Source organism: Ahaetulla prasina, chromosome 1, assembly GCF_028640845.1.
Source record: "Ahaetulla prasina isolate Xishuangbanna chromosome 1, ASM2864084v1, whole genome shotgun sequence".
NCBI lineage: Eukaryota > Metazoa > Chordata > Lepidosauria > Squamata > Colubridae > Ahaetulla > Ahaetulla prasina.
Window position 1 is genome coordinate 126,061,789 of NC_080539.1, and position 144,179 is coordinate 126,205,967.

The 144,179-nt window shown below is 37.8% G+C and overlaps 1 long non-coding RNA gene across 1 annotated transcript; it reads left to right on the top strand.

Moving 5' to 3' along the window:
• The first annotated feature begins 23,282 nt into the window (after positions 1-23,282).
• Positions 23,283-96,003, top strand: LOC131194333 (uncharacterized). Its single transcript, XR_009154144.1, has 3 exons — positions 23,283-23,403; positions 45,696-45,765; positions 95,869-96,003. It is a non-coding gene; the product is annotated as an uncharacterized LOC131194333 (long non-coding RNA).
• Positions 96,004-144,179: the final 48,176 nt, after the last annotated feature.

The window sequence follows — 144,179 nt, forward strand, 5'->3', positions numbered from 1 at the left end:
TTCATAATATAATTTAAAATTGGGCATTTTTAAACCTCCCCTTTCCCGGGAATCTTGAATTATTTTCATTTTAACCTCGCTTTTTACCTTCCCATATAAATTTATTAATTCCCTTCTGCCATTCCTCACGATTCTTATCTTTCTTAATTATTGGTATCATCTGAAAGAGGAATAAAAATCTAGGTAAAACATTCATTTTGATAGCAGCTATTCTCCCCAGCAATGATAATTGCAATTTTTTTTCCAAACAATCAACTCCTTTTGAACTTTTTGCCATAACACCTCATAATTATTCTTGTACAATTTCACATTTGATGATGTAATATAAACCCCTAAATATTAAGAAATGGAGTGATTTTTATGAAAACCAAAAGTTGAGGTAGGTGAAGATGACTACATGAGAAATCCTTTTGTGAATGGAATTAAAAGGAAAAGTGATGCAATAATGTGGAGTGTATCTGAAATGAGGACTTCCAGAAAGAAGTATGTGTATAAAGTATGTATGTATGTATGTATGTATGTACGTACGTATGTATGTTTGCACGTATGTATTGTATATAATGACATTTCAGAAATGTACCATTAATAATCTCATTGATTAAACGAAAGAGATGAATCTTAAGCCTCTCTTAATACAGAAGGTAGCATCCTCTATAAAGCATTCTTTTTACACATTTTAAGCTTAGACCAATTTGTATTTTGTATTTGAGGAATGAATTTGAGAAGGTAAGGCTACGAGTTTTATTGTCATTGTTTTTAGAGTTATAATGATTAAGTCACAGAAAGTCCTTCTTGACTGATGATTTTTAAAAGCCTTATCCACATTTTTGTCATAAATTAAATATGCATGCCATCCATATAGCAAGTCATAACCTTCTATATTCAGAATTCTTTCCTCCGTTAGATTAAACCAATCACTTATTACAGAGAGAGCAGCTGCTTCATAATATAATTTAAAATTGGGCATTTTTAAACCTCCCCTTTCCCGGGAATCTTGAATTATTTTCATTTTAACCCTCGCTTTTTTACCTTCCCATATAAATTTATTAATTCCAGTCTGCCATTCCTCCAACTTTTTATCTTTCTTAATTATTGGTATCATCTGAAAGAGGAATAAAAATCTAGGTAAAACATTCATTTTGATAGCAGCTATTCTCCCCAGCAATGATAATTGCAATTTTTTTTCCAAACAATCAACTCCTTTTGAACTTTTTGCCATAACACCTCATAATTATTCTTGTACAATTTCACATTTGATGATGTAATATAAACCCCTAAATATTAAGAAATGGAGTGATTTTTATGAAAACCAAAAGTTGAGGTAGGTGAAGATGACTACATGAGAAATCCTTTTGTGAATGGAATTAAAAGGAAAAGTGATGCAATAATGTGGAGTGTATCTGAAATGAGGACTTCCAGAAAGAAGTATGTGTATAAAGTATGTATGTATGTATGTACGTACGTATGTATGTTTGCACGTATGTATTGTATATAATGACATTTCAGAAATGTACCATTAATAATGGCGGAAGCGAGGGGTCATACCAAGTTTCGGGAGCGCGTGCTCGATGTCTGAAAGCGATCACGCCCCGACCCTTGACTTCTCCTGCCTCGGATGGTCAGGATCCTCAGAGCCCGGGCCTTCGGTTGATGTTGTGCAATGCTCGGTCCGTGGTGAACAAAGCCCCCCTTGTTTGTGATCTTATTCAGGGGGGTTCCGCGGACCTTATAGGCATTACGGAGACCTGGTTGGGCACGGAAGGGGGTGTGCCCCTCGTGGAGATGTGCCCGCCGGGTTTCCGTGCATTCCATCAACCGAGGGCCCAGGGTAGGGGTGGTGGGGTGGCGGTTGTGATTAGAGAGAGTCTAGAGCCGAGGAGACCACTGTGCCTCAGATTGCGGGTGCGAATCCCTCTTTGTGAGATGGGGTCATAGGTGTCAGATGGGTTTGCTGATCGCGCACCTGGCTCCTTGCTACGTGACAGCTGCCCTGCCCGAGCTCCTGGAGGTGCTGACCGGGTGGTAGTTGAGACCCCAGACTTTTAGTCATGGGGACTTTAACTGCCATCTTCTGGCCCGTCATCGACAGCGGCTCGGGAGTTCACGGCTTCCATGACGGCCTTGGACCTGACCCAGGTAATTGATGGCCCTACTCACATTGGGGGTGGCACTCTGGACCTGATTTTTCTCTCTGGTCAGTGGTTGAGAGATCTGGACTTAAAGGAAATAGTCACTGAACCTTTGTCATGGTCAGATCACTCTCTTCTTCGCCTGGACTTTCTGACCGCCATTCACCACCGCAGGGAGACGGAGCCGACGTTGGTTCCGGCCCCAGGCGCCTGATGGACCGGATGGGTTCGGACGGAGCTTGGGCCATTTCCTGAGGTCTGGCTCACGGCTCGGCCGAGGAACTTGTGGCGGCCTGGGAACGGGCCGCGGGGCCTTAGACCGAGTCGTGCCTTTGCGGCCTCTGACCCGCGCAGGTCCCAACCGCCCTTGGTTCTCCGAGGAGCTGAGGGGATGAAGCGCCGGAGAAGACGCCTAGAGAGTTCCTGGAGGTCTAGCCGTTCGGAAGCTGATCGGACACTAGTGAAGTCCTATACTAGGACTTACCTAGTGGCATTGAGGGAAGTGAGGCGTAACCGCCCGGCCGCCCTGTTTCGGGTGACTCGCTCCCTCCTTCATCAGGGGGAGCGGGATGACCCGTTGCAGGGACGGGCTGAGGAGTTTAACGGTTATCTATACGATAAAATCGTTCAGCTTCGGGATGGTCTGGACCAAGATTGCGGTGATGCGGGTGAGACGCTCGAGGGTGGTCTTGGCGACATTATTTGGGATGAGTTTGACCCTGTGGCTCCCGAGGACATGGACAGGTTGCTGGGTAGGTTGAATGCCACCACGTGTTTACTGGACCTGTGCCCCTCCTGGCTGGTGCTGGCCACTCGGGAGGTGACACGAGGCTGGCTCCAGGCGATTACGATCGCTTCTTTGGTGGAGGGTGTCTTCCCGGCTGCCTTGAAAGAGGCGGTGGTGAGGCCCCTCCTTAAGAAGCCTTCCCTGGACCCGGCTGTTTTAGGTAATTATCGTCCGGTCTCCAACCCGCTGCGGCGAAGGTTGTAGAAATATGGTGGCATATCAGCTTCCCTTGCACCTGGATGAAACTGTCTATCTAGACCCGTTCCAGTCCGGTTTCCGACCCGGTTACAGCACGGAGACGGCTTTGGTCGCGTTGGTAGATGATCTCTGGAGGGCCAGGGATAGGGGTTGTTCCTCTGCCCTGGTCCTATTAGACCTCTCAGCGGCTTTCGATACCATCGACCATGGTATCCTGCTGCGCCGGTTGGGGGGATTGGGAGTGGGAGGCACCGTTTATCGGTGGTTCTCCTCCTATCTCTCCGACCGTCGCAGTCGGTGTTGACAGGGGCAGAGGTCGTCCCGAGGCGCCTCACTTGTGGGGTGCCGCAGGGTCGATCTCTCGCCCTTCTGTTCAACATCTACATGAAACCGCTGGGTGAGATCATCAGTGGTTTCGTGTGAAGTATCAGCTGTATGCGGATGATACTCAGCTGTACTTTTCACACCGGACCACCCCAACGGTTATCAAGTGCTGTCCCGGTGTCTGGAGGCCGACGGGTCTGGATGGGAGAAACAGGCTCAAGCTCAATCCCGCCAAGACAGAGTGGCTGTGGATGCGGCATCCCGGTACAGTCAGCTAAATCTGCTGACCATCGGTGGCGAGTCATTGGCCCGATGGAGAGGGTCCGCAACTTAGGCGCCCTCCTGGATGAGCGGCTGTCTCTAGAAGAGCATTTGACGGCCGCTCCAGGAGAGCGTTCTACCAGGTTCGCCTGGTACGCCAGTTGCGCCTTTCTGGACCGGGATGCCCTATCCACGGTTACTCACGCACTCGTGACGCCTCGCCTGGATTACTGCAATGCTCTACATGGGGCTCCCTTGAGGGGCATCCGGAGGCTACAGTTAGTCCAGAATGCAGCTGCGCTGGTGATAGATGGAGCCCTCGTGGCTCCCATATGACACCTATCCTGCGCAGACTGCACTGGCTTCCTGTGGCCTTCCGGTGCGCTTCAAGGTTTTGGTGACCACCTTTAAAGCGCTCCATGGCATTGGGCCGGGTTATTTACGGGACCGCCTACTGCGACCGAATACCTCCCACCGTCCGTGCGCTCTCACAGAGGGTCTCCTCAGGGTGCCGCCAGCTAGGCAATGTCGCCTGGCGACGCCCAGGAAGGGCCTTCTGTGGGGCTCCCACCTCTGAACGATCTACCCCGGACTTCGCCAGCTGGACCTTCGGACCTTCCGCCGGCTTAAAACATACTTATTTAATTGTGCAGGACTGAGCTAGATTTTAAATTTTGGGTTTTAAATTGGGTTTTATTTCTATTTTTAATTGGACGGGCTTTAGAATAAGTTTTTTAAATGTTTTATATTGTATTTATATTCTATTTATCTGTTTTTAGTGCCTGTAAACCGCCCTGAGTCCCTTGGGAGATAGGGCGGTATATAAATACGATTAAATAAATAAATAAATAAATAAATAAATAAATAATCTCATTGATTAAATGAAAGAGATGAATCTTAAGCCTCTCTTAATACAGAAGGTAGCATCCTCTATAAAGCATTCTTTTTACACATTTTAAGCTTAGACCAATTTGTATTTTGTATTTGAGGAATGAATTTGAGAAGGTAAGGCTACGAGTTTTATTGTCATTGTTTTTAGAGTTATAATGATTAACTCACAGAAAGTCCTTCTTGACTGATGTTATTGATTCATAAACCTAAGAACATCTCTTCCCTGGATCTGAAAGATCTATAAATGCTTATGGCTCAGCATTAGATTCATGAAATATGGCAGTTTTGATTGATATAAAATTTACTCAGAGTGGAATAAAGGATAAAATAGTCATTGTTATATAGTGCACAGACACTGACATGCACATCTATACATATAAATGGATATCAGAAGGATGTCTGTAACCTTCTGAGATAGATAGATAGATAGATAGATAGATAGATAGATAGATAGACAGACAGACAGACAGACAGACAGACAGACAGACAGACAGACAGACAGACAGACAGACAGATGGATGTGTATCAGTGTTGTATTGCATTAGTCATTTGCAAATTAATGTATGCATAGCTGGTGTGGTGAAATCTCATACTTATATTGGTCTAAACAGAGAAAGATACTGTCTGGTCTGGCCCGGCTGTAGCAGCAGAGCTGGCTGCAGAGTCAGACAGTGAGTAGGTTGGGGAGGAACTTGGGCCAGTCCTGGGGGCTAGGGAAAGTTCGGACAAGGGTTCTGCATCGGAGGCAGAGAGGAAAACCAAAATATTCATGAGTTCTCCTCCTCTGCCCTTAGAACATGCTGTACCGCTAGAAAAATCCCCTTTGGTATCTCTGAAGCAGTGAAGACAGAGGAAAATAGTGTGTCTTACATTGCCTTATGCTACTCATGAGAATTAATCTAGGGCAATGTTATATCTAGTTCATTCACTATCTGATTCAAATGTGGTCACTTCAGTAAGTCCTGTGCGTAAATGAGGGTTCCACAAAACTCTAAGGAAATGGTCATAAATGAACCATTTTTTAATGGACTTGGGGTCAAAAGTCATGGGACACTGAATAAAGGATAAAATAGTCATTGTTATATAGTGAACACACACAGCGAGACATATGCACAGACACTGACATGCACATCTATACATATAAATGGATATCAGAAGGATGTCTGTAACCTTCTGAGATAGATAGATAGATAGATAGATAGATAGATAGATAGATAGACAGACAGACAGACAGACAGACAGACAGACAGACAGACAGACAGACAGACAGACAGACAGATGGATGTGTATCAGTGTTTGTATTGCATTAGTCATTTGCAAATTAATGTATGCATAGCTGGTGTGGTGAAATCTCATACTTATATTGGTCTAAACAGAGAAAGATACTGTCGTGGCCCGCTGGCGGCCAGCAGAGCTGGCTGCAGAGTCAGACAGTGAGTAGGTTGGGGAGGAACTTGGGCCAGTCCTGGGGGCTAGGGAAAGTTCGGACAAGGGTTCTGCATCGGAGGCAGAGAGGAAAACCAAAATATTCATGAGTTCTCCTCCTCTGCCCTTAGAACATGCTGTACCGCTAGAAAAATCCCCTTTGGTATCTCTGAAGCAGTGAAGACAGAGGAAAATAGTGCAAAATCATCCTCTTTCTCTACCCGTGTGAGTGTCTTACATTGCCTTATGCTACTCATGAGAATTAATCTAGGGCAATGTTATATCTAGTTCCAATTCAGTGAGATATACAGTATTGAAGTCCTGTTGTCTTACCTGCATTTCTTTGAAGGTGCTGAGATTGAATTTGGGACCAGCTGCATGCATAACAAGTTTCTGAGACAGATTTAACAAAAACAGTGGGCTACACTTTCATATAAGTAAGTAAACAATATGCTTTTTCCTCTATAGTAGTATCTTCCTAACACAGAATTGAATATTTTACCTTCCAGAAGTTGCATATATCTTTACTGCATATCTGTGTTTTTCTCCTCTTACACAGAAAAAAACAGAATGATGACTTTAAAAAAAAAAAACATTTCACAAGATAATACCACTTTTTAACACCTTCTTTTATACAGGGTTGAAAAAATATCTTGCAAGAACAATAGCAGAATGTTAAATTATATATATGCTAGACTATAGTCATATACATGCTGATATGTTAAATCCACAGATGGTTGCAAAATTATTTAGTTACAATATGTTGAGATTCTATATGGCCCCAATTCAGCAAGATTTTTTTCCCCCAATAACTCTCCCTCTCTCTCTCTCTCTCTCTCCCTGTCTCTGTCTCTCTCTCTGTGTCTCTCTCTCTCAATATTGATCTGCATCCCTTCCAGTGGCCACCACACAAGCCTTGGGTACAGCTCTCAGAGATCTTAAAAAGCTGCCACTAAGTTATCATTTTCTCAATATGATAGATGGTAAAACAATACCTGTCTGGATTTTTGCAGCCCAAATCTAATCTCAATTTAATGAAATTAAATTGGAAAGAGGCCACAACTCAACTTCAGATTGGATGCTTTTCACACAGAAGTTCCCAAAGCTCAGTCCCAGTTTAAAAGGAATCAAATAAAAATTGATCCAAAAGGTTTCAAGAGGTTTTCTTCTGCCTGAGAACACAAGAGCAGCTATCAAGAGTTTTGGACAAAGGGAGATTCTATGTTTGAATAAAACTCGGTTGCATTACTCAAAGGCTAAATTCAATATTCAGCCCAGAAAGGTTGCCCTTAAAATTTGCAATGCACTAATTATAATTTGATGCATGTGTTCAATGTGGATGAATTTCACTACTGAAAATTAAGCCCAAGATTAATCTATAGGGGGCCTCTGAAATTCAGATGCTGCTATTTGGAAATATGCTGCCTTTCTTCTTTTATATTGTAGTGGCTTTTAATATTTCATTGTTTGCGACTTTCTTGGAAGCATGCTCTCTTCACAGTGGAATTGTAGTAGCTTGTTATAGAAACACCACGAATGTGTGAATATTAAAAGTATGTATTGTGTAGAAAAGTGGTGCCTGGTAAATTGATTTTTGCATACAATATGACATGTTTATTTGCATTCAGCCATTGGCTCCCTTTCCAAAACAGTGCTTCAACAAGTTAATGGTTTTGCTTCAGTGGTGAAATTCAAATTTTTTTTACTACCGGTTCTGTGGGTGTGGCAGGGGAAGGCTACTGCAAAATCTCTATTCTCACCCCATTCCAGGGAACGATACTGCAAAATCCCCATTCCCACCCCATTCCAGGAACGATACTGCAAAATCTCTATTCTCACCCCATTCCAGGAAGGCTACTGCAAAATCTCTATTCTCACCCCATTCCAGGGAACGATACTGCAAAATCCCCATTCCCACCCCACTCTGGGGCCATCCAGAGGTGGTATTTGCTGGTTCTCAGAACTACTCAAAATTTCTGCTACCAGTTCTCCGAACTACTCAGAATTTCTGCTACTGGTTCTCTAGAACCTGTCAGAATCTGTTGGATTTCACCCATTTTGCTCCTAGTGTGGGCTGGTTGATGATATGTCAGACGTAACATCCTTATCTTTATGCTTCTAGATGCTAATTTTATTTGCTAGCAATGAATATAGATGCTGGTATGTGCTGTCAGAGAAGGACAACATGGGTCCTGCATAAACCAACAAAAAAACATAGCTTCATTGAGCAATAAGAACTGTGTAGTAATAGCAATAGCACTTAGACTTATATACCACTCCACAGCCTTCTCTAAGTGGATTACAGAGTCAGCATATTGCCCCCAACAATCTGGGTCCTCATTTTACCCATCTCGAAAGGATGGAAGGCTGAGTCAGCCGTGAGCTGCCAGAATTGAACTCCTGGAGTGAGCAGTGAGTTGGCCCTGAAATAATGCATTTGACCACTGCGTCACCATGGCTCAATGATGAGATAAAGGCAAACTTTTCACTCAAGTGCCTCTTATAGAAAACTTTTAGAAACTCTAGGATAGAGGACGTTGGCTGATAAATTGTTATGTACTATAAGAGTAATATATAGTCTTTCCTTTTGATCTAGATTTTAAAAAAAATCTTATATGCTCTTTCCTTTCTATGCAAACATAAAAAAACAACAACCCAGCAGATTTATACAGTAGGGTTAAGAACAAAAAATAGAACTTCCTTACCCAGCAAATAATATGCATTCTTTTCTTTCTTGTTCTATGTCTTCTGTTATAATTTTCATATAGTTCCATTTGTGATTATCCAATTGTATAGTGTAGGCTGTGACCTATACTTAAGCATTCACAGTTAATGAAAGTAATAGAAATGGAGTGATTTTATGAAAACCAAAATATTCATGAGTTCTCCTCCTCTGCCCTTAGAACATGCTGTACCGCTAGAAAAATCCCTTTGGTATCTCTGAAGCAGTGAAGACAGAGGAAAATAGTGCAAAATCATCCTCTTTCTCTACCCGTGAGTGTCTTACATTGCCTTATGCTACTCATGAGAATTAATCTAGGCAATGTTATATCTAGTTCCAATTCAGTGAGATATACAGTATTGAAGTCCTGTTGTCTTACCTGCATTTCTTTGAAGGTGCTGAGATTGAATTTGGGACCAGCTGCATGCATAACAAGTTTCTGAGACAGATTTAACAAAACAGTGGGCTACACTTTCATATAAGGACAACATGGGTCCTGCATAAACCAACAAAAAAACATAGCTTCATTGAGCAATAAGAACTGTGCAGTAATAGCAATAGCACTTAGACTTATATACCACTCCACAGCCTTCTCTAAGTGGATTACAGAGTCAGCATATTGCCCCCAACAATCTGGGTCCTCATTTTACCCATCTCGAAAGGATGGAAGGCTGAGTCAGCCGTGAGCTGCCAGAATTGAACTCCTGGAGTGAGCAGTGAGTTGGCCCTGAAATAATGCATTTGACCACTGCGTCACCATGGCTCAATGATGAGATAAAGGCAAACTTTTCACTCAAGTGCCTCTTATAGAAAACTTTTAGAAACTCTAGGATAGAGGACGTTGGCTGATAAATTGTTATGTACTATAAGAGTAATATATAGTCTTTCCTTTTGATCTAGATTTAAAAAAAAATCTTATATGCTCTTTCCTTTCTATGCAAACATAAAAAAACAACAACCCAGCAGATTTATACAGTAGGGTTAAGAACAAAAAATAGAACTTCCTTACCCAGCAAATAATATGCATTCTTTTCTTTCTTGTTCTATGTCTTCTCTGTTATAATTTTCATATAGTTCCATTTGTGATTATCCAATTGTATAGTGTAGGCTGTGACCTATACTTAAGCATTCACAGTTAATGTGAAAGTAATAGAATAAATGTGTAAGGAAATTATAATGGACCGTAATGAAGAAATATAGTGGGTGGATCAGCTGATACAACGGTTTGCTATTAGAAGAACAACTCAGAGGGATAATTTCCTGATTCCTCACAACCTTTTAGGTGTCCACAACATGCTAGTTGTGTGTGGGGAAAGTGGAGGGAGGTTACTATTCCCAGGAGCAAACTCTGAGCACATATACGCTGAGAAGGTAATGAATAGAAGAAACAAAAATCACACAACTTTGAATGCTGCTATAAAAATTCAGCTAAAGATGTCTATTTTTGATCCATAAATAACTTGGTTATTCAACAGTATCTGATCAGATCTCCATTTCTACAACTTGACTCCCTCTAACAGTCTTCCATGGGTAGCTTCTCTTAATTCTTCTACAGTAGATTTGGAGGTAGGTGGAGAATGTAGGTTTTGTGTAGGTAGGAAAAAAAAGAGAATCTTCTTGGTGGGCAGATGCCATTCCTAGCACAAAACTGTATATAGAAACATATATATGATGGCAAAATAGGCACAGAAATACAACTGGTTGAGAAAAAGCATGCCTAGCAATGCTTTATGTTAGAAGAGAAACTTCGTTAGCCAGAAAAACAAAAATCCCATATTCTAGGGAATGGTCTAAAATGATGCTTAAATCAGGACAAATTTATGGAAATCTGGTGCCTTTTGGAAAACCTTTCTTTAGTTGCTGAACTAGTAAGCTGAAACAACTTATAATGAACCATAGCTGAGAAAATGTGAAAACATAATGAAATAAAAAATTGTCTCCTACGCCCATGACAACTTTTTCCTCTGCATTAATTTTGGCCCGGCAAAAACAAAGAAAGAACTGTTTGTGTTTGTAGGGGATGTGTTGTGTGTGGTATATTTTTCCCCAAGATAAATCTAAGTGTGGAAATGAATGATATCATGGGTAATATAAAGAAAAAATGTATTCATTGCTGATCAGAGAAAGGGAGGACAGGAGGAAAAAAAACCTTCCTCTCTGATAAATAGATAAGAATCAAAATCCAAGAAGGGGTATCAGTTGCTATCTAAAGAGGGTATTTGACTATTGTTCTATTACATCAAAGATGGTAACAAAGTAGAGTGCTTCTGAAAAACTGGCTAGCAACCCATACAAACAAAAGGAAAGCATAACGTTTGATAAGGGAATGGAAGTGGTTTGATTAGATCAGTTCTATTAAAAGCACTGAAGGACAATAAATGATTCAATAGAGGTAATCTGCCATTCAGGTTTGCTCAGTAATCCACTTGTGGTCTTTGTCAAAATCTTTTGACAAGCTAATTAAACGAAGACAGTTATGCAGCACCAAGTGTTTACTTTTTACAAAACAAATCAACCAATCGACAAACTTCTGCATCCATATTTTCCCCATCAGCGATGTCATGGTGACCTTTCTTGATAGCATAAATAAACTCTTTTTTCCTCATGATAGCTCCATGACAGCTTAGTATTTAAATGATGTACCTTTCTATTTGAGAGACAGAATGCAAATTGAAGGTCTCGGAAAGTCTATTTATTGCAATGCCATCGCTGGTTCAGGGCAGCCTCCAACGATGGAGAAATATATAACTGGACATTTATCACCACTTGCAACCCATACATTCTATTTCCTTTCTCTTTCAGCTTTTTTCCCTAAAACACAAGACATTAAAGTGGAGAGGAAGTGTCCTCTTTATTTCAAAGCATATGGTTTTTCATCTTGTTCTTTCATTGTCATTGTCCAATGAAAACTGATTCCATAACTCTGGTGGCTAAGAAAGGCATAATTTTATCACTTACACACTGAAACATCGGTTTGCTAGTATTCCTCTTGATATCTTAGACTACTAAAAGAGGGCGCCTCTTCTGTTTTGACCTATTGATAGGTTTATTTTTTGGTCTCCTGAAAAAAAGCTTCAATCCCTACCCACTTCTATCATTGTCCAAGAAATCAGTGTATCCACAGGGAACAATTATACATTTCCATTCTTAGAAGTTTCAAAGACCTGATGAGAAAGCTTATTTCTAGGTTACATCAGTGCCTGAAGTCAAAAGCAATTTCGTTTTCAGCCCTTCATTGTGAAGCTCACTAACTTTCTCCGTGAAAACTAGCAGGAGTACTCAGTTTTGTGAATAATAGTCAACATGTCCTTGATTCAGCTAGTAGAACCATTCTAATTACAACAATGCCTAGTAAGTGGGACTCTGCTGAGTGAATGAGAAAGCAATGTGGCTTAATGAAATTTGTGGTTTTGTACTCTGTAAGTCTAGGCACATTCTAGTTTACAAAAAAAAGTTTTTCTCATATTTGAGTGAATTTTATGTCGGGAAGAAATATTAAAGATTTTTAGCCCAGCTAAAATGAAAGTTGCACTGAAAGTTGAACTGAAATGGTGTCTGCCATTTAGAATAGAATAGAATAGAATAGAATAAAATAGAATAGAATAGAATAGAATAGAATAGAATAGAATAGAATAGAATAGAATAGAATTATTTATTGGCCAAGTGTGATTGGACACACAAGGGATTTGTCTTGATGCATATGTTCTCAGTGTACATAAAAGAAAAGATACGTTCATCAAGAATTCTGAGGTACAACACTTAATGGTAGTCATAGGGTACAAATAAGCAATCAGGAAACAATCAATATCAACATAAATCGTAGGATACAAGCAACAAAGTTACAGTCATACGGTCATAAGTGGAAGGAGATGGGTGATGGGAATGATGAGAAGATTAATAGTAGTGCAGACTTAGTAAATACTTCGACAGTGTTGAGGGAATTATTTGTTTAGCAGAGTGATGGTGTTCGGGAAAAACTGTTCTTGTGTCTAGTTGTTCTGGTGTGCAGTGCTCTAGAGTGTCATTTTGAGGGTAGGAATTGAAACAGTTTATGTCCAGGATGTGAGGGGTCTGTAAATATTTTCACAGCCCTCTTTTTGACTCATGCAGTATACAGGTCCTCAATGGAAGGCAGATTGGTAGCAATTGTTTTTTCTGCAGTTCTAATTATTCTCTGAAGTCTGTGTCTGTCTTGTTGGGTTGCAGAACCAAACCAGACAGTTATAGAGGTGCAAATGACAGACTCAATAATTCCTCTGTAGAACCTGATCAGCAGCTCCTTGGGCAATTTGAGCTTTCTGAGTTGGCGCAGAAAGAACATTCTTTGTTGTGCTTTGGAATTTGAAATTTTTCATTTGGAATTGCAAACGTTTTCCTCCTTTTTGCCAGATCTGAATCTGCCTTCCATGTTACCTTTGAATGACTCTGCACCTGCTTCCCAGACATACTGATTACTCTCAAGGGTAAAACCCAGCCAGAATCCAAATGATCCCAGACCTTTGAAGATTTCCTCTGTGTAAAATGCATTTCACCATGCAATCATGCTTACTGTATACTGCCAAATTCAACAGAATAAGAAAGATGGATTATTATTATTTCTCATTTGGCTGAGTTGGTTGTCCAGAGTTAAACAGTTGCATAACAAGAAAAGAAGAGAGGAAAAGCTCTTATTCTTGAGTAGGGAATCATGCGAAATTTGCTCCTTCAGATTCTTTTGCTTAGTTTTTTATTCTATTAAAAAAATTGTATTAGAAATATGGTTGATCCCAAGCATAAAATATAAAGGATCAGCTTATGCCTAAGGTATATATTCTTTTTTGAAATAATGTTTTATAGTATCAAATTAATTGACAAAAGAAAAATAGCACCAGAAGTACAACTGATATAAGGAGGAGGAGGGTGGTAAATTCTACTGAAGAAAGCAATTTGTCTCAAATTTATCACATTGGTATAATAGACTTATATACCACTTCATAGTGCTTTACAGTCCTCTTAAGAAGTTTACAGAGTCAGCTTATTGTCCCCAACAATCTGGGTCCTCATTTTACCAACCTTGGAAGGATGGAAGGCTGAGTCAACCTGGAGCCTCGTGAGATTCGATCTGCCAAACTGCTGGCTGCCAGTGATCAGCAGAAGTAGCCTGAAGTACTGCACTCTAACCACTGTGCCACCGCGGTTCTTGATAATTTTGACTTCCTTGCCCTTTCTTGTAAAAAAACTCAAACAAATTTAAAGGTTGATAGGCACATGTATCAGTAACCAATTTTAGCACACTTAATATGTAAATTTGTCATTACGATTTTATGTAATATTTTTGAGGTATCCCCTGCATATGAAAGATCCACCTGATAGAGCTTAAATACTGGGTCCAATCAAGCACAATGTGAATAAAATATAAAATCATTAAAAAAAAACAGTTGTGTACAATCTATGCAAGTGGATACATTCATGTCTTAATTCCATCTCCAGCAAGGCAAGACCATCTGAGCCTTATACAATATTGTCAATATTGGCACCTCCATAAAGACGTCACATCTGTTCTTTGGCTCTCACTGTAACTGAGGGATCCCCAGAAAATATATGTTTTAATTAAAGAGTTGATGACCTGATCCAATAGATACAATGGGATGTTTACACTGTCTCCAAAGTATCTTCTTCACTTCAGATAAAAAATTGTTTCATATTCCTGTTTAAAATATAAGCCAATATCAAATTATTCTAACCCAAATGTTAACCCAATTCATCATCCTTTACTGAGGTAAAAAGCAGAGATAAATTCAAATTTGGCAGTTGAGAATGCTTCCTAGAAAACTTTATTCTAAGAGGAACCCTTCCCCCCGAAAAAACCTCCAACCTAAAACCCCAAACCCTACCACATTCACTGAGAAAACAGCAAGAATGGATTACAAATTTACATGCAATGGAATTAGGAAATTAAGTTTCTACCTTAACTATGAACCATAACACAACAATGATACACAACAGAATCTTATATGCTAGTGTTCCTATGGTGGTATTTTTAGTGTTTTCAGAGTTTTTAACAATATAGACAAGAAATGCTAAAGTCAGGTTAAAATGGAAAGAAAGATGACATCCTTGAAAAGACAGTGACATGGTATTAATCACATGATGATAGCTCTTGATAATAGCATGCAATAATGAGTAAATCAATGAATATTCAGTCCAGATTATAAACCTATGGGAAAATATTGGTGTGCACTTCAGAAGCATCTCAAAAACTGTATCAAAAGCTCAAAGTTAAAAAAAAGTAAGCTGTTGGATTCTGCCTGTTTTTTCTGAAAGCAACTATATCAGCTAAACATCTCATTTTATTATGTTATCTAAATTCAGCCTCAAATGAGAAAAAAAAATTCAGCCTCAAATGGTTGAACAATCACTGAGAATCTGTGTTACAGATTTTATTTATGACATAGCCCTATGTCTGGTGTTGAAGTAACTGTTAAAATCTTAATCTCCATTTTATCAAATACACACACACACACACACACACACACACACACACACACACACACACACACACAGAGGTAAAGGTAAAGGTTCCCCTCACACATATGTGCTAGTTGTTCCCGACTCTAGGGGGCGGTGCTCATCTCCATTTCAAAGCCGAAGAGCCAGCGCTGTCCGAAGACGTCTCCGTGGTCATGTGGCCGGCATGACTCAATGCCAAAGGCGCAAGGAACGCTGTTACTTTCCCACCAAAGGTGGTCCTTATTTTTCTACTTGCATTTTTTATGTGCTTTTGAACTGCTAGTTTGGCAGAAGCTGGGACAAGTAACGGGAGCTCACTCCATTATGCGGCACTAGGGATTCGAACTGCTGAACTGCCGAACTTTTGATCGACAAGCTCAGCGTCTTAGTCTCTGAGCCACCGCCTCCCGTATGTGTGTGTGTGTGTGTGTGTGTGTGTGTGTGTGTGTGTGTGTGTGTATATATATATATATATATATATATATATATATATATATATATATATATATATATATATATATATATATATATATGAATGAAAAGATGGCAAGATTCATGTTTTACTTAAGTAGCATTTACCTCACTAAAATTAAGGAGTAAGACATTTTCACATGTATAGCAGTAACAAAATATAGGAGATAACTGAGTAGTTTTTTGCTCCATCCTCCCAAACCTGTGTCATTTTGGTGTCCATGTTTCTGAGAGGGGTGTCCATGTACCTGGGAGAGAAGGGTGGTAAAATGCCAGAAGTCTAAGTGGACTATATATATACAAAAATTATCACCATAGAAAAAATGAGATATATCACGTCAGTTAATACTTAGTTGGGTAACCTTTAGCATGAATTACGGCCTTACAATGTCTTCCCATGGAGTGAACCAAGTCTTTTAGTTCTGCAGCTGTTATAATGTGAAACCAAGATTGAATGATTGCTTCTATTAACTGGGTTTTATTGCTGGGTTGCTTCTGACTAACAAGTTTCTTTGTCAGCTTACTTTCTTGACCCAGACTTAAGCTCCCTTTATCTGACTCTTGTCTTAGTAGAATTTCTTCCTCCTGTCTTTCAAGACCATTCCTTCACCCTACTACAGATTTTGAAGAAGCAGTGTACAAAGAATACTAATACCCTTGAAGTTTAGTGCTGGAGAAGACTCCTGAGAATACTATAGATAACCAAGACAAAAAACAATCCTCCAACCATCTGAAGCACAAATGACCAGGTTCAAATTTTGGAATATTATTTGAAGACCTAGCACCCTTAAGAAGTCCATAATGTTGTGAAAGGTGGAAGGAAAAAGAAGAAGAAGAGGGTGATCTGTAAGGTAGAAGATTCAATGACAGCAGCAAAGATGCACCACTGGAAGATCTGAAGGGCAAGGTTGGAAAAATATCATTCTGGACAAGATGAATTTATTGTTGAGAGTTGACACTTGATGCACATATGAATGAAGAGCTTCTGTACTACTTCAAAAAAGAAAACATGGTTCGGACTATACTCCACTGTTATAGCCACAATTTCTCAAAGAGAAAGAGAATGTGGTAAAGTGAACGTAGTAATGTAGTCTTATGGTAGGTTTATGTAGCAGATAACTGAGTACAGTTTCTTGTTCCCTCCTCCCCAACCTTGCTAAGCTGTATCATTATGGCAGGAGTGTCCATGTTTCTGGGACAGAAGCAGTGGTGGGATTCGAGTAATTTAACAACTAGTTCTCTGCCATAATGATTTCTTCCAACAACCAGTTTGCCAAACTGCCCAGAAAGTTAACAACCAGTTCTCCCGAAGTGGTGCGAACTGGCTAAATCCCACCACTGGACAGAAGGGTGGAAAAACACCAGAAATGTATACTAAGTGGACTATATACAGTAAACTTCAGCAGAGTTGTCCTAATTGTGAAGATCATCCAGCTGCTGAGCTAAAGGAAGCAAGTACCTATCTCAAGCAGTAGAGGTATAGGAAGATGGTGGAAGTGGATGATTAATTTAGTGACAATGGCAAAGACATCATTTAATATTGCATGAAAGGAAGTATAAGCATTTGTATTCTTATTCTGTAAAGAACAATTTAATCCATATATTGATGAGAGATTGCAACAGTACCATAAGGATTAAACATTTTGAAAATATTAACTGATTGAAAATTTTCATGCATTTTCCTACCAATATAGTGAATATAAGACTATGGTATTACATTGCTTAATTTGTTTAAGTCTAAACGTCAATTGCATGCTAGATTTGTTTTTATTTTTCCACTATTGTTGCTTGGTATTACAAGTTAAATTTATATTTTGCAGAGATCAAAGATCTACCTCATTCAAGAGGAGGGTAGGATTCTTAAAAGATTAACAGTTCATTAACCTCTGTAATTTTAACTTTAATCCTTGCTCCTTTTTTGTCAGAATATCACAGCCTCTGACAAAGTATTATCACATACCTGACAGCGATGAAATTGAGCCCCTGTCAAACTACAGCATCACCTGTTCCATTTGCTGAATAAAATCATTTTCATTCAACAGATACATTCAAACACCATTTGAGAAATATATGCAAATTATACTCAAATGAGGCTAATCATTTCATCAAAGCATGATCCAAAATAGTTATCGTATGAATGCTATAGTGTTAAATAGTAGGAATGAAATATTAGAAAATAATCTAAAAGACAATAACTTATGTAGGGACAACATAAGATACCTGGGAAGCTACTATGGAGTTGCAGGAAAAGGCATGGCTTCCAAAAAGTATTCAGCTGGGTAGCAGAAAGCAACCATATGAAACCCAAAGCAATCTTGCGTATTTCAAATCAGAATATTACACATCAACATTCTCAGCCTAGCCATTAGTATGAAGCGATGACTTTTTCCTGTTATTTCCTCCTCAACCATCTGCTTAGGAAATCTACTACTTGTATCTTTTGTAAAAAATATTAGTTGCCTGTAAGAAAGCCATTTAGGTTTTCATTGCTTCATACTTACAGTTACTGATGCTTATTGTGACCAGCTATAATAATATGCATGTTTATGTGTCTTTGTATATGGGCATGCACACATGCACACAAATACAGCACACACACACACACAAACATACACACACTGCCCTGGGATTTTGAGAGTTCTTATCTTAGTCTCCCTAGCAGTGCACGCTTCTGGATAGAATGTTCAGATGTTGTTCCTGGGATCTGTTGAAGCCACTCTCCCACCTTAGGAGTCACAACTCTGAGTGCTCCTACCATTCCTGGGACCACTTTGGCCTTTTACTTTCCACATTCTTTCTACATCCTCTTCAGACCCTGCTACTGAAGTAGCTTCTCCTATTCCTTCTTCCTGATGCTGCTGTCATTTTTGGAACAATATCTACCATCACCACTCTATTCTGGTCCTTGACTGGTCCTCAACCAACAATGTTTGATTGATTATCCAGTATCTACCTGTCCATCTAATCTGGAAGTCTCACAACCTTAGTCCTGTTATTCTCCATGACCTTCTGTTGAATATCCCATCTGGACCTAGGGGATTCTAACTCATGTACTGTGGAGATGTCCCTGTCACCATACCAGCAATTTGGTTGTGTCATTCACTGTATGCGCTTCCTGCTTGCACCTTACACCCTATCTTTGTGTTGGACTGTCTTTGATCCCTCTCTGCATAATCTGAACTTTGGGTGCTATATAGTGTGGTGGACCATAGACCCCAGCTTCCATGGAACTGGTGATTAGTGCCTATGTTCAGTTCCTCAGTACAGTCTTTCAATCCAGCCCTTTCCAGGCACTGGAAAATAGGGTTTCCCAATGCCTGCCACCTCAGCTATTTGTTGACGGTTCATCCCTTACAGATTTTTGTCTTGCCATAACACTTCCTGTGTTTGATCTTTCTCCCATGTCTTCTGCTGCCTCAGGCATTTTCTCACCACTCATCTTTGAGTGCCATTTTACTAACCTTAGTACTGTTACTGCTTAATGTTCTAAGTTTCATCCAGGACAGAGGCTTTGACAGTGCCCTATTTCCACCAGGTGTACAATCTCTGCGTATTGAACCTGGAGTAGAAACCTCTGTACATTGTGTAGAGCTTCCAGGTCTTTGCACTGGCAACTTCCATGTCCTTCTTTGACCAGTTCACTATACTGGAAGGATATCTGATGACTGGCAGTGGTATCATCTAACGCTTAGGCAATTCTATCATTAGATATACAGCGGGAATAATGGTCTGGACTCAAGTTGAAGTAGAAGCTGTGGACAGATTTTCCATTATGGGTGCAGGTTTTGCTGGTCATTAAGTGAGACATCTGAGGTCATTAAGTGAGGCCTCCCTAGGAGGATATTAACAGGGGTGTCAAACTGGCGGCCCACGGGCCAGATGCATCACACGCAGGCCACACCCACCCCAGCTCCACAAAGGCAAAAAACATAGCAATACATCACATGATGTCATGTGACATGACTGAGTTTGACACCTGTGAGATAGATCATTCAGTAGACTATGGGTAAGGCTTGCCTGTACTAGGCCTCCCAAGGCCTTCTTCATTCCCTGAAGCACACTGTGCTCTGCTTCCTGCTACTCAGGTCCCCACAGGCCTTAGGTCTGGTTTTAAGATCAGGTCCTCCCCATGCCACCATTTTCCCACAGGCTTTGGGCATGCTTCCCACCCAGCCACTCAGCCACCCAGGGGAGTATAAAGTTGATTGCAGAAGCTGCTGGTACTTGTGTGGCAGTTGCAGCTTGTAGTCCTTGGCCTGCTCCCAACTCAGCCAATGAAGGAAGCCTAAATCTGGCTGCAGAAGCTACCGCACACATAGGGGTGTTGCAGCTTGCAGGCCTAGCCTGGCTCCGAATCCAGGTGCTCAAGTCTGCTGCAAAAACTATCTTTAACAATGTCAGACAACAGCATACTGCCAGTCCACATACAGTATATGGCTAGCTGTCTGACCAACCATAATAATAGCATCTAATTTATGTACTTTGAATAAGTCCCAGTGAGAAGAGAAGGGGGGAGGGGAGAGAAAGAGCAAGCATAAGAGTGTTTTAATGCATCTTTCAATTGACTTTTGTGTGTGTGTGCTAGAATTCCACAACACAGAATTTCTTCTGGTAGACTCTGTGTTAACAGGAGGATCTTTAGAGTATATTTTGCTTCTATGGAGATGGTACATTGGTCAGGAATTCAAGCCAGTCTTCTGGATCAAGCATTAATTTTAAAAGGATTACAAACAATGGAGGTCCGCGGCTGATCAAATAAACAGCCCTTGCCCATTGCAAGCGTTGGCGGCCAAAATCGCCTCCTGCTGGCTGCAGATTCAGCACCTGGGAGAAAGGATTTAGACAGGCATCCCTCCCCACTAGTTCTTCCCCTCTAAATCTCCTTTCCTTTCATCTCATCAAAAAGAAAACAAAAGAAAGCCTTTTTCTTTGGGTCATCTTAAATGCAAACTAAATTGAGGAGACTCCACCGAGATGCTTCTTTTCAAAATTCAAAGAGGAGTTTTGAAACATTCTGTCTTTCAGACGTTTCGGGAGATGACTCTGTTGACTGCTATATATGCAAATTTCAGCTTTCAAAATACAAAAAATTAAAGTGTCTCTTTAAAGAGACCAAATCCTTTAAAAAACAAAACCCTAAGTAAACAAGCACTGATGAACACAGCCCTGTATTTTATTTCCATTTGGATCGTTTCATTTTGGAAGTTTGCCTTTGGAACTCCCCCCCCATCCCTTGCACAATCTCCATTGGTTTCTTCTTGTTAAAGAAAGTGGGCTGACAATATCAAAGAACAGGACACTCAGTCTTAGCAGCCCATTTCTGGGCCTCTCTGTATTCCCAGCAATAATTGGATATTCAAATAGTGTCATGCCCCAACATAAGATCTTTATATACTGTTGTTGCTCTCTAGCCCCATCTTGTGGCCTGAGGAACATATATGCCCCAACATATTATCTTTATATACTATTGTAACTTTAGCCCCATCTAGTGGCCGGAGAGACAAATACTAAGTATATTGTTTGAAGTTGACCCAACCCATTTTACCCATCAGTCTGCACTCTCAAACCAAGTGCACGCTGGAAAGCCAGACTCCATTTCCTTTAGCATTTGGAGAAGCACAAGAAGAATCCATCTTAATCTGTGTCAATGGTCATCCAAGGACAAACCCACATCCCACAAACAGAGCATTGCTGGTGAGATTTAAATTGCTTGTATTTTATTAATTGTTATGTTCAGCAGTAACTTAATACTGTCTATCTTGTATTTGGTTCTCATTGTAGGTATTCCTATTTTCCTGTTAAGTTCGGGAAGTAACGAGGCTGGAGACCAGGGTAGTGACAACAGCTCTTTAGGAGGATATTAACAGGGGTGTCAAAGTGGCGCCCACAGGCCAGATGCATCACACGCAGGCCACACCTACTCCAGCTCCACAAAGGCAAAAAACATAGCAATACATCACATGATGTCATGTGACATGACTGAGTTTGACACCTGTGAGATAGATCATTCAGTAGACTATGGGTAAGGCTTGCCTGTACTAGGCCTCCCAAGGCCTTCTTCATTCCCTGAAGCACACTGTGCTCTGCTTCCTACTACTCAGGTCCCCACAGGCCTTAGGTCTGGTTTTAAGATCAGGTCCTCCCCATGCCACCATTTTCCCACAGGCTTTGGGCATGCTTCCCACCCAGCCACTCAGCCACCCAGGGGAGTCTAAAGTTGATTGCAGAAGCTGCTGGTACTTGTGTGGCAGTTGCAGCTTGTAGTCCTTGGCCTGCTCCCAACTCAGCCAATGAAGGAAGCCTAAATCTGGCTGCAGAAGCTACCGCACACATAGGGGTGTTGCAGCTTGCAGGCCTAGCCTGGCTCCGAATCCAGGTGCTCAAGTCTGCTGCAAAAACTATCTTTAACAATGTCAGACAACAGCATACTGCCAGTCCACATACAGTATATGGCTAGCTGTCTGACCAACCATAATAATAGCATCTAATTTATGTACTTTGAATAAGTCCCAGTGAGAAGAGAAGGGGGGAGGGGAGAGAAAGAGCAAGCATAAGAGTGTTTTAATGCATCTTTCAATTGACTTTTGTGTGTGTGTGCTAGAATTCCACAACACAGAATTTCTTCTGTTAGACTCTGTGTTAACAGGAGGATCTTTAGAGTATATTTTGCTTCTATGGAGATGGTACATTGGTCAGGAATTCAAGCCAGTCTTCTGGATCAAGCATTAATTTTAAAAGGATTACAAACAATGAGGTCCGCGGCTGATCAAATAAACAGCCCTTGCCCATTGCAAGCGTTGGCGGCCAAAATCGCCTCCTGCTGGCTGCAGATTCAGCACCTGGGAGAAAGGATTTAGACAGGCATCCCTCCCCACTAGTTCTTCCCCTCTAAATCTCCTTTCCTTTCATCTCATCAAAAAGAAAACAAAAGAAAGCCTTTTTCTTTGGGTCATCTTAAATGCAAACTAAATTGAGGAGACTCCACCGAGATGCTTCTTTTCAAAATTCAAAGAGGAGTTTTGAAACATTCTGTCTTTCAGACGTTTCGGGAGATGACTCTGTTGACTGCTATATATGCAAATTTCAGCTTTCAAAATACAAAAAATTAAAGTGTCTCTTTAAAGAGACCAAATCCTTTAAAAAACAAAACCCTAAGTAAACAAGCACTGATGAACACAGCCCTGTATTTTATTTCCATTTGGATCGTTTCATTTTGGAAGTTTGCCTTTGGAACTCCCCCCCCCCTTGCACAATCTCCATTGGTTTCTTCTTGTTAAAGAAAGTGGGCTGACAATATCAAAGAAGAGGACACTCAGTCTTAGCAGCCCATTTCTGGGCCTCTCTGTATTCCCAGCAATAATTGGATATTCAAATAGTGTCATGCCCCAACATAAGATCTTTATATACTGTTGTTGCTCTCTAGCCCCATCTTGTGGCCTGAGGAACATATATGCCCCAACATATTATCTTTATATACTATTGTAACTTTAGCCCCATCTAGTGGCCGGAGAGACAAATACTAAGTATATTGTTTGAAGTTGACCCAACCCATTTTACCCATCAGTCTGCACTCTCAAACCAAGTGCACGCTGGAAAGCCAGACTCCATTTCCTTTAGCATTTGGAGAAGCACAAGAAGAATCCATCTTAATCTGTGTCAATGGTCATCCAAGGACAAACCCACATCCCACAAACAGAGCATTGCTGGTGAGATTTAAATTGCTTGTATTTATTAATTGTTATGTTCAGCAGTAACTTAATACTGTCTATCTTGTATTTGGTTCTCATTGTAGGTATTCCTATTTTCCCTGTTAAGTTCGGGAAGTAACGAGGCTGGAGACCAGGGTAGTGACAACAGCTCTTTAATATATGGTGAACCCAGCAACCAGGCTGGGGAAAAACCTCTCCTTATATACAGTTCTACCGGCGGCTTTAACCAATCAGCAACGTGCTTGTTTCCCGCCTAAATATTTAAAGATACATAACACTCCTCCCCTCCCAGAAAACACTTTACCTCTATTTACATATTATTTACATGTTATTTTTCGACGTAGTCACGCAAATAACCTGGGCGTCTCCTGATTCTTTCGGACCTGCGCGGTTCAGTCCTTGGGAGTGGGTTGAGCTGGTCGGAGGGGCTGTTTGCTCCTCCCAGCTCTTTCTCTAGGCCATCCGGCCCTGGATTACTTGCAGACTCTTTTTCTAGGCCCTCCGGCCTTGGATTACTTGCAGAGTTTTCCCTGCTGTTTCCATCGGGAACCTGATGGCGTCGCTGGACCTCCGGGAACTCAGCTAAGTCTTGCGCCTCCCCCGGGTTATGGTCAGCTGTGGGTTCAAATAATGAGTGGTCAAGATCTGTCTCACTTAGCTCGGGTTGTTCGGCTATTCGTTTCCTTATCTGATCTATGTGGCGCCTCCATACTCGGTTGTCTTTTAACTCAACTAAGTATGATTTTGGGCCGGTTGCTTTTATGATTTGCCCTGCTAGCCAACTTGGGCCGTCCCCATAGTTTCGGGCCCACACTCGGTCGCCTATGCCCATTTCTCTAGTTTTTTCCAGTTCCCCCTTGTAACCCTCTGGTGTGTAATGGGGATTCAAACGGTCAAGTGGGCACCGGAGCTTCCGTCCCATCAATAATTCGGCTGGGCTTCTGCCTGTAGCAGTGCTGGGGGTTCTATGCTGAACGGCCAGAAAGAAATCTATCTTTGTTTGCCAGTCGCCTGGCTTGAGTCTGGACAATGCCTCCTTAGCGCTCCGGACGGAACGCTCTGCAAGGCCATTCGACGCAGGGTGGAAAGGCGCAGAGAGGGCATGTCGGATGCCCTCATCTGCCAAGTATTCCTCAAACTGGGTTGCCGTGAATTGCGGGCTGTTGTCGGATACTAGCGTGTCAGGCAACCCGTGGGTTGCGAATAGGTGGCGCAGGGCTGCGATTACTGCCTCGGCTGTCATGGATTTCATGAGAATGATCTCCAACCATTTAGAGAATGCGTCGACAACCACTAGGAAGGTTTGGCCGTGGAAAGGGCCAGCAAAATCAATGTGGATTCTTGACCAGGGCCCTTGGGGTTTTTCCCATTCCCTGACTGGGGCCGTTGGGGGTAGAGGTCTGGACTCTTGGCAAGCCTGGCATTTTCCTACCCTCTCAGCAATTTCTGTGTCCATGAGTGGCCACCAAACATAGCTTCTTGCTAGCCCCTTCATCCTTACGATCCCTGGGTGACCCTCGTGGAGGAGGTCCAATACCCTTTCCCTCAATTTCTCCGGAATCACCACTCGATCGCCCATAGCAGGCACCCCTTGAGCCGAGAGTTCCCCACGTTTTTTTACAAATTCCTTAAAACGCTCGCCCGGCGCAGCGGGCCACCCTCTTTGTACCCAACCGAGTACAGTCCCGGTATGATGCCCGAGCCACTTCCTTAGATGTGACTGGGCCAGAGTCCAAAGAGTCAATTAGCAGGATGGGCGTCCCCGGAGTGGGGTCTTCGATCGCCTCTGGTAGTGGGCATCTGCTTAAAGCGTCCGCATGCCCCACTTCTTTTCCCGGTCGATGCTGCAGCTTGTAGGAATAAGCGGCTAAGAAGATAGTCCATCGGGTCAATCGTGGCGAAAGTGCCACAGGTGTTGGGCGGTCGCCAGCCAGTATCCCTAACAACGGTCTATGGTCCGTAACAATCTCAAAGTCTCTCCCGAAAACGTATTCGTGAAACTTTTTTACCCCTGACACAATTGCTAGCGCTTCCTTATCCAGCTGGCTATAGTTCCTCTCTGAGGAGGACATCGTTCTGGAGTAAAAGGCTATAGGGGCTTCTGTGCCGTTTGGAAGTCTGTGGCTGAGCACAGCCCCCACCCCGTAAGGGGAGGCATCGCAAACCAGTACTAATGGCAATGAGCTACGATACTGAATCAAGAGGCTATCGCTGGAGAGTAGGTTTTTTACTGCTTCGAAAGCCCTAGCTTCCGACTTTCCCCAAGACCAAACAGTATTTTTTCCCAGAAGCTTATGCAGCGGCTCAGCAACGGTCGCTTTGTTTTTTAAAAAGACCGCGTAAAAATTCACTAGCCCCAGGAATGCCTGTAGCTCTGTTTTGTTTTTGGGCGCTGGAGCCTTTCTGATTGCCTTGACTTTGCTCTCCGTGGGGTGAATTCCTTTCTTGTCTATTCTGTAGCCCAAGAACTCGACGGATTCTACCCCTATCTGGCATTTGTTCACTTTAACCTTTAGTCCGGCTGACCGGAAAATGCCCAGAACTTTTCTCAACCGCTCCCCCAATTCCTCTAAATTTTCGGCTGATATCAATACATCATCGAAGTAGGGAACTACCCCTGGGAGCCCTTGCAGAAGTCGTTCCATTAAATTTTGGAACAGCCCCGGTGCCACACTCACCCCAAATTGTAATCTGGTACACTTGAAAGCACCTCTGTGAGTTACAATCGTTTGGGCTTCAGCTGTGTTAGCGTCTACGGGCAGTTGTTGATAGGCTTGAGCCAAGTCTAACTTTGCAAAGACTTGCCCTTGCCCCAACGAGTGCAGCAAGTGTTGCACCACGGGAACCGGGTAAGCGCTTTTCTGTAAGGCTTTGTTTAATGTCGCCTTGTAGTCAGCGCAGATTCTAATTGACCCATCTGGTTTGACTGGGGTGACGATTGGTGTCTCCCACTTTGCGTGATCAACTGGCACCAGAATCCCCTGATTTATGAGCTTATCTAGCTCCTTGTCAATCTTAGGTTTCAGGGCAAAAGGGACTCTCCTTGCCTTTAACCTAATGGGGGCTACCTGGGGGTCTAAGTTGAAGGAGATAGGGGTCCCCTTGTACTTGCCCAGGCAGTCCTTGAAGACATCTTCGAACTCGTTCATGAGTGTGTCTTTCAGGTTACAGTCACTTCTGTAGATGCCAGTCACTCCCATGCCCAGTGCACGAAACCAGTCTAGTCCCAACAAACTAGGCAGGGTCCCTTCGACGATCGTGATGGGCAGGGTCTTCTTGTGTGGTCCGTACTCGACTCGGACAGACGTGGTCCCTCGAACAGGGATGCGATTCCCTTGGTAGTCGTGGACTCGTAGTCGTTGTGTTTGCAGGTGGCGCTTCGCGACCGATGGCAACGCCTTCGCCAAAGTGTCCCAGGACATGATGGTGATCGCTGACCCGGTGTCCACTTCTAGTCGGCACGGCACTCCTTCTATTTTTGGCTTGGTGAAGATTTTCTTCTCCACCCGGGTTGAGGCGCGGCCTATGATCACCGTCGTTTGATTTGAGTTCGCGCCTTTTTTGTTTGAGCCAATCACGGGTCGCCTTGCCGATCCCGCGCTCTGATTGGCCGATTTGAATTTTCGGCGGGAAGGTTGGGGAGCTCGACAGACTTGAGCTAGGTGCCCCTTCTTCTCGCACCGCCGACATGTAGCGTCCTTGAACTTGCAGTGTTGGCGCTGGTGTTGACCTCCGCAACTTCCGCATTCGTCCCGGTCTTCTTTGTCGCGTTTCTCGGTTCGACAAACCCCTTCCTCATCCTCACCGTCGGATTCGGTCTGGACCTCTTCTTGGTGCACCGGGGTTGACTTTGAACTCGCCTTCGGTGCGAGTGGCTTTTGCAGGGTCTCTGCCGCTTGGGTGGACATTTCATGCGCTCTGGCTTCGTCCAGGGCGTTTGCCAGCGTTAGATTGCTTTTTGATAGCAGTCGCCTCCGCAAACGCATGTCTCTGACCCCCCGGATGAGTTGCTCCAGCAGCGCCTCGTCTAGGTCTCTGTACCCACAATCTTTGGAGGCTTTCCGCAGTGTAGTCGCCGATGGATTCGCCCTCTAGCTGTCGGCGCTCTCCAAATTCAAAACGCCGCACGTATTTGGACGGCGTTGGCGTGAAATGGTTTTTTAGCAGGGTTTGTAGAGTTTGCCACGATACCGATTGTACCGGCGTTGGCTCTGCCAGGGCTTCCGCGATGTCGATGACCTCGGGACCGCAGTGGCTCAAGAAGTATGCCCTTTTGCGGTTGTCTGGAACTCCTTGCAGTTCGTTTGCTTCTAGAAAGCTTTCGAAACGGGTCATGTACGTTCCCCATTTCTCTCTAGCTGGGTCAAACGGCGCGGGCGGAGTGTAACTGGCCATCTCCGCGTTTCTGCCCTGTGTTTGCTGGGTTCGGTTCTTCCGTGCTTCAGCTCGGTTCTGGTTCTCCTTAGCCTCGAGATCCCACCTTCGTCGCCAGTGTTAAGTTCGGGAAGTAACGAGGCTGGAGACCAGGGTAGTGACAACAGCTCTTTAATATATGGTGAACCCAGCAACCAGGCTGGGGAAAAACCTCTCCTTATATACAGTTCTACCGGCGGCTTTAACCAATCAGCAACGTGCTTGTTTCCCGCCTAAATATTTAAAGATACATAACATTCCCCACTTTCCCCATATCCTGTTCTTTCAATAAAGCATTCAAAGCTACACACACGGTTGGTTTTATTGGAGGATAGGTGGGTTTAGCTGCATATCGAGCTGCACACAGACTAATGTGTAGTGGGGACAGAAGAAAATAGCTAGTGCCGAAACAAAAAGTTTCGGGCAATGCTTATATTTGATGTAGGCAAAATATTCATTCAATGCATGGAATTCTTAGTTTTCCCCAACCTGCTCTAGGGTTTGAAATCCATGTGGGGATAATCAGAAATGGTTTAGGAGAAGTAGTACCTTGGGGGAGGATGTAGGGATGGGAGGAAAGGGACAATTCTAGAAAGAATATGCAAAAAGGTGGGAGGTCTCATAGCTAAAGGGAGGCATTGGGTAGAATAAGGGTAGAAAGGTTAGTGAGATATGCTCTGCTAGGATATTTCTGCCAATTAAGGAAAGAAATGGAAAAGAAAGGGTTATGAAAATTGGGAGGTTAGCAGGCCAGGGGATATCCATGCTAGAAATTACTGCCCAGAGGTGAAATTTTGTTTTGACTAAATTTGAAAAGCTCAAACCAAGTTTCCAGCTTTGGGTTGTATTGGACTTTGGCTCAGATGTTTTGGCAAATCCTCTGAAACTCATTTTCCTTGTTTTGTGAAGATTCCAATTTATAAGGGGGGGAAAAGCCCTCCAGATGTACATGGTATTATAACTGCTACAAAGAGTTTATCTCTTGGCCTGTGTCTCTGAAGAATTTAGAATTCTATTTAGTGAAATAATTAAGCATATGCATCATTTTAGCTAATGAAATAAAATACAGAAATGGTCATAAATCATTATGAGAACTGTTGTTTTGCTGAAGCTTAGCTTTATATAGCCCCTCCTCTCCTATCATTGGCTTTAAATTAGTAGAAATATTTTCAGGTATAACTGGAATTATGCAGTAGAACTGATGCTGGGTATTGGAGAGCTTCCTACAATTCCTTTGGTCTGGTAAGCAAATATTTCACATATTCTCATTTTTAAATTATACATCCCAAGGCTGTTGATATTCTGATCCAGCCTTCACAAGTAAATGTTTACTCATGAGTAAAACAACCCCCTTTTTATAACAGGGCAGTAACAGTCTTTTATTCACCTGGATAAACAAAAAAATCAAACATAATTAGTTCCAACAAACCTGGGTTTAGCCAAGAAATGAAGGGCCGGTTTAGCTCTGCCTGGTAAGGCCTGTTATTAAGAACACAAAGCCTGCAATTACTGCAGGTTCGAGCCCGGCCCAAGGTTGACTCAGCCTTCCATCCTTTATAAGGTAGGTAAAATGAGGACCCAGATTGTTGGGGGGGCAATAAGTTGACTTTGTAAATATATACAAATAGAATGAGACTATTGCCCTATACATTGTAAGCCGCCCTGAGTCTTCGGAGAAAAAAGAAATCCAAATTGCTTGCAGTATACTAGAAATGACTGGTTGCCTGCGACAACCGGCCACTCCTAAACCCCTATTTATTTCCCAGCCAGGGACGGGCTGGCTATCATCTGTATCTGCCTCTCCCTAAGAGCCAGCTTATTGTTTTCTCTCCTCTCCTTTCCTCTCTGTGCATATGCACATCTGGGATGGGCCCCATCTGTTTCCCCCCTTCCCCGCTCACTCAGGCCCTGAAGACAGTTGCCTCTCCACCTGGGGGAGGACAGAAGGCCCCAGCTCTGCCTCTGTCTCTGATGATGTTTCCTTATCAGAGCCTTCCAAAGGCTCCAAAGCTGGCCCAGGCTCTCCCTTCTCCTCCTCCTCATCTGACTCTGCAGCTAGCTCTGCTGGCAGCCGACGGGCCACAAGAGTTGAGTGGGGCAATGACATTTTCTGCATATTGTCTGCTGTACTGGAGAGCAAGACTTCATCACGTACAAAGTGCCCCCACCCCAATGCAGCAGAAGTGACCTTATAAAGATAAATTAACCCCCTTGCCATCCCTTTAATTGCTTCCTGCCCACCCCCCACCCCCACCCCATTTAGCAGTTGCAGCAGCTTCTTCTTTTTCTTCTTGTTTTGCCAATATCCAAGAACCCCAAATCCACAGAATTCAGAAACCAGAGTATCAGACTTTCTGGCCCCTGACCCGAGCAAGGTCCTTTTGGTGATTCGGTCTTGTAGAAATCAGAAAATTTATTAGCTTAATCTGTGTCTAAGAGACACAGAATGTGACAAAGTCAAGTCATTTTTTTTTCTGGGAGATATGTGGAGGTCAAGAGGGGATGGGAAATTTAAGACATTCAGTATAAACTAGCTTTCCCCCATCTGGATTAGAAGTCTCATAATTCAAATAACAAATAGCTCATCGATCTGTGGATCCTAGGAACTCTGATATATGCTAACCGTGCCATATACAGGGAGAAGCCACTGTTTGAAGATGGCTTTTTCAGAGAAACCATATTGTAGTTACAACGAAGCACAGTTTGGCTTGTTTCAGAGTAAAACTCTGCATTTAAATCCCCCTTTCTTGGCTATATTGGAGGGAGAAAATAAAAATGAATGCCTGCCCCAAGAACTCCACAATGGATCCCAGCTTCTGTGTCCCCTTCTTTTAACACTAAATTACCAGGATGTACTTCTTGTCACTTTAGAAAACAAGCTACAACATGTTCCTATATCTAAATGAGAAGCATTTGTGAAAATAAAAGAAAAAAAACCCACACAATTGGGTTCCTCATTGCCATCTCTCACAATTTTAAATCCCTGCAGTAGGTGACTCATTACAGGCTAATATATTGTAGATAACTAATGAGTCATTTCATTTGGTCCATCTGAACAAACAAGCTGACCTCAATAATCAGGTGTTTCTTCTTTACCTTCTCCTTCATTTTTTTGTAAATGTTCAGACCTGTCTTTAACATATCCCAGAAGTTTCTCTTACCTTTACAAAGGATTTAACAATGTACAAGGTCTGATTAAAATTGTCTCAGATTCCCAGTTCTGGGTAACAATGAACTCTGCATTGTGGCTTAATTATTTCCACCATTAGTTTTAAAGTTGGCTTCCTCCACTTTTTATTTCTGAAAACATGAAAAGTGCATGGAAATCTTCCATTGCCCTTAATAGGGTATTGATTATGAAACTTGCTCATTTATGCCTACCAGTAATCAGTTCTTTTACCATATGCCTCCAAAACAAGTAGATTGCTCTCATTTTCACATTGTATTAAGGGATTTTTTTTTCTTAAAAAATGATCCATTTCATTTAGTTTTTAAGAAGAAAAAATCACGGACACAAACAAAACAAACAAAGCCAGGATCTACGTCAGTATTTCTTGCATCATTGTAGCAACATTCATTACCCAAACTGCAGGTCATAACAAAGGGTAGCGAATGAAAGGCAGTGGGAATCATTATACAATTAGACTATTTTTCATAGGCTGCAAAATCGGTAATTGAAATACCCATCTTGCATTTGGTTTGAGACATTCATTTTCTTCCGTTTTGTTGGTTGATTGGAATGTATTCAGGTTTGCATCTATATATGAATATGCTTGTTGCTACTCTTTATGTTCTCTACCTTGTCTTCTCAGAAAATGAACACAAACATCTCTGCTTATATACTGGTACTGACCATCTCTGCTTATACAGTATACTGGTATTTTCCCTTCCAACCATTGCTCAAAGTTCAAGTCTTGAAAAAGGAGAGTAAGGGATAGAATAGAATAACAGGGTTGGAAGCAACCTTGCAGGTTGTCTAGTCCACCCCCAACCTCCCCCCCCCCGCCCAAGCAGGAGACCCTACACCATTTCTGACAGATGGCAGTCCAGCCTGTTCTTGAAAGCTTCCCATAAAGCTCTCACAACTTCTGAAAGCAAGCCGTTCCATTGTTTGATTGTTCTCACAGTCAGAAAATTTCTCCTTATTTCTAAGTTGAATCTCTCTTTGATCAGTTTCCATCAATTATTCCTTGTCTGGCCTTTTGAAAATAGGTTAATCCCCTCCTCTCTTTAACAGCCCCTTAAGTATTGGAACATTGTTATCATGTCTCCCCTGGTCCTTCTCTTCACTAGACTAGCCATGCCCAGTTACTGTAACATATGTTTTATCCAGTGGTGAAATCCATTTTTTTTACTACCGGTTCTGTGGGCGTGGCTTGGTGGGCGTGGCTTGGTGGGCATGGCAGGGGAAGGATATTGCAAAATCTCCATTCCCACCCAACTCTGGGGCCAGCCAGAGGTGGTATTTGCCAGTTCTCCAAACTAATCAAAATTTCCACTACCAGTTCTCTGAACTGCTCAAAATTCCCACTACAATTTTTTAGGTTTAGTGACTTTTTGTAAAAGATAAGCTACTCCACCTCCTCTGCGGGTTTCGCGATCCGACTGGAAAACATGATATTCTCTTACTGAAATGATGTAGTCAGGGAGGGATGAGTTTAGCCATGTTTCACAGAAAAATACAATTTCAAATGTACCAGTATTTAATAAGAGGAGAAATTCGGGCATTTTGTTTACGATGCTTCTTGCATTTATTAGTTTGCATTTAAGTTCAGTAGTGGTTGATATTGAGGAAATAAGGGGTGTGCGTACCTAGTTTTGGATGACGGCTGGTTCAAAGTTCTTATTAAATCACAGTGTGATTTAAAAAGGTGGGCGAGGAAGAGAGGGAGGGAGAGAATCAACTTTTCAGGGGGGAAATGAATCTTGCCCTAAAAATATAATCTAATATTCTTCTTGTTGCTTTTGTTCTAAATGTGTTCCTTTTTAAAATTATCAGTTGATCTGTTTTGCACGAACCAAAAAAAATGATGAATTATTTCTTCACATTCCTGTTGACTAGCAGGATTTTGCATTATAAACTTTTTTATTCATTATTCGTATCTGGTGGCTCAACGGACTAAGTCTGTCTGTTATTAACACAGCTGCTTGCAATTACTGCAAGTTCAAGTCCCACCAGGCCCAAGGTTGACCCAGCCTTCCATCCTTTATAAGGTAGGTAAAATGAGGACCCAGATTGTTGGGGGCAATTAAGTTGACTTTGTATATAATATACAAATGGATGAAGACTATTGCTTAACACATTGTAAGCCGCCCTGAGTCTTCGGAGAAAGGCGGGATATAAATTCAAATAAAAAAAAAATAGCTTAAGAATTGTAAAGAAGGTTAAGTACTTAGGGGTTTATATTACGTCGTCAAATGTGAAATTGTATAAGAATAACTATGAGGTTTTATGGCAAAAAGTTCAGAAGGAGTTGATTGTTTGGAAAAAATTGCAATTATCATTGCTGGGGAGAATTGCTGCTATTAAAATGAATGTTTTACCTAGATTTTTATTCCTCTTTCAGATGATACCAATAATTAAGAAAGATAAGAATCTTGAGGAATGGCAGAAGGGAATTAACAAATTTATATGGGAAGGTAAAAAAGCTAGGGTTAAAATGAAAATAATTCAAGATTCTCGGGAAAGGGGAGGTTTAAAAATGCCTAATTTTAAATTATATTATGAAGCAGCTGTTCTCTCTGCAATAAGTGATTGGTTTAATTTAACAGAGGACAGAATTTTGAATATAGAAGGTTATGATTTGCTATATGGATGGCATGCATATTTAATTTATGACAAAAAAGTGGATAAGGCTTTTAAAATCATGTGCTAAGAAATGCCCTTCTGCGTGTTTGGAAAAATACTCTTATAAACTAAATTATAAGGTTCCTATATGGGCAAGTCCTAGACATACAGTAGAAAATATAAACATAGAACAGAATCAGGAAATGATTACATATAAAGATCTTTTGTATACTGAAAGAGGTAATTTGCAGTTAAAATCTCTGCAAGTATTAAGAGAGGAAGGGAAAAATTATACTTGGTTTCAATATGAGCAACTACGTGCTAGATGGAAGGGAGATCAGAAAATTGGTATAGAGCAGAACGATGAAAATTTGGTAAAGCAAATTAGAAATCAGTCTCAGGAGCATATAAAGAGATTGTATAATGTGTTACTTGAAATAGATTCTGAAAGGGACTTGGTAAAGGACTGTATGATAAAGTGGGCACAAAATTTTCAGGAGCCAATATTATTGGAAACGTGGGAAAAAATTTGGGTTAGAAATGTTAAATTCACGCAGGCACAGAATCTGAAAGAAAATTTTTATAAAATGTTTTATAGATGGCATCTAGATCCTAAAAAATTATCGTGTATGTATCCAGAAATGCAAGCAAAATGTTGGAGATGTAATTGTGATGACGCTACATATTTTCACATTTGGTGGACTTGTAAGGACATAAAGGCCTTTTGGATAAAAATTTGGTGGATTTTACAAAATGTTCTGAAAAAGAAGATAAAGTTCCTGCCGCAATTTTTCTTGTTGGGAATTATTACGGATTGTACAGTAATTGAGACTAAATTGATTTTAAATCTAATAACTGCAGCAAGATTACTAATAGGACAATATTGGAAGAAAAAAGAAGTACCAACAATAGAAGAATGGATATTGAAAGTTGCCAATTTGGCTGAGATGGCGAAGATATCAGCCTTTTTGAAAGACAATACGCAAGAAAGATACTTAAAGGAATGGAAAAAATGGATTGACTATATTCAACGTAGATATCAGACTAAGAGTTATCAGACTGTTTTTGAATGATTATGATGTATTATTTTTGATTGCTTTTGGGGGAAGTTAGGAATTGATGATTGTAGGGGTATAATTAAGTTGGGACGAAAATTTTTTAGCATATGTTTGTTTTATTTTTAACTATACCTTGTGCTCGTTCCGGGAAGTCGGGGGGGGGGAGGGGGGTTGCGAAGGGAGGGGGGAGGGGGGGGAAAGGGGGAAAAAAATTTTGTAAAACTTTTTGAATAAAAAAAAAAAATAGCTTAAGGGAAATAATGACTTGCAAGAAATATTTTCATAGTGTCATTTCTTCAATATTATTAAAACAAAACAAAACCAAAATGTAAACTAGGATATGAAGATGAAGTAAAAGAGGAAGAGGAAGAGGAGGGAAAATGGCCTGAATTTTTAAAACTCAAATTGTATTACAATATAATGTATTAATTGTATTTCTCCCCTGCCTGAGGCCTACTTCTGAAAAGGACAACCAACTTTTTTTTCTGAATTTTTTAAAAAAATATTATTTATTTGTCCATTAGAAAAGTGTAAAATTGCTATGGTTGTCCTTTCAGAAGTAGGCCTCAGGCATGGGAGAAATTCAATTAATACATTATATTGTAATCAATTTGAGTTTTAAAAATTCAGATCAAACTTAAGGTTAGGTGTTACCAATCTACATTTCAGGATCCAGAATACGTTCTGAAGATCCTAATTAGTCCTGAAATGTGTCCTTACAGAACATTCCTGCCTATTCTTAAAATTAATTATATAAATCTTGAGAGTTGGGCAAGGATTGTTATGCTTCTATTTATTTTGAGGGAAAGGAAGTTTCCTTATCATTCCATCACCCCAAATCACCATAAGTATTTCCCGAAGGCCATCACTCTGCTAAACAAATAATTCCCTCAACAATGTCAAACTATTTACTAAATCTACACTACTATTAATCTTCTCATTGTTTTCATCACCAATCTCTTTCTACTTATGACTGTATGACTATAACTTTTTGTTACTATCACTAAGGGTTAAATTGCAACCAATGATCATCATTTGTGTTGTAAATGTTGTACCTTTGATGAAGGTATTTTTTTTCTTTTTCTTTTACGTACACTGAGAGCATATGCACCAAAACAAATTCCTTGTGTGACCAATCACACTTGGCCAATAAATTCTATTCTATTCTATTCTATTCTATTCTATTCTATTCTATTCTATTCTATTCTATTCTATTCTATTCTATTCTATTCTAAAGTATTGAAATACCTTAGTCTGAAAGAAGCTATACTATAGATTTAATTTGGAATTATTTTAGGCAATACAAACCAAAATGATGCTTTCCTGGAAAAAATGGCCTAAGATAGAAACAGCAGTCGGTAGGTTCTCAAAAACCCTGAAGGAGAGAACCATTTCTGAATTAAGCTGGGGCTTTATATTAATTTATATAGAGTCAGTAATGACTAGCACATATGTGTGAGGGGAACTTTTACCTTACCCTCTATGGATAACAATAGTATCTACAGATTTTTGCAGTAGATTTGACAGCAAGTATTGGCTACACAAACAATATGGATTGGTTTTGCCTCCATCAAGATATAGCAAAATTGAACATAGAGGGTAAAATCCTAAACATATTTTTAAAGAAATAAGTGGCATCTTGTCCTCACACTGCGTAAAAAAATGTTTTCAGAAAGCTGAGCAACCAGCTGCTGACTGGTTGCTATTCGGTTTTAATTTACTGTTCCAAACCAGAAGTCCTATTTAATTCTCATCTTGGCAAATAACTATTGATCAACAATTTATCTTCCACAAATTTGTCAACTATCTTTCTATAGCAATTTAAAAATAGTGACCAATGAAGTGAATTCCAACAAAAAGTTCTGGATTCTGTAAAGAAATATTTTGCCCTCAGCTGCTGCATACTGAATCATTTTAAAAGCCTCCATCTCTATATTATTTTTTTTATGTATGTATGTATGTATGTATGTTTAAAAGTCTGTAATGTTTTCTCTTTTGCTCATAATAAAAGTTCCAACTTTCTGATAATTTTGATTGCATTTTTCTTTACCCCGTTTCACCTCTAGTTAGTTATTATGATGTTGGAAATATTATTTATTGCATTAATTTTGATTTCTTCTTCCTAATGATTTTTAGCATCAAATGATCCTTGTTCCATAGCATTTGCATATTGTTTGATATATCCATTGCACTATCTCTTATGTTTCATAGATTTCTTATTTTTGTAAATTATATGTGAAGTCAACATTTTTGTCTGGTATGGATAATTTTTGTGTATATTTACGTTAACATCTGCCATGTTATTACCTAATTTTGGAAATATGATTCTGAAACTCAGTGAATAATTGGTCCTCAGCCAGGAGTTTGGTTTTACCTGGATGTATCAGGTAAAACCAAATTCATGGCTGAGGACCAATTACTCATAATGGTGAAAAGCTGAGTTTCAGAATCATGTTTCCAAAATTAGGTAATGTATCACTTAAATTAGATAGAATATATTAAACTGAGGCAATATTTCTTGGTAATTCAGTTGCTAGAGTAAATACAGGTAGTCCTCAACTTACAATTATTTGTTTAGTGACCATTTGAAGTTACCACGGCACTGAAAAGAGTGATTGATGACCAATTCTCACACTTATGACTGTTGCAACATTTCCATGGTCACATGATCAAAATTTAGGTGCTAGCAACTGGCATGTATTTGTGACAGTTGCAGTGTCCCAGGGTCATGGGATCACCACTTGTAACCTTCCCAGCCAGTTTCTGACAAGCAAAGTCAACTGGGAAACCAGATTCACTTAACAACCACATGATTCACTTAATGACTGCAGTGATTCACTTAAAACAGTGATAAAATGGGATGCAAATCACTTAATACCTGACTTACTTAGCAATGGAAATTTTGGGTTCAGTTGTGGTCGTATCTGTAAATACTATTTTCTTGACCTGCTGGTAGGGTATCTGGTTGACTACTATATGAAAAAAAGTAATGGATTATTATATCTAATCCAGAGGAACTCATATTAGGTTTATATAATAATTAAAATGTTACCTTTTCCAAGTTTCTTTTCTTGGTTGTTAGAATTGTTCTTCTCCATAAATCAGTAGTTATTTTTGGTCATACTATAATGTTAGAGCCTCTTAAATAAAGACACCTGAAGATTATGTCTGGATAATGGAAATGAGCACTGAGACATCTAGTCTAGCTTTTTGTGTTATACGTTGGCAGATCCATTAAGGGTAAAAGCTTTCCTCTATTGTTGCACTCTATAACATTGTACTGAAATTAGTTGTTCACAATTTAAAGATAGCAAACAGACATCAAGAGTAGCAATTGTTTAATTTTCTGTGAATTTTGAGAAGAAAGGTTGCATAAAATTCGTTAAGCCTCTTCTAAAATGGTCTAAGTCAAGGTTGTTAAACTCATGGCCCGCAGGCCAGATACATCATGCGCTGGCCATGCCCACACCCAGTTTAGTAAAGGGGAAAAAAGTTGTGATATGTCATGTGACAATGCCGTAACAATGCGAGTTTGACATCCCTGTTCTAAGTGAATATCTTGTCACTGCATCTGATGTAGTGAATTGCCCTGCAATGAAGTAGTATCATTCTAATTGGGATCTGGGAACATTCTTGGGTTGCTGATTGCAAAGCTTTTGTAATTGTTAAAGAAAACAGAATATTCTGTCCCCTTATTTCATAATCACAGTGGCATTCTTTGATTCCAGAAAATTAAGAGATTTCTCTAAAAGTAATTCACTATTCTTTCCTCATTCACAAATCAACATACTGAACTCACCAACATTCAAGAAAGGAAATATCTGCCACCATCCATTGACAAAAGAGCACAAAGTACTTAAACCACTCTCTCTGTTTCTTTTGAGTTTGTTCTATATAAATGACATGTTTCCCCATGGTACCCTGTTTGGTTCCCCCTTCTTCTTCTTTACTGTTTTATTTTCAGCCTTAGTAGGGGAAAAAATGTAATCAACATGACAAGGCCACATTAAAAAACATATCTGAGTTAATAAATCTTCATTAATTTAGTTCTAATCCAAAGATATAGTAACTGCTTTGTGAGAAATTAATTTTGTTCCTAATACTTCCAAACATAAGGGACATTAGCCTTCCCATTGTTAATATAGTAATCATAGTTTTGCTCTCCCCCTCCCCAGTACTTCTAATAAATATTCCACCTTATAAATTTGGCATTAATGTAAGTTGTTGACATTCTATAAGGAAAAAGGACTTGTTTTTCATTTTGTGTACTGCTGTAAAGAAAGGTGCAAGGCACCAGAATGGCATCAATTATGAGATACTGCAGTACATAATATTCTTATCCTGATGCAAGGAGAACTTACAACATTATCATATTAATGGGAACTATCTCTGTAAATCTGCTTGGGGTCCTAATGTAACACAAGCTTGGTTTGTGAATCTAAGCCACTTGTGCAAATGCCACGATAACCTGTTCTTTTCACACTGCAGTTTGATTATTATTATTTTGCAAATCGTTTAGAATAATTCATTTCATGAAACAACTAATAAATATTACAGTAAAAACCACCATTCAAAGTTGATCAAACCATATGAAGAGAAGTTTGGGCCACTATGATACATTACTATATAACTCCAGTAGATGGGACATAAGCACCATATTAATTTGCAATTTCCTCTTTGTTGCTTTTTAATGTGAAATAACTATGTGTGTGTGTTTTCAGGAACACTGTAGTAAAGAACCAATCAAAGGGAAAAAAACTTTCATGAAAATTGAGGTTTAGCAAGATAATTTATGCTTTTTCTTTCCCTGTAATCTGCCAGTAAATTTACACAAGGGATGGGATCCTTATCTCTTCCTTCAAGGTAGTCCAAACAAGAAAGGTAACTGTGAGTAGTCTTTTTCTCTGGTGGGAGAAAAAGTAGTGTTTGAATTCCAGAGGGGTATGGCTAGCGGATGAGAGCTAAATAGCTTGAAATAGATCTATATTAGTCTCCCTTTATTTCTTTGTTGGTAAAATATAAATTTAATATAACAGGAAGTACTAACCATATACCTATTGTAAGATTACTTTAACAGAATTTTGCAAGATTAAAATACTTATCTCCTGTTTTTCTTTTCTTGTCTTGAAAACTAGGAAGGATCCCTTCTGAAATGATTCCCATGCTCTCCCCCCTATTTTCCCCCCTATGGGCTGACAAACCTTTTGCATGACAGCTGCCTAGTCTGGGGTTCTTCCTCCTGTCTCCAAATATCATTTCCACATACCATTACACTCAGGGGTGGGATTCAAAAATTTTAGCAACCGGTTCTCTGCCCAGTTGCTGGGTAGGTGTGGCCATGGTGGGGAGATGTTTTAACCCTCCCCAGGCTCTGGAGGCTTTCCTTGAGCCTCTGAGAGGGTGAAAACAGCCTACCCCAGGCTCTGGAGGCCCTTCAGAGGCCAGAAACAAATCCATTTCCAGACTTCTGGTACTTCCGGTAGGCCCATTTTTCGCCCTCCTTTTCACTTTGGAGGCTTTACTTAGCCTCTGGGAGGGTGAAATCGACCTTACCTGGGCTCTGGAGGCCCTTTGGAGGCCAGAAACTGGCCCATTTCCAGACTTCCAAAACTTCCGGGAGGCCCGTTTTTCACCCTCTGAGAGCCTCTGCGCAGGTGCTGTACTTACCTGGCATCTAAAATGGGCCATGTGGAGACTCCTTGGAGGGGTGGGATGGGTAGGGTCAGCCTGTTCTTGCAACTACTGGTTCGGAGAACCAGATTAAAATTAACATCCGGTTTGCCGAAATCGGTCTGAACCGGCTGAATCCCACAACTGGTTACACTGAGAAAATATGTTCCATAATGATGGCTCTACTAACCAGAATGACAATGTCCTTGTAAGAGTTATCAGCCCTTTGAGGGAAATCACATCAGAAAACAAACACCCTAAGAAACACTAGAATTCTACTTCATTCATATAGGCTATAATCTATCTATCTATCTATCTATCTATCTATCTATCTATCTACCTACCTACCTACCTACCTACCTACCTACCTACCTACCTACCATCTATATATTCCTTTATAAAACATTTATACAGCTGTCCACCTTATAACCAATTCAGGATAGTTCCCAATCTTAATAAAATCATGAAAGATAATTTGCCCTTCTCTCCCTCTTAGACAAAGAAAGCTAAGCGGTGGCAATTTTAAGTTTCTTTTTAACACTTTCTTTTTTCCCTCAGCTGAGCTAATGTTTTGCTTCTGTTCATCAAGAAATTTCCCCAAATTTCATCACAGAGTTCCTCTAATGGATCCCCTTGTCTGGAGGATGGTGTCTGTAATAGACCTTGCCTTCAAGAAATGAATACATACCTCAAGGAGCCTTTAAGGGCATGGATCTAGTGCAGAGCTAGGGGCGCTCATAACACTGGGGGTCTTTATATACTTCATAAGCTCAAAAACAAGATCAAAAGAACCTCTGCTTGAAATGCAGGTTGCTGCCTGTTCATCTTCCTTAATTGTGCCCAATGGATGTTTAAACCAGAATGTCCCAAAGGTGTTGTTCAAAAGGAACTAGACTTTTGTCCAGTTTTGTCCAGTCCAGTTCCCTTTTGAACATCACCATGACAACCATGACCTGGATGACTGAAGATCTCCATAGACATTAAACCGGAATGGATATGAACAACTTTATCCATTAGAGAATAAGGCTACTGGGTGAGAATCTACATGTAAACTCCATACAAATAAACATGGATAGGAATTGTTTTGCTGCTCTTATCATTACTGAATAGGCTCAAAGATGAATTCGGACCAGTGCTTGATCATGCACAATTTTGGTCATACCTGAAATTTCTCTTTAAAGCAAGGATGACAAAAATATATATTTTTGTCTGAAAAAATAAATACACATGTACACAATGTGCTCTTTGTGTTCTGCCTGTCTCCATGTGACTCATTTGTAATAATAGTCATTGCCCTTTCCTTTCCCCTGTCTAATTAACCATGTTCTTTTTGAAGTAGGTTGGCTATTACTGCACACTATATTTTGAGAGAGAACAAACTGTTAAGTCATTTTTTACTTTTTCCACATTTATTTTCCACATTTTTCTTTAACTATTTTCTTGTGTAACTTAATATTTGCTTGCTTTTGGCTTCCTCTTATCATTAGGTTTCCTTAAACCATTTACAGTACTAAAGTCTCTTTAATAAAATTATATGAGTCAATTTCAGTCCATAAAGATGGGTACATTTCTTCATTTTATTATTCAAAACATGGTTAATTAATTAAAGGTATGTACCCAGACTACTTTTTCATCTATTATCCTGCCACTCATTGAACTAATTATATCAAGGTGGAATTTACCCCAGTTTTCTCTAAATATTGTTTAATTTAAATGCCACAGGGACATAAGCAAATGCTTTCCGGGATCTTCATAATGGTGTGTGTACTTAGGAAAATGTAACATTTATAATGCATTGGACAGAGATTATTATAATCATTCAATTCAGCATTAAGAAAGTTGTATAGGAAATGGTAACAGTATTTTCATATACAGACATAGGTTTTTATCATTAACAGATGAGAGAATGAACATGTAAAAAAAATATAGCAAAATGTCAAGTAGTTTGGGATTAGCAAATATATGTGAATGACATAAAATTGAAAATTTGTTTTCAAATAATCAACTGTAGACTTTTAAAACAAGATAAATGGGGATTCATTCATTCATTCATTCATTCATTCATTCTACTTCCCATCTTTCCTACAAAGTGAATCCTATAATTCAGGATCCAGTGTTCTAGTCCCACCTTGGTCACAAAGCCAACTTTGCCCCCCCTCTCCCTCCCTCCCTCCCTCTCTCTCTGTCTGTCTGTCTGTCTGTCTCTCTCTCTGCCTTAGATAGGAAACAACGCAAACCATTTCTGAAAAACTTTGCTAAGAATACTGTAGTGGGGGGGAGCTAGTTGTCATGGGTCAAGAATTACAAAACAAACTCCTTCATTAAGAAGGGGGGTTTGTTGAAACAAATATTAAGTCCTTCAAGAGAACAGTCTGTAGTATTCTCATCTGAAAACTATATAATGCAGAACAATAAAAACATACATAAGGAGGGAAATAAAAAGGCACACACACTAAATTGCTCAAAACAAAATAAGGCCGTAGCATATACATAAAGTGTTAACATATATTTTTAAAAAATATTTCATAAGCAGGTATCAATTAGGAAGATGACCTATGTTTGAAATAAAAAAAATGTTTTCAATATTAGTACTTACTAAACCACTGTATGCCGAGGGAATGAATTAAATTCTAAATGAAGAAATTTCAGCAAAATTAAATGAATTCTGTGAGACTGTTTTTACTGAAGAAGATATTGAACAATATCTAAATATAAACGCATTTTTAGAGAGGGTCTGGGGAATTGAAAGAAATACTAGTGACAAACATGGAGTTATAGATTTTATTGACACCTTTGACAAGTAAATGACAATCAGCATATGATTATCAATCTGAAAGTTTGGAGGACTCAAATATGAATCGACTGATTTTCTAATGAAGGTTATTGGTCATGTGAACTAAGATAGACTTCTATAAGAAATGTCTGGGAAGAAGTCAAAGAAATGGCTACTCCCAATTCCTTGTGGTGATCAAAGTGATACATGTCTGAGTAGTAACAAGAAATCAAGCCTGATTTATAACAGATTTTATCTCAATATGAGTATATATAATAACATATTTGGCCCAATAAGTTTTTTTTTATCAAACATATCATCCAAAATATATATGGATGGTTGTGTTGAAAATAAAACTGCCCTTACCAAAAATGTTGTTAATCAAATAGAAAAAGAAACTTTGAAGTATTTATGCCATTATGTTTCACCCTATTGATGATTATCTAGCAAAGACTTGTCTTGCATTATGTCACATAGTCTATGATCTATTGAACTATAGACTTAACTGTAAGAGACTTAACTGAACCCCTTCATTTTTCTTGAGACCAAAGGGAAAACATAAATTAAACTGCCAGACATGGAACACCTCTGCTTCAATAAAAAAAAAAAGTCATAAGAGTTTCTTTCTTTTTGAAAATGTATCATTCTGCAACCATGCTGTGAGTACCTTTGAAATAATATTGCCATCGTCTTTTGATAAGGATTATATTCCGTATTGCTGTGCTCTTTGACTGAATTATAGAAATACCCCATTTAGATTAACCTTGACTTGTTCTTCAACCAGAGGTTTCCTGATATTATTGTTTGGGGGAAAATCATTTTCCTCTTTATAAATATAAAAAGAATAGCAAGCAAGCAGTGTTTCTACATCTTGTCACTCTTTCAAACAAGGTTGGATTTTCATAAAACATGAAAATCGTGCTGCTACTTTATTTAATAGAAGAGTAAAATCTTCACAATGAGTTCAACTCTCTATGACTTCAGGTTTAAAGTCACATCATTTTCTTGGCAATAATAGAACAGGAGCTTATCTTAACCTTCTTCCAGGACACCTTTTAACCTTTCAGACTGGCCTACAGCCCTGGGATTCCCTGGCAGTCTCCTGTGCAACTATCAACTAGACTCTATCTTGCTTAGCTTCCATGGCCAGAAAAGCCAGCCAGGTGCTGCTACTGCTGAGACACAATCACACAGCAAAGCTCAAATTGATTTTGATAGCATTCAAATTATATCCTGAAATGCAAGAGCTGGCTAAAGAGTGCAAAGGCTGGCTTTTATTCATTGGAAAATCATATGTATTTTTGCTGAAGGAGGCTTGCAGTAACCCTGAAAAAAACACATTCCTCCCCTTAACATCCATTGCAGCATATAATCAGAGGGAAACATATAGCACAAAGGTATTATTATATCAGGAATCGTCATTTCAAAAGCAGAAGCAATAGAAGAGGGTAGGACTACCACATTTAGCCTAGCAACATCAAGATTGCCACTAGACCCTTAACTTTCTGCTGCCATCTAGTGAGTCTTTCGATATCTGCAACCCAGATACTATCACCCCAAGAGAGTATTTCCTCCTTATATACAAAAGTGCTTTAAAGTAAATTCAGTCATATATTCCAGAGGTGGAAAAGATAAAAACAAAACAACATTATTTGATTTGAAAGTTGCACGAATTCAGCATGACCTTAGGTTAGATACAGATTTAGTCATGCTTCAAGTTGATTCCATGAATAAAATAGGACAAATGACATAGTATTGCATGTATATTCCCATCACTTTGTTCATTTTTTGAACAAGCAATGAATGTTATGCACAGTATGGGAAAGTTATAAGACAAGAAACATGATAAAAATAAAATAGCCATAGCAACAGCTCTTGGATTTATATATCGCTTCACAATGCATTACAGCCCTCTCTAAGCAGTTTACAGAGTCAGCACATTGCTCCCAACAATCTGGGTCCTCATTTTACCGACCCCAGAAGGATAGAAGACTGAGTCAATCTTGGGTCGGTGAAGATCGAACTCCTGGCAGTGAGCTGAATGAGCCTGCAATACTGCATTCTAATGGCTAAACATAGCTGTAAGTAATTTATACCAGTACTAATCTATACTTTCTTATCCTTGCAATGTACCTTTATATTTGCCATTCCCATCCAGTAATTTATACATTATCATTTGTTGTTGTTGTTGTTGTTGTTGTTTTACAATTACCACTTATTCCCTTTTGAAGCTTCAATCCATTCCACCCAACTGATTTGATATATTTGTTTGGTAATCTATTCATCAATCATTCTCTCTATATGACCTGACAGCTGATGTATTTTTAGAATAATGGACATTTTTCCTTAGAATTTATTTCCGGCTCTTCCATTATCACTATTTACTGCAGAATTATAGGATTCGTACTTCCAAACACACGTAATAGGCAATTTGAAGCCTGCTGAGGTGAGGATTGCTTTCCATTTATACATCACCAGTAACTACTACTAGATAAAACTCACACAAGAAGTTTCTAGGAACCAAAGCTGAAGTCAAATTGTTTACTCCCTTCAATTTTTTTTATTGATTGCCTCCCTCTTTCCCCAGAGGTTATTGCTTTATCCCAAAGGTCTCCATGAAGTCTTTAGAAAAGATTTACCTTGATACCATCATAAGGGTGAGTACTCTTCCATCCATCTTTTCCAGCTATTCTTTCTCCAGTATATCACCAAGCTGCAAATTCTTTACCATTGCTCTAAGTCAAAATGAAAGAACAAGGCAAAATCTACTTTCAATCCAGTGGATTCCAATCGTTTGATTATTTAATGGGACATTCTAAAGGAAATATATAGATTTTAAACAAATAAGTAAATAAATAAATCACTGCATTAGCCATCAATATTCTCTGCATTTTCCTGGTTAATTAGAAAATCACTCTCATAACAGTGAAATTAATTTGGAGGAGAGAGAGGAGATTAACTATTTCAATAATGGATATTATACAAACCTTCCTTAAAATGTTATGTTTTATAAATGTGACTAGAAGTCTCTGGAAGCTGGGGACCGCAAAAAATGTCACTTCCTGTCCAACCGGAAGTTGGTAAACAGGCTGTTTTTGGCCTCTGGAGGGCCTCTGGAGAGGCAGTTTTTGCCCTCCCAAACTCATAGAGAGGCTCTGGAGCCAGGTGAGAGAGAAAAACAGGCCTACCGAGCCTTCGCGTGCCAGGAGTGGGGTGGGGGAGTAGTCGTGTGTACATGTGCAGGGGTGGGATGCATAGAATTATGGGTATGGGCATGCATGCACGCGCCCCCCCCCGGCACACAATGGCAAAAAGGTTAGCCATCACTGTTCTAGATCATTTAAGTAAAGTTTCTGTACATTGTAAATAAGTGCAAATTATAATCAGAAGCTCTTTCATTATAACAATAGATGGTTAAATTGTACCTCTGCTGAACAATCAACTGAGAAATACAGACATCAACTGCCTGGCAAGAGTAGTTAGGCAAAGAATCTGTTTACCCACACTTCTCCAAAACCTACAATAAGCTGCCCAAACACCAACAACACAACAAAGAAGGAAACTGGCAGACAAAAAGACAGTAAAGATTGACCTTCTTGGCAGAATCACAATTAAGAAACAAACATGCCTTACAAGCCCCACAACACAAAGGACCAGTCCCCCTATAAAACAGCCTCTCTGAACATCAGTTTTTTGGAACAAACCTCTTTGCTTTTGGGAATAAATAATCTCCTTTCTACACACAGCATGTCTGGATTTCATTCTGATTTGTTCTTGTGTAATCATGGCTCGACTTGGGACCCCAAATTATTCTTCAGACAATTCTATCCACCTGGAGAAGCTAGCTGACCCATAGTTGTCCATTAAATGGATCTTCATGTTAGTTTGCAAAGATTTAGCTCACAATTTGTCCTATCCAACAGATTTTTAGTTTTATTCAGTTATTATTCTCTTAAGTATTGGCTACAATTTCATGCCATTTTTATGGCAAAGTGAATTGCCTGTTTTTACCTTCTCCCCATTTTCACATAATTCCACACAATTAATAATATAAATTAAAGTTTCCTTAAGAATGCTTTGGCATGCTAAATTGTAGTGGCTCTGAAAAATCTGTTAAAGCTATTATGTTAAGATTTATGCACCATGCTGTGATTATACTATCCTGTCTGGAGATCATATGCAGAAATGCAAGTAAAATACATCAATGGATCCCATTTCTTTCTCCGCCCACCTCGTATCATCTTACATTTAAAAGAATTCAGCTTTCAGTATGTTCTCTCTATCGTTCTGTCTTCATTACAAGAGCTGGAGCAGAAGCAGGAAAAAGAAGGAGCACCAGCAACAGTGAATTGTTTGGCTTTTCAACCAAATTACGTCAGCTTTAAACTAGAGGCTACTCTAAAAAGCACATTTTAAAGTACAGTGAGCAGCAGAACATTAGTTCTGATAACAACTCAGTGTCTATGTGCATAGTAATATTGTAATTATCCTCTATTTAGAACTTTTACAAAAACATTATATATTCAGGCAATCATGATACTTGCCATGGAAGGTGAATAGTTGTTAGTAGCAGCCAAGGGCCAAAACTCTGTGAAATAAATGAACAGGGACCAATAACAGTTTCTTTTCCTCAGTGCTTCTTTACATGACTTCTATTCCCAAAAGTGCTATTTCTAAAGAAAGAGGAAGAAGTATTAGGGAAATTGTTATAGGCCTGTATATGTAATGTCTACCATAGGCTTAGAAAGCATGTTCTCATATTCAGCTATGTTTGAAGAATAACCTGCCACAAAATAAGCAAAAGTCCATATTCCATTACAATGAATTCAAACTAAGAATTTTTGCTGAATCCAAATAAAGAGTTGGAACCAGCAAAATTTTCCCACAAATGAAAAGGCTCCTTCTGACCACAGAAGCCCAATTTTTTTAATATTTTCTAGTATACAATATGTGTGGGAAGAATCTATCTAATTCATTCCAAACTTCCTTTGAAGTCCCCTGCATCTCCCAAAAATCAGGTTCAGAAGTCTTCAAAACAATGATCAAGGCAACAATGGCACTTGGGGGTTGCAACAAAAATATAGATTTGAATGTCCCATAAGGCGTCTGGACTTTCTTTGTCTTTCCTTGAAAATGTTTTGCTTCTCATCCAAGAAGCTTCTTCAGTTCTTGGAAGAGAAGCGAAACTTCTTCAAGGAAAACCAAAGAAAGTCCAGATGCCTTTTTAAAAAGCATTTTTTTAAAATCCCATTACCGAGATGACTGAGAATATCCATAGACATTGAGAGATCTTACTTTGTCCGTTATCTGTAGAAATGATTCCAAACAGAATTCTTTTTGTGGATGCTTCTACCAATAATGTAAAACTCTGAACCTCCTGATTTTTAACGTGTGTCCATAATGAAACAATTGACCTCTACAGGCTTACACCCTTGGCAAGCCAAAAAGTATTCTGCTCATTTTTCAACAATATCCATGCACTTCAACAAATATGATTAGCACTGATGCACAGCTTGTCTTGCCGTTGCCTTCCCATGCTGGGGAGAGAGAAGTTCCAGTGACATATTAATCCTAGCCGTGTCTAATGAGACAGTTGCTAGCAATTATAAGCTAATGAACCAGAAGCTGATTGTTTAGATACTCAGAGCTGAGAGTCTCTGGCTAAGAGATATATGGAGTTCTATGAAAAAAAAATAACAACTTTGTCAGATAAAGTGGAGGAAAGGGCAAATTGTATATACTGTATAAGAGCCTTTAGATCATATGCCTATAAGGTGGCAAACATGGAATTAATATAAATACATTTGTGAAAGACCTAGAGATTGACCAGAAAGGCAGGAAGACTATTTTGACTTGTTAAAATAGCCTTGGGAAAATGGTTCATGTATCTAAAAAAAAATTTTAAAAAAATCCAACAGCTGTTTTGTCCATCTGGCTGCAATTTCTCACACAGACTATTTCAGCTAAAAGCTAGAAAATATATGTGTAGAGTTGAATTGTCACTGCAGGATCAAAAGTCATGCAAGAGACACATAGTAACAAATATATACACAAAATTATGCAGACGTCCTGGAAGCCTAAATCCTATTTTCTGGGGATGATGTCAAAGGATTGCGTTCTGAATAGTTGTTACCCACTGTTTCCATCACCTTTTCAAGAGCCAAACAAAAAGAACCATAATTTTCTGTAAGATTTTGTTGCACAATTACTTTTGTGTTCAGCCCATTTCTATTATCTGTCAGCTACCATTTCTTTTATTCCTATTTACCAACCTCAAACTAATTCTTTAAAAATGCCTCTGATAAATATGTCTTCTGTGTAGTCATAATGACCATATCCTTTGTATTAAATAATTCTCTATAGTAGGATTAATAGCTCTTGTGTTCATTTTTATGACCTCTGATTTCCTGTCCCATCATGCTCTTTGTTTTGCCTTATAATTCTCCTCAATATCTATATTATACATCGTGTTTGTGAGATGTCTTTGGGGAAAAAATTACATCTCACTAATTCAGAATCCTACTTCACACAGTAGGTAGCCTGCACATAGCTTTCCTAAAAGCAATAAATATGTGTTTGTGTTGTGAGAGTAGGCCTGAATAGAACAGAACAGAACAGAACAGAACAGAATAGAATTTTTAATGGCCAAATGTGATTGGATACACAAGAAATTTGTCTTGGTGCATATGCTCTCAGTGTACATAAAAGAAAAGATATGTTCATCAAGAATTTTAAGGTACGGAGACGACTTCCGGTGTCCAGAGGCAACGGTCGTCTGGAGGCTTCTCCTGCCTCCAGTGCCCGAATCCGGCCGCCGCCGAGGCCCCTAGGGGCCAGGTGTTCCGAAAAGGACACCTGCCGCACGGACGGCTCGCCAGGGGTCTCCCAGCCGACATACAGGACTGGGGGGACCGATGCTGGCGCGTCCTAGGCTCGGCGGGGTTTGGAGGCCACGGGCCACGGCCATTATTTTGGTCGTCGCCTGGGCCGCTGTGCCCGGTGACACCGGGGCTTTGGACTTATAACTGCAGCAGCCTGGTGGTGAACAGGGAACGGAGAAGAATTGAGGAATGGAGAAGGGAAGGGGATATCGGTAAACGCGAGTGGAGTGCTCCGGAGTGCGGGGGGGTTTTTCTCCCCTGCGGCTGGAAGGAGCACGAGTCATTCTGGAGAGAGGAGAACTTAAAATAAGAAGATTACCGGTTTTGTGGAGCTCTGGAGAGAAGAGGTGATGGAGAAATTTAGGAGGGAGGGTTTGAGGCCCCCCCTCCCTCTGGGGAACAGTGGTGGCGTCCAGCTTCCGCCTTCACTATGAGAATTTTGATGACATCACTTCCCTTCGGCTTCCTGGTTGACTAACTGTACTCTGGACTCGTTGCTCCTGTGAGTGCCCCCTGGTGGATCCGGAGGAAATTACAAGGATACTGTGCTTGCCTGAGGATTTTGAAATTTTTTTTTTTAAATGGCAAAAGGTCAGAGACCAACTGCTGGAGAGATGGAGAGAATTCTGGAAAAGTTATCTAATATGGACAAGAAACTGGATGATTTGCAAAGAGGCCAAATGGAAATAAGAGCAGAAATTGTGACTATCCAAAAGGATTTAAAGGATACTCAACAAGTCTCAGCAGAAAACAAGCAGAAAGTGGAAGGTCTGGAGGGTGAGATGCGGGCAGTGCAGAAAAGAGAGGAGATGACAGGCAATGCTGTGCTTGGACTACAGATGGATAAAATGTCTTATTTCCTTAGGTTTCAAAATTTGGAAGAAGTGGACCAAGAAGATTTGAGAGATGTTGTGACTAAATTTCTTGGGAGAGGTGTTGATTTCATGAATTGGGATGTGGATCGAGTTTATAGAGTTAATTCACAATATGCACGCATGCAGTTCCCAGAGAGGTTCATGTCAAATTTGTGAGAAGAGAGGCGAGATGAAATTCTTAGAAAACATAGGAGTGGGGCACTGACTTACAGGGGCAGGAGATAGCCATTCTGAGGCAGATTCCCAGACAGGTACGTGAAATGAGAAAGAAATATTACTTTTGTCAAGCAAATTGTACCAGAAGGAGTAGGCTTCAGATGGCTGATGCCAGAGGATTGATGATTTTCCGGGAGGCATTACGAAAAAATTAGTACAATTGCGGAGGCTACGGCCTCGTGGAGGAATACAAAGCCCTCCTGGAATCAGATGACCCAGGAATTGAAGAAGGGGAGGTTATAGACCATGGGGCGGAGGCGGCTGCCGCTGTTGCGGCCCTGGAGTTGGGTCAGGCTGAACCCAGAGTTCTGAGATCCAAAACTAGGAAGTGATAAAGATATTTGGTATTGTGTTGGTTTTCCTTATTCTCTTTTGTACGATATTCTGTTTATTCTTGACCCTTCTTTATTGCGTATGTAAGATTTGTAAACTTAGCTACTTCGTGTCACCTGTTTGCCATATGGCTGTTGTATGTGTTAAAAAATTTGAGTAAAATTCTTATCTTGTATAAGAAAAATGAAAATTTACCATACCTGATATGTATTTGTATAAACCTTTTTTGACCAATAAAAACTTTTTGAACAAAAAAAAGAATTTTAAGGTACAACACTTAATGATAGTCATAGGATACAAATAAGTTTTAACAAACTGCCATACCTATAGATCAGGGGTGTCAAACTTGTCATTACATGACGAATTGCAACTTTTCCCTCCTTTGCCAAACCAGGACTGGGCATGGCCAGTGCATGTTGCATCCAGTGTTGTGGTCCGCCAGCAGCCTATGGAGCTGGCAACGAAGTCAGATAGCGATGAGGCTGAGGAAGAACAGAGGCCAGTCCTGGTGGTTGGGGAAGGCCTAGATGAGGGCTTTGTGTCAGAGGCAGAGTTGGGGCCAGGGCCATTGGGGAGTGAGGCATGGATTCCAGAGCCTCCAGAGGCTGACAGTAGTGAGGCAGAGGAACAGGAGAAGCAGTTCCTAGTGCATGTCTGGGAAGGGCTGCCAGAAGGCAAGAGCAGCTCAAGCAAAGAGGATGACTCGGGAGTAGGGCCAAGAGATGATTGGCCCCTCCCATAAGGCTTAAAAGACCAGCAACGGTGTTTGGGCTCTTTGCCGGAAAACAACGTCGGTAGCTTTGTCTTGTTGCATTTCTGTTGTATCAGTGTCTTCTGAACTTTTGCCAAGAAAGGCCTTTGGCAGTTTGCCTAATTGGACCAAGGTTGGTGATAGGACTGAGGAATTGTGTTGGGAGGAATTTGCTTTAATTTAGTTGGACTATGCTGAGAATGAAGTAATTCTCAACTGCTTTAATAAAGTTTGTTTTTACACTGACTGAGTTTCCTACTACCTACTTGGGCCTGGGTCACAACATCTGGCCCATGGCCCACAAGTTTGACACCCCTGCTAGAGATGAAGCAATCACATAAGCAGAGTGACCAAAAGCCAGGAAAAGCTCCCTTGGGGAAAGTGGTTAAGAAAGAACCAAGTTGTTAAGGATAAAAAATTGTCACCTGAACCAAACAAAAGAAGTTGGGCCTGAGCACACGGAAGAGCCCTTCCCAAGTCTCATCAAGAGCACCAGATTTGTAAATTAACATGGCATGAGCAGCTATCAGTCCTGTGAATCAAGAGTAGTTATCAGTCCTGTGAATCAACAAAGCAACGAGTTGGGGAGATAAAAGAGGTTCTGAAGTCTGCACACAATTTGAGTCATCTTTGAATCCAGATCTGGCGCAGGGGTGAAATGCTCCCGGTTTGGACCGCCTCGCCCGATCCGGTAGCGATGGCAGCTCCTGGTTTGGAGAACTGGTGGCAAAAATCCCTGCCCCCCCCCCACCTCTGCTGAGCCACACCATCAGCAGAGGGTTTTTTTTTACTTTTAAAAGCAGTTTTTCTTCAGCCAAAAACATGCCTTTAAAAGTAAAACTTGTGCCTTTGAGGTTCTGGGCTGCCACGAGGCAAGCCTCATGAGGCAAGCCTCATGGGATCGTCAGAGGAGCCTTTTAAAAAGTTTTTGAACAAAAAAAAGAATTTTAAGGTACAACACTTAATGATAGTCATAGGGTACAAATAAGCTATAACAAACTGCCTTACCTATAAATCAGGGGTGTCAAACTTGTCATTACATACGAATTGCAACTTTTCCCTCCTTTGCCAAACTAGGAGTGGGCATGGCCAGCGCATGTTGCATCCGGTGTTGTGGTCCGCCAGCAGCCTATGGAGCTGGCAACGAAGTCAGATAGCGATGAGGCTGAGGAAGAACAGAGGCCAGTCCTGGTGGCTGGGGAAGGCCTAGATGAGGGCTCTGTGTCAGAGGCAGAGTTGGGGCCAGGGCCATTGGGGAGTGAGGCATGGATTCCAGAGCCTCCAGAGGCTGACAGTAATGAGGCAGAGGAACAGGAGAAGCAGTTCCTAGTGCATGTATGGGAAGGGCTGCCAGAAGGCAAGAGCAGCTCAAGCAAAAAGGATGACTCGGGAGTAGGGCCAAGAGATGATTGGCCCCTCCCATAAGGCTTAAAAGACCAGCAACGGTGTTTGGGCTCTTTGCCGGAAAACAACGTCGGTAGCTTTGTCTTGTTGCATTTCTGTTGTATCAGTGTCTTCTGAACTTTTGCCAAGAAAGGCCTTTTGCAGTTTGCCTAATTGGACCAAGGTTGGTGATAGGACTGAGGAATTGTGTTGGGAGGAATTTGCTTTAATTTAGTTGGACTATGCTGAGAATGAAGTAATTCTCAACTGCTTTAATAAAGTTTGTTTTTACACTGACTGAGTTTCCTACTACCTACTTGGGCCTGGGTCACAACATCTGGCCCATGGCCCACAAGTTTGACACCCCTGCTAGAGATGAAGCAATCACATAAGCAGAGTGACCAAAAGCCAGGAAAAGCTCCCTTGGGGAAAGTGGTTAAGAAAGAACCAAGTTGTTAAGGATAAAAAAATTGTCACCTGAACCAAACAAAAGAAGTCGGGCCTGAGCACACGGAAGAGCCCTTCCCAAGTCTCATCAAGAGCACCAGATTTGTAAATTAACATGGCATGAGCAGCTATCAGTCCTGTGAATCAAGAGTAGTTATCAGTCCTGTGAATCAACAAAGCAACGAGTTGGGGAGATAAAAGAGGTTCTGAAGTCTGCACACAATTTGAGTCATCTTTGAATCCAGATCTGGCGCAGGGGTGAAATGTTCCCGGTTTGGACTGCCTCGCCCGATCTGGTAGCGATGGCGGCTCCTGGTTTGGAGAACTGGTGGCAAAAATCCCTGCCCCCCCCCACCTCTGCTGAGCCACACCATCAGCAGAGGGTTTTTTTTTTTACTTTTAAAAGCAGTTTTTCTTCAGCCAAAAACATGCCTTTAAAAGTAAAACTTGTGCCTTTGAGGTTCTGGGCTGCCATGAGGCAAGCCTCATGAGGCAAGCCTCATGGGATCGTCAGAGGAGCCTTTTAAAAAGTTTTTTTCTTCTAGCGATCCCAAAGGAGTTTCCTGATCCTCACAAGCTTTTAAACTCACTTTTTAACAGCCCACATTTACAAGAGCCCCCACTCATGCCCACCCAATCGCCTCCTCCCCCACTTACCTATAATTACTGCTCCTTTCTGGCTCGCAAACCATGGCTTTTGCAATCAATTGCATCAGCTAGCAACTGATTTTGTCTACCTAAAATCCATGTGCCTGAATCTGTCTGTTTTGCTGGCTGAGGAACTCTGGGAATTGAAGTCCACAAACCTTAAAGTTACTAAGGTTGGAGACCCCGATCTAAATATATATATATAAAAAAATAATAAAATAAAATATTTGTGCAGCTTTCTGAGATTTGGTGTGTTTCTGTAGTGTTTCACTCTAACTACACAAACACACAAAATCTCACAAAGCTGTATGTGGCATTTTGTGTGTGTGTGTGTGTGTGTGTCGTGTTGTGTTGTGTGTGTGTAAAGTATGAAAGTTGGTTTTTGAGCTTTTCGTGGCTGTGTGAAGTGTGTGAAGTGCAGCTGCTTTTACATTGTGTGTGAGTCAGTTGTGTTGTGTTGTATGTATATAAAGTGTGAATGTTGGTTTTTGGTACCTCTTATTGTTTTTTATACTTTGTTTATTATTTTTATTATTTATTGTTACTGGACACGTCCACCCAGTCATCTGACCACCAAGCCATGCCGACCAATTAAGCCGGTAGGGAAAATTTTTAGATTTCACCCCTGATTTGGCAGCTTCCGTCTCTTTGGCTATGGCCTGCTAGACTAGGATGAGGGTAAGTGGATGAACCTATTCATGTATGTCTGAGAAAGAAAATATATATTTGTTGTAGCCAGTAAAGTTAAGTTATTGTTTTAAATTGGCTGGGTCTCTGTGTATTCAGAAGACCTGGTTCTGCTTCAGTGTTTGGTTGAAAGTGATTTGAGTGTGGCTATTTTCCAGGACTCTGAGAGGATGAGTGGGTGACCATAAGCTGAATCTAGGGGCCTGCATGAAACAGTGTGTCCATGTTTTATGTTATACATTTCTGAATATTTTGACTCTAGTAGTTCAATTGGGAAAAAGGAACATATATTTAAATATACAAAGGATAATTACATTTCGAGGAACTCTTGTAGACAAACATTTAAGTCCCTCTTGTTTTATCCCACCTTGTCCCATTGTTTTGGAAAAAAATAGGAAAGTTGTTATGTCTCTCTCGAGGGTATTTTTCCAAGCAGGAAATGGAGGAATCCAGAGCAGCTGCAGATCATTAAGATACATGAAGAGACACATAGGGACTCCCTCTGCCATAGCAATGGTACAACCTCAAAGAACCCACTGAAAATCCTCCAAAGAAACTCAAAAGTTGCTTGAGAAAAGAAGTTTGTGTGTGTGTGTGTGTGTTGGGGGGTGGTGGAGCTTCTTCAAGTGGAAGACAACTTCCATGAAACAGGACAATTGATTTGAACACCAGCTTGTTTTTAATGGCATATTTTTAAATATGTTCAACCATCTGTTTTTCTTTAATTATATCCTTTTTATATTTATCCACCAGGAGCAATATTCTGTTGGAAGGATAAGACATAAATATTCTTAATAAATAAAACTGTCTTGCCCAGGTTGCTGTTTGCCCCACCCGTGAAATTCAGTAAGTCTTCCTTAGAACAGAGAACGCTTCATAGCTATAGAGAGACTTCTTGTCATGCATTTGGTTAAGGCCATTTAAAAACCAACTAAGCAAGTGCCATTGTCACATCTTGTATGATAATTCTGTGCACTGTGAAGATATATTTTTTGTGTTGTATTTATGACTCTTCAGCTGAATAGTGAAGTGCTATGAAAATAGAAAACACCTTAGGGAGGAGGCAGATTTGTAGGCTGAAGTTTAAACTAGGAACAAAATTCGGACATATGCTGAGAAATAAAAGCAACATTTATAGTCCTTTGTTCTTGCAGAAGCTCAATGCCCATAGCAGTTACTTCTCGCCCCTCCCCATTCCCCCCATAATAAGCCTATAAGGTCAATCAAGGGGGGAGTGATTGGCAGCCCAAAACTATTCAGCAAGCTTCCTTTTCAAAGCTAATTTGCAAGGATCCAATCCCTGCCCAGTGATAAGCAAGCTGACCTGAACCTTTATATCTTCTTATTAGTGGTGACCTGCCCCCTTTATATGGGACTTTGCAGTGTAGAGCAGTATGTCTTCTTTGCTGTTATTCATCTGAGTGCAAACTTCAAATCGTTTGCTATCCCACTTTGTGATAAAACCTCTATTTCTGAAACTGGATGAAAATAGAGGCCTCTTCAGATCTTCTCTGTTATGGTGGAGACAGCAGTCAGAGTGGGTGGAACTCCTCTGTTCAGATTGGATAACTGAGTCTGTTGAAGCTGAAAAGTCCTGCCCCTTGCTGCTGGGAAACCCAGATTTTGACTCAGTTGTTCAGCCTGGACGGTTGCGTTGTGGATTCCTCCCTGCCTGAATTGCAGGGTATATAGTTGTGAGTAATATTTTTCTTAACTTTTTTTCTGGGTTTAGAGCACCCTTATTAGTTCTGTTGAACTAAGGCTTTATTGGAGGGGGTGTTCTCCGCTGGCTGCAGAACTTTTATTTAAGTTCTGCTTCAATCCTGTTGAGCTGCAGGCGTTCCAGGATATTTTTGGTGGGGTTTTTAACGCCCCCGAAGCCAGTAGGGATTGGATGAGTGGAGTTATTTGCTCCCGGTATCGTTGTGGCAGCTTCTAACGCTGCTGAGGGCTTGCTGGGCGGCGTAGGAATTGTTTGGCTTAGTTTGCCGCCCGGCTTTAAATTTGGTCGCTGAAGAGTTTCGTTTTCGCTCCCACACGGGTAGCCTGCATTTACCCAGCCCTCCGTCTCCTATTTCGTGCGATCCGACGTTTGCCGCCAAAAACAGTTTTAAACTGCTCGCTTATAGCAGCGGCGGAAGGAGACGTCCAGAGCTTGGTGCTCACTCCGCCCCTCCCCTATCCACACGCCGGCGGCCATTTTTGAGCACATTTGGCGTGAGTCTTCAGAAGAGTTAGTCCTGAAGCTTCTAGTGGGCAGAGTTAACGGCAAATTTGGGCGTGGAGCCTTGTGCTCTCCTCTAGCACGCATTTGTGACATTTTGGGCTTCATTAGCGGCTGCCATTTTGAGCTCATTTGCCGTGAGTCTTTAGAGGAGTTAGTTCTGAAGCTTCCAGTGGACAGAGTTAAGGGCGAATTTGGGTGTGGAGCCTTGTGCTCTCCTCTAGCACGCATTTGTGAGAATTTGGGCTTCATTAGCCGGCTTCTCCTCCTCTCTATTGGCAGCCGCCATTTTGAGCACATTTGGCGTGAGTCTTCAGAAGAGTTAGTCCTGAAGCTTCTAGTGGGCAGAGTTAACGGCAAATTTGGGCGTGGAGCCTTGTGCTCTCCTCTAGCACGCATTTGTGACATTTTGGGCTTCATTAGCCGGCTTCGCCTTCTCTCTATTGGCGGCTGCCATTTTGAATATTTAAAAAAAAAAAGAGAGAGAGATGTGATCCTTTGGCCTTCTTAAGGTCTAGAAACTTATTATTTCATCATGCCTAAGGCCTTGGCAAAATCCAATAAACGACAGGGGTCTCCACTGCCGGAGGAGCAGGGCCCATCGGGAGGTGTGTCTTCCAGGGCTCCTATTGCAAAGAGCAGCCGTATTTCCAAGCAGAAAACCAAGGCCCAATCTACTCCAGGCCGCAGTAAGTCGTCTAAAGCATCTCTGAGGGATGAGCAGAGGAGAGATGAAGCAATACAGAGAATCTGTAGTAGGGCAGTATCTAATTTACCCTCTTCTACTATGGCTAATCCAGAACCCAGTACTTCTGCTGGGCCTCTTATTCGAGAGGGTATTATTTCTACCTCTCCTGGTCAAGCTTCCTTTTCAAAGCTAATTTGCAAGGATCCAATCCCTGCCCGGTGATAAGCAAGCTGACCTGAACCTTTATATCTTCTTATTAGTGGTGACCTGCCCCCTTTATATGGGACTTTTCAGTGTAGAGCAGTATGTCTTCTTTGCTGTTATTCATCTGAGTGCAAACTTCAAATCGTTTGCTATCCCACTTTGTGATAAAACCTCTATTTCTGAAACTGGATGAAAATAGAGGCCTCTTCAGATCTTCTCTGTTATGGTGGAGACAGCAGTCAGAGTGGGTGGAACTCCTCTGTTCAGATTGGATAACTGAGTCTGTTGAAGCTGAAAAGTCCCGCCCCTTGCTGCTGGGAAACCCAGATTTTGACTCAGTTGTTCAGCCTGGACGGTTGCGTTGTGGATTCCTCCCTGCCTGAATTGCAGAGTATATAGTTGTGAGTAATATTTTTCTTAACTTTTTTTCTGGGTTTAGAGCCCCCTTATTAGTTCTGTTGAACTAAGGCTTTATTGGAGGGGGTTTTCTCCGCTGGCTGCAGAACTTTTATTTAAGTTCTGCTTCAATCCTGTTGAGCTGCAGGCGTTCCAGGATATTTTTGGTGGGGTTTTTAACACCCCCGAAGCCAGTAGGGATTGGATGAGTGGAGTTATTTGCTCCCGGTATCGTTGTGGCAGCTTCTAACGCTGCTGAGGGCTTGCTGGGCGGCGTAGGAATTGTTTGGCTTAGTTTGCCGCCCGGCTTTAAATTTGGTCGCTGAGGAGTTTTCTCAGACAGTTCATTCTACTGCAACCCAAGTTGTTGGTCAGGGGGCAGAGCCTCTTTTGCCTGTTTCGCCACATATTCAAGCCATCATCGAACAGACGATTCAAAGGACCCTTTTATCGGGCATGCAGATATCTGGGAGGGCTTCCTTGTCCCATTTGATGCTCTCAGTGAGGGAAGAGGATCCTGAAGAGGAAGAGATGCAGTCACAGCTGGGTACAGTTTCGCCTACCCACTCAGTAACTAGCCATCCCTCTCTTTTGGAGGAATTGGAAAGGGGAGATCCTGACCTGTCTGAAGATGAAGGGTTATTACCTGACCAGCCGGCATTTACTGGTCTTTTTCCTCCTAATCTTTTTAAGTCCTTGCTTTTCAAGGCAATTGAACTCAATTGAGTTCTTCCTCGGATCAACCTGTGGCATCATCCTCTAAGGGTGCATCTGATATTCTTTTTTCTGAACCTGATCGAGTTCCTGATTCTATTCCAGCACCTCCACTTTTCATGGATGTAATCAAACGCCAGTGGACAGCCCCTGGTTCTTCTACGGTTCTGTCCTCAGCAGACAAATGTTTCTTCAATGTGGACCCCAAATTAGCTTCAGCTCTACAGACTCCCACTGTAGATGGTCCAGTTGCAGCTCTGGCATCTTCTTCATCCATTCCGGGCCAGCCTGAAGAGAACCTTCGTCCGGAAGATAGACGGGCGGAGCAAGTCCTGCAGAGAGCACATCTAGGTGCAGCTTGGGCAATTCGGTCGGCTTCTTCAGCATCTTTCTTTAATAGATCCACCTTGTTGTGGCTTAGACAATTACAGGATAAACTTCCAGCAGAGGATACTCGTATCCATCAGGAGCAATATTCTGTTGGAAGGATAAGACATAAATATTCTTAATAAATAAAACTGTCTTGCCCAGGTTGCTGTTTGCCCCACCCGTGAAATTCAGTAAGTCTTCCTTAGAACAGAGAACGCTTCATAGCTATAGAGAGACTTCTTGTCATGCATTTGGTTAAGGCCATTTAAAAACCAACTAAGCAAGTGCCATTGTCACATCTTGTATGATAATTCTGTGCACTGTGAAGATATATTTTTTGTGTTGTATTTATGACTCTTCAGCTGAATAGTGAAGTGCTATGAAAATAGAGGCCTCTTCAGATCTTCTCTGTTATGGTGGAGACAGCAGTCAGAGTGGGTAGAACTCCTCTGTTCAGATTGGATAACTGAGTCTGTTGAAGCTGAAAAGTCCCGCCCCTTGCTGCTGGGAACCCAAGATTTTGACAGTTGTTCAGCCTGGACGGTTGCGTTGTGGATTCCTCCCTGCCTGACTTGCAGGGTATATAGTTGTGAGTAATACTTTTCTTAACTTTTTTTCTGGGTTTAGAGCACCCTTATTAGTTCTGTTGAACTAAGGCTTTATTGGAGGTGTTCTCCGCTGGCTGCAGAACTTTTATTTAAGTTCTGCTTCAATCCTGTTGAGCTGCAGGCGTTCAGGATATTTTGGTGGGGTTTTTAACGCCCCCGAAGCCAGCAGGGATGGGATGAGTGGAGTTATTTGCTCCCGGTATCGTTGTGGCAGCTTCTAACGCTGCTGAGGGCTTGCTGGGCGGCGTAGGAATTGTTTGGCTTAGTTTGCCGCCCGGCTTTAAATTTGGTCGCTGAGAAGTTTTCTCAGACAGTTCCTTCTACTGCAACCCAAGTTGTTGGTCAGGGGGCAGAGCCTCTTTTGCCTGTTTTGCCACATATTCAGGCCATCATCGAACAGACGATTCAAAGGACCCTTTTATCGGGCATGCAGATATCTGGGAGGGCTTCCTTGTCCCATTCGATGCTCTCAGTGAGGGAAGAGGATCCTGAAGAGGAAGAAATGCAGTCACAGCTGGGTACAGTTTCGCCTACCCACTCAGTAACTAGCCATCCCTCTCTTTTGGAGGGATTAGAAAGGGGAGATCCTGACCTGTCTGAAGATGAAGGGTTATTACCTGACCAGCCAGCATTTACTGGTCTTTTTCCTCCTAATCTTTTTAAGTCCTTGCTTTTCAAGGCAAAGAATGTGGCTGAATTGAGTTCTTCCTCGGATCAACCTGTGGCATCATCCTCTAAGGGTGCATCTGACATTCTTTTTTCTGAACCTGACCGAGTTCCTGATTCTATTCCAGCACCTCCACTTTTCATGGACATAATCAAACGCCAGTGGACAGCCCCTGGTTCTTCTACGGTTCTGTCCTCAGCAGACAAACGTTTCTTCAATGTGGACCCCAAATTAGCTTCAGCTCTACAGACTCCCACTGTAGATGGTCCAGTTGCAGATCTGGCATCTTCTTCATCCATTCCGGGCCAGCCTGAAGAGAACCTTCGTCCGGAAGATAGACAGGCGGAGCAAGTCCTGCAGAGAGCACATCTAGGTGCAGCTTGGGCAATCCGGTCGGCTTCTTCAGCATCTTTCTTTAATAGATCCACCTTGTTGTGGCTTAGACAATTACAGGATAAACTTCCAGCAGAGGATACTCGTATCCATCAGGACCTGAATAAGATAATTGCAGCTGTTCAATTTTCGGCGGATGCCACTTTACATGCCATACGTTTTGTTTCCAAATCCATGGCTTCAGCTTTGACGGCTCGATGCTTACTCTGGCTTAGACAATTACAGGATAAACTTCCAGCAGAGGATACTCGTATCCATCAGGACCTGAATAAGATAATTGCAGCTGTTCAATTTTCGGATGCCACTTTACATGCCATACGTTTTGTTTCCAAATCCATGGCTTCAGCTTTGACGGCTCGATGCTTACTCTGGCTTAGACAATTACAGGATAAACTTCCAGCAGAGGATACTCGTATCCATCAGGACCTGAATAAGATAATTGCAGCTGTTCAATTTTCGGATGCCACTTTACATGCCATACGTTTTGTTTCCAAATCCATGGCTTCAGCTTTGACGGCTCGATGCTTACTCTGGCTTAGACAATTACAGGATAAACTTCCAGCAGAGGATACTCGTATCCATCAGGACCTGAATAAGATAATTGCAGCTGTTCAATTTTCGGATGCCACTTTACATGCCATACGTTTTGTTTCCAAATCCATGGCTTCAGCTTTGACGGCTCGATGCTTACTCTGGCTTAGACAATTACAGGATAAACTTCCAGCAGAGGATACTCGTATCCATCAGGACCTGAATAAGATAATTGCAGCTGTTCAATTTTCGGATGCCACTTTACATGCCATACGTTTTGTTTCCAAATCCATGGCTTCAGCTTTGACGGCTCGATGCTTACTCTGGCTTAGACAATTACAGGATAAACTTCCAGCAGAGGATACTCGTATCCATCAGGACCTGAATAAGATAATTGCAGCTGTTCAATTTTCGGATGCCACTTTACATGCCATACGTTTTGTTTCCAAATCCATGGCTTCAGCTTTGACGGCTCGATGCTTACTCTGGCTTAGACAATTACAGGATAAACTTCCAGCAGAGGATACTCGTATCCATCAGGACCTGAATAAGATAATTGCAGCTGTTCAATTTTCGGATGCCACTTTACATGCCATACGTTTTGTTTCCAAATCCATGGCTTCAGCTTTGACGGCTCGATGCTTACTCTGGCTTAGACAATTACAGGATAAACTTCCAGCAGAGGATACTCGTATCCATCAGGACCTGAATAAGATAATTGCAGCTGTTCAATTTTCGGATGCCACTTTACATGCCATACGTTTTGTTTCCAAATCCATGGCTTCAGCTTTGACGGCTCGATGCTTACTCTGGCTTAGACAATTACAGGATAAACTTCCAGCAGAGGATACTCGTATCCATCAGGACCTGAATAAGATAATTGCAGCTGTTCAATTTTCGGCGGATGCCACTTTACATGCCATACGTTTTGTTTCCAAATCCATGGCTTCAGCTTTGACGGCTCGATGCTTACTCTGGCTTAGACATTGGCAGGTGGATGCCCGTCACAAATGGAGGCTTGCGTCGGCTCCCTTCGCGGGGGAGCTACTTTTTGGTGCTGCGTTGGACCCCCTATTGGTCGAGACTAAAGACAAAAGAAAGATATTACTTTCAGTCTATCGCAGAGGGGAAGCCAGATTCACTCCTTTTTCCTCCTAATCTTTTAAGTCCTTGCTTTTCAAGGCAATTGAACTCAATTGAGTTCTTCCTCGGATCAACCTGTGGCATCATCCTCTAAAGGTGCATCTGACATTCTTTTTCTTCCAATATTGTCCTATTAGTAATCTTGCTGCAGTTATTAGATTTAAAATCAATTTAGTCTCAATTACTGTACAATCCGTAATAATTCCCAACAAGAAAAATTGCGGCAGGAACTTTATCTTCTTTTCAGAACATTTTGTAAAATCCACCAAATTTTTATCCAAAAGGCCTTTATGTCCTTACAAGTCCACCAAATGTGAAAATATGTAGCGTCATCACAATTACATCTCCAACATTTTGCTTGCATTTCTGGATACATACACGATAATTTTTAGGATCTAGATGCCATCTATAAAACATTTTGTAAAATCCACCAAATTTTTATCCAAAAGGCCTTTATGTCCTTACAAGTCCACCAAATGTGAAAATATGTAGCGTCATCACAATTACATCTCCAACATTTTGCTTGCATTTCTGGATACATACACGATAATTTTTAGGATCTAGATGCCATCTATAAAACATTTTGTAAAATCCACCAAATTTTTATCCAAAAGGCCTTTATGTCCTTACAAGTCCACCAAATGTGAAAATATGTAGCGTCATCACAATTACATCTCCAACATTTTGCTTGCATTTCTGGATACATACACGATAATTTTTAGGATCTAGATGCCATCTATAAAACATTTTGTAAAATCCACCAAATTTTTATCCAAAAGGCCTTTATGTCCTTACAAGTCCACCAAATGTGAAAATATGTAGCGTCATCACAATTACATCTCCAACATTTTGCTTGCATTTCTGGATACATACACGATAATTTTTAGGATCTAGATGCCATCTATAAAACATTTTGTAAAATCCACCAAAATTTTATCCAAAAGGCCTTTATGTCCTTACAAGTCCACCAAATGTGAAAATATGTAGCGTCATCACAATTACATCTCCAACATTTTGCTTGCATTTCTGGATACATACACGATAATTTTTAGGATCTAGATGCCATCTATAAAACATTTTGTAAAATCCACCAAATTTTTATCCAAAAGGCCTTTATGTCCTTACAAGTCCACCAAATGTGAAAATATGTAGCGTCATCACAATTACATCTCCAACATTTTGCTTGCATTTCTGGATACATACACGATAATTTTTAGGATCTAGATGCCATCTATAAAACATTTTGTAAAATCCACCAAATTTTTATCCAAAAGGCCTTTATGTCCTTACAAGTCCACCAAATGTGAAAATATGTAGCGTCATCACAATTACATCTCCAACATTTTGCTTGCATTTCTGGATACATACACGATAATTTTTAGGATCTAGATGCCATCTATAAAACATTTTGTAAAATCCACCAAATTTTTATCCAAAAGGCCTTTATGTCCTTACAAGTCCACCAAATGTGAAAATATGTAGCGTCATCACAATTACATCTCCAACATTTTGCTTGCATTTCTGGATACATACACGATAATTTTTAGGATCTAGATGCCATCTATAAAACATTTTGTAAAATCCACCAAATTTTTATCCAAAAGGCCTTTATGTCCTTACAAGTCCACCAAATGTGAAAATATGTAGCGTCATCACAATTACATCTCCAACATTTTGCTTGCATTTCTGGATACATACACGATAATTTTTTTTTTTATTCAAAAGTTTTACAAAATTTCCCTCGTTCTGCTCTATACCAATTTTCTGATCTCCCTTCCATCTAGCACGTAGTTGCTCATATTGAAACCAAGTATAATTTTTCCCTTCCTCTCTTAATACTTGCAGAGATTTTAACTGCAAATTACCTCTTTCAGTATACAAAAGATCTTTATATGTAATCATTTCCTGATTCTGTTCTATGTTTATATTTTCTACTGTATGTCTAGGACTTGCCCATATAGGAACCTTATAATTTAGTTTATAAGAGTATTTTTCCAAACACATGAAGGGCATTTCTTAGCACATGATTTTTAAAGGCCTTATCCACTTTTTGTCATAAATTAAATATGCATGCCATCCATATAACAAATCATAACCTTCTATATTCAAAATTCTGTCCTCTGTTAAATTAAACCAATCACTTATTGCAGAGAGCAGCTGCTTCATAATATAATTTAAAATTAGGCATTTTAAACCTCCCTTTCCGAGAATCTTGAATTATTTTCATTTTAACCCTAGCTTTTTACCTTCCCATATAAATTTGTTAATTCCTTCTGCCATTCCTCAAGATTCTTATCTTTCTTAATTATTGGTATCATCTGAATTTTTAAAAAATTTTCGTCCCAACTTAATTATACCCTACAATCATCAATTCCTAACTTCCCCAAAAGCAATCAAAATAATACATCATAATCATTCAAAACAGTCTGATAACTCTTAGTCTGATATCTCGTTGAATATAGTCAATCCATTTTTCCATTCCTTTAAGTATCTTTCTTGCGTATTGTCTTTCAAAAGGCTGATATCTTCGCCATCTCAGCCAAATTGGCAACTTTCAATATCCATTCTTCTATTGTTGGTACTTCTTTTTCTTCCAATATTGTCCTATTAGTAATCTTGCTGCAGTTATTAGATTTAAAATCAATTTAGTCTCAATTACTGTACAATCCGTAATAATTCCCAACAAGAAAAATTGCGGCAGGAACTTTATCTTCTTTTCAGAACATTTTGTAAAATCCACCAAATTTTTATCCAAAAGGCCTTTATGTCCTTACAAGTCCACCAAATGTGAAAATATGTAGCGTCATCACAATTACATCTCCAACATTTTGCTTGCATTTCTGGATACATACACGATAATTTTTAGGATCTAGATGCCATCTATAAAACATTTTATAAAATTTTCGTCCCAACTTAATTATACCCTACAATCATCAATTCCTAACTTCCCCAAAAGCAATCAAAATAATACATCATAATCATTCAAAACAGTCTGATAACTCTTAGTCTGATATCTCGTTGAATATAGTCAATCCATTTTTCCATTCCTTTAAGTATCTTTCTTGCGTATTGTCTTTCAAAAGGCTGATATCTTCGCCATCTCAGCCAAATTGGCAACTTTCAATATCCATTCTTCTATTGTTGGTACTTCTTTTTCTTCCAATATTGTCCTATTAGTAATCTTGCTGCAGTTATTAGATTTAAAATCAATTTAGTCTCAATTACTGTACAATCCGTAATAATTCCCAACAAGAAAAATTGCGGCAGGAACTTTATCTTCTTTTCAGAACATTTTGTAAAATCCACCAAATTTTTATCCAAAAGGCCTTTATGTCCTTACAAGTCCACCAAATGTGAAAATATGTAGCGTCATCACAATTACATCTCCAACATTTTGCTTGCATTTCTGGATACATACACGATAATTTTTAGGATCTAGATGCCATCTATAAAACATTTTATAAAATTTCCCTCAGATTCTGTGCCTGCGTGAATTTAACATTTCTAACCCAAATTTTTCCCACGTTTCCAATAATATTGGCTCCTGAAAATTTTGTGCCCACTTTATCATACAGTCCTTTACCAAGTCCCTTTCAGAATCTATTTCAAGTAACACATTATACAATCTCTTTATATGCTCCTGAGACTGATTTCTAATTTGCTTTACCAAATTTCCCTCGTTCTGCTCTATACCAATTTTCTGATCTCCTTCCATCTAGCACGTAGTTGCTCATATTGAAACCAAGTATAATTTTTCCCTTCCTCTCTTAATACTTGCAGAGATTTTAACTGCAAATTACCTCTTTCAGTATACAAAAGATCTTTATATGTAATCATTTCCTGATTCTGTTCTATGTTTATATTTTCTACTGTATGTATAGGACTTGCCCATATAGGAACCTTATAATTTAGTTTATAAGAGTATTTTTCCAAACACATGAAGGGCATTTCTTAGCACATGATTTTTAAAGGCCTTATCCACTTTTTGTCATAAATTAAATATGCATGCCATCCATATAGCAAATCATAACCTTCTATATTCAAAATTCTGTCCTCTGTTAAATTAAACCAATCACTTATTGCAGAGAGAGCAGCTGCTTCATAATATAATTTAAAATTAGGCATTTTAAACCTCCCTTTCCGAGAATCTTGAATTATTTTCATTTTAACCCTAGCTTTTTACCTTCCCATATAAATTTGTTAATTCCTTCTGCCATTCCTCAAGATTCTTATCTTTCTTAATTATTGGTATCATCTGAAAGAGGAATAAAAATCTAGGTAAAACATTCATTTTAATAGCAGCAATTCTCCCCAGCAAAGATAATTGCAATTTTTCCAAACAATCAACTCCTTCTGAACTTTTGCCATAAAACCTCATAGTTATTCTTATACAATTTCACATTTGATGACGTAATATAAACCCTAAGTACTTAACCTTCTTTACAATTTCAAATCCTGTTACTTCCTCTAGTTTTTCTTTCTGTTGTCTGGCCATATTTTTATTATCACTTTTGTCTTTTCTGATTTACCTTAAACCCTGAGACATTCCCATATTGATCAATTATTTCCAACAAAGATTTACTAGAATTTATAGGGTTTGTTAAAGTAATCACCAAATCATCTGCAAAAGCTCTTAACTTATATTCATATTGTCTAACTCTAATTCCCTCTATCTCCTTTACTTCTCGTATTTTATCCAATAATGGTTCTAGAGTTAAAATAAACAATAATGGTGATAAAGGACATCCCTGTCTTGTTCCTTTCGCAATCTTAAAAGGTTCTGTTAAGCTACCATTGATTATGATCTGTGCTGTTTGCTCTCCATAAATTGCCCTAATTATTCTTAAAAAACCATCTCCAAATTGCATCTTTTCTATTAATTTAAATAAAAAATCCCAATGCAATCGATCAAAAGCTTTCTCTGCATCGAGAAAAATAAATGCTGCTGGAATAAAATTTTCTTTTCTAAGTACTCCAGTAAATTAACAATCTGCCTAACATTATTCCTCATCTGTCTCCCTTTTATAAATCCAGATTGATCATTATGAATTCTTAGCTGCAGAATCAACATTAATCTATTAGCTATTATTTTAACAAAATCTTATAATCATTATTTAAAAGTGAGATTGGCCTATAATTCCCAGGTTTAGAACAATCCTGTTCCTCTTTTGGTATCAATGAAATAAAGAGGTTCTCCATGAGGGGGGAATTCCCCCTCCTAGTTGTATCTGATTAAATAATTCCTTAAGTGGACCTAACATCTCATCCTGTAAATTCCTATAATAACTAACTGTGAGCCCATCCGTACCAGGAGTTTTCCCCATTTTAATTGTTTAATTACCAAAATAATTTCTTCCGAGGTTATAGGCCGATTCAGTTCATCCGTTTGTTCTAAAGTTAAATTTTTAACCTTATATTCCTTCAAATAATTATCAATATCCCTATTCAATATATTATCTTTAAGATATAAATTTGTATAATATTCTAAAAAAGCTTTTTTAATTTTATCCTGTTGATATCTCTCTTTACCTTTATATTCTATTTTTCTATAGTACGTTGTTTTGTCTTTTCCTTAAAGTGTATGCTAACCACCTACCAGGTCTATTTGCGTTACAAAAGTATTATGTTTGGCATATTGTATATTTGTTGCCACCTGATCAGCCATTATCATATTAAATTGATTCTGTAGTAACTTTATTGCATCTTTAAGTTTTTGATCATGTGGATTATGTATTAATAATTGTTGTTTCTTATAAATTTCCTCTTCTAAATACCTACGCTGTCTTTGTTGCTTATTTCTCTGTCTATTATTAAGATATATTAATACACCTCTCATAAAAGCTTTACTGGAGTCCCAAACCATTTCTATCGATGTTTCATTATTCAAATTATAATCAAAAAATTCTTTCATCTGCTTTTTACATTGATTTACATTATCCTGATATCTAAACAAATTTTCATTTAATCTCCAAGTTCTTCTACCCTCTTTTCCATATTGCAATTCCATCCAAACAGGACTATGATCAGACAAACATCTTGGAAATATCTTAGTTTTCTTCACCCTAAAAAGCAAATCATTAGAAATTAAGATAAAATCAATACGTGAGAAGGATTGATGCCTATCAGAGAAAAACGTATAGTCTCTTTCCTCCAAATTCCGCAGTCTCCATACATCTCTTAACTCAAAATCTTCTATCATATCAAAAAAGGATTTAGGCAGCTTTGCATGTGCAGGTATCTTCTTGGAAGAAATTCTCTTGTCCTTTCGTGTATCTATTACTCCATTCCAATCTCCCAATATAATGCACGATTTATAATCCCATAGATTCAACTTATCATATAACATTCTATAAAATTTTTCTTGTTGCTGATTGGGTGCATATATACCAAGCAAGAGAGTCCTTTTTGTTTCTATTGTAAGTTCAATAGCAATATATCTTCCGTGAATATCTGCCTCTATTAACTTGGCTGGTATATCTTTTCTCAAATAAACCACTATGCCATGTTTTTTCTCCAAAGCTGAAGCAACAAAATGTTTACCTAACTTTGAGTTTATTAGGTACTTTTGATCTGATAATTTAATATGCGTTTCTTGTAAGCAAATAACATCATTTTAAATTGTTTCAAATAATGAAATATTTTCCTTCTCTTCTGAGCTGAGTTCAAACCATTGACATTCCAAGTCAAGATTTTATTTGCCATTACTGGGCTGCTGAAGCCTTTGAGCAATCAACTGAAGATCGTCCTCCCGTATCTTCGGCCGTGCTCCTCCCACCGCTTCTGTAGCAGAATCCTGAACTTTACTTTGAGTTTGTTGCTCCTTTTCTTTACGCTTAAGGGCTCCCCTCGTCAGTCTTTGTTCTTGTGGTTGTTCCTCTGATGGTAACATCACTGGAATCACCTCAGCTTCCACACCCATTTGAGTCTCTTGAATTCTTTTTCTATTATTTCTATTTCAAATTTCAGCACTGTAGAAAGAAAATCTTTGGCCTTAAGCACTGTGTCAATACGATATCTCCTTCCTTGATAATACACTGTCAAGCCAACTGGAACCTCCCATCTAAATTGAATCTGGTATTTCTTAAGTTCTTGTGTGAAAATGTAAAGTCCTTTCTATCCCTTAACATCTTGGGAGGAATCTCTTTCAAAACCTTCAACTCCTGTTCCCTATTTTCAAGTTTTTCTGAAAAGCAACTTGCAAAATTTGATTCCTCACTGTTCTTTTCAAAAAATAAACCACAATGTCTCTAGGAAGTTTCTTTTGCCTAGCAATCCAAGAATTAACTCTATAAATTTTGTCAATTTGATAAGCAACCTCTTGTGGATCAAGTTCAATAAATTCAGCCAGAGCTTCTGATAAAATTTTTTAAATCTTCCCCTTTCTCCTCATTCAAACCCCTAATTCTCAGAGCTCCTTCCATCATTCTATACTGCATCACCACCACTTGATCTTCATTTTATCCAATTTGATTTGCATTCCCCATTCTATTTTCTATTTGTTGATTTGACTGAACAATTTCTTGCACCTCCTCCTCCACCACCTCCAGTCTTTTGCCAAACCTTGAAAAGCCATCAAGATATCTTCTCTTATTTTTTATTATTCTCTTTTATTTCTTCTCTTATTTTCTCATTATTATCCATAATCTCCTTAAACCTTTCTTCAGACACTTTCCCTTGCTCTTTAATCAGATCTTCTAAAGCTGGTTCAGAACCCCTTCTGCCCCCAGTCTTAGGTGGTTTAGTAGCCATTTCAGTTTTTAAAATTCACAAAATATAAGTCTAGAAACTTCTCTTTTCCACTTTAAGTATAGGAGAGCTCAGTTCACTTCATTAAAATCCACACATAACATTTCTTATCTTCTTAGTTGCACAGACTGTTTGAAATTCCATTCGTCACTTTCACTCCCGTTCAGGCGCCATCTTTAAGAGTCAATTAAAACAAAGGAAAAAAAGTTTCTCTTTTTTAAAAGGTAGAAGTCAGGAAATCAAAAATACTTGCAATCCAATAATTGTCCGCTGGCACTCATTCCGTCTGCTTAAAGAGATCCATAAAGATAAGACAATTAGCAGAGATGGACACTTTCTTCTTTTCCTGCTTTTGCAGGCACGCACTGAAGTCGGAGGGCAGGAATATTTATGGGACCCGTCGACCCTTGAGGCTCTGCTTAATTAAAACAAAGCCTCTGGGAGGTCTACCAACATTTCCTGTTGCTCTTATCTTTCCCTTTCATCCAGGGAAAAAGATTAAAGCCGGCTTTTCCTGGCTTTTACGATGTTGAGTGCGGAGCCCCTTTAATTAGGGCTCAGCGAAGAGGTGGAGCCACCCGAAGTCAATTAAAACAAAGCCTCTGGGAGGTCTACCAACATTTCCTGCTGCTCTTATCTTTCCCTTTCATCCAGGGAAAAGATTAAAGCCGGCTTTTCCTGGCTTTTACGATGTTCAGTGCGGAGCCCCTTTAATTAGGGCTCAGCGAAGAGGTGGAGCCACCCGAAGTCAATTAAAACAAAGCCTCTGGGAGGTCTACCAACATTTCCTGCTGCTCTTATCTTTCCCTTTCATCCAGGGAAAAGATTAAAGCCGGCTTTTCCTGGCTTTTACGATGTTCAGTGCGGAGCCCCTTTAATTAGGGCTCAGCGAAGAGGTGGAGCCACCCGAAGTCAATTAAAACAAAGCCTCTGGGAGGTCTACCAACATTTCCTGCTGCTCTTATCTTTCCCTTTCATCCAGGGAAAAGATTAAAGCCGGCTTTTCCTGGCTTTTACGATGTTCAGTGCGGAGCCCCTTTAATTAGGGCTCAGCGAAGAGGTGGAGCCACCCGAAGTCAATTAAAACAAAGCCTCTGGGAGGTCTACCAACATTTCCTGCTGCTCTTATCTTTCCCTTTCATCCAGGGAAAAGATTAAAGCCGGCTTTTCCTGGCTTTTACGATGTTCAGTGCGGAGCCCCTTTAATTAGGGCTCAGCGAAGAGGTGGAGCCACCCGAAGTCAATTAAAACAAAGCCTCTGGGAGGTCTACCAACATTTCCTGCTGCTCTTATCTTTCCCTTTCATCCAGGGAAAAGATTAAAGCCGGCTTTTCCTGGCTTTTACGATGTTCAGTGCGGAGCCCCTTTAATTAGGGCTCAGCGAAGAGGTGGAGCCACCCGAAGTCAATTAAAACAAAGCCTCTGGGAGGTCTACCAACATTTCCTGCTGCTCTTATCTTTCCCTTTCATCCAGGGAAAAGATTAAAGCCGGCTTTTCCTGGCTTTTACGATGTTCAGTGCGGAGCCCCTTTAATTAGGGCTCAGCGAAGAGGTGGAGCCACCCGAAGTCAATTAAAACAAAGCCTCTGGGAGGTCTACCAACATTTCCTGCTGCTCTTATCTTTCCCTTTCATCCAGGGAAAAGATTAAAGCCGGCTTTTCCTGGCTTTTACGATGTTCAGTGCGGAGCCCCTTTAATTAGGGCTCAGCGAAGAGGTGGAGCCACCCGAAGTCAATTAAAACAAAGCCTCTGGGAGGTCTACCAACATTTCCTGCTGCTCTTATCTTTCCCTTTCATCCAGGGAAAAGATTAAAGCCGGCTTTTCCTGGCTTTTACGATGTTCAGTGCGGAGCCCCTTTAATTAGGGCTCAGCGAAGAGGTGGAGCCACCCGAAGTCAATTAAAACAAAGCCTCTGGGAGGTCTACCAACATTTCCTGCTGCTCTTATCTTTCCAGAACCATCTATCAGGCAAGCATGTACTAGTGCTCACGGACAATATCACAGCCAAGGCTCATGTCAACCGACAAGGGGGCACCAGATCCAAGTACTTGATGAAGGAAGCAAGGAACCTATTTCTGTGGGCAGAACGGAACCTTCTGTCCTTAACTGCAGAACACATCTCCGGGGTGTCCAATATTCAGGCAGACTGGCTCAGTCGTCAAGTCATCGACCAGGCGGAGTGGCGTCTGCATCCAGATCTGTTCAACGACCTCTCATGTCGATTTGGCACTCCAGTGATGGACATGTTCGCAACACGGCAGAACACGCAGCTTCCTCGTTTCTTTTCCAGTTTTCCAGATCACCTAGCAGAGGGAGTCGATGCTATTCGCAGTCCATGGCCAGAGGGGTTACTCTACGCGTTCCCTCCTCTCTCAATCATCCCGAGAGTGGTGCGTCGGATTCTGGAGGAACAGGCGGAGGTCATCTTAATTGCCCCACACTGGCCTCGGAGGTCTTGGTTCGCAGACCTCAAGTCGCTGTCAGTGGCCCCCCCTTGGAGGATTCCTTCCAGCAGAGTGTCGCTCTCTCAAGGTGCTCTGGTTCATCCAGATCCTCTATGGCGGGGCACCATGAGAAGAGACAATATGTCTGCCAGGCTTATCCGGACTATGTTAGCATCACGGAGGCCTTCCACTGAACGCATTTACTCAGCCTCCTGGTGGGCTTTTTGTTCCTGGTGTCAAAGGGCAGGGGTTTCTCCACTCCGGGTTTCTATTTTGCAGATATTGGAATTTTTGCAGGAAGGGTTAGACAAAGGGTTAGCTCCCAACACCCTTCGTAGACAGGTAGCAGCTATCTCCACGGTTTTATCCTGTGATCCACTGACTTCCTTGTCTCAAAATCCTTCTATCAGGAGGTTTTTCAAAGGGGCAAAAAAATTATGTCCTCCCGTGGTCCACAGATATCCCACTTGGGATCTTTCACTGGTCCTAAATTCCCTAACAGGGCCTCCTTATGAGCCATTGAGGTCTACCATTCTGAGACTATTAACTTGTAAAGTTGCCTTTTTGGTGGCTATCACCTCTGCCAGAAGGATTTCAGAATTAGCTGCCATCTCTGTACGCAGTGATCTTTGTGTTTTCCATCCGGACCGAGTGGTGCTCCGTTTGGACCCTTCATTCATTCCTAAAGTAAATTCAGTTTTCCATCGCATGCAGGAACTTAATTTGCCTAATTTTTGCCCTCACCCAGTTCACGGGTTAGAACGCCGTTGGCATACTTTAGATGTTAGAAGAGCTTTGAGAATATACATTAAGAGAACGGCAGAGTTAAGGAGAACAGAGTCCTTGTTTGTGTCTTTCCTTCCTGTTTCCTTAGGGCGCAAGGTGACTTCGTCTACCATAGGCAGATGGATTAGGCATACGATAGCCAAGGCTTACGAGATGAGATCCTTGCCTAGGCCCCCGCATTTAACAGCGCATTCCACTCGCAGTGCAGGTACCTCAGCGGCCTGGTCTACTCAGGCATCCTTGCCATAGATATGCAGGGCAGCCATCTGGTCGTCGCCCTCTCCATTTATTAGACACTACAGAGTGGACAAGTATGCTTCGGCTGAAGCAGCTTTTGGCCGTAGGGTGCTGCAGCAGGTGCTTGTATCTGAGGTTGAATCTGTCCAGACCGATCCCTCCCATAGTTAGGGACACTTGGCTTTGGTATGTCCCACTCTGACTGCTGTCTCCACCATAACAGAGAAGGGGCGTTGGTACTTACCTGAGACGCACCTTCTAGTTCAGTGGAGACAGCAGTCAGCCCCTCCCTATTTCGGTCTGGATCCCTTTTTTGTTTGTTTGTTTGTTTGTTTGTTTGTTTGTTTGTTTGTTTGTTTGTTTGTTTGTTTGTTTGTTTGTTTGTTTGTTTGTTTGTTTGTTTGTTTGTTTGTTTGTTTGTTTGTTTGTTTGTTTGTTTGTTTGTTTGTTTGTTTGTTTGTTTGTTTGTTTGTTTGTTTGTTTGTTTGTTTGTTTGTTTGTTTGTTTGTTTGTTTGTTTGTTTGTTTGTTTGTTTGTTTGTTTGTTTGTTTGTTTGTTTGTTTGTTTGTTTGTTTGTTTGTTTGTTTGTTTGTTTGTTTGTTTGTTTGTTTGTTTGTTTGTTTGTTTGTTTGTTTGTTTGTTTGTTTGTTTGTTTGTTTGTTTGTTTGTTTGTTTGTTTGTTTGTTTGTTTGTTTGTTTGTTTGTTTGTTTGTTTGTTTGTTTGTTTGTTTGTTTGTTTGTTTGTTTGTTTGTTTGTTTGTTTGTTTGTTTGTTTGTTTGTTTGTTTGTTTGTTTGTTTGTTTGTTTGTTTGTTTGTTTGTTTGTTTGTTTGTTTGTTTGTTTGTTTGTTTGTTTGTTTGTTTGTTTGTTTGTTTGTTTGTTTGTTTGTTTGTTTGTTTGTTTGTTTGTTTGTTTGTTTGTTTGTTTGTTTGTTTGTTTGTTTGTTTGTTTGTTTGTTTGTTTGTTTGTTTGTTTGTTTGTTTGTTTGTTTGTTTGTTTGTTTGTTTGTTTGTTTGTTTGTTTGTTTGTTTGTTTGTTTGTTTGTTTGTTTGTTTGTTTGTTTGTTTGTTTGTTTGTTTGTTTGTTTGTTTGTTTGTTTGTTTGTTTGTTTGTTTGTTTGTTTGTTTGTTTGTTTGTTTGTTTGTTTGTTTGTTTGTTTGTTTGTTTGTTTGTTTGTTTGTTTGTTTGTTTGTTTGTTTGTTTGTTTGTTTGTTTGTTTGTTTGTTTGTTTGTTTGTTTGTTTGTTTGTTTGTTTGTTTGTTTGTTTGTTTGTTTGTTTGTTTGTTTGTTTGTTTGTTTGTTTGTTTGTTTGTTTGTTTGTTTGTTTGTTTGTTTGTTTGTTTGTTTGTTTGTTTGTTTGTTTGTTTGTTTGTTTGTTTGTTTGTTTGTTTGTTTGTTTGTTTGTTTGTTTGTTTGTTTGTTTGTTTGTTTGTTTGTTTGTTTGTTTGTTTGTTTGTTTGTTTGTTTGTTTGTTTGTTTGTTTGTTTGTTTGTTTGTTTGTTTGTTTGTTTGTTTGTTTGTTTGTTTGTTTGTTTGTTTGTTTGTTTGTTTGTTTGTTTGTTTGTTTGTTTGTTTGTTTGTTTGTTTGTTTGTTTGTTTGTTTGTTTGTTTGTTTGTTTGTTTGTTTGTTTGTTTGTTTGTTTGTTTGTTTGTTTGTTTGTTTGTTTGTTTGTTTGTTTGTTTGTTTGTTTGTTTGTTTGTTTGTTTGTTTGTTTGTTTGTTTGTTTGTTTGTTTGTTTGTTTGTTTGTTTGTTTGTTTGTTTGTTTGTTTGTTTGTTTGTTTGTTTGTTTGTTTGTTTGTTTGTTTGTTTGTTTGTTTGTTTGTTTGTTTGTTTGTTTGTTTGTTTGTTTGTTTGTTTGTTTGTTTGTTTGTTTGTTTGTTTGTTTGTTTGTTTGTTTGTTTGTTTGTTTGTTTGTTTGTTTGTTTGTTTGTTTGTTTGTTTGTTTGTTTGTTTGTTTGTTTGTTTGTTTGTTTGTTTGTTTGTTTGTTTGTTTGTTTGTTTGTTTGTTTGTTTGTTTGTTTGTTTGTTTGTTTGTTTGTTTGTTTGTTTGTTTGTTTGTTTGTTTGTTTGTTTGTTTGTTTGTTTGTTTGTTTGTTTGTTTGTTTGTTTGTTTGTTTGTTTGTTTGTTTGTTTGTTTGTTTGTTTGTTTGTTTGTTTGTTTGTTTGTTTGTTTGTTTGTTTGTTTGTTTGTTTGTTTGTTTGTTTGTTTGTTTGTTTGTTTGTTTGTTTGTTTGTTTGTTTGTTTGTTTGTTTGTTTGTTTGTTTGTTTGTTTGTTTGTTTGTTTGTTTGTTTGTTTGTTTGTTTGTTTGTTTGTTTGTTTGTTTGTTTGTTTGTTTGTTTGTTTGTTTGTTTGTTTGTTTGTTTGTTTGTTTGTTTGTTTGTTTGTTTGTTTGTTTGCTCCGAGGACTCAGGGCGGTGTATAGCATCGATAAAACATAAATACCAAAAAATTTAAAATACAATATTCATTAAATATTCATTCATGGTGGGCATAGCCTAGTCAGCTTCCTGCGCCATGGCAAGGAGGGGGGGCATTTTTGCTCTCTCTGGGTACCGGAGGCTTTCCTCAAACCTCTGGGAGGGCAAAAATGGCCTCCAGAGGCTCCAGAGACCCTCTGGAGGCCAGAAACATTTCTGGCCTTCTCGAACTTCCAGTGGGCCTGTTTTTCACTCCCTGAGCCTCCACTTGTGCCCTGCACTTACCTTGCGTCAAAAACTGGCCACATGGGGACTCCTGGGAGAGGAGGGGAGGGGAGGGGTGGGTGGGGCCAGCCAGGAGTGGAATTTGGGGGTTCTCCAAACTGCATAGAATCTTAGCTAGAGGTTCTCCCGAACCCCTGCGAATCCCCAGCAGCCCACTCCTGGAAGGAAGTCAAAGTTATGAAGACGAACAGAAGGTCTTTCTTCAAAACAGGAAAAGTATACAAGTAGGATCATGTAAAAGAGAGTCAATGGTGGTCTGCAGTGTTGCAGAATCTATATTTTTTCTTATAAGTCTTATAAATCAAATTTGTTGATTGTAGTGATGTGTGTTGGTTCATGACGAATAATGAATGAAAAGAATTTATTCATCGCTCTGTCTATGGAGGTTATCAATCATCCAGGTCATGCTTGTCCCAGAGGGCTTTCTTGTCTCAACAAAGTCCAGTTGCCTTTTGGAAAAATCATCTTTATGATATTCATCCCACTGTTTAATTAACAAATGAATATTTCTTCACCATGAAAAATCCCAGAAGATTGTTATGCATGTATTGGCACATGTACACATGTACACAGACTTAAATTTATCTCTAGTTTATAACTTTCTCTTTGGAAAATATATCAAAATCTGAAAGGTTTGTTATCTGTGATTTGATATCCTTTATGTGGAAATATCTGTCAATGAATAATAGACATATTTTATGTGTTGAGATGTGTATTGCGTATGTACAGAGTTGTTTGAGAATCAAAGAGTCCCATCCAGAAAAGTCTCAAAAGTAACATCAGTTCTAGCTATAGACTAAAATCCCACTGAATTGAATGTATTGTACAGAATTAAACGCACTAGTAGCATATTTAACTCTGTTAAACTCCAGAGAAAGATTATGTTCCTAATATTTACTTGAAGCTACATAATAAATTCTAAAACATAGATGAAATCAAATAGATAAAAGACAAATTCTTCTTTTTCCCTTGGTTTGATAATAATTAGTATTCTTATTCATTATTTCATTTCCAGAAGCTATCACATTATAGGATCATTTTTGGTGGTTATATTTATAGAATAGTGGCATTTCACACTTCAAGGATAAAACTATGCCACATAAATCAGTTTTCTACAGAAACTATCTTACTAGCATTTTAAACATCTGAGATCATTTAACATCCAAATGTATGAAAATAGGGTAGAAACATTACAAAAGGGTATTTATTATCTTTTTGGAAGATGAAGTACAGAAAAATGTATTTTGTATTATAGGCAAAACCATTAACACTTTTTTCCTAATGTATTTGATGCCATCAAAAAGGTGTTTCTACAAAGTTTTGTAATATCATCACCGAAAATTAGTCAATTTTTTTGTCAAATTAGCAATGATGCCTGCTATTTTAAAGATAGGGGAAGTATAGCGATACCATTAGCATTTTCTGTTTACCTGGAAAGGTAAAACCAAGGGCTTACAAGTCTGGAGTCTTGAATGAAAACAGGATTAAATATGCACATTAAGAATATCCAAGGCTCATTAATCCTGGATGTGATTTTATTGGGTTAAAGAATGAAAAGCTTGGGAACTAAATGTTAATTGACTCCCAAGCTGATTTGTGGATTAGAATGTAATCACACATTCAGAGGTAGATTCCCGTTTTCTTCAAATTTTGCAACACAGTTTTTAACAGCAAAAGGCATTCTAGGTTTGGAAATATGTGATCTTCTGCAGAGATCACATCGAAGAATCACATGGAAGGTGTAAAAAAGAAGTTACCCAAATGTTGCAAAGCTCTAGGTTTTGAACTTGGTAGAGAGGAAGAGCTGCTTTTGACATCTTGATCGAAACAAAAGCTTTGTTCTCACAGCTGGGCTTCCCTTTTGTTTGCCATGTGAGAGCCTAATTTTGAGCAGTGGCATCATAATCTGTCATCACAGAAAGAGATATTTATGCCAGTTTCCTGCTGTTCCTGTTCAATTTATAAACCAGAAGAGAAAGTTTCTAAATTCCAATATTTTACAGCATGCCTGTTTCTTACCATCTTGCAGATTAAAAGGCCATCACATTAACAAGTGTAGGTTTGTTTTCACAGCAGAAAACAGGTGTGGGTTGATTATTTCGTCAGCAGGAAGATGGCAGCTGAAACTTTCTTGCTTTCTCTATTGCCATGGCATAAAGGATAGCACTTAAAAATGCCAGCAAACTGGTCAGATAGAGACCAAGACCTGACTAAGAAATTCACAGGCGTGTAACCAATATTTATGTAGTGTGAAAGCTCAGCATTGAGACAAGGAGGAGGGATCAAGAAGGGAACTAGTCTTGAGTCCTTACATAGCCACAAGAGAGGTAGGCCTGATCTCTCTTTCCCTGCCCTCCTCCCCACAATCAATTTAATGGAATCATATCTGTTTGTTCCCAAGGGAAGGCAAGTGGTCTGGGGAGATTCCTGTAGTATAGGTAGAACAGAATAAACCTGTTCTGACCCAGCTCCCCAAACACGACAAACCCTCTGTATTTAAATCAGTGATTCCTTTATTAGGAACTCTGCCGGCAGCCCTGGCAAAAAGGTTTCTCTCTTAATGCAGGCTAACAAGTCCCTGTCTGGCAGGGAGATGAATAGTTGTCTGCCTTTTATCTCTGCCCCCTGCCTTTTATCCCCATGGCTAGGGTGGTACTTTGCTAGCAGCGGTGGCTCTTCTGTCCCAAGGACTGGTCCACAGATTTCCACTGCTCTCCTCTCCTCTGCCTTCTGTGCATCTACACATCAGACACTGGATCCAGCTGTTTCTCCTCTTTCTCATCAGCCACCTCCAGACCTGGGGGCTGTTGACTCTCCATCTGAGGGATGATGGATGGTCCAGGCGCCACCTCTGTCTCTTTCTCCATTCCCTCTTCCCCCTTGGAGCTCTCAGGTTGCCTTGATGCTGACCCTGACCCCCATACCTCCTCCTCCTCCTGCTCCTCCTCCTCCTCCTCCTCCTCCTCCTGCTCCTGCTCCTCCTCCTCCTCCTCCTCCTCCTCCTCCTCCTCCTCCTCCTCCTCCTCCTCCTCCTCCTCCTCCTCCTCCTCCTCCTCCTCCTCCTCCTCCTCCTCCTCCTCCTCCTCCTCCTCCTCCTCCTCCTCCTCCTCCTCCTCCTCCTCCTCCTCCTCCTCCTCCTCCTCCTCCTCCTCCTCCTCCTCCTCCTCCTCCTCCTCCTCCTCCTCCTCCTCCTCCTCCTCCTCCTCCTCCTCCTCCTCCTCCTCCTCCTCCTCCTCCTCCTCCTCCTCCTCCTCCTCCTCCTCCTCCTCCTCCTCCTCCTCCTCCTCCTCCTCCTCCTCCTCCTCCTCCTCCTCCTCCTCCTCCTCCTCCTCCTCCTCCTCCTCCTCCTCCTCCTCCTCCTCCTCCTCCTCCTCCTCCTCCTCCTCCTCCTCCTCCTCCTCCTCCTCCTCCTCCTCCTCCTCCTCCTCCTCCTCCTCCTCCTCCTCCTCCTCCTCCTCCTCCTCCTCCTCCTCCTCCTCCTCCTCCTCCTCCTCCTCCTCCTCCTCCTCCTCCTCCTCCTCCTCCTCCTCCTCCTCCTCCTCCTCCTCCTCCTCCTCCTCCTCCTCCTCCTCCTCCTCCTCCTCCTCCTCCTCCTCCTCCTCCTCCTCCTCCTCCTCCTCCTCCTCCTCCTCCTCCTCCTCCTCCTCCTCCTCCTCCTCCTCCTCCTCCTCCTCCTCCTCCTCCTCCTCCTCCTCCTCCTCCTCCTCCTCCTCCTCCTCCTCCTCCTCCTCCTCCTCCTCCTCCTCCTCCTCCTCCTCCTCCTCCTCCTCCTCCTCCTCCTCCTCCTCCTCCTCCTCCTCCTCCTCCTCCTCCTCCTCCTCCTCCTCCTCCTCCTCCTCCTCCTCCTCCTCCTCCTCCTCCAAAGGAAATTCAGAAATAGTCTGTATGTTTCTGTCCAAACCAGAAAGCTATTTTAGATGATTTCTTGTCCAGGAGGATTCTATTACCAGCTGACTCACTGGGGCCATTCTGAAGTTGCTTCATAGCCCCACAGTGTGGTTTATCACCCGTCTGCATGAAACCATCAGTTTCTCAGCAGTGTTATTTGCCATCATCCACACCTTAGCATATTTAGCAAATTTCCCGTATCCCAATTTCCCAGTGAAAGTCTTGGCAATCTGTTGTAAAATTTTACTTAGGTTTTGTTTTGTGAAATATGACAATAAAGAACTTAACACCAAAAAAGCACTTTTCAGGAAAGAAAAAAAAACCCTTTTTCTATAATAAAAGCTTGGTTTCTTAAAAAAATACATGAAAACTGGTGGGAAGTTCACGGTTAACTCTAAATCCTCAAGCCTAGTAGATTTTCCTGGCTGGTCATTTCTTCAACAGCATGTGTAAAAAAGAGGATGAATTTAAATCAATAAAGTTGGGCATTGATTGTGGTAAGGGTATATAAATATACATCAATTACTGAAATGTAGTGGGATGAGTAACTATGCTAGAATGCGAACATTTTTACTTCAAAATGTATTGAATTGGGTTAAGATGGAAGTCAAGAGAGAAAACTGACATTTTGAATAAACTTTTCCAATGGGAATGAAATATGGTGTTCTACCTATTTATACCTATTATTAATTAAATTCAAAACTGTTTTACACTTGAGTTTAATATCAATAACATTTTCCATAATCTGGTCAAAATAATGGCCAGGTCAGCTATCATTCAATATATTTGGAGGGCACCAACTTGGAAAGTGATTCTGTGTCATATCTATGACATTATTCTGGCACATAGCCTGCAAACAATACCTGCATATAGGTTGTCTTCAACTTACAGTCACAATTGAGCCCCAAATTTCAGTTACTACATGAGACAATTGTTAAGTAAATTTTGCCCCATTTTATGACCTTTAATGCCACAATTGTTCAGTGAAACTGGCCTCCCCCATTGCCTTTGCTTATAGGAATGTCACAAAAGGTGACATGACCCTGGAACACAGCAAACCATCATAATGATGAACCAATTGACAAGCTTATGAATTTTGATCGTGTGACCAGAGGGATCCTGCAATGGTTGTAAGTGTGAAAAATGGTCATAAGTCACTTTTATTAGTGCTGTTGTAATTTCAAATGATTATTAAAAGAATTGTTGTAAGTCAAGGACTACCTATATTTAGATCATAATTATGCTAAATAAAAATATTCATCTGTTTTAACCATTACGTTAAGAATTTAAATTCAATAATCCTGCTCTGTATGGTCTTAGAAAATGCTCTGTGACAAATGAAATTAAACACTTATGGTCCAGCATGTTAGATAACCTGAGGTATAACTGAACCTCTGTTATTTTATCCTTCTTGTTTTAGGATGTGGAAAGGAGATAAATAGGAAAAAAAAAACATGAAGAGAAGCTCAGTAGCTACTAAACTATCTGAAAACACCTTTGGTGTGCTCTTGTTTCATATCATTTATATAGCCAGGGGTGACAAACTCAAGGCCCACAAGCAGGATCTGGCCTTCTGGGTGCTTAAATCTGGCCCGTGGGGCTCCCCTAAACTCTACTTTCACTGGTAGAGGGCTGCAGGAGGCCATCATGGCTGAAAATGGGGCCCAGGGGGCCGCACACACCTCCCTGGGCTCTGTTTTCACTGGCAAAGGGCTAGCAAGTCCTGCCTTAGCATCTGGCACCACAGGTGACCGCCAAAGGTGACATAGACCTAGCCATGCCTTCCCTGGCCACGCCCCCTGGCTCCCAAAGTCAAACACAACCCTGATGTGGCCCTCAATGAAATCAAATTTGACACCCTTGATATAGACCAGGGGTAGTCAACCTTTTTATACCTACCATCCACTTTTGTATCTCTGTTAGTAGTAAAATTTTCTAACCGCCCACCGGTTCCACAGTAGTGCTCCGTGTATTGTCATCTGCGTATGCCTCTTGCGCATCATGGATTGGGTTTGTGGGGGGCTTTGGCTACCAGCTCTGCTTGTCTGTTATAGCTGGGTGGTGTGGGTGGAGATGCATGAGCTATTCTGGGACGAGGCTCTTTTGTTTGCGATCGCACTATAGTGCCATTTAGTTTCATTTATGTAATGTGAACTAAACTTATGCGCGGGTGATACAAATAGTATATTTTCAGAAATTTAAATTATCACAGGGAATTTTATGAAAACCTCATGAAAATGTTTTTAAATAATGCTATGAAATTTTTTTAAAAAGTCAATTAAATTTAAAAAAAAGGAAAGTGCTTCAGTATCGGACAAAACCCCTACTGCCCACCATGAAAGCTGGAACGCCCACTAGTGGGCTGTAGGGACCAGGTTGACTACCACTGATATAGACTATCTCTAACTAAAAATGAAACAAAATTTCTCCTTTCATTCAAACATAAAATAACAGTCAGAAATTACTGTTAAAAACAGAACTGTTAAATATTTTCCTAAAGCTTAATAAGGTAATAACTGCTCAAGTTTTCCATTTGTTCATAGTATGTTGTAATTTGGGAATTCAAAAGAGTAACAACAGGTCTAGTCATAAGGAAGCTCTTTCAGAAATATTCATAGTGAAATTAAGTGCTTGTTTTTAACCACTGAAGATGGAATATTTGAGACTTCCTCATCCAGAGTCCTATGGCTCAGATCCACCAAAATATTTTATCTCTAAGGAAGGCAATGAAATAAAAATCGGAAATTATTTCAATCAAGGCAGCACTTGTGGAAGTGCTAATTTTAATAAAGGGAGCTTTCTAAGCCATTTGTTTAAATTAGACTGGAGTAATTCCAATTGAGCTTTGGGTAATCAGAAATGTATGTACCAAGTTTTTGGCCGAGGACCTATGGTGGGTTAGATGTCTTTTTAAGTGTCTCCACAAGTGGGAACCATACCATGGCAAAGATTGGCATCCAGATGGCAAGTTCTGGCTGACAGAATTCCCTCTGGAGAGGACAAATTAAGAGATCACCCAGTTGTGCCTTGGATAGCTTTCCTTCTGAGGAAACCACAGGAAATGAGTTTCTTGTGATTGGTCATGATCTTGGGAGCTGAGGGATTATCACTAGATTGCTGTATAGTCTTTATAGACATATGACCTGAACTTTTTCATTTCATCAGGAATGAAAAAAAAAGAAAAGAAATTGGATTGTTTTGTGTAGACATTATCAACTGTATTTCATATATTGATTGATGATTAAGGCAGATAGATTGGAATGGAAACTATCTACAGGGGTTTAAGACTTAGATATTGGAATTTATGCCTCAAATGAATATAAATAGCAATTTATGAATGACTATGGAGTTTCTAGATGTAAATTGCTGTGTCCTAGGAAATTTGCAATAGGGTGCTCCTTCCTAAAAAAAGATTAACCATTAAAAATATACAACACAAACTACCCAAAATTTTATTTGCTTTAATGGGCAATTTGGCGCTTGTTCAGGAATAGAATAGAATAGAATAGAATAGAATAGAATAGAATAGAATAGAATAGAATAGAATAGAATAGAATAGAATAGAATAGAATAGAATAGAATAGAATAGAATAGAATAGAATAGAATAGAATAGAATAGAATAGAATAGAATAGAATAGAATAGAATAGAATAGAATAGAATAGAATAGAATAGAATAGAATAGAATAGAATAGAATAGAATAGAATAGAATAGAATAGAATAGAATAGAATAGAATAGAATAGAATAGAATAGAATAGAATAGAATAGAATAGAATAGAATAGAATAGAATAGAATAGAATAGAATAGAATAGAATAGAATAGAATAGAATAGAATAGAATAGAATAGAATAGAATAGAATAGAATAGAATAGAATAGAATAGAATAGAATAGAATAGAATAGAATAGAATAGAATAGAATAGAATAGAATAGAATAGAATAGAATAGAATAGAATAGAATAGAATAGAATAGAATAGAATAGAATAGAATAGAATAGAATAGAATAGAATAGAATAGAATAGAATAGAATAGAATAGAATAGAATAGAATAGAATAGAATAGAATAGAATAGAATAGAATAGAATAGAATAGAATAGAATAGAATAGAATAGAATAGAATAGAATAGAATAGAATAGAATAGAATAGAATAGAATAGAATAGAATAGAATAGAATAGAATAGAATAGAATAGAATAGAATAGAATAGAATAGAATAGAATAGAATAGAATAGAATAGAATAGAATAGAATAGAATAGAATAGAATAGAATAGAATAGAATAGAATAGAATAGAATAGAATAGAATAGAATAGAATAGAATAGAATAGAATAGAATAGAATAGAATAGAATAGAATAGAATAGAATAGAATAGAATAGAATAGAATAGAATAGAATAGAATAGAATAGAATAGAATAGAATAGAATAGAATAGAATAGAATAGAATAGAATAGAATAGAATAGAATAGAATAGAATAGAATAGAATAGAATAGAATAGAATAGAATAGAATAGAATAGAATAGAATAGAATAGAATAGAATAGAATAGAATAGAATAGAATAGAATAGAATAGAATAGAATAGAATAGAATAGAATAGAATAGAATAGAATAGAATAGAATAGAATAGAATAGAATAGAATAGAATAGAATAGAATAGAATAGAATAGAATAGAATAGAATAGAATAGAATAGAATAGAATAGAATAGAATAGAATAGAATAGAATAGAATAGAATAGAATAGAATAGAATAGAATAGAATAGAATAGAATAGAATAGAATAGAATAGAATAGAATAGAATAGAATAGAATAGAATAGAATAGAATAGAATAGAATAGAATAGAATAGAATAGAATAGAATAGAATAGAATAGAATAGAATAGAATAGAATAGAATAGAATAGAATAGAATAGAATAGAATAGAATAGAATAGAATAGAATAGAATAGAATAGAATAGAATAGAATAGAATAGAATAGAATAGAATAGAATAGAATAGAATAGAATAGAATAGAATAGAATAGAATAGAATAGAATAGAATAGAATAGAATAGAATAGAATAGAATAGAATAGAATAGAATAGAATAGAATAGAATAGAATAGAATAGAATAGAATAGAATAGAATAGAATAGAATAGAATAGAATAGAATAGAATAGAATAGAATAGAATAGAATAGAATAGAATAGAATAGAATAGAATAGAATAGAATAGAATAGAATAGAATAGAATAGAATAGAATAGAATAGAATAGAATAGAATAGAATAGAATAGAGCGCACGGGTCGGTGAGAGGTATTCGGTAGCAGTAGGCGGTCCCGTAAATAACCCGGCCCTATGCCATGGGCGCTTTAAAGGTGGTTACCAAGACCTTGAAGCGCACCGGAAGGCCACAGGTAGCCAGTGCAGTCTGCGCAGGATAGGTGTCATCACGGAGCCACAAGGCTCCTCTATCACCAGCGCAGCAGGATACCATGGTCGATGGTATCAAAAGCCGCTGAGAGGTCTAATAGGACCAGGGCAGAGGAACAACCCCTATCCCTGGCCCTCCAGAGATCATCCACCAACGCGACCAAAGCCGTTTCCATGCTGTAACCGGGCCGGAAACCGGACTGGAATGGGTCTAGATAGACAGTTTCATCCAGGTGTAAGGGAAACTGATATGCCACCATACTCTCTACAACCTTCGCCGCGAAGCGAAGTGGCCAAGTGTGACTGGACACACAAGGAATTTGTCTTGGTGCATATGCGTAGGAGATATAAAAATGGTGCCTCAGAATATGTTTTCTGAATAACATAGATCTTTTCCAAAGGTGGATATGATTCAGATCTCTAAAACTTTATCTACCAAGAGGAGAAATTTCCAAATATTTTCTAGGATCACACCCTGGAGACTAACTTTTAAAAGTGGGGGGAGGGGGAATGGCTGTTTCGGATGAAGATTGAATGAGATCTTGTTGTAAATGGAAACAGTGTAGGACTGGAAAAATAAGTTTAAGCAATTTTTAAAGATAATCTTAATAAGCACATACAGGAGTGAAATCCAGCAGGTTCTGATAGATTCTGGAGAACCAGTAGCGGAAATTTTGAGTAGTTTGGAGAACTGGCAAATACCGCCTCTGGCTGGGCCCAGAGTGGGGTGGAAATGGAGATTTTGCATTCCCCTGGAGTGGGGAGGGAATGGAGATTTTGCATTCCCTGGAGTGGGAGGAATGGAGATTTTGCATTCCCTGGAGTGGGAGGAATGGAGATTTTGCATTCCCTGGAGTGGGAGGAATGGAGATTTTGCATTCCCTGGAGTGGGAGGAATGGAGATTTTGCATTCCCTGGAGTGGGAGGAATGGAGATTTTGCATTCCCTGGAGTGGGAGGAATGGAGATTTTGCATTCCCTGGAGTGGGAGGAATGGAGATTTTGCATTCCCTGGAGTGGGAGGAATGGAGATTTTGCATTCCCTGGAGTGGGAGGAATGGAGATTTTGCATTCCCTGGAGTGGGAGGAATGGAGATTTTGCAGTATCTTTTCCTGCCACCAAGCCATGCCCACCAAGCCATGCCCACAGAACCGGTAGCAAAAAAATTGGATTTCACCACTGAGCATATAGATGGTAAGAATGGTTTGGAAGGCAAGCAAAGCTTTTGGAAAAGGATATTTTATTTTTAAATGGAAACAGTGTAGGACTGGAAAAAGAAGTTTAAGCAATTTTTAAAGATAATCTTAATAAGCACATACAGGAGTGAAATCCAGCAGGTTCTGATAGATTCTGGAGAACCAGTAGCGGAAATTTTGAGTAGTTTGGAGAACTGGCAAATACCGCCTCTGGCTGGGCCCAGAGTGGGGTGGAAATGGAGATTTTGCATTCCCCTGGAGTGGGGAGGGAATGGAGATTTTGCAGTATCTTTTCCCTGCCACGCCCACCAAGCCACGCCCACCAAGCCACACCTCGCACACCAAGCCATGCCCACAGAACCGGTAGCAAAAAAAAATTGGATTTCACCACTGAGCACATAGATGGTAAGAATGGTTTGGAAGGCAAGCAAAGCTTTTGGAAAAGGATATTTTATACAGCCTAACAATGAATTTAAACAGAAAAGGCAAGGAAAAACACAAATGATTTCACATGAGAGTAAAAAATGATAAATCCTATCATTTCCACTAAAAATAACTGAATCTCAAATGAAGTGATGTTTAAAGAGCTACCTAAAGTACTTTTAATCTATTCTCAACAGCATATTGTAATTTTAAATGTAATGGCTTGCAAAAATGATACCCAGTCTCCATATTTTAGATTTTATATAAGAATATTTGAATTTCTATGACAAGTGATATTTCTATAAATTCCTTGGTTGGGCATTTAATCAGACTAACTTCAGCAAGGTAATTGCAACACAAAGGAGAAGAAAATCCCTCTGGTTCTTGTGGCTCTTCAGTTCTTTTCCTTCCATCATTTTTAATTTTAGAAAATCATATTACCAAACAATATCTATGGAAAGAAAATAACATAACACAAAAGTAAAATATTACATTATCAAAAAAAAAGCCAAATGATGTCAGAATAGAAAACTGCACCTTGTTTTGCTAATTAGAAGCCAAGGCGCTCAGAGATGGTGATATCACCTATTAGCAGACTAATAGATTCATTCCTATAAATGATGTCATAAAAGTTGGATAGCAACCTTTTTACTTTAATAGGAGCTGAACTGGTAATGACTAAGTAGAAAATAGAGTTCACCGTTTTGGTTAGTGCAGGCAAAATGGACTATAGCAGCTGCTGAAAAGGAAAAATCCATATTTGATTTTAGATGAAAGCAAATGAAAATAAAATTGCCACAATCACAATCACAATGTCTTTCAATATGTCTACATTATAGTAATATTTGGAATATTGTGTACCGTTCTCATTACTGTCTCTTCAACAGAATAAGCATTTAGCAAGAAATCACAGAAAGGTGATTAAAATAATTAATACTTGGGGCACATTTCTGTTTAAGCTTTTTTTTAATCTCCCGAAGTCACTAAACAGGACACAACAAAGGTTTATAACAATGCCTAGCATAGAAAATGTGGATAGGAGAAACAATTTTTCCTGCTTTCAGAATACTAGGACTCTAAATCGCCCAGTTAATTCAAAGGACAAGGCACTTTGAAAAGATCAAATGCCATTTTCACAAAATATTGCCTAAGTTACCTTTCCCAACAGATTTTGTTCTAAGGTCCTCCCTTGCATTACTAGTTTCTTGTTCTCTGTTCCTAAGGAAGTCTTACTTCTTGTATCACAGGTATGGCAGTGGAATAGGAAGAAAGAGAGAACTGGGTTCATTGAGATATTTCCATAAATTCCTTGTGTGTCCAATCACACTTGGCCAATAAAAATTCTATTCTATTCTATTCTATTCTATTCTATTCTATTCTATTCTATTCTATTCTATTCTATTCTATTCTATTCTATTCTATTCTATTCTATTCTATTCTATTCTATTCTATTCTATTCTATTCTATTCTATTCTATTCTATTCTATTCTATTCTATTCTATTCTATTCTATTCTATTCTATTCTATTCTATTCTATTCTATTCTATTCTATTCTATTCTATTCTATTCTATTCTATTCTATTCTATTCTATTCTATTCTATTCTATTCTATTCTATTCTATTCTATTCTATTCTATTCTATTCTATTCTATTCTATTCTATTCTATTCTATTCTATTCTATTCTATTCTATTCTATTCTATTCTATTCTATTCTATTCTATTCTATTCTATTCTATTCTATTCTATTCTATTCTATTCTATTCTATTCTATTCTATTCTATTCTATTCTATTCTATTCTATTCTATTCTATTCTATTCTATTCTATTCTATTCTATTCTATTCTATTCTATTCTATTCTATTCTATTCTATTCTATTCTATTCTATTCTATTCTATTCTATTCTATTCTATTCTATTCTATTCTATTCTATTCTATTCTATTCTATTCTATTCTATTCTATTCTATTCTATTCTATTCTATTCTATTCTATTCTATTCTATTCTATTCTATTCTATTCTATTCTATTCTATTCTATTCTATTCTATTCTATTCTATTCTATTCTATTCTATTCTATTCTATTCTATTCTATTCTATTCTATTCTATTCTATTCTATTCTATTCTATTCTATTCTATTCTATTCTATTCTATTCTATTCTATTCTATTCTATTCTATTCTATTCTATTCTATTCTATTCTATTCTATTCTATTCTATTCTATTCTATTCTATTCTATTCTATTCTATTCTATTCTATTCTATTCTATTCTATTCTATTCTATTCTATTCTATTCTATTCTATTCTATTCTATTCTATTCTATTCTATTCTATTCTATTCTATTCTATTCTATTCTATTCTATTCTATTCTATTCTATTCTATTCTATTCTATTCTATTCTATTCTATTCTATTCTATTCTATTCTATTCTATTCTATTCTATTCTATTCTATTCTATTCTATTCTATTCTATTCTATTCTATTCTATTCTATTCTATTCTATTCTATTCTATTCTATTCTATTCTATTCTATTCTATTCTATTCTATTCTATTCTATTCTATTCTATTCTATTCTATTCTATTCTATTCTATTCTATTCTATTCTATTCTATTCTATTCTATTCTATTCTATTCTATTCTATTCTATTCTATTCTATTCTATTCTATTCTATTCTATTCTATTCTATTCTATTCTATTCTATTCTATTCTATTCTATTCTATTCTATTCTATTCTATTCTATTCTATTCTATTCTATTCTATTCTATTCTATTCTATTCTATTCTATTCTATTCTATTCTATTCTATTCTATTCTATTCTATTCTATTCTATTCTATTCTATTCTATTCTATTCTATTCTATTCTATTCTATTCTATTCTATTCTATTCTATTCTATTCTATTCTATTCTATTCTATTCTATTCTATTCTATTCTATTCTATTCTATTCTATTCTATTCTATTCTATTCTATTCTATTCTATTCTATTCTATTCTATTCTATTCTATTCTATTCTATTCTATTCTATTCTATTCTATTCTATTCTATTCTATTCTATTCTATTCTATTCTATTCTATTCTATTCTATTCTATTCTATTCTATTCTATTCTATTCTATTCTATTCTATTCTATTCTATTCTATTCTATTCTATTCTATTCTATTCTATTCTATTCTATTCTATTCTATTCTATTCTATTCTATTCTATTCTATTCTATTCTATTCTATTCTATTCTATTCTATTCTATTCTATTCTATTCTATTCTATTCTATTCTATTCTATTCTATTCTATTCTATTCTATTCTATTCTATTCTATTCTATTCTATTCTATTCTATTCTATTCTATTCTATTCTATTCTATTCTATTCTATTCTATTCTATTCTATTCTATTCTATTCTATTCTATTCTATTCTATTCTATTCTATTCTATTCTATTCTATTCTATTCTATTCTATTCTATTCTATTCTATTCTATTCTATTCTATTCTATTCTATTCTATTCTATTCTATTCTATTCTATTCTATTCTATTCTATTCTATTCTATTCTATTCTATTCTATTCTATTCTATTCTATTCTATTCTATTCTATTCTATTCTATTCTATTCTATTCTATTCTATTCTATTCTATTCTATTCTATTCTATTCTATTCTATTCTATTCTATTCTATTCTATTCTATTCTATTCTATTCTATTCTATTCTATTCTATTCTATTCTATTCTATTCTATTCTATTCTATTCTATTCTATTCTATTCTATTCTATTCTATTCTATTCTATTCTATTCTATTCTATTCTATTCTATTCTATTCTATTCTATTCTATTCTATTCTATTCTATTCTATTCTATTCTATTCTATTCTATTCTATTCTATTCTATTCTATTCTATTCTATTCTATTCTATTCTATTCTATTCTATTCTATTCTATTCTATTCTATTCTATTCTATTCTATTCTATTCTATTCTATTCTATTCTATTCTATTCTATTCTATTCTATTCTATTCTATTCTATTCTATTCTATTCTATTCTATTCTATTCTATTCTATTCTATTCTATTCTATTCTATTCTATTCTATTCTATTCTATTCTATTCTATTCTATTCTATTCTATTCTATTCTATTCTATTCTATTCTATTCTATTCTATTCTATTCTATTCTATTCTATTCTATTCTATTCTATTCTATTCTATTCTATTCTATTCTATTCTATTCTATTCTATTCTATTCTATTCTATTCTATTCTATTCTATTCTATTCTATTCTATTCTATTCTATTCTATTCTATTCTATTCTATTCTATTCTATTCTATTCTATTCTATTCTATTCTATTCTATTCTATTCTATTCTATTCTATTCTATTCTATTCTATTCTATTCTATTCTATTCTATTCTATTCTATTCTATTCTATTCTATTCTATTCTATTCTATTCTATTCTATTCTATTCTATTCTATTCTATTCTATTCTATTCTATTCTATTCTATTCTATTCTATTCTATTCTATTCTATTCTATTCTATTCTATTCTATTCTATTCTATTCTATTCTATTCTATTCTATTCTATTCTATTCTATTCTATTCTATTCTATTCTATTCTATTCTATTCTATTCTATTCTATTCTATTCTATTCTATTCTATTCTATTCTATTCTATTCTATTCTATTCTATTCTATTCTATTCTATTCTATTCTATTCTATTCTATTCTATTCTATTCTATTCTATTCTATTCTATTCTATTCTATTCTATTCTATTCTATTCTATTCTATTCTATTCTATTCTATTCTATTCTATTCTATTCTATTCTATTCTATTCTATTCTATTCTATTCTATTCTATTCTATTCTATTCTATTCTATTCTATTCTATTCTATTCTATTCTATTCTATTCTATTCTATTCTATTCTATTCTATTCTATTCTATTCTATTCTATTCTATTCTATTCTATTCTATTCTATTCTATTCTATTCTATTCTATTCTATTCTATTCTATTCTATTCTATTCTATTCTATTCTATTCTATTCTATTCTATTCTATTCTATTCTATTCTATTCTATTCTATTCTATTCTATTCTATTCTATTCTATTCTATTCTATTCTATTCTATTCTATTCTATTCTATTCTATTCTATTCTATTCTATTCTATTCTATTCTATTCTATTCTATTCTATTCTATTCTATTCTATTCTATTCTATTCTATTCTATTCTATTCTATTCTATTCTATTCTATTCTATTCTATTCTATTCTATTCTATTCTATTCTATTCTATTCTATTCTATTCTATTAAATGAGACAGACTTTTCTGATAGATATGTGACATTTTATTAATCTGAAGAGCAAAGATTAAATAACCTGGAGTACAAAGGCCACGTGTAAATTTCCAACCTCCATCCTCTCTTCCCCTTATTGCCTAAATTTAGCAGCAGCATTTTCTATCATTTCAAGCATGGAAAAGCAGCAAAAAATTGGAGAAAGTTCTAAAGCCGTTCTAATACCACAATAACACTTTAAAAATTAATGTTTCTCCAACATGTGAGAAAACAACAGCGACACAAAATTCTTGCCTTACCTACATACATTATATTATCCTAAGCCTTTCACATTATGATTCCATCCACTTCAGCCATTGTTACCTTAAAAAAGGTTCAATGTAGCTTCTGAGCATTAATGCAATGACTGACTATTAATGTATACATTATGAGCCAGAAAGAGGGCTGAGAAAATATCTATAGACTCCTCACATCCTGGACATAAACTGTTTCAACTCTTCCTCTCAAGACTCTGCTATAGACCATTTCATGCCAAAACAACAAGACACAAAGACAGTTTTCCTCCCATGCAATTACTCTGTTAAGCACATAATTCCCACAGCACTGTGTTATGCCTAAGATATCTAATCATGTAGTAGGACTGTATTACTATTATCCTCCTAACCTTTCCTATTACCTATTTCTGTTGGTATCTTGTTGGTTGTATCTTATGATTTATGATTGTGTCTTATGATTTATCACTTTGTTGCTTGTATGTACACTAAGAACTTATGCACCAGAGATAAATTCCTTATATGTCCAATCACACCTGTCCAATAAAGAATTCAATTCTCCTCCCCTCCCTTCCTTCCTTCCTTCCTTCCTTCCTTCCTTCCTTCCTTCCTTCCTTCCTTCCTTCCTTCCTTCCTTCCTTCCTTCCTTCCTTTCTTCCTTCCTTCCTTCCTTCCTTCCTTCCTTCCTTCCTTCCTTCCTTCCTTCCTTCCTTCCTTCCTTCCTTCTTTCCTTCCTTCCCTCCTTCCCTTCCTTCCTACCTTCCTTCCTTCCTTCCTTCCTTCCTTCCTTCCTTCCTTCCTTCCTTCCTTCCTTCCTTCCTTCCTTCCTTCCTTCCTTCCTTCCTTCCTTCCTTCCTTCCTTCCTTCCTTCCTTCCTTCCTTCCTTCCTTCCTTCCTTCCTTCCTTCCTTCCTTCCTTCCTTCCTTCCTTCCTTCCTTCCTTCCTTCCTTCCTTCCTTCCTTCCTTCCTTCCTTCCTTCCTTCCTTCCTTCCTTCCTTCCTTCCTTCCTTCCTTCCTTCCTTCCTTCCTTCCTTCCTTCCTTCCTTCCTTCCTTCCTTCCTTCCTTCCTTCCTTCCTTCCTTCCTTCCTTCCTTCCTTCCTTCCTTCCTTCCTTCCTTCCTTCCTTCCTTCCTTCCTTCCTTCCTTCCTTCCTTCCTTCCTTCCTTCCTTCCTTCCTTCCTTCCTTCCTTCCTTCCTTCCTTCCTTCCTTCCTTCCTTCCTTCCTTCCTTCCTTCCTTCCTTCCTTCCTTCCTTCCTTCCTTCCTTCCTTCCTTCCTTCCTTCCTTCCTTCCTTCCTTCCTTCCTTCCTTCCTTCCTTCCTTCCTTCCTTCCTTCCTTCCTTCCTTCCTTCCTTCCTTCCTTCCTTCCTTCCTTCCTTCCTTCCTTCCTTCCTTCCTTCCTTCCTTCCTTCCTTCCTTCCTTCCTTCCTTCCTTCCTTCCTTCCTTCCTTCCTTCCTTCCTTCCTTCCTTCCTTCCTTCCTTCCTTCCTTCCTTCCTTCCTTCCTTCCTTCCTTCCTTCCTTCCTTCCTTCCTTCCTTCCTTCCTTCCTTCCTTCCTTCCTTCCTTCCTTCCTTCCTTCCTTCCTTCCTTCCTTCCTTCCTTCCTTCCTTCCTTCCTTCCTTCCTTCTTTCCTTCCTTCCTTCCTTCCTTCCTTCCTTCCTTCCTTCCTTCCTTCCTTCCTTCCTTCCTTCCTTCCTTCCTTCCTTCCTTCCTTTCTTCCTTCCTTCCTTCCTTCCTTCCTTCCTTCCTTCCTTCTTTCCTTCCTTCCTTCCTTCCTTCCTTCCTTCCTTCCTTCCTTCCTTCCTTCCTTCCTTCCTTCCTTCCTTCTTTCCTTCCTTCCTTCCTTCCTTCCTTCCTTCCTTCCTTCCTTCCTTCCTTCCTTCCTTCCTTCCTTCCTTCCTTCCTTCCTTCCTTCCTTCCTTCCTTCCTTCCTTCCTTTTCTTTAAAAAAATATGTTATTTAAATAACAGTAATATTTAATATTAAACTAAAATTAATATTTAAGTAAATATAAGTACGTTTAAAATGTTAAATTAAACCATCACATTTTATACTTTTTAGAATTATATCGTGCTTGTCTCAGTTTGAAGGTAAGATGGCATTTTTCAAAAGCTTTCCTCAAAATGTTAGGATACAATGTCCATGGAAGTAATAGTGACAACATTTGAAAAATTCTAAGAAATCCCATTCCTGTTTCTTCTTCAACAGATACCAGGAAAGGCTTAATAGCTGCCACACTAGCAAAATCGATGCTAGACTAAATGATACAATGAGGATCATAAGTGGTTGCATAAAATCTACTCCTACTTGTACCACCAGCTCTACGAAGGCAGGAAGCCGAAGTGAAAGAGTACAACAAAATTATGAGAAACCCACTTTTTCCTGTGCATGCTGATCGTCTTCATCTATCAATTGGCAGGCTTAAACCCAGGAAGCCCTCTATGGCACTCACTCAACAGCTGTCTAACAACTTTGACATCAACACACAGTGGAAAGCCAAATGGGCTGCTGAACGCCCAGATACAGGCTGTTACATAGATGACCCTACACAAAAGGTGCCAGGTTTTGACCTTCCTTGCCAGCATTGGTCAACTCTGAACAGGATCCGTACCCAACATGGTGTCTGCCAGGACTCATTGTTTAAGTGGGGTTTTGTCTCTATATTGTGTATGAATATCCATCAAGAGCTTATACTGGGCCAATGTCTGATTTTTTTCAACATGGATTCTGTCCTTCAATGGCTGGGTGGACTGGATATTAACATTTGAACTACTATAAGTCCATGTATTTGCCATACGCTAAATAAATACCGTATCTTTCGGAGTATAAGACACACCTTTTTTCCCCAAAAAAGAGGGTGAAAATCTGGGTGTGTCTTATACTCGGATGTAGCCCCACCCAGCTTCTCAAACAGAGGTTTCAGAGGCTGAAAAAATCATCAGAAAGAGCTTCAGAAAAGAAGCCCCAAACGGAGCTCCAAGGAGCTTTAAAAAAAAGCCCCAAATGGAGCTTCAGAGGCTTTTTTTCTGAAGTTCTGTTTTGGAGGCTTTCAGAGGCAGAAAAATGTTTTTTCTGAAATGGAGTTTCAGAGGCAGGGGAAAAAAAGCCAAAAAAAGCAAGGCACAGAGCTCACAACCAAGGAACCTGTTGCTAAAATTCACCTCTGGAAACAGCTGATTGGGGGTATTCCGGGAGGCCAATCCATCTGCCAATCAGCTTTTTTCTTATTTTCCTCCCTAAAAACTAAGGTGTGTTTTATACTCCGGTGCGTCTTACACTCCGAAAAAAACAGTAAACCAGAAAAGTCTCTTTACCATGTGGGAGAAATGCTATTTCTATTAACAACCTTGCAGTGATCAAAGGAGAGCAGCATAATAATTATTAACTTTCTATTTATGGTTAAGAATCAAAAATAACAGGACATCAATTATGCATTAAAATAAAATTATTCAATTCAATAATAGTAATAATAATAATAATAATAATAATAATAATAATAATAATAATAATAATAATAATAATAATAATAATAATAATAATAATAATAATAATAATAATAATAATAATAATAATAATAATAATAATAATAATAATAATAATAATAATAATAATAATAATAATAATAATAATAATAATAATAATAATAATAATAATAATAATAATAATAATAATAATAATAATAATAATAATAATAATAATAATAATAATAATAATAATAATAATAATAATAATAATAATAATAATAATAATAATAATAATAATAATAATAATAATAATAATAATAATAATAATAATAATAATAATAATAATAATAATAATAATAATAATAATAATAATAATAATAATAATAATAATAATAATAATAATAATAATAATAATAATAATAATAATAATAATAATAATAATAATAATAATAATAATAATAATAATAATAATAATAATAATAATAATAATAATAATAATAATAATAATAATAATAATAATAATAATAATAATAATAATAATAATAATAATAATAATAATAATAATAATAATAATAATAATAATAATAATAATAATAATAATAATAATAATAATAATAATAATAATAATAATAATAATAATAATAATAATAATAATAATAATAATAATAATAATAATAATAATAATAATAATAATAATAATAATAATAATAATAATAATAATAATAATAATAATAATAATAATAATAATAATAATAATAATAATAATAATAATAATAATAATAATAATAATAATAATAATAATAATAATAATAATAATAATAATAATAATAATAATAATAATAATAATAATAATAATAATAATAATAATAATAATAATAATAATAATAATAATAATAATAATAATAATAATAATAATAATAATAATAATAATAATAATAATAATAATAATAATAATAATAATAATAATAATAATAATAATAATAATAATAATAATAATAATAATAATAATAATAATAATAATAATAATAATAATAATAATAATAATAATAATAATAATAATAATAATAATAATAATAATAATAATAATAATAATAATAATAATAATAATAATAATAATAATAATAATAATAATAATAATAATAATAATAATAATAATAATAATAATAATAATAATAATAATAATAATAATAATAATAATAATAATAATAATAATAATAATAATAATAATAATAATAATAATAATAATAATAATAATAATAATAATAATAATAATAATAATAATAATAATAATAATAATAATAATAATAATAATAATAATAATAATAATAATAATAATAATAATAATAATAATAATAATAATAATAATAATAATAATAATAATAATAATAATAATAATAATAATAATAATAATAATAATAATAATAATAATAATAATAATAATAATAATAATAATAATAATAATAATAATAATAATAATAATAATAATAATAATAATAATAATAATAATAATAATAATAATAATAATAATAATAATAATAATAATAATAATAATAATAATAATAATAATAATAATAATAATAATAATAATAATAATAATAATAATAATAATAATAATAATAATAATAATAATAATAATAATAATAATAATAATAATAATAATAATAATAATAATAATAATAATAATAATAATAATAATAATAAAGGTTTCTTTCTGGATTTCTCTCCACGTGGGCTAACACCATTTATGAGAAAAGCTATAAAGAGTCAACCCATTATCTTTTGATTATTTATGTCTGTTTCTTTCTCCCATTTCTTTCCTAGCCTTCTCACAATCTTTTAGATGTCAAAGGTTTAATTCTTTTTGTACTACTCCAAAAGTCCAATAATACAGTATTTCTTTACAATTTCCATAATCAAGTAGCAGCACATCTTGATAAATAGATGTATAAGATGTATAAGTTATGTTGTGAATCAATAAATATTTTGAATTCTACTACGGCAGAGCTGGAACTGCTTTATGAACTGAGTTTAGGATTGGTCTGTGGGATATGTTGGCTGCTTACATGCTTCTAGCATAGAATTTTTGACACAATGGGAATGAAATTGTCAGTAGCATCTGACATTACTGATTTCATGGCTGTATTTATGAATGGAGCAAAGCTGGAGATTACTGGTCCTCAAGGTATTTGGTAGCTCTATCCCATCATGGGTGCAACACAGTACATTTTTCAACAGCAGTTTTCTTTTGTTACCTGACAAACCAAACCAAGACTTCTAGTCTTAAAGAAACACACAACAATCCTACAAAGTCTAGGAGAGGGTCCTATGCAGCTAGATGCAAGTACACTTCTAAAACTTTTGTTTCTAAAGTTCTTGATTTCCAACACAAATTGCACTTTAACTGAAAGTTTGAAAATAATATTCTGACTCTTTCCCCTTTATTTTTTTTTAAAGGAAATAGTTAACAAAGATCTGGTGATTATTCATTTATATCAAGAAGTGCCAGTTCTCTTTTAAAATGTGCAGACTTTGCAAGTTTAAAAATGATAAGTGAGTCTGTAAAATATAATTTTAAAGTAGTGGTTCCCACCCTACACACACACACACACACACACACACACACACACACACACACACACACACACACACACACACACACACACACACACACACACACACACACACACACACACACACACACACACACACACACACACACACACACACACACACACACACACACACACACACACACACACACACACACACACACACACACACACACACACACACACACACACACACACACACACACACACACACACACACACACACACACACACACACACACACACACACACACACACACACACACACACACACACACACACACACACACACACACACACACACACACACACACACACACACACACACACACACACACACACACACACACACACACACACACACACACACACACACACACACACACACACACACACACACACACACACACACACACACACACACACACACACACACACACACACACACACACACACACACACACACACACACACACACACACACACACACACACACACACACACACACACACACACACACACACACACACACACACACACACACACACACACACACACACACACACACACACACACACACACACACACACACACACACACACACACACACACACACACACACACACACACACACACACACACACACACACACACACACACACACACACACACACACACACACACACACACACACACACACACACACACACACACACACACACACACACACACACACACACACACACACACACACACACACACACACACACACACACACACACACACACACACACACACACACACACACACACACACACACACACACACACACACACACACACACACACACACACACACACACACACACACACACACACACACACACACACACACACACACACACACACACACACACACACACACACACACACACACACACACACACACACACACACACACACACACACACACACACACACACACACACACACACACACACACACACACACACACACACACACACACACACACACACACACACACACACACACACACACACACACACACACACACACACACACACACACACACACACACACACACACACACACACACACACACACACACACACACACACACACACACACACACACACACACACACACACACACACACACACACACATATTTTTCTGAAAAATAGCAAGCAAAGGAATGCATTGAACATGAAACTAAATGATTAAAAACAAAAGAAATATTTTAAACGGCATCTGAGATGGAGTTAGAATTGAGATTGCCTTAGCAGAATTAACATGAAATTGAATGAAACTACACTATAGTAGCATTGTTGAAGTCAGAAATAGTAAGTCATGTCAACATTGCAGAGGTGGTATTCAGCAGGTTCTGATCAGTTCTGGAGAACCGGTAGTGGAAATTTTGAATAGTTCAGAGAACCGATAAATTCCACCTCTGACTGGCCTCACCCCCATCTATTCTCTGCCTCCCAAGTCCCAGCTGATCAGGAGGAAATGGGGATTTTGCAATAACCTTCCCCAGGAGTGGGGTGGAAATGGAGATTTTACAGTATCCTTCCCTTGCCATGCCCACCAAGACACACCATGCCCACCAAGCCATGCCACACCCACCAAGCCACGACCACAGAACCGGTAGTAAAAATATTTGAATCCCACCGCTGCAGCATTCATAAATAATACTTTAAAAGTGGACTGTTTGGGCAAGTGTAGATAACAGGCAATAATATCCTTTTGATTAGGATACATCTGAAGGCTGTATTACAGGGGTGAAATCCTACTGGTTTCGACCGGTTCGGGTGAACCGCTAGAGATTATGGGCATCAGTTCACTGATCTGGTAGTAATTACTCCTCTTTTGCCCCACCCACGCCTGGCTGGTCGCCACTCACCTCTTCTGGCCTCTCGATATTCCACAGAATTCAATGTTAAATGCAGCAGAGAGAATGCTAACTTTTCTCCCTCCATTCACAATGGAGCTGCTGCAGCCTTTTTAAGGTAGTCCCCAGGAGGGAGGGGGATGGGGTGGGGGAGCAGCTGGAAATGGAGCCATTTTTGTGAAAGGCAGGAAAATGGGAAGGGGGATTTTCCTTCCTGTCATCCATTCCTCAATCTTAGCACAGACTGAGGGAAGGATTATTTCCCTCCCCATTTTCTTGCCATTTGCGACAAGGAGTGGCTGGGAGGGGAGGGACCAGTGAGGAACCCCTCGATGTGAGTAATGTTGAGTTGGTCACACCTACCCAGTCACATGACCTACCCCCCAACAAGCCACACCCACAGAACCAATAGGGGAATTTTTTTAATTTCACCCCTGCTGTATTACATAACCTGTGTGCAGTGAAAAAGTTTTCCAAAATTAGGGTACATTTTCTATAAGGCTAATCCAAAGAAACACCAGGAAAATAAATTACACACCCAGGAGAAATGCAATAAGAACTAAAAAAATATATCTATGGGTTCAAGCCACAGGCTTATCTAAGGTAGTCTCACATTTGGCACCACACATTGGCCAAATGGATACATTTGGGAAGTGAGCAAGCCCATCTGGGGAATAAATAGCCCCTTCCACTGTCTCTAATATTAACTATGTTTAATAGTAACTAATATCTAAGGCATGCTGCCTATAATAGTAACTAATATCTAAGGCATGCTGCCTATAATGGAAGAGGTAGCAAAAAATCATAAATATTGATAGCCAAGGACAGACTGATGTTCCATGAACATGGCCAGTTTCTTTTTAAAATCATCCCAATTGTCTGCCACCTGCAAGAGAGAAAGAAAGAAATGTCCTTGTATATGTTAACTAAGCCTTTTCCTCCTTCCTTCCATGGGTCCAATTACTGTAATATTTTCTCGTAGGAGAGCTGTTGCAGTTCATTATCCTTTTCAAGACCTTGTTGTACTTTCCTAGCTCTGTAATATCTTAAGATGTGATGATCTGAATTCCAGGTTGGGGTTAAAATGTGGTCTCTCTAGATTTGTTTAAGGCCTATTATATAGTCCTACATTTCATAATGTTACTTACCTCACCAGGAAGAGCATAATGGATGGGATGATGAAAATGAAGATGGCAGAGAAATATAATACCATTTGAAATTTCAAGTTACTGGAAAAAGAAGCCATGAATGTGGAGCATAAAAACTTAGCCTGGGTACAAGTTAATAGATTGTCCTCCCAAACAGTATAGAATTTATTGGCCAAGTGTGATTGGACACACAAGGAATTTGTCTTTGGAGCATATGCTCTCAGTGTACATAAAAAGATACACTCATCAAGAATCACAAGGCACAACACTCAGAGACAGTCATACGGTACAATAAGCATTCAATTCATACTAGGAAACAATCAATATAAATATAAATCACAAGGATATAAGCAACAAAGCTACAGTCATGTAGCCACAAGTGGGAGGAGATGGGCAACAGGAATGAGGAGAAGACCAACAGCAATAGCAATGCAGCCTAGTTTGACAGTTTGAGGAAATTATTTGTTTAGCAGTGTGATGGGGGTTCAGGAAAAAACTGTTCTTGCTTTTTAGTTGTTTTGGTGTACAGTGCTCTATAGCAGGGGTCTCCAACCTTGGTCCCTTTAAGATTTGTGGACTTCAACTCCCAGAGTCCCTCAGCCAGCAAAGCTGGCTGAGGAACTCTGGGAGTTGAAGTCCACAAGTCTTAAAGGGACCAAGTTGGAGACCCCTGCTCTATAGCGTCATTTTGAGGGTAGGAGTTGAAACAATTTATGTCCGGGATGCCACATTCTCAGACTTCCCCTTTCTCTCCAGATCTCCAGGGATGAAGGAACAAACGATCAAGTCTATTAAGTACAATCTTAAAAAGCAAACTATGGAATTGTTACGCTAAAGTAAGTAGCGCTTGCACGATTATGTAAAAGTGACACAACTTTATTAAAGAAGATCCTCACATTAATTGGAAGGAGAAGGCCAAGTTATTCTCCCTTTGGAAAGTTTAAAGGGTTTTTTTTTTTTAAAAAAATTTTTTATTATTTTTTTTGCAACAAACAAACAAAAAGAAAATACATTATTACACCCTTGTGCTATACATAAAAGGAAGATTTGGGTCTTCGGATATATCCTCATGATTGCCAAAATCCACGTTCTCGAGGTACAGGTACTGAAGCGTCCAATGTTCCAAGCGCAAAGTCCACAAATGGTTTCCAAGTCTTCCAGAAAATATCTTCTTTATACACACCACTTCTAATTTTAATATCACATGTCATTTTATCATTTAAAGCTAATTTCCACATTTCAGAATTCCACTCTTCTATTCTAAAAATCACATCTAGTTTCCAATATCTAGCTATTATAATTTTACCTATTATAATCATAATTCTAATCAATTCTTTTTCATATTTTGTTAATTCTATTTCCTTAATTACCAACAATAATATAGTTTCCACTCTCAATGTTATTACTTTCCCCATCATTTCAAATATCATTTTCTCCAATTGTTGCCAAAACTTTTAACCTTATCACAATTATACCACATATGTTCATAAGTCCCCAATTCCATCTCACATCTCCAACATTTTTACTAGTTTTTATCCATTTGTGACAATCTTACTGGAGTCAAATACCATTTCCAAACAACTTTATAATTGTGCTCTTTAATCCTTATAGATAAAGTTCTCATAATTCTACTCTTCCAATTCACATTCCAATCTGATTCTGGTATTTCAATATTAAGATCTTTTTCCCAATTTGTCCTCATCACTCTTTGTAATTTTTCATCAGAATTTATAATCTTATAAACCCTACTAACGAGTCCCTTTAGCCCAATTTCATCTTTCATAATCCGAGATACTAAATATTCAAATTCAGTTTCACATCTATTTATCGAATAATTTTCCTTTAGTTTTTTTGTCCATTTTTCTATCTGTATTTTTTCAAACCAACTTAACCCTAATTTTTCAATAATTTCTTTATTCCTCCTTTCATTTCCATAACTTTTATCCAATCTCTAATAATTTCTATATTTTCCTCTTTAATCACTTCATTACGTTTTATATTATTTTTAATCGGCCAAATTCCAGTTGTCTCCCCCAAAAAGATTATATCCGGAATTAAAATTTTAACAAATTTGTTCCACATTTTACTTAATCCCTTTAACCAATAACTTCTACTTACACATTTTAAATTTGCTTTATCTAAAACCACCTTGATCCAAATTTCTATATCCCTTAACTCTAAATCTCTCCAATATTTATCTTCACCTTTAAGTATTTTTACCACTATCCGGATACCATACGCACAGTAATAATTAAATAATTTGGGGATTCCTAATCCACCTTCCTTTTGATTTTGATACCACATTTTCTTCACTAATCTAGGTCTTTTGCCACCGTTGCAAAAATTTATCCAGTTTTTTCTGATATCCTTCAATATCTTTCTCTGTCAAATTTAGTGGTAGCATCTCGAATAAAAAGTTGAACTTGGGCAGCAACATCATCTTACACATTGCAATTCTACCAAACCAAGACAACTTTAAAATTTTATATTTATCTATCTTCTTCTCAATTTCGTTAATCACCACATCATAATTAAGTTTTTTTCAATTCTTTAACCTTAAGTGAAAGCACTATACCCAAATATTTCAATGTGTTTTTAATCCTTATCCCAAATTGCTCTTGCATATTCTCAAACTCATTACCATTACTATCCATCAATAATTCTGACTTTGTCCAATTTACTTTCAATCCTGTCATTTCCTCAAATTCTATCAAATGCTTATATATCTTTTTCAGATCTTTCTCTACATTTTTCAAAATAATTAAAGTATCATCCGCATACAAATTTATCTTATACCCCTTATATCCTTCTAATTCTTCATCTTTTCTATCATTTTGTCAATATTTCCATAGCCAATAAAAATAATGTTGGGGACAGGGACATCCTTGTCTCGTACCAGCTTCTAATTTTATCTCTTCAGTTAATATTCCATTCACCTTCACTCTTGCACTGCTCTTTTGGTACAATTTTGAAATAACATGTATAAACTTATTACCAAAGCCTAAAGCCTCCACAATTACTTTAATTGTTTCCCATTGTACAGAATCAAAAGCTTTAAAAATATCCAATGATACTATACCAATTTTATCACCATTATATTCAGCTACATCTATAATATTTAATACTCTTCTAACAATATCACTCATGTATCTACCCTTCACAAAACCTACTTGATTATAACTTATATATCTATCTATAAATCTATTTAATCTATTACTTATAATAGCAGTAAATATCTTTGCATCCTGATTAATTAAAGAAATGGGCCGATAGGACTCAATCCTTTCTAAATCTTTATCTGGTTTAGGAATTAGGGATATCACCGTTCTATTCCATGACGAAGGTACTTCCCACCATGTAATATTCCATTGAATAATTTTTGCAGTCTTGGTATTATTAATTCTTTAAATTCTTTATAAAACTCAACAGGTAATCCATCCTCACCTGGAGCTTTCCTAATTTTAATTTTGTATTATTCCATTAATCTCATCTTGTGTTATATCTTCTTCCATCAATTCCTTATATGTTTGATCAATTTTCACCACATACTTTTCTAAATAGCTTTGCAATTTTCCCGATTAATTGGTTTCTTTGAATATAGATTCTGAAAAAGTTTCTAACCACTTCACATTTCTCTAATTTTATAACATCTTATACCTCTATCATCTATCAAAACTCCAATTTCTCTCTTCTCTCTTTTATCTTTCGCCATCTTTGCCAATAATTTAGAATTTCTATTACTAAATTCAAAAATTCCTATTTAAAAATCTCAAATTTCTTTTACTAACTCTGTATCTTCTTCTATCATTTTATTTCTTAACATATTAAGCTCCTGAAGAATTTTTTTTCTTTAGTAAGCAAAATTGATTTTCCAATTCTTTAATCTGATTTTTATCTCTTTCCATTTTAATTTTATAATTTTTATATTTCCTACTTGATAATTTGATACTCTCCCCTCTAAACACCGCTTTCATCGCATCCCAAACAATTTCAAATTTAACCTCCCCCTTATCATTTAATCTCCAACTTTCCTCCAATTTTTTAAGTATCCATTTTTATCCTTTTCATTTTATACAATTTCTCGTCATATCTCCAATAGCTTCTTTTTCTCAAAATTAAAATCTAAGTCCACCATAACTTCTGCATGATCAGAATCTTTAAAATTCCCACATCTACCTTATCCACATTATTCAACAAATCTTTAGAAAGAAAAATATAATCAATTCTAGAATATGTATTATATATCTTAGAAAAAAGTGTATACTCTCTCAATTCCTTTAACCTCTCTCCACACATCAACCACGCCGTTTCGAAGCATCCACATATTTAAAATCCCCATTTTATTTGCTCCTCCACAGCGGGTGGGATTAGTACTGTCTATTTTATCTCTGATTAAATTAAAATCCCCAGCCACAATTACTTTCCTACACTTTCATTCTCCAAAATTTTGTTATTTTTCAAGAAATTCTCTTTGTTTTCATTCGGTAAATATAAATTAACAAGTGTCACTTTTTCCTCATTAAGATTTCCAACAATTATTACATATCTTCCATCTTCATCCAAAATTACCTTATGTTTTCAAAGTACACCCTATCTGATATCAGTGTTGCAACTCCTCTAGCTTTTGAAGTTCCAAATGCTTTTCATATATTTGCATACCTTTTATATACATTCTATTTGAATCTTCAGATTTCTGATGGGTTTCTTGTAAAAATAAAATGTCTGGTAAATCCTTTTAATCTTAAACTCCAATCTTCTTCTTTTAATCTGATTCCTGTACCCTTCACATTCCATGACATTATTTTTATAACTCCCATTTAAAATATAAATTTTTAATCCTATCCCGCATCTTCCTTTCTGTGCCCCCACCACCCGACATTAAACTACCATATAAACAACAATAAGAAAACAGAAAAAAACAAAACAAAACAAACAATAAAATACAAACAATCTTCTTCCCCACATCCTCATCGGTTTCGCCTCTATAAAGAGAATGGGGAGAGGGACGTGCCAATGCCGGGCACTTCTTTCGGGCTGTCTATTTAAATTCATCACTCAAAAAAAGATAGCGATGACCCGCATTCAGCTTCATATTTTCCAAGACTCTTATCTGCTTCTTCTCCTACTGTATCCTCACGACTCTTCTTCTGTTCAACCAACACAGGTGATATTTCTTTCCTCTTTAACCCTTTAGAGTCTTGCCCTCCAATAGCCCCTTTTTCTTCTTCTGAGATTGATGTTTCCACGTATGTTCCACCCATCTGAAGCATTTGATCTTTTATCTCCATTAAATCCTCCATCTCAATCAGTCCAAGCTCCCGTAAATATAATAATGCATCTATATCTGGGGTGATTGTACGCATCCTTCCTTTATAAAAAAATTTCAATTGTTGTGGTGGCCTCAATTGTATTTAATTCCATTATCTCTCAAAACTTTTGTAATTGGTTTTAAAAAAAATCTCCATGCCCTTTCTTCTCTTGATATATCCGGGAAGACTTGAATAGTCTTCCCTTCAAACTTCAAAGCATCTCCCAACTCTCTTAACTTGGCCATAACTTCCAACTTATCACCAAGATTTGCGAACCTGACAAGCACATTCCTGTTAGAACCATTTTGCCTTCTATATCCAATTCTAAAACACTTGCCAGGTCTGCTATTGTGAACGTAAGTTGCGTATCCAAATCATTAATCCATTTCAAAACCCGCTGTTTCAATTTATCTTCCCTTTCTTCCGAGATTCCTCTAATAACAAAATTATATTTCCTCATCTCTTCTTCCAAAAGACAAATTCTCTTATCTTGCTGCTCATTTCTATAAAATATTTTGCCAATTTGCCGATCTACTTTTGCCTCATGCACATGCAGCTGCTCCATTTCATCTTTAATCATTGTCATTTCCTCTTTTTGTTTAGCAAAGTTATCATTCATATCTTGCTTTAAATTTTGCACTTCGGATGTCAGTTTAAATGTCAAATTATCTATACGCTCTGATAGTGCTGCTATTTTTTCCCCAATTTTATTTAAAGCTGCAGCAATTTGCTGCGTTTCTGAAAGTTGTTGAGTCATTTTGAAAAAAAAAAACCAAAAATTTCTCAAACTGGGATTCCAATTTTCAAAGAGTCTTAGTGAAGATCAAAGGACAGCAGTCAAACCAATTTTACAGAGGGTCTTGATGAAGATCAAAGGACAGCAGTCAAACCAATTTTACAGAGGGTCTTGATGAAGATCAAAGGACAGCAGTCAAACCAATTTTACAGAGGGTCTTGATGAAGATCAAAGGACAGCAGTCAAACCAATTTTACAGAGGGTCTTGATGAAGATCAAAGGACAGCAGTCAAACCAATTTTACAGAGGGTCTTGATGAAGATCAAAGGACAGCAGTCAAACCAATTTTACAGAGGGTCTTGATGAAGATCAAAGGACAGCAGTCAAACCAATTTTACAGAGGGTCTTGATGAAGATCAAAGGACAGCAGTCAAACCAATTTTACAGAGGGTCTTGATGAAGATCAAAGGACAGCAGTCAAACCAATTTTACAGAGGGTCTTGATGAAGATCAAAGGACAGCAGTCAAACCAATTTTACAGAGGGTCTTGATGAAGATCAAAGGACAGCAGTCAAACCAATTTTACAGAGGGTCTTGATGAAGATCAAAGGACAGCAGTCAAACCAATTTTACAGAGGGTCTTGATGAAGATCAAAGGACAGCAGTCAAACCAATTTTACAGAGGGTCTTGATGAAGATCAAAGGACAGCAGTCAAACCAATTTTACAGAGGGTCTTGATGAAGATCAAAGGACAGCAGTCAAACCAATTTTACAGAGGGTCTTGATGAAGATCAAAGGACAGCAGTCAAACCAATTTTACAGAGGGTCTTGATGAAGATCAAAGGACAGCAGTCAAACCAATTTTACAGAGGGTCTTGATGAAGATCAAAGGACAGCAGTCAAACCAATTTTACAGAGGGTCTTGATGAAGATCAAAGGACAGCAGTCAAACCAATTTTACAGAGGGTCTTGATGAAGATCAAAGGACAGCAGTCAAACCAATTTTACAGAGGGTCTTGATGAAGATCAAAGGACAGCAGTCAAACCAATTTTACAGAGGGTCTTGATGAAGATCAAAGGACAGCAGTCAAACCAATTTTACAGAGGGTCTTGATGAAGATCAAAGGACAGCAGTCAAACCAATTTTACAGAGGGTCTTGATGAAGATCAAAGGACAGCAGTCAAACCAATTTTACAGAGGGTCTTGATGAAGATCAAAGGACAGCAGTCAAACCAATTTTACAGAGGGTCTTGATGAAGATCAAAGGACAGCAGTCAAACCAATTTTACAGAGGGTCTTGATGAAGATCAAAGGACAGCAGTCAAACCAATTTTACAGAGGGTCTTGATGAAGATCAAAGGACAGCAGTCAAACCAATTTTACAGAGGGTCTTGATGAAGATCAAAGGACAGCAGTCAAACCAATTTTACAGAGGGTCTTGATGAAGATCAAAGGACAGCAGTCAAACCAATTTTACAGAGGGTCTTGATGAAGATCAAAGGACAGCAGTCAAACCAATTTTACAGAGGGTCTTGATGAAGATCAAAGGACAGCAGTCAAACCAATTTTACAGAGGGTCTTGATGAAGATCAAAGGACAGCAGTCAAACCAATTTTACAGAGGGTCTTGATGAAGATCAAAGGACAGCAGTCAAACCAATTTTACAGAGGGTCTTGATGAAGATCAAAGGACAGCAGTCAAACCAATTTTACAGAGGGTCTTGATGAAGATCAAAGGACAGCAGTCAAACCAATTTTACAGAGGGTCTTGATGAAGATCAAAGGACAGCAGTCAAACCAATTTTACAGCTTAATCAGCGCCATTTTTTCTCCACGTCGGCAGAGAAAAAAAAAAAAAAACCAGCTTGAACTTCAAAACAAAGTCCTTTTTTTGTTTTCTGTAATATAAACAAGCTATTAATTTCCTCTCAAAAGAAAAATAATTAAAAAAAAATTATCCACCTAATAAAAGCTTCTTCAGCCAGTCAGCCAGTCAGTCCAGCACAAAAGATCGATCTCTTCAATTAAAATTCTTCTCATTAGCAAATTCAGTCTTTGATATTCCTTAGCCTCAGCATTTAACACAGAACACGATAATTATAATAAGGAAAGCAAAAGACAGCAGTTTATTCCAAACTCATTGTATCTGCCAGTTCGGTCATCCCACGCAGTAAAAACTCCTTAATTCAAGCAGTTTCAGATGACCTACCAGTTTTAAATTCAGTCTGCTGGGCTATTAACACTTCCACTTCATGATTTATTAACTTTCATCCATAACGGTGCATTCCAAACAGCATTAATCCTCATAAATCTTCATTATTAAGCCCTGTGAAGTGAAGGAAAGGTCCTTACCCCACCACGGTCATGGCCACGCCCCGGAAAGTTTAAAGGGTTAACTCTGCATAAACAATACTGTATATATGGTTGCAGGTTTTATAAGATTTTCCCCATGTCCTATGGGACCTACTTTATTTATTTATTTATTTATTTATTTGATTTATTTATTTATTTATTTATTTATTTATTTATTTATTTATTTATTTATTTATTTATTTATTTATTTATTTATTTATTTATTTATTTATTTATTTATTTATTTATTTATTTATTTATTTATTTATTTATTTATTTATTTATTTATTTATTTATTTATTTATTTATTTATTTATTTATTTATTTATTTATTTATTTATTTATTTATTTATTTATTTATTTATTTATTTATTTATTTATTTATTTATTTATTTATTTATTTATTTATTTATTTATTTATTTATTTATTTATTTATTTATTTATTTATTTATTTATTTATTTATTTATTTATTTATTTATTTATTTATTTATTTATTTATTTATTTATTTATTTATTTATTTATTTATTTATTTATTTATTTATTTATTTATTTATTTATTTATTTATTTATTTATTTATTTATTTATTTATTTATTTATTTATTTATTTATTTATTTATTTATTTATTTATTTATTTATTTATTTATTTATTTATTTATTTATTTATTTATTTATTTATTTATTTATTTATTTATTTATTTATTTATTTATTTATTTATTTATTTATTTATTTATTTATTTATTTATTTATTTATTTATTTATTTATTTATTTATTTATTTATTTATTTATTTATTTATTTATTTATTTATTTATTTATTTATTTATTTATTTATTTATTTATTTATTTATTTATTTATTTATTTATTTATTTATTTATTTATTTATTTATTTATTTATTTATTTATTTATTTATTTATTTATTTATTTATTTATTTATTTATTTATTTATTTATTTATTTATTTATTTATTTATTTATTTATTTATTTATTTATTTATTTATTTATTTATTTATTTATTTATTTATTTATTTATTTATTTATTTATTTATTTATTTATTTATTTATTTATTTATTTATTTATTTATTTATTTATTTATTTATTTATTTATTTATTTATTTATTTATTTATTTATTTATTTATTTATTTATTTATTTATTTATTTATTTATTTATTTATTTATTTATTTATTTATTTATTTATTTATTTATTTATTTATTTATTTATTTATTTATTTATTTATTTATTTATTTATTTATTTATTTATTTATTTATTTATTTATTTATTTATTTATTTATTTATTTATTTATTTATTTATTTATTTATTTATTTATTTATTTATTTATTTATTTATTTATTTATTTATTTATTTATTTATTTATTTATTTATTTATTTATTTATTTATTTATTTATTTATTTATTTATTTATTTATTTATTTATTTATTTATTTATTTATTTATTTATTTATTTATTTATTTATTTATTTATTTATTTATTTATTTATTTATTTATTTATTTATTTATTTATTTATTTATTTATTTATGTTTTTATATGCCTGTAAACCGCCCTGAGTCCTTTGGGAGATAGGGCGGTATATAAGTTTAAATAATAAATAAATAAATAAATAAATAAATAAATAAATAAATAAATAAATAAATAAATAAATAAATAAATAAATAAATAAATAAATAAATAAATAAATAAATAAATAAATAAATAAATAAATAAATAAATAAATAAATAAATAAATAAATAAATAAATAAATAAATAAATAAATAAATAAATAAATAAATAAATAAATAAATAAATAAATAAATAAATAAATAAATAAATAAATAAATAAATAAATAAATAAATAAATAAATAAATAAATAAATAAATAAATAAATAAATAAATAAATAAATAAATAAATAAATAAATAAATAAATAAATAAATAAATAAATAAATAAATAAATAAATAAATAAATAAATAAATAAATAAATAAATAAATAAATAAATAAATAAATAAATAAATAAATAAATAAATAAATAAATAAATAAATAAATAAATAAATAAATAAATAAATAAATAAATAAATAAATAAATAAATAAATAAATAAATAAATAAATAAATAAATAAATAAATAAATAAATAAATAAATAAATAAATAAATAAATAAATAAATAAATAAATAAATAAATAAATAAATAAATAAATAAATAAATAAATAAATAAATAAATAAATAAATAAATAAATAAATAAATAAATAAATAAATAAATAAATAAATAAATAAATAAATAAATAAATAAATAAATAAATAAATAAATAAATAAATAAATAAATAAATAAATAAATAAATAAATAAATAAATAAATAAATAAATAAATAAATAAATAAATAAATAAATAAATAAATAAATAAATAAATAAATAAATAAATAAATAAATAAATAAATAAATAAATAAATAAATAAATAAATAAATAAATAAATAAATAAATAAATAAATAAATAAATAAATAAATAAATAAATAAATAAATAAATAAATAAATAAATAAATAAATAAATAAATAAATAAATAAATAAATAAATAAATAAATAAATAAATAAATAAATAAATAAATAAATAAATAAATAAATAAATAAATAAATAAATAAATAAATAAATAAATAAATAAATAAATAAATAAATAAATAAATAAATAAATAAATAAATAAATAAATAAATAAATAAATAAATAAATAAATAAATAAATAAATAAATAAATAAATAAATAAATAAATAAATAAATAAATAAATAAATAAATAAATAAATAAATAAATAAATAAATAAATAAATAAATAAATAAATAAATAAATAAATAAATAAATAAATAAATAAATAAATAAATAAATAAATAAATAAATAAATAAATAAATAAATAAATAAATAAATAAATAAATAAATAAATAAATAAATAAATAAATAAATAAATAAATAAATAAATAAATAAATAAATAAATAAATAAATAAATAAATAAATAAATAAATAAATAAATAAATAAATAAATAAATAAATAAATAAATAAATAAATAAATAAATAAATAAATAAATAAATAAATAAATAAATAAATAAATAAATAAATAAATAAATAAATAAATAAATAAATAAATAAATAAATAAATAAATAAATAAATAAATAAATAAATAAATAAATAAATAAATAAATAAATAAATAAATAAATAAATAAATAAATAAATAAATAAATAAATAAATAAATAAATAAATAAATAAATAAATAAATAAATAAATAAATAAATAAATAAATAAATAAATAAATAAATAAATAAATAAATAAATAAATAAATAAATAAATAAATAAATAAATAAATAAATAAATAAATAAATAAATAAATAAATAAATAAATAAATAAATAAATAAATAAATAAATAAATAAATAAATAAATAAATAAATAAATAAATAAATAAATAAATAAATAAATAAATAAATAAATAAATAAATAAATAAATAAATAAATAAATAAATAAATAAATAAATAATTCCACACACCGGGACAGCACTTCAACAGCTTCATTGGGGTGGCCTGGGGTGGAGAAGTACAGCTGGTATCTCACCCCAAAGCCACTGATGATCTCACCCCAAAGCCACTGATGATCTCACCCAACGGCTTCATATAGATGTTGAACAGAAGGGGCGAGAGAACAAGTGAGGTCCCTCGCGGTCGACCTCTGCCCCCCTGTCAACACCGTCTGCGACCGGTCAGAGAGATAGGAGGAGAACCACCGATACACGGTGCCTCCCACTCCCAGTCCCCCCAACCGGCGCAGCAGGATACCATGGTCGATGGTATCAAAAGCCGCTGAGAGATCTAATAGGACCAGGGCAGAGGAATAGCCCCTGTCCCTGTCCCTCCAGAGATCATCCACCAATGCGACCAAAGCTGTCTCCGTGCTGTACCCGGGTCGGAAGCCGGACTGGAACGGGTCTAGATAGATGGCTTCATCCAGGTATTGGGGTAGCTGTCGCGCCACAGCACTCTCTACAACCTTCGCAACAAAGCGAAGGTTGGAGACTGGACGATAATTACCCAAAATAGCTGGGTCCAGGGAGGGCTTCTTGAGGAGGGGTCTCACCACCGCCTCTTTCAAGGCGGCAGGGAAAACCCCTTCCAACAAAGAAGCGTTGATAATCTCCTGGAGCCAGCCTCGTGTCACCTCCTGAGTGGCCAGTACCAGCCAGGAAGGACACGGGTCCAGTAAACATGTAGTGGCGTGAAGTCTCCCCAACAACCTGTCCACGTCCTCAGGAGCCACAGGGTCAAACTCATCCCAAATGGACTCAACAAGACGTGTCTCCTCTCCCTCGCTTGGATCATCCCAATTTCGGTCCAGACCATCCCGGAGCTGAGCGATTTTATCGTATAGATAACCACTAAACTCCTCAGCACGTCCCTGCAAGCGGTCATCCAGCACCTCCTGATGAAGGAGGAGGAGGAGGAGGAGGAGGAGGAGGAGGAGGAGGAGGAGGAGGAGGAGGAGGAGGAGGAGGAGGAGGAGGAGGAGGAGGAGGAGGAGGAGGAGGAGGAGGAGGAGGAGGAGGAGGAGGAGGAGGAGGAGGAGGAGGAGGAGGAGGAGGAGGAGGAGGAGGAGGAGGAGGAGGAGGAGGAGGAGGAGGAGGAGGAGGAGGAGGAGGAGGAGGAGGAGGAGGAGGAGGAGGAGGAGGAGGAGGAGGAGGAGGAGGAGGAGGAGGAGGAGGAGGAGGAGGAGGAGGAGGAGGAGGAGGAGGAGGAGGAGGAGGAGGAGGAGGAGGAGGAGGAGGAGGAGGAGGAGGAGGAGGAGGAGGAGGAGGAGGAGGAGGAGGAGGAGGAGGAGGAGGAGGAGGAGGAGGAGGAGGAGGAGGAGGAGGAGGAGGAGGAGGAGGAGGAGAACCACCGATAGGTTCCGTCTCCCTGCGATGGTGGATGGCGGTTCGGAAGTCTAGTCGAAGGAGAAAATGATCGGACCATGACATCGGTTCTGTTACTAAATCATCTAATTCCAGATCATTTAACCACTGACCAGAGATATAAATCAGGTCCAGTGTGCCTCCCCCCATGTGCGTGGGGCCATCATTTACCCGAATCAGGTCCAAGGCCGTCATGGAAGCCTGGAACTCCCAAGCTGCAGTCGATAGCAAGCCAGCCGATGGCAAGTTGAAATCCCCCATGACTATAAGTCTGGGGGTCTCAACCGCCACAGAGGCAAATACCTCCAACAGCTCGGGCAGGGCTGTGGTCACGCGGCAAGGAGCCAGGTACGCGATCAACAAGCCCAACTGATTCCTATGGCCCCACCTCACATAGAGGGATTCACAACCGGCAATCTGAGGAACAGTGGCCTCCCTCGGTTCTAGATCTTCCTTAATGACAACCGCCACCACCCCCCCACCCCTACCTTGGGCCCTCGGCTGATGAAATGCTCAGAAACCTGGAGGGCACAGCTCAACGAGGGGAACCCCCCCCTCCGGACCCAACCAGGTCTCCGTAATGCCCATAAGGTCCGCGGACTCCCCCTGAATAAGATCGCAAATCAGGGGGGCTTTATTAGCCACGGACCGGGCATTACATAACATCATACTTGATCCCATTACGTCGGCCCATCCCACCTGGTCAGTCAAGGAAGGTATATTAGTTACTCCAACTGCTGGGATCTAGGAAGAAAGCCTTCTCTGCTGTTGCCCCTACTCTATTCTCCCTCCAGAAATGAGGCAGACCCCCCACTTTCCTGGCCTTCTGAAACATGGCTGTGCAGCCATGTGTGGGGAGCCCAAAGGAGCATGCAGTCATGAAGTTGATTGGTGCCATGAGATCCCTTCCTTTGCCTTTGTCAGCTAAATTTTAACAGAGTTTAATTTTTGCCTCCTTATTTTTTTATTTAAATAATAATAATAGCACTTAGACTTATATACCGCTTTACAGTGCTTTTACTTCTCTAAGCGGTTTACAGAGTCAGCATATTGCCCCCAACAATCTGGGTCCTCATTTTACCCACCTCGGAAGGATGGAAGGCTGAGTCAACCTTTAGCCTGGTGAGATTTGAACTGCCAAATTTCAGGCAGCTGGGAGTCAGCAGGAGCAGCCTGCAGTACTGCACTCCAACTACTGTGCCACCAAGGCTCTTTTTAAAAATTAAAAATTAATTCTAACCTTTTAATTTTTATGCATCATTTTCATTGTACACCACCCACAGTCTCTCTTTGAAGGAGATGGGTGGTTCAGAAATGTGAAGAATAAATAAATAAAATTAGAATAAGTTGTTCCTCCAATCCAAAGCAACAGGAGATGATTTTAGTGGTGTTTCTTTTTTCTTTTCTTTTCTTTTTTCTGGTGAGTTGTCTGAAAGGAAACAAGTTTGGCTACACACTTTAGCAGAAACGAGACAGAAAAACATGGATCAGGAGAAGGAGGGAGGAGGGAGGAGGGGAGTTTAGGAGTGTGTGAGGATGCTCATGTAATTTCTGTCCGTGATTCCTTGAAGCAGTTATATCTTTTTCTTTTTTGGCACTGTTGGCTGCTCTCTGAAGCTCTAGAACAATCCCAGCAAAGACGCAGCTGCTTTAAGGAGTCCCGGGAGAGTGCAAGTTCTGAGAACCTAAGCACTCAAAAACACCTGTTTGCCTTTGAATCTGAAACACTGTGCAGTTCGAGTATGCATAATAATGTGGAAATGTTTTGCAAAGATAGTTACAATCATAAATTAGAGGGAAAATATATGAAAAGAGAAATGTCCAAGTGATGGAAAGAAAGGGTGAGGGTTAGAAGTTAAGTAAAGTGAGGAAGCTGCGGGATCTTTAGATGCTGTTCAGCTACAATCTGCAGCATCTCCTACTGTTGTCTATATTGTAAAGCTGTTGGGAACTGTAATTCAGCAGCATCTAGAAAACCCCAGTACTCGATTCCTGAATTAATATATGTAAATTAAAGTCTCAGTCTTCTAAGCATTTCCCTTGATGTAAATCCCATAGGATTCAATGAGATGTATATCAAAGTAGACATTACCCTGTTTGACAGCTTCATTTTCTACAGCACTCTAAGTTTGGATGATATTGGAAAATAAGCAATGACCTGTTTATCATTCAAGCTTCCCAGACTTGTATATAACTTTTTAAAATATATCTCAGTTAGAACCAGATCATTCTTCAGATGTATTTGTGATAACCTGATGGTATCTACTAAGGTATCAAGTAACAACCCTCCAAAAATGGGAGTTTTATGTAATTCTTTATTGCATTATTATCCTTTACAATCTTTAGCTTTAATAATGATCATATTTTTCTACTCTCTATCCATAGTGAGGATTTAAAGTAGTAATCCCAGAAGAAGAGACTGGGAAAAGGGAATGGCCGTTATATTGGATAGGAACTAAAAAGTATAATCAAATCTTTTGTTATTCCTCCTCTTGAACTCCAGATGACAGAATCTGTTCTGATCTAGGCTTCCCCAGCAGCATGAAGCTGATCCTCATCCTGAGAATAGAATAGAAGAATAGAATAGAATTTATTGGCCAAGTGTGATTGGACACACAAGGAATTTGTCTTGGTGCATGTGCTCTCAGTGTACATAAAAGAAAAGTATAGATAAAAGAAAAAATACCTTCATCAAGGTACAACATTTACAGCACAAATGATGGTCATAGGGTACAATTTAACCCTTAATGATAGCAACAAAAAATTAAAGTCATACAGTCATAAGTGGAAAGAGATTGGTGATGGAAACGATGAGAAGATTAATAGTAGTGTAGATTTAGTAAAAAGTTTGACAGTGTTGACGGAATTATTTGTTTAGCAGAGTGATGGCCTTCGGGGAAAAACTGTTCTTGTGTCTAGTTGTTCTGATGTGCAGTGCTCTATAGCGTCATTTTGATGGTAGGAGTTGAAACAGTTTATGTCCAGGATGTGGACATAACAGTTTATGTCCAGGATCTGTAAATATTTTCACGGCCCTCTTCTTGATTCGTGCAGTATACAGGTCCTCAATGGAAGGCAGGTTGGTAGCAATTATTTTTTCTGCAGTTCTAATTATCCTCTGAAGTCTGTGTCTTTCTTGTTGGGTTGCAAAACCAAACCAGACAGTTATAGAGGTGCAAATGACAGACTCAATAATTCCTCTGTAGAACTGGATCAGTAGCTCCTTGGGCAGTTTGAGCTTTCTGAGTTGGCGCATAAAGAACAGTCTTTGTTGTCCTTTTTTAATGATATTTTTGATCTTAACTGTCCATTTTAGATCTTGTGATATGATAGAACCTAGAAATTTGAAGGTTTCTACTGTTGATACTGTGTTGTCAAGTATTGTGAGACGTGGAAGTATAGAAGGGTTTCTCCTAAAATCTACCACCATTTCTACAGTTTTGAGTGTGTTCAGTTCCAGATTGTTTCGGTTGCACCACAAGGCTAGTCGTTCAACCTCACGTCTATATGCGGATTCGTCATTGTCTCGAATGAGACCAATCACTGTTGTGTCATCTGCGAACTTCAGTAGTTTAACAGATGGATCGTTGGAGATGCAGTCATTGGTATACAGAGAGAAGAGAAGTGGGGTGAGCACACAGCCTTGGGGGGGGCTGTGCTAATTGTACAGGTATCTGATGTGATCCTGCTTAGCTTCACCTGCTGCTTCCTGTTTGTTAGGAAGCTTGTGATCCACTTACAAGTCTGTTCAGGTACCTGTAGCTGGTTTAGCTTAGTTAGAAGAGTGTCTGACATGATGGTATTGAATGCTGAACTAAAGTCTACAAAGAGGACCCTTACATAGGTCTTTGGAGATTCAAGATTTTGTAAGATGTAGTGCAGAGCCATATTATCAGCGTCATCTGTTGATCTATTTGCTCGGTATGCAAATTGCAAGGGGTCTAACAGCGGATCCGTGATGGTTTTCAAGTAGGAAAGCACTAGCCTTTTAAAGATTTTCATGATACAGATGTTAAAACAACTGGTCTGTAGTCATTCAGTTCCTTGATAGTGGGCTTCTTCAGCACTGGGATGATAGAGCTTTTGAAGCAAGAAGGAACATAGCACATCTCTAGTGATTTATTGAAGATATGGGTGAAGATGGGAGCCAATTGGTCAGCACAGACTGACAAACCCCTTTTATTTAATTTACAGTGAATTCTTCTTCAGCAAAGTTTCTTCTCCCACAGTCTTTCAAGATCATTCACAATTGTTGACCTTTATCAGGATTGGAGAGTGGCCAGGCTGATATCTTTCAGATGCCACAATACTTGGCAAGAATGCAGTAATGAACTAATAGTGTCGTGTAAACTCCACTCCTCTTTCACTCTTCTTTTATCCCCTCTTGGAGGGGCCATTCATTGACAACCTGTGGCCTTACTCCCAAGTCAACCCTTGTTTTTTAGCTGTTCCCTTTGTTTCGCAACTCTGTGCATGCACACACTGGGAACAGGCTCCAGCTGTTTGTCTGCCTCACTGATGTCTGACTCCAAAGACAGCTGATAACTGGCATACGGATCTGGCCTCCTTTCTGCCTCCAACACAGAGCTCTCATCAGAGCTTTCCCCAGGCTCCAGGACTGGCCCATGTTCCTCCCCAACCTTCTCACTGTCCGAATCTGCTGCTAGATCTGCTGGCCACTGGCGGGCCACAATAGAATCAGAATACAAGGAGGAAGACCCAGTGAGGACAAAGAGAAGATGCTAGCACCAATAAGGTTGGATGCTCTCCAAATTTTTGAAGGGGAAAGGAGACATTGACTTAAATAAGTGGCATTGTGATGAACTAAATGGAGTTGGGATGATATTTATCAGTAGTGATCTTGCCCGATGGATTGTCTGTGATCTGTGCTTTAGCAAGCTGTTAGCTCTGTGTCCAGCAGCTGGCTGGTGAAAGATCCTCATCAGTAACAGATGAACAAGTATTCCATTGTCATGTGCCCTTCCATGCATTAGCTCAGTGACAGGACGCTTTAGCAGCTGGTCAGACAAAAGCCCAGTTTTGCATTCCAGGAGCTAATTGAGCATTCTCATAATATATACTTCCCAAAAAAAAAAAAAGTGACAGTCTCTCTTTCTCCACCACCTCCAGCAAACATATTATTTAAATAACTAGGAGCAAATGCACCAGCACGGATTCAGAACAACCCTTTTTGAAATACGTGCTTGACATTATTCAGGCAAATTTAGAAAATAAGGATTTTCTAATGGGGGGAGGGTGGTGGAGGTGGATGAGCTATAACTGAACAATTGTGAACACTCAGGGATGATTTACATGCTCTTAATATCGATTTTCTTACTTTTTTTTTCATTTTGATGCCCATTGTATTTCAGTATTATTATTAATTTTTTTTGCCCAGAATTAATTATGAAAGGCGGGGGAGGGAGTCTAAAACATGCAGGTGGCAGGTGGTTTTTCTCTAGCCTCAAATTACATCATTGAAACAGGCACTTCTCAGTTTAAATATTCTGCCTCAAGGGCTTATTATTCTATGGTGTTCATTATAATGTTTTAACCACTGGAAACCTATTCCCTGAAAGCTCCATAGAAATGAGCAAGCGATATGCTCAGGATGAACAAGCATCCCAGCAGATTTTGCAAACGATCAGGAAAGATTTTCAAGAGTAAAAATGACAATGAAAGCTAAGAAGCCAATTATATTAATATCTGCCTGGAAGACTTGCCTAAGCTCTAGTCCCCAGCTTCCTGCTATGTTTTTTCAATTTCCATTATATTTTGATATATTTTGAATTCTTCATTCATTTTTTTTTCTTTTGCCAACCCAGAAGTACACAAGCCGAGTCTCCAAGACTGCAACTGACCCCTAGAGCTTCTCAAAAAATTGCAGCCAATTTTTTTTCAAAATTTCTCATTCCAGTTGTGCCGCACCTTTTTTTTAATATGTCTACATGTTTGCTTTTTTTTAAAGCATTTTTTACTACCAGTTCACCCAAACTGGTAGTTTTTATTGCTACCAGTTTGCCCGAACAGGAGCAAACCGATATCATTTCACCCCTATTCTCTCCTTGATTAGTTTCCTTCTTGTCCTGTCTTCAGATGTTTTGGAGAACAGATTGATCCCCTGTTCTTTGTGGCAGCCCTTAGATATCGAACACTGCTATCATGTCACCCCTAGTCCTTCTTGTCATTAAACTTGACATTCCCAATTCCTGCAATGTTCTACATATGTTTAGCTTCCAGTCCTCTAATAATCTTTATTGCTTTTCTCTGCACTCTTTCTAGAGTCTCAACATCTTTTTTGTATCGTGACAATATAACACAAAAAAATGAACTCAGAATGGTCATTCCAGCAAACGTCTATACATGTAGAAGTGTATCTAAATGCACCTGTTGGAAGTTTCACCGAATCATAAGTTTTTACATTACTAAAAACTAAAAACAGAGTCCAATTCTCTCCTTCCTCTTCATGTCTATCTTCATATCTGAATAATACCATAATGAGGGATTACTTATTTCTTCAAATTTGTTATAGCCACCCAACTCCAATAGTCTCTAGTTATTAAAACTGTACCCAGGTTTTTATTGTTGGTTACACAATTAACCAGATGTTTAAACTAGATTTGGCATTTTTATACACCAACTTTCACGAGGACCTGGGTTAGGCAATTGTTGTTTGATTATGTTAAAGGTACCATTGTAGGATATAAGCTGTTTGAGGTAAAGCTGCCTTTGGCAGTTGACTGAATTCTGTCAATGGCAAGATGTTCAAATGATGATCCAGATATTTTGGAATTTTACCTAAAATGCCTATTATTTTGGTTCTCTGCACATTCATCCAGATGTTTGTACTGGATTTGGCATTTTTATCTACCTATTGATGTTATCATTATTATTAATGATCAATTGAGCATCAATTAATTATTATTTTTTGCTTTGACAGTATAAAGTTTTGTGATATTCTATGGTCTGAATATGTGACCTGATATTTATACTTTTGATGTTGATATGCAGAATCATCCCTCCATTAAAAGAAACTTAATAGCATCAGCAATATCACTTAGACTTATATACCACTTTATAGTGCTTTACAGCCCTCTCTAAGCAGTTTACAGAGTCAGCTTATTGTCCCCAACAATCTGGGTCCTCATTTTACTGACCTTGGAAGGATGGAAGTCAACCTCCCCTTGAGGTGCACCCGGAGACTTCAGTTAGTTCAGAATGCAGCCGCGCGGGTGATAGAGGGAGCCACTCGTGGCTCCCATATAACACCGATCCTGCGCAGGCTGCACTGGCTACCTGTGGTTTTCCGAGTGCACTTCAAGGTGTTGGTTACCACCTTTAAAGCGCTCCATGGCATAGGACCGGGATATCTTCGGGACCGCCTTCTGTTACCACATGCCTCCCACCGACCGGTACGCTCTCATAGAGAGGGCCTCCTCAGGGTGCCGTCAGCCAGGCAATGCAGGCTGGCGACCCCAGGGGAGAGCCTTCTCTGTGGGGCACCTACCTCTGGAATGAGCTTCCCCAGGACTTGACAACTTCCAGACCTCCGGACTTTTCGCATGAGCTTAAAACATATCTATTCTTTCGAGCAGGACTGGCTTAATAGGGTTTTAAATATGGATTTTATTGGGGTTTATTTTATATTTTGTATTGTATTTTAAATTTAGGCTATTGGAATAAGTTTTTTATAATATTGTTTTTATTGAATGTATTGTCTTTATTTTATCTGCCTGTTCACCGCCCTGAGTCCTCCGGGAGAAGAGCGGTATACAAATTAAATTATTATTATTATTATTATTATTAACCTTAAGCAGAGATATCATAAAAAAGGAACTAGTTTGAAAGCTGACAGTAAAAACTGATGAACTGGGAGTATATCTAAATGTAAAACCACCCAGCATAACAGATAGGGCTGAAAATGAATAAGAAACGTCTGATTCCAGTGATGGACAAAGAGGGCTGTAACAAGGAGGGCTACCTAGCAAGGGTTTTTAAGTTTTTTTTTTTTTAAAAAAGGAGACTCTCAGTAAAATAAAGGCATTGCATTTATAAACTTAGATTAACTTGACCACTTCCCAAGAAAGAAGAACAGAGCTCAAGCTTATTTACAGCTTGCAAATACTGTATCTTCTACACATCTAGGGATGCAAATCTATATTTCATTTATATAGAAATGCAATATGTTTCAGCACAAATTCTTAAATAGTTGGTTTCAGTGGCCCAGGAGGCCACAAGGTTGAGCAGGGTTGTGCATAGAAAGCTAGGGGAGATAGAGGGAAGGGGAGTGGGAGGGAGAATAAGTAGAAGGGGAAGCTGAAGGAGAAGGAGAAGGAGAAGAAGAAGAAGAAGAAGAAGAAGAAGAAGAAGAAGAAGAAGAAGAAGAAGAAGAAGAAGAAGAAGAAGAAGAGGAGGAGGAGGAGGAGGAGGAGGAGGAGGAGGAGGAGGAGGAGGAGGAGGAGGAGGAGGAGGAGGAGGAGGAGGAGGAAGAAGAACTGGAAATTTTTAAGAAAATGTTGGATAACCATCTGACTGAGATGGTTTCCTGCCTGGGCAGGGGGTTGGACTAGAAGGCCTCCAAGGTCCCTTCCAACTCTGTTGTTATATTATATTATTATAAGAGGAAAGCAAGTTTTGACAGTGTTTCAGCTTAACATATGCAAGCCTCATGACCTTCCCCGTCTTCCTTTGGCTGTCTCAGATTAACAAGGGCAGGAGGATGATAAGCCCTATCTGCTACTTTTTTTGAACTCTTGCTTTGACCTTTGAGGAAATAGGGAAAGCCATTTTTTTCCAGAAGCATATTCCAAAAAGGTAAGCTTATTAATTATTAAATTAAAGGGAGTCCTGTTAAGGTTTTGGGAGGACTTTGATTTAATCTCTTGAATCAAATGCCAAACTGGCATTTAGAGCTTGTCACATGTGTGACAAGTGTGCTCCCATGTGCTCCCATGACCTAGGCCCAAGTAGTTATTACCAGACACAATCAGTCCTAAACAAATATATTTTATTAGAACAGCTGATAATTACTTCATTTTCAGCTTAGTCCAAATTAAGTCTAAAACAAAGTCCTTCAGAAAAAGTCCTTTGGCCTTATCACCTTTGTCTTCTTTGGTACCCTGCCAAAGGCTTTTCTTGGCAACAACCGCACAAAGTTCAGAAACAGGAGACAAGAAACAACTGTAGTAACGTTGCTTTCCTACAAAAACATAACATAACATAATAACAGAGTTGGAAGGGACCTTGGAGGTCTTCTAGTTCAACCCCCTGCCCAGGCAGGAAACTCTACACCATTTCAGACAGATGGTTATCCAACATTTTCTTTAAAATTTCCAGTGTTGGAGCATTCACAACTTCTGCAGGCAAGTTGTTCCACTTATTAATTGTTCTAACTGTCAGGAAATTTCTCCTTAGTTCTAAGTTGCTTCTTTCCTTGATCAGTTTCCACTCATTGCTTCTTGCTCTACCATCAGGTGCTTTGGAGAACAGTCCGACTCCCTCTTCTTTGTGGCAACCCCTGAGATATTGGAACACTGCTATCATGTCTCCCCTAGTCCTTCTTTTCAATAAACAAGACATACCGAGTTCCTGCAACCATTCTTCATATGTTTTAGCCTCCAGTCCCCTAATCATCTTTGTTGCTCTTCTCTGCACTCTTTCTAGAGTCTCAACATCTTTTTTACATCATGGCGACCAAAACTGAATGCAATATTCCAAGTGTGGCCTTACCAAGGCATTATAAGTGGTATTAACACTTCACGTGATCTTGATTCTATCCTTCTGTTTATGCATCTCAGAACTGTGTTGTCTTTTTTGGCAGCTGCTGCACACTGCTGTCTCATATCTAAATGGTTATCCACTAGGACTCCAAGATTCCTAATCCCTAAAAAGCCCAAGAGCCGTTGCATTCTTTTAAGCCTTATGGGAGGGGCCAATCATCTCCTAGCTTATTCCCGAGTCATCCTTTTTGCTTTAGCTGCTCTTGCCTTCTGGCAGCTCTTCGCATGTGTGCACTAGGAACAGGCTCCTCCTGTTCCTCTGCCTCTCTGCTGTCTGCTTCTGGAGGCTCCGGAGTCCGCGTATTGCTCCCAAATGGCCCTGGCCTCTTGTCTGGGCCTTCCCCTGACTCCAGGCTAGCCCATTGTCTTCCCCAGCCTCCTCACTGTCTGATTCCACTGCCAGCTCCGCAGGCTGCTGACAGACCACAACATGACTTACAGGCCAGCTTAGCTGTGGAATCAACGGATTGTTCCTGGTCCGCCTGGGTAAACTGACACCAAAGAGATCATTCCCTACAGCTGATGCTATTAAGAGCCAACATCAATCCCAAACAGTAATGAGAGTTGCTAGCTGAAAAATAGAAGCCTACAAATAAATAAGTAACTCAGAAGAAGATTGATGTGCTGTTGACTTCCCATGAAAAAGTAATTGTTCTTAATAAAATTTCAAGGTCATTGAAATTGTTGTTGCTTTCTTTGATTTCAATTTAATTATTAAAAGTAAATAGGATATTTATTTCATCCTGATCCTAACTCCAAAGAAATTGTTTGCTTTATTCAGAGAGATATCCCAAAAATTAATTTATCATCTTAGAGGGTCATGGCACTGTCAATTGGAAAATTCTTATATTGTACCCTGGTGGAAAGACAGCGATCACATGAATCATGTACCTCCTTAGATTGTTGCCTTGTGTTCACTACTGATGGGTTACTTTGGAGCTTGTGAATTTTAATAGTTCTATGTTTCAAACTGATGGGACAGTTCTTTAAGCTGAAGTGCCAGTCATAGCCTGCATCCAGTTTAACACCTAATGTCTTCATTTCTTCCCAATAAAAAAGAAAGAAGGATAAAATAATAATAACAGTGATCATATTAAAAGAGAACGGAAGAAGCAGTGATATATAAAAGTATTGGAAAAATACTTTTGATAATTGTCTGGCATTTAATTCCAATGAATAATATCTGTACTACATAAGTATACAGCAGATAAAATGCTATACCTTTCAAGCATGCCACATCAGTGCATTATTAACCTCGGAAGCCAAAAAAATATCCACATGGAAGTAGCCACATGATTGACTCCCAAGGCTCTTCTTAGAGCCAATGGATAGGAGATAAATTAAATGTCCATTCTGTCGATGGAAAATAAAATTGATTGACTTTTTGTTCTTTGGTCAATAAATTATTTGCAGATGTTAGGCTAAATGATTGGGGTTGGGGGGGAGAACCAGTCAATGACAATAGGGCAGAGCAATCAATAGCTGAATCTCTCATTAATGCAAAGAATGACAGTTTTACTCATTTTGATACAGGGGAAAAATATGTTAAATCCCAGCCTTTATGTCCCATTGCATTGAGAACAAAGAGGGGAAAGGGTCAGCTATGCATAATGAATGTGAATCTACAATTTCTTTAGATCAAAATGCCCTTGAAGTTCTGAAATTCATTTTTAAACAGATTTATGATCCCTTGTGTAAAACCCAATGGAAATCATTAGAAATTATGGATGAGCAGTTACAATACTGTGGAGGATTGCAGACCTGCCAACATATACTTTATTGGCTCATTGCTTCATGCAGCGGTACAAAATAATATTGGTAAATTCCCTGTCTATATAAATCAACCAAATCCTGCTTCCTCCAACACCCACTTGTGTCTCAATGGCACATCAATTATCTTTCTAAATGGAATAACATCACAACTTTTATTTACAAAAAATGAAATTTCAAATTTATCTCCCTAGCATCAAACTTGACTCCTAGTAGCTCTACTGATAACAATATAGAACTGGCCTGTCATTGTTTTCTTCTGAGTTTTTTTTTAAATTCCTACCCCTAACTTGGTACTCTTGGTGGTCTTCCAATCACATAATCCAAATCGGGATTAACTCAGTAGTGCCACCATCTGTTGAGTCTTTTTATATACTATTACCTTACTTTTAAAAAACCTGATTGAACAGGTGATGGATACATTTTTTATTTATTTTATTTTATTTATTTATTTATTTTGCCAAACACAACTGTTGTGTCTCGCTCGCTTTCCCCGCAGCCGGGTCCCTCTTATCTCCTGCCAAATGCTGAGGAATGTCCTGGCATGCCTCCAGGCCCCAGCCCTGGCACCATGCCCAGACAGGCCAAACAAGATGAAGGGCCTGACGTGCCTTCAGCCCCCAGTCCTGGCACCATGCCCAGGCAAACAGAGCAACTAGACCCCTCCCCCTCCCCCACAGCATGTGAGCCTGAGGAATGTGAATTGCCAACAGCTGGAGACTGGAGAGATCCTCGCTTCTGGAGAATTGATAGGCGACGTCAGCAAAAGGAAGGGAGGGGCAGGCCTGGATAAGTGCTGAGTCATGGAGACCCCATGGCCTATATAAAAGGATCTGCTTTCTGGCATTCTCTGAGTCAGGCAAAGTCTACCTTGGATTGCTGAAGTCACTTCCTGGTCTCCTGCCTGCCTTGAGAACTCTGATAGGACTTTGGCAGAGCTGCAGAAGCACGCTTGATACAGACTTCCCCGACCCGGCCATCAGCGGAGGAGTGGGACACGACAACAACAGTATATATAAGTATAAGCATGAAGCAACCATACGAATTGGATACAATCAAAGAGAACATTAGGACAGGAACCTTAGGCACACTGGTGCTCTTGTGCACGCCTCTTACAGACCTCTTAGGAATGGAGTGAGGTCAATAGTAAATAGTCTTTGGTTAAAGCTTTGGGGATTTTGGGAAGAGACCACAGAGTCAGGTAGAGTATTCCAAGCATTAACAACTCTGTTACTGAGGTCATATTTTCTGCAATCAAGATTGGAGTGGTTCACATTAAGTTTCAATCTATTGTGTGCTCGTGTATTGTTGCGATTGAAGCTGAAGTAGTCTTTGATAGGAAGGACATTGTAGCAGATGATTTTATGAGTTATACTCAGGTCATGCCACAGGGGGTGGAGTTCTAAATTTTCTAAACCCAGGATTTCAAGTCTGGTGGCGTAAGGTATTTTGTTGTAATCAGAGGAGTGGAGAACTCTTCTTGTAAAATATTTCTGGACACACTCAATTGTATTAATGTCAGAAATGAGGTGTGGGTTCCAGACAGGTGAGCTGTATTCGAGAATTGGTCTAGCAAATGTTTTGTATGCTCTGGTTAGTAGTGTAATCTTTCTGGAGAAGAAGCTACGCAAGATTAAGTTTACAACTCTTAAAGCCTTTTTTGCGATGTAGTTGCAGTGGGCTTTGACACTTAGATAGTTTGATATGAAAACTCCAAGATCTTTGACGGGGTGAGGGTCATCTTCACTGTTGGAAGACCTGAAAAGTTCAATTGAATAGAGATCATCCTGAAGAAGTCTATCTATATGATTGCTAAAAGTTAACTCCAACTTGATGACACATAATCAACTTTCATACAGAGCTCATGTATGATCCAAAATAAAATGCATATGGCAAAAAGGACCCATTTGAATTTGTATTGAACCATGGAAATAAATCTTCTAGTTCATTTTAATGACTCAGCTATTATTTTAATGGTGAGTAGTTGTGTACAGACAAATTGCATTTAATTGCAATGATTTTTCTTGCTTTTAAATAGAACAGAAATTAAAACCAAAGCAGTTGGATGTAGGTGGTCTTTGACTAATGACCACAATTAAATTTCCATTGCTAAGCAAATGGCAATCACATGACCCTGGGATATTGCAACCATCATAAATACAGTACATGCCAGTTGCAAGGACCTGAATTTTGATCATGTGGCTAAGGGGATGCTGCATGAGTAGTAAGTGCAAGAACCAATTGTAACTCAATTCTTTTCAGTACTGTTGTAACTTCAGTCACTAAAAGAATACCTGTATATTAAGGACTACCTATATACTTAGGAATGGAATATAATCATTTTAATACTTAAGTAAAATGAATAAAATACTTTAAGTGAGAAGGATTCTAAGAATCTGAACATTCATTTATTCATTCATTCATTATATCCATTCTATTTAGCAGACACATATCAGAATATTCAATGAAACCCCAGAAAGGAACTCCTTGTATAGTTGGGCATTCATAGGAGAGATACTGTATGTGTGATGTGATGATGAAACAACATTGCACTGCAATGTAAGTTTTACTCATTCTATGCTTGTGTCACAATTCAATTACAAAGGAATGAACTTTTGTCGTGATTCAATTTTTATCATTTTGATGTTGTAGCAATGATGTTGTAGACCAGGGATGTCAAACTTGCAACCTACAGGCCAGATGCATCATATGCTGGCCACCCCCAACACCCACCAGGGCCTCTGGTGGCTCAGCAGACTAAGTCTCTCTGTTATTAACACAGCTGCTTGCAATTGCTGCAAGTTCAAGTCCCACCAGGCCCAAGGTTGACTCAGCCTTCCATCCTTTATAAGGTAGGTAAAATGAGGACCCAGATTGTTGGGAACAATAAAGTTGACTTTGTATATAATATACAAATGGATGAAGACTATTGCTTAACACAGTGTAAGCCGCCCTGAGTCTTCGGAGAAGGGCAGGATATAAATTCAAATAAAAAAAATTTAGCGAAGGGAGAAAAAGTTGTGATATATCACATGGCAACATGTCATCACAAGTTTGACACCACTGTTGTAGACACAGAGATGGGGAGCTGACTAGCAAGTAATAGAAAACAAACATTGGACTCTCCAAAGATGTAGAGTGCTTGCTTTAGTTTATTTGAGACTTCACAAACAGAGTTTGAAAAAAAAATCTTTGGAGTCCAAGCAATCCAAACTAAGAACTCAGAGTAATATTCAAAATAAATTAGAAGATAACCTGTTTTGACAGTGACTATTGAACATATTGTAGATCTTTTACTCATTCATCAAAATTTCAATAAGTGATTTAACAGTCTATGGGTAATATAAGCAGTTCCACCCTTGTGTAATCTCTGGATCCTTTCCTTGAGTCTTGAGGAAATTTCTAGATTGAGGAACCAATTACTTTCTCTGCTTGGACAAACAGTTTAGTCGAGGCCAAGCAGCACAGAAGATTGAGAAAGTAATTTTGTATAGCCCTGATAAGGGCTTCAAGATTTTGGTTACCACCTTTAAAGCGCTCCATGGCTTAGGACCCGGGTACTTACAAGACCGCCTGCTGTTACCTTATGCCTCCCACCGACCCGTACGCTCTCACAGAGAGGGTCTCCTCAGGGTGCCGTCCGCCAAACAGTGTCGGCTGGCGGCCCCCAGGAGTATGGCCTTCTCTGTGGGGGCACCGACGCTCTGGAACGAACTTCCCCCTGGCTTACGTCAAGTGCCTGATCTTCGGACCTTCCGTCGTGAGCTAAAAACACACCTATTTATTCAAGCGGGACTGGCATAATAGTGTTAAATTTTAATTCGGGGTTTTATTAATATTTCTAAAATTTTAAAACTAAATTTTAATTATCAGCCTTTTTGTAATTTGCTAGGTTTTAAATGTTTTAATTTGTATATATTTCGTGTTTTATCTTGGCTGTACACCGCCCTGAGTCCTTCGGGAGAAGGGCGGTATAAAAATTTAATAAATAATAATAATAATAATAATAATAATAATAATAATAATAATAATAATAATAATAATAATAATAATAATAAAAGGGCAATCTCATAGGTAGTTTATCCATCTCCCTCAATCTTCTACCCCAACCCTCACTTGCCCTTTTTAATGGAAACAGCCTTTATACTCAGCAGAAACTGAGTTTGCAGGCATTGCCACTATGGTTTACTCAAAAGGAATATGATGTTTTCCCTTCCATATGGATTTCAACATGGAAGACAATATTTGTAGCTCAGGGTTGAACTGTGAAGTCCTTGGTGCTCTCAGAGCTTGGTTGTTCTCTTGCAGACATTGCATTACCCAACCAGGCAGGGGTGAAATTCAGCAAGTTCTGACAGGTTCTGGAGAACCAGTAGCAGAAATTTTGAATAGTTTGGAGAACTGGCAAATAGCGCCAGAGTCGGGTGGGAATGGGGATTTTGCAGTATCCCTCCCCAGTATCCTTGCTTTTAAAGGGCTCTGGCGATCAGGCAACTCAGCTGGGATTGTCAGAACCCTTTAAAAGCATTTTTTCCACAACCTCTTTGGCCGAAGAGGCTGTTAAAAAATGCTTTTAAAGGGTTCTGGCGATCAGGCAAGTCAGCTGGGATCATCAGAACCCTTTAAAAGCATTTTTTCTGCAATCTCTTTGGCTGAAGAGGTTGTAAAAAAATGCTTTTAAAAGGCTCTTCTGGCGATCCCAGCTGAGTTGCCTGATCATCAGAGACTTTTAAAAGCATTTTTTACAACCTGTTTGGCCGAAGAGGTTGTAGAAAAAATGCTTTTAAAAGTAAAAAAAAAAAGTTGGCCGCGCCCACCCAGTCTCATTACTGCTCCCACCAAGCCATGCCTACAGAACTGGTAGTAACAAATTTTATATTTCACCCCTGCTCTCATCCTTCACCCGCATCAGAAGGCTCTGTAGTTCACTTTCTGCCATTAGAGTGGTATTATCTCCAAATCTGAGGTTGTTGATATTTCTCCTGGCAATCTTAATTCCAACTTTTGATTCCTGTAACCCCACCTTTCTCATGATGTGCTCTGCATATAAGTTAAATAGGCAGGGAGACAGTATACAGTCTTGCCAAACTCCTTTCCCAATTTTGAACCAATCTGTGGTTTCATGTCCAGTTCTCACTGTTGCATCTTGACCCACATATAGGTTTCTCAAGAGACAAATGAGATGGTCTGGTACTCCCATCTCTTTGAGAACTTGCCACAATTTGTTGTGGTTCTTTATCATGCCCATCTTTGCATGAAAAATTCCCTTCATATCTCTAATTTTTTTGAAAAGATCTCTGGTCCTCCCTATTCTATTATTTTCTTCAATTTCTTTGCACTGTTCATTTAAGAAGGCATTCTTATCTCTTCCAGCTATTCTCTGGAATGCTGCATTCAATTTTTTTTTTGTTTACATTTATACCCCGCCCTTCTCCGAAGACTCAGGGCGGCTTACAGTGTATAAGGCAATTGGGCATATCTTTCTCTTTCTCCCTTGCCTTCTTTCTTCAGCAATTTTAAGGTTTCCTCAAACAGCTATTTTGCTTTCTTGCATTTCTTTTTCTTTGGGATGGTTTTAGTTGCTACCTCTTGTACAATGTTGCGAGCCTTCATCCATAGTTCTTCAGGCACTCTGTCTATCAGATCTAATTCCTTAAATCTGTTTGTCACCTCTACTGTATATTCATCAGGGATATGATTTAGTTCATACCTGAGTGGCCTAGTGCTTTTCCCTACTTTCTTCAATTTAAGCCTAAATTTTGCCACGAGAAGCTCATGATCTGAGCCACAGTCAGATCCTGGTCTTGTTTTTACTGATTGTATAGAGCTTCTCCATCTTTGGCTACAGAACACATAGTCAATCTGATTTCTGTGTTGATCGTCTGGTGATGTCCATGTGTAGAGTCATCTCTTGGGTTGTTGGAAAAGAGTGTTTGTATGACCATCGTATTCTCTTGACAAAATTCTATCAGCCTGTGCCCTGCTTCATTTTGTATTCCAAGGCCAAACTTGCCTGCTATTCTGGTTATCTTTTGGCTTCCTACTTTAACATTCCAATCCCCCATGATGATAAGGACATCATTTTTGGGTGTTAATTCTGAAAGGTGCTATAGGGCTTCATAGAACTGATCAATTTTATGCTCTTCAGCACCAGTGGTTAGGGCATAGACTTCGATTACTGTGATACTAATGATTTGCATTGGATTCGAACTGAAATCACTCTGTCATTTGGGGGATTGTATCTCAGTATTGATTTTCCTACTCTTTTATTAATTATGAAGGCTACTCCATTTTTTCTGAGGGATTCTTGCCACGGTAGTATACCTGATGGTCATTTGAATTAAATTCACCCATGTCCAGCTTGCCTTGATTCATGGATCTTACATTCCAGCTTCCTATGGGAAAAAATCTTTACAGCATCAGACTTTCCTTTCACCACCAGATGCATCCACAGCTGAGTATCCTTTTGGCTTTGGCCCAATCACTTCACTCTTTCTAGCACTACTAGTACTAGCCCTCTGCTCTTCCTCAGTAGCATATTAGAAATCTTTTGACCTGAGGGGTTCATCTTCCAGCATCATATTTTTTTGCCTTTTGGTAATGTCCATGGGTTTTTCATGACAAACATAATGGAGTGGGTTGCCATTACTTCTCCAGTGGATCATGTTTTGTCAGAGTTCTCGCTATGACCTGTCCATCTTGGTTGGCCCTGCACAGAATAGCTCAGAGCTTCATTGTGCTGTGCAAGCCGTTTTGCCACAACAAGGCAGTGATCCATAAAAGGGAAGTTAGGTATAGAGGCAGCCAGATCTCAAGAAACCAAGTGAGGCACCTGAATCTACCTCCTTACACCAAACTTAATCTGACTGTTCTTAAAAAAAGGAGAAGACTGCATCTGTAAGCTTGGGTCATCTATCCCTTAATCATTTTCTATGCACATGTTCCTATTTGTTGTGTATATATTTCTGTGTGGGAGAAGAGAGAGAGCTTCAGTGTTATTTTATTTAACTGATTTTGCCACAGTACTACAAGTTTTTTTGGTACCAAAGTCAATGCACAGAAAATCCCTTTTCATGTTAGAATTTAGGCATATGAGGAGCTTTCATTACATTGATTTGTGTATTCATTCAATTTATAACCTTCAGAAAAGTAAGTTCACAAAATCTACTTCAGATGTTAGAGGGAGGAAAAAAGCACTTGATAAAAAAGAAAGAGGAAAGGGAAAGAAAGGAACCCAACAGTAATGACAACATAACAGAAAATCACAATTTCTATTTAATACATAGGATAGGATAGGTAGGCTAGGCTAGGCTGGGCTGGGCTAGGCTAGGGTACTGTAGGGGAGGACAGTGTAACATAGCGTAGCGTAGCATTTATTGGCCAAGTGTGATTGGACACACAAGGAATTTATTTCCAGTACATAAGCTCTCAGTGTACATACAAACAAGAAAGTGATAAGTCATAGATCATAAATGATAAGATACAATCATAAATCATAAGATACAAACAACAATTGATAAACCACAATATATCGATAGGAGAAGATAGTAAGAAAGGTGAGAAGTGAGAAAGATGAGAAGATGAGAAAGATGAGAAGACAACAATAGCAATGCAGCCTATCACATAAATAGAGTAGCAATGTGGAAAAGAAATGCAGCTTCACCTGGAATATCTTTGGTAGTATTCTAAGATAGCACTATAATTGTAGTTAATAGTCACCTTCACCCATGCCTTTGGTTTTTTTAATTTTTAATAATGATTGTTTTATATGATTAATACTGACTGTTTGTATATATTTATTGTTGTATGCTGCCCAGAGTCATTTTTTTTAATGAGAGGTGTGGCCATTTAAATTTGATAAATTTGTAGTGGTAATAATTTTAACCATTCAGTCACATCCAACTCCTGGTGACTTTATAGGCAAATAAAGTCACCATGCTACCCTCTCAAGTGCAGCTTCTTTTAATTGTTGGACATTCAACTTTGTATCAGATTGAATAATATCACACCATCAAATTCTTTGCTTACTCCTTCTTCTTATTTTTTTTATTTTTTTATTTATTTATTTTGTCACACAGTATATATAAGCATAAGCATGAAATAACTATACAATATATAAGCATATATATAAGCATAAGTATGTAATAATTATATTAATTGGATATAATGAAAGGAAACAATAGGACAGGAACAGTAGGCATGTTGTGCTCTTATGCACGCCCCTTACAGACCTCTTAGGAATGGGGTGAGGTCAATAGTAGACAGTTTTTGGTTGAAGCTTTGGGGATTTTGGGAAGAGACTACAGAGTCAGGTAGTGTATTCCAAGTATTAACAACATCAACATTATTCATCAACAGTATTAAATATCTGAGGATGCAGCTAACTAATAATCTTAACTGGTCTCTCCACACATCATCCATAGTGAAGTGTGCAAACCAGTGTCTGCATTTCCTGCATCAGATGAGGAGAGCACCTTCTGTCCTGGTCACTTTTTGCAGAGGCATGACTGAGAGCGTTTTAAAAACTGCATCACTGTTTGGTTTGGTGTCATCAGTGCCTAGAAAGAAAGTCCATACAGAGAGTGGCAAGGAAAGCTGAGAAGACTCTAGGAAGCTCACCATGTCATTCAGGATACTGCTTACATGTGCTATGTGGTTAGTGCTCAAAGCATTGTTAGAGACCCCACACACCCACTTCATGGTCTGTTTCTGTTGCTCTCCTCTGGGAGGAGGTTTTGAAGTATTTCTACCAGATTCTGTAACAGCTTTGTTCCCTATGCCATTCATCTGGTAAACTCACAGGATTCGTTTTTCTTGCCATGTAGATGTCTACATCTGAACTAGACTGTGTGGTTTTTCTGTGTCATATAATATATGTGGGTATATGCATAATTTTCAGCGGTGAAATGCTACGGGTTCACTCCAGTTCGAGCAAACTGGTAGTGATAAAAACTACCGGTTCGGACGAACCAGTAGTAAAAAAAATCCTTTTTTTAAAAAAAAATGGTTCCAAGAATCACACGGCACAGCTGATTGTCGTGTGATCGTCGGAACCTTTTTAAAAACTTTTTTAAGCCTTTTTTTACTACCTATTTGCTAGAACCAGTAGTAAAAAAACGCTTTAAAAAAAAAAGGTTCCGAGGATTAGGTATAGGTAGTAAAAAATGCTATTTGCCAGAACTGGTAAATAGGTAGACACAAAAAAGTTTAATCTTTACACTGAGATCAACAGTTGGGAAATAAGAAAAGTGAGAGGAGAAAAGGGGAATTGATCAGATGGGAACTTAAGGCAAACTAGACGAGTAAAGGATTTCAAAGTCAAAGGAAGGATATAGAAGAAAAGACATAATAATTATAAAAAGGAAAAAAAAGGAAAAAAAGAAAATGAGAGAATGGGATAAAGGGAGGAAAATTTTAAGAGGTGGATTTCTGGATGGACCAAGAGAAAATGGTTAAAGGAGTAATTAATGGAAAGGAGGAAGGGTAATATGATATATACCTATATATAAGTGAACTGTATTATTATTAATATTTGTGAGTGTAATACAAAATATACAGCGTAATACAAATGGTAGAATGGAGAAAAACAAGGGAAAGGAGGAAAGGAAATTTGCTATATACTTATAGAATCAAATGAACTGTATTAATATCAGTATTATTTTACATCAGTATGTAAAAATTGAATTATGATATGAATTGTAAAAAAGAAAAAGAATGGTAGAAGGGTTAATATGATCTCATTATGTATTTAAGAGGGGTTAAGATATGGAACTTCAAATGAAATTGAAATTGAATAAGATATTAATAGAAATTAAGAAAAAAAAGATGATTAAGAGATTAAGATAATGTTTGTATTTGAAAAAGGTGGTGTGAAAAACAAAACTGAAGAAATATATTGTTTTCAGTAAAATGGTAAAATGATTAATAGGGAAATAAATGATAAATTGGTCCACCATAGAAAATAATTGACATTAAGAGATAAATGTAAAATATCAAGCTAAAATTAAAAAAAATAGAAACTAAGGATGGAAATGACTATGTTTAAATTAAAGGGTTTCAATAGAAAAAAGGAGATAAGAGGAAACAAATTGATGATCATTTACAAATGTGGTGATTTTGAGAAATATATGTGATAAATGGAGAAATAAGATAATGAAATGAAATAAGATTAAGATTGGAGGTTAGGGCAGATGGCAATATTAATTATAAATTAAATATTAAGTAGAGATGGAAAAATAAAAAAGTGAATAATATGGCAGAAATTGAAACATATAAATTATATTTGGGAAGTATTTATGTTCTAAGCTGTAAATTTTGACTCAGGCAATACTCTATTCAGAAAAAAATGTACTGTTTATGTTAAACTTTACAAAAAAAATATAAAGATTTTTGTTTGAGAGAAACTCCAATCACTAAGAATACTTTATTTACAGAATATTATCTGTTTCTTCCCTCTGTGTTATGGCAAGAGAAAAGAATGATTGAATTTAGTCAGAAGAACGTTGGTTTCCACCGAGGAACATTATTAATGCATTACATTAATCAGAGAACAGCTCCCAAACATATAAGTAATGAATTGGACTCGAGTTATCGGATTTAATATTTGTACAGCACAACGTACAATCAATTCTATCATATGTACTATCGATTCTAGCATTTTTAGTAAAAGTGCCATATACACACTTCACGGTTATTAATAACCATTTGCTTTACAGATTAATATGCTCAGCTGATATTAAACCCAGATCATGTTGATTATATATCCCTGTGTCTGTATGGGTTCATGGATGCTTCCAAAGCACCCATAAGGTTTAATGCTTCTATAGTTTTAAAAGTTCTATAATAATAATGTAACAAATTAATACATTTCAGAAAGCTACAGAATCTGATTTTCTTTCCACTTCAAACAAGCCTCTGTCCCCTTCCTAATATTTCAAAGCAAGTTAACGCTTTTAAATTGTTTTGCTAAATTGTTTTTATATTCCTACTATTGTTATGTTGATTTTGATCTTGATTAATATAGCGAGTGATAGGGGGATAGAAAAATTGATTTGTTAGATATATTTCATTCATTTATTTGGGCATTCACTTATTTGTTATCCTGCTACAATCTAATATCTTTAGAGAATTACATAGTATATAATATACTAAAGTTAAAATAGCTATGATAAAAAAAGACAGTAACCTTATAAACTACCCAACTGAAAGAGCAACACAAGCAACATGTGAAAAAGAAATAAAAGAGATAAAAAAAGTAATAAACAAATTAAATAATAGAGACAAGTATGATGTTAGATAATTGTGCATACAAAGTAAGAGGATTTGACACTTAAATATAATTAACAAAGCAGTTGGTGACACTGGGTAGCACATAGCAATGAGAATAATAATAGAAAAGGGAATAAATATTATGTCAAACCGAAATGCGTAAACAACCATATAACACGTTACCAAGGTTTCCAATAACAGCATACACTTTCATCACTGAATAGGCTCATCGGTCATCTTGGTCCTGCATAGAACAGAAAAGCTGAGTCTTCATGGCTTGTTAGTAGGACAATGGGATTGAAGTCATCTGAAACTTAGGTGAGGAAGCACATTCTGAGTGCAGATACAGCAAAAGAGAATTCAAATTTCCCATTGCTTCAAAGAAGAGATCTTTGCATAGGACACTTGACCTATGCAATCTCATGGGATAGGCAAAAAAAACAAAAAACTTGAAGAGCAGAAGTCCCACAAATAACCTGGCTCTGGGTCATTCAAGACTTTATAGATGAATTGAAATGAACTTTAAATTACATCCAGAATCACTGCAACTTTTGAAGTAATGTTGTTACATATGTATATTAAAGCATATCCATTACTATCCATGCCACTACGTTCTAGACCAACTGCAGCTTCCAGATGATCTTGATGGGCCATCTTTTATAGAACACCAGGCAAAAATCCAACCATATTAATACATCCAGAAATGGGCACAATTGGTATACAAATGATGTTATGCAAAGGCCTCACAGCCATGGCAATTACCTATTCTTTAAGCAAGAGTTATGAGATCAAGAGGACTCCCAACTTGCATACTGGCTGTAAATGGAGTACATCCCCACCCAGGACTACGGATGGACAATTCCCTGAACTGGATCTTTAGGGTGCTCTAAACCAACAGCCACTCAGTCTTACTAGGGTTGTGTTATCACCTAATTTTCCCTATCCAAACTCCCACATTCTCCAGAAACTGGGACAGAACCAAGAGAGCATCACCTGTGTGATCAGAGGCATGGTTATATTACTGATGTTCCTTGTTTCCATGCTGAAGGATGACCTCCAAAGCAAATCTGTTGCAGATATTAAACAACAGTAAAAAGAGAATGAAACAGACAATTTGCAAAGCAAGGGTACCTTTGTAACACAGTCCTCCCCAGTCTTAATCCAGTGAGATGGTCCAGAAGTTTATCACAGTTGATGTATAAAAGGCTGATGTGAGATCAAGGAAGGCCAGGAGAGATGCACTTCCTCCATCTTGAACCCATTGTAGATCATCAAAAGTGCATCCAGTGCTGGGTGCAAATATTTCTATAGATTAGAAAGAGAAATCATCACAAATCCCAAAAGACTCAGTACAAGGGGAAAATTAACAATCTTCAAAGTCTATTAAGGTGTATTTATAATTGTCTACACCAATGAGATCAACACATAGTAATTCTGTTTCATTTAATGAAGGGGATTTTAATTTGTACCATTGGCATATATATCTACTTCAGAGGCCTAGTCATACAAATACTGTTGAAAAATAATCATATGCTGCCTGAAACATAATGAGGAAAGAAGAGGGGTAAATTAATCTTCTCTTCCTTCCTTCAATGGTTCCTCGGCTATCCCAATTTGAAGATGCTAATGCAGAGTATACACAGTATATAAGTCAGCCTTAAGGGATCCTAAAGGCAATGAAGCTTCTGTGTAGACATTTTTTTTTACTGTCAATCAGATTATCTAGTTGGGCTCTTAGTAAGCAAAAGAAAAACTATGGCATCAGTTCAATCAGGCAAGTACAAGACACAATCTAAGTAGATTTTATCATTTGTTTTTACTTTGGGGATGCTAAAAATCCAAGAAGTATACAAGCATTCTTTTTCCTTTTTTTACTGTTGATAGTGTTCATATTTTAATAATTTAATGATAGCTTATACTACCTTAACACTGGAAGCAAAAGCAATCATGATGATCTACAGAGTGGGCATGAAACCCTGATAAAAATTCTTACTGAATTACCAAACCTGGGGATGTGTGCTAAAAAATACATTAAATAATGTCCCATGTGGAAAATTGGGATTTGTGAAAAATTCAGGCCAGCAGGTATTTTAATGTTAATATTTTATAAAATTTTCATATATACATCTTGGCAGCTCTGGAAACCGAACAACCACAGGAAAGAAACAAGCTCCATATTTCAGAACTTGCATTTTAAATATTTACTAAAGCCTCTCCTACAGGAACACTGAAAACTGCCCCAAACACAGAGCAGCCTTTGTTCTTTAATTAAGAATTAAACATGACTCATCTATTAAATAATACAAGCTATAATATGAGGAGAGGAGGAAAGGATAAGTATGCAGCGATCCTGTTCATATAGGTTTCACCCAGTGGTAGGATTCAAGTAATTTAACAGCTGGTTCTCTGCCCTAATGATTTCTTCCAACAACCGGTTTACCAAACTGCTCAGAAAGTTAACAACCGATTCTCCCAAAGTGGTGTGAACTGGCTGAATCCCACAACTGGTTTCACCCTTTTAGACCTGAGCTGAACATCTCAATCTGCCAATAATAGAACTTGGATAAGGGGGGGGGAACCACTATTTATTTAGTTCTTACCCACTCTGAGCCTAATCTGAATGCTGACCTTCGTCCAGTTCTCCCTATGCTAGCTGTCATAGGCAGTGAGCATCTTTTTAAACATAGCTAAGGGAAAGATATTCAGCTCAGGATGGGGTATCTTAAATGCTGTTATTTATGAATTATTAAAATGTGCTTTAAAGACCTTTGTTTCTTGTCTTTCCTCCCACTTATCCTTTATCATGCAGAATTACACTTTCATGTTTATTGCTTGGCATCAGCCTTTGTTTCAGTTTGGCTAATGCTATGACTAGGCACCAGCTTGGATAATGTGCTGTTGATGTTAGGGAATCATGAATGGAGGTGAGTGCAGTGGTCGGTTTCAAATGTAAAAAGTACCAGTTCTGTGAGAGTGGCTTGGTGGGCGTGGCTTAGTGGCTGTGGCAGGGGAAGGATACTGTAAAATCTCCACTCACATCAGAGGTGGATTTCAGCAGGTTTTGACCAGTTCTGGAGAACCGGTAGCGGAAATTTTGAGTAGTTTGGAGAATCGGTAGTAAAAATTCTGACTGACCCCGCCCCCATCTATTCTCTGCCTCCCAAGTCCCAGCTGATTGGGAGGAAATGGGGATTTTGCAGTATCCTTCCCCTGGAGTGGGGTAGGAATGGAGATTTTACAGTATCCTTCCCCTGCAACTCCCACCAAGCCACGCCCACTAAGCCATGCCACGCCCACCAAGCCACACCCATAGAACTGGTAGTAAAAAAAATTGAAACCCACCACTGATTCCCACCCCATTCCAGGGGTGCAAAATCCCCATTTCCTCCTGATCAGCTGGGAACCCGGGAGGCAGAGAATAGATGGGGGTGGGCGAGCGGGTCCAGTCAGAGGTGGTATTTACCGGTTCTCCAAACTACTCAAAATTTCTGCTACCGGTTCTGCAGAACTGGTCAGAACCTGCTGAAACCCATCTCTGGGTGGGTGGGTAAAAGGGATCCAGAGGACAGGAAAATGGGATTCAAAACAGCCTTAGTGAAAGACCAAAATCCATAATTTTTGCAGGGAAAGATGTCATGAGATATTGGCAGTTTGTTTTCTCTGGATCCAATACATGGTATTATCGTCTCCAATAGTTTGGACTTTCGAAAAACCCAGAATTTCTGAAACTTGAAAAATCTTTTTCTGTCTTGTCCTTAGATTAAAAAAAGGCTCAGAGCACATACCTAGAGCCAGTGTGATCTAGTGGTTAAGGGCACCAAACTAGAAGCCAGGAAACTGTCAGTCATGTCCGGCCTTAGGCAGGAAGCCAGCTGGATGACTTTGGATAATCATTTTCCCACAAGATTGTTGTTGTAAGGAAAATATGAGGAGAATAGTGTGTGTGCTTGTCATCTAAAGTTATTTATATATATAAAACTGGGAAAGATTGAGGGCAAAAGAAGGATGGGACGACACAGAACTAGGTTGCTGGATGGAGTCACTGAAGCAGTCAGTGTGAGCTTAAATGGACTCCAGAGGGTGGTAGAGGACAGGAAGGCCTGGAGGAACATTGTCCATGGGGTCATGATGGGTTGGACATGATTTCACAACTAACAACAACAAAGATACAAATAAATGAATAGCTGCAAATGGGTTTTACATCAAATCAGAAGGGCTTGCAGAGATGAAACTTCAGCATAACTTTTGAGCAAAGTATTTCAATGGAACAGAGCAATTCCATGTATCCATATTAAAATCATGCAAATAAACAATATTTTTTCTTCCTATATCATTTTTTGTGGGGTTATTTTAGGGTCAAGAGAAGGTTGGCTAAATAAATGAAACTGGGTAGGTATATGGACCTCTGCTGAAATTTTATATCTCTTCTCCCTTGATTATCTGAAGGTTGAGGTCTGGAAGAGATGCTCAGTGACAATGTTGTGACCAAATGTATATGTATGTATGTATGTATGTATGTATGTATGTATGTATGTATGTATGTATGTATGCAAGGGTCCTCTTTGTAGACTTTAGTTCAGCATTCAATACCATCATTCCAGACATTCTTCTAACTAAGCTAAACCAGCTACAGGTACCGGAACAGACTTGTAAGTGGATCGCAAGCTTCCTAACAAACAGGAAGCAGCAGGTGAAGCTAAGCAAGATCACATCAAATACCTGTACAATTAGCACAGGGCCCCCCCAAGGCTGTGTGCTCTCCCCACTTCTCTTCTCTCTGTATACCAATGACTGCATCTCCAACGATCCATCTGTCAAACTACTGAAGTTCGCAGATGACACAACAATGATTAGTCTCATTCGAGACAATGACGAATCCGCATATAGACGAGAGGTTGAACAACAAGCCTTGTGGTGCAACCAAAACAATCTGGAACTGAACACGCTCAGAACTGTAGAAATGGCGGTAGACTTCAGGAGAAACCCTTCTATACTTCCACCTCTTACAATACTAGACAATACAGTATTAACAGTAGAAACCTTTAAATTCTAGGTTCTATCATATCGCAAGATCTAAAATGGACAGCTAACATCAAAAACATCATCAAAAAAGGACAACAAAGACTGTTCTTTATGCGCCAACTCAGTAAGCTCAAACTGCCCAAGGAGCTGCTGATTCAGTTCTACAGAGGAATTATTGAGTCTGGCATTTGCACCTCTATAACTGTCT